The sequence below is a fragment of the Garra rufa genome, chromosome 19 (assembly GCF_049309525.1).
Source record: "Garra rufa chromosome 19, GarRuf1.0, whole genome shotgun sequence".
NCBI lineage: Eukaryota > Metazoa > Chordata > Actinopteri > Cypriniformes > Cyprinidae > Garra > Garra rufa.
The window spans coordinates 5,654,393-5,765,156 of record NC_133379.1 but is presented as its reverse complement, the minus strand read 5'-3'; the positions used below and the strand labels follow the sequence as shown (position 1 = coordinate 5,765,156).

At 36.4% G+C, this 110,764-nt stretch overlaps 4 protein-coding genes and 1 long non-coding RNA gene across 8 annotated transcripts; 2 read left to right on the top strand and 3 right to left on the bottom strand.

The window, feature by feature from the left end:
- Window positions 1–6,938: 6,938 nt before the first annotated feature.
- On the bottom strand, window positions 6,939–37,652 carry pof1b (POF1B actin binding protein). The gene is made up of 13 exons (XM_073824428.1): window positions 37,168–37,652; window positions 35,616–35,684; window positions 25,325–25,539; window positions 24,758–24,791; window positions 22,105–22,185; window positions 21,534–21,626; window positions 18,338–18,451; window positions 18,059–18,211; window positions 17,266–17,385; window positions 16,372–16,503; window positions 15,586–15,656; window positions 15,377–15,500; window positions 6,939–9,761 (listed from the first exon to the last, which is right to left on the bottom strand). Exons 1-12 carry the CDS (start codon window positions 37,546–37,548, stop codon window positions 15,380–15,382), a joined length of 1,584 nt encoding a protein of 527 aa, XP_073680529.1. The 5' UTR covers window positions 37,549–37,652; the 3' UTR covers window positions 6,939–9,761; window positions 15,377–15,379.
- An 18,753-nt stretch (window positions 37,653–56,405) lies between these two features.
- On the bottom strand, window positions 56,406–84,445 carry slc25a14 (solute carrier family 25 member 14). 4 transcript variants are annotated; one of them, XM_073824270.1, is made up of 9 exons: window positions 84,301–84,445; window positions 83,640–83,738; window positions 82,859–82,997; window positions 73,989–74,083; window positions 67,067–67,152; window positions 61,695–61,790; window positions 61,411–61,535; window positions 61,083–61,296; window positions 56,406–58,777 (listed from the first exon to the last, which is right to left on the bottom strand). In XM_073824270.1, exons 2-9 carry the CDS (start codon window positions 83,701–83,703, stop codon window positions 58,736–58,738), a joined length of 861 nt encoding a protein of 286 aa, XP_073680371.1. In that variant the 5' UTR covers window positions 83,704–83,738; window positions 84,301–84,445; the 3' UTR covers window positions 56,406–58,735. The 4 variants fall into 4 exon arrangements, with proteins under 4 accessions (XP_073680371.1, XP_073680372.1, XP_073680370.1 ...); XM_073824271.1 differs by having other exon boundaries at window positions 83,640–83,735; window positions 84,301–84,442; XM_073824269.1 differs by lacking the exon at window positions 84,301–84,445 and having other exon boundaries at window positions 56,406–57,798; window positions 58,710–58,777; window positions 83,640–83,866.
- Window positions 84,446–84,753: 308 nt separating this feature from the next.
- On the bottom strand, window positions 84,754–89,493 carry LOC141292992 (uncharacterized). Its single transcript, XR_012340612.1, has 3 exons — window positions 89,208–89,493; window positions 87,496–87,697; window positions 84,754–87,405 (listed from the first exon to the last, which is right to left on the bottom strand). It is a non-coding gene; the product is annotated as an uncharacterized lncRNA (long non-coding RNA).
- A 1,054-nt stretch (window positions 89,494–90,547) lies between these two features.
- Window positions 90,548–91,839, top strand: LOC141291931 (glucose-dependent insulinotropic receptor-like). The gene has a single exon (XM_073823929.1). The coding sequence runs from the start codon at window positions 90,670–90,672 to the stop codon at window positions 91,837–91,839; it is 1,170 nt and encodes a 389-aa protein (XP_073680030.1). The 5' UTR covers window positions 90,548–90,669.
- Window positions 91,840–94,460: 2,621 nt separating this feature from the next.
- Window positions 94,461–104,529, top strand: LOC141291930 (uncharacterized). The gene is made up of 7 exons (XM_073823928.1): window positions 94,461–94,485; window positions 94,776–94,826; window positions 100,758–100,910; window positions 101,516–101,567; window positions 101,677–101,806; window positions 103,590–103,776; window positions 103,915–104,529. Exons 1-7 carry the CDS (start codon window positions 94,461–94,463, stop codon window positions 104,457–104,459), a joined length of 1,143 nt encoding a protein of 380 aa, XP_073680029.1. The 3' UTR covers window positions 104,460–104,529.
- The last annotated feature ends 6,235 nt before the right edge of the window (window positions 104,530–110,764 follow it).

Here is a 110,764-nt window from a genome sequence, read left to right as displayed (position 1 = left end):
GCCTCAGCCCGACTCATCTTGTTTGTTTGGTCCGTTGTTCTGTCACAGTCTGGCTGGGTTGAGGAGTGGAGATGGAGGAGGAGGAGAACCGGAGTAAATGAATAAATCAAGTTTATTAAACAAAACACTGAAAATGATAACAAACAAACAAAAACCGGGCACAAGAAATGAGCACATGTAACATTAACAACGGACAGCAGGGAGTGATTAGACACAGACTTAAATACAGAGAAACGGGGGCGTGGTAACAAACGAGATAACAAGATGACGAGGGGGAAATACAAATAAGGGCAAGACAAAACCAACTAAGACTAAACCAAAAGGGGGAGACAAGGACTAAACAATAAGGACTAGAAACAGAGGGGGGAAAACACTGGGAGAACAGAACAAAACAGAGACATAATCCTGACATATGCATTGTTATAATAAATTGTAGACAATTGTACTTACTCTTTTGCACACATGTGTTTGCTTAAATCAATAAGAAATTCAAATCTGATGTGAACAAGCATTGTTCAGAATAATAATTGTTCAGACACTTGAACTTTTTGTTTCGAGAAGAAAAAAAAGAGAATTGAGCCAAAGCAATTGAGAAAAACTGTAATTATATTACATAGGTAATTCCTGGGATTTGGTAATATTTCAGCCCCACAGACTTGTTTCACCAAAATGAATTGTTCAAAGCTTTTCACAATACTTTGGTATGCACATTATAATAAATCAAAATAATTATTTCATTTCAATATTTTTTAGTAAATAATGTCTTATATCTATGTTAAACCAAGCATTTTCTCATGTCCCTGAGGCACTTCACTAAGATTATACTTACAAAATTATTAACAAATTGTACATACTGTCTGTGATTTTTGTCAATAATATTTGTGTTATAGAATATTTTTCTAAAAAACTGCAAGATATTTTATAAAAAAAAAAAAAAACTTTAAAGTTATGTCCATCAGTCTGAACTCAACCCCATCACACTAATCATTCTACAGCCATAATAATTTAGACTCTGCTCATATGTGACATTATTTCCCAGAAATGTTATCATTCAGGTCTCTTTAATAGTGATGCAGAAAATGGTTAGTAGTATCATACATTTTTGAGGCATATTATAGCCAGGGAGGGTAATGTCAAGCTTAACAGCTCAACCCCGTCACATAAAATTAAGATTGAAAATTATTATTTTTCAACATTTTATTTTAATTCATAAGTATATACAATATATTTATTTTTTTGCTGCCATATATGGTCTACTGTCCAAAACCTCAACCCAGTCACAAATATATGTATTTCTCATTGTTACAAGGTTGTAAACTTTTTTACTTTGTTTACTTGATTTATTGATAATTTTAATGTAAAAAAAAAAAATTATATGTTGACCCAGAAATAAGGAGACAATATGAGAGAGAAACAAAATAAAATTAATAAATTAAAATAGCAGGCAATCTATCCCTTCAAATGTGTTACAAAGTTCAACCCCGTCACACCATTTTTGGAAAAATATAAGGAAGAAAATAAAGTTTTAAAGCTCTTTTTTTGCTGATTACTATCTGACATGTCAAGGACTAAAAAATAGAACCATTGTTCTACAAGTCATCCTTTTGGTTTTTTAATTATTATTATTATTATTTTTATTTTTTTTAGTTAGTTTTTAGTTTATTTTTTACTTATTTATTTTTCCTTATTCTCTGTTATTTTCTTGTTCACTTATTTTTATTAGGGTTATCAATAATGGTATCAAAGAAATGAATCAAAGATTTAAGGAATACATGGATGTTAATGAATAAAATCAACTTGAATAAGTAAATAGCGATTGAACTTTACATACATTCGAAAATGACAGAACTTGCATGTTTAAAGCATTCAGTACTAAATAATTTACATATATAAAAATTCTGTATAAATTGGATTACAATAATATATTAATAATATTATCATTACTATTACGTATTTAACTATTTAAGAATTAGTTTTTTACAAACTACCTTTTTCTCACCCATCTCTACTTTCATTTTTGTTTTTATTTGTTTATTTATTTATTTATCTTTTTTTCTCAATTCCTTCTTCATTGTTTAATTATTAGTACCAGTGATTCCATCCACCTCCAATAACCCATCCTCAAATATGATTACAATGTGTATGATTATTATCATTATTAACATATAATATAATGGCACATTAGTATTAGTACTAATGTTTTTATGGCTTTTTTATTTCCTTTTTTTCTTCTTCTTTCTTCTTTATACAGGCTGTGGAAAATGTTTGCATATTTTGTTTATTCATATATCTATCTTTGCTTTTGATATATTCCTTTTTGTGGTTGTTGTTACTGTTGTTGTTGTAGTTGTTGTTTCTGTAACTTATGTCTACTTTCATTTCTTTGTCATATTTTTATAATTTCAAATAAAAAAATAAAAACAGACTAAAACAATATAATTGTAGTTTTAGTTAAACTTCTAAATTAAAAATATTTTTTACAAAAATAAAGAGACCATAGACAGTCAATTTGTGTATTTTTAGCTTCAGTCCTGTACAAATGTAAAAAAATATAATAAATGTTACATTTGTTATCATTAAACACATGAGCAGTACGTAGATGTTTGTTTTATAACAGGTTCTGCGTAAAATCCTTTTTAAAACAATCCCATTTTGTCTATTATGGCATTGAGAAAAAAGGTGTCTTAATCTGAAAAAAAAGGGGGAAAAAAAGGTCATTAATGCCTGAGGTAGGAAAATATGTTTTTTGGAGGTTTGATATGTGTCTAATTATGTGTAGTTTTAGAAAATGAAAAAAATTATATTCTAAGTTGAAATGTTACTGAATCCCAGGATGTGATGTAAATGACAATCTTTTGTATCAGTAAAATGCCAAAAAACAAACAAAAAACACTAGGACTACTGTGCTGCGTGTATTTCCACAGTTGGACATTGTTAGGAGACAAATTATATAAATTATAAATGAGAGAGAGCGTGAAAAGTGTGTTTTAAATCCACAGGGACAAAAGAAAATATAAGATGCAAAATGATGTGTTATTTCCATCAGAAATACAATACAAACATATTTTGCATGAAATTTGTCTATTTATGCAAAAACAGCACCAACTGAGCATTCATCAGGTCCGAGTCAACAGCTGCTCAAAATATAATGAAAAATAAGTTAGTTCCTTTCTTTTGTTAAACGAGTCTGCGTCTATTCACATGAATCAGTGTCTCCGGGAAATGGGAAAAACAGCCCATGAAAAAAAAAAAAAGCAAGCATGCAAAGGATTCCAGACACAAACAGACACAACCAAATAAATACAGTGGAGACACACTGGAGAAACAGAGGAAAAAAGATCATGGAACACATGATTTACACAAGAGAAACACATCCTGACACACACACACACACACACACACACACACACACACACACACACACACACACACACACACACAAGCATCCTCAGAGGATGCAGCACAGGTATACACACACACACACACACACACACATTTACACTGCTTTCCATATTTTATAGGTTCATTCCATAGTCGTAATGATATTTATACTGTACAAACTATATTTTCTAGTCCTTTACACTCTTAAAAATAAAGGTGCTTTCAAAGGTTTTTCATCATTTTTGGTTCCACAAAAAAACTTTAAAGAACCAGCTCTTACCTTTTTATAATCTGAAGAACCTTCTTTCCTCACAGAGAATCTTTTATGGAACAGAAAGGTTCTCAGAGGTTAAAGGTTATTTATGGAACCATTTAGACAAAAAAGGTTTTTCTATGGCATCGTGAAGCACCTTTATTTTTAAGGGAGTACCCTATCCCTAAGCCTTCCCATCACGCAAAACTTTTCGCATTTTTAGATTTCAAGAAAAAAAACTAACAAACTTATAAGCTGTTTTCCTCATGGGGGCCAAAAAAAATGTCCCCATAAGGATAAGGATTTTGCATATTTCCACCCAAACCACACACACAAGCATAAAGCAACCAAGTCAGAAAAACCTCAATGTTTCCTTTTAAATAATCAGCTTAAAGGTTAATAAAACCCAGTATTATAATGCAAAGCTGTATAATAAAATACTGTATCTTGCCAAAGTCAAAAGCACATAAAAGTGCGCACGAGAGATGGACTGAGTGATATAGAGAAAGAGAGAGACTGAGCAGTGTCTGTAAACCCAATATCCTCTGTGGCCCCAGGGGCTGGGAGTGCACGGCCAGTGCAGGAAGAGATGGGCTGCATTATCCACATCAAAGCTCTGAATTATCAGCCATAATCAATGCCTTTGCATTACTGCCCCTGCTCTCCCACTGCACTGTACAGCACAGCAGGGCCGTGGGATCATCCGGAGAGAGAGAGAGAAAGAGAGAGAGAGTGCTAGCAAACGAGTGAAGGGGGAAATGTCATTAGTCTAGGGTGATGTCTGTTGTTAAAGTCTTTGTAGGTGCTGTGGGACAGCACGCATTGGAGGTGTTTAGTGCCTTGTTGATGGGTGTGGGCTGATTTTTTGATTTCTGCCAAATTTGAGCTGAAGATCTAATCTGATTATGTCATTATCTGTTACTGCATCTCATCTTTATAAACATTGCAGAGCACATATGTGTTTTATTATATAGACCACTGGCGATATTATATTTAACAAATTACATTTTTGTATTTCAACATTACTCCAGCCTACTGCCTAGATAACTAAATAAAAATAAAAATAGGCTATGCAAGGTCATTGCCATTGTTTGCATTTTGAAATTAGCGTTCAAGATAGAGGGAAATACTTACATTTACTCCATTTTATGATATGAATGAATCAAAATGGTAGTCAAGCCCTTTCAGATATAATGACCTCATTGTGCAGATGGAGAGGAAGTTTAATCGCTGTCCTGTGATAAAAAAGAGAGGAAAAGTTGTTGTTCTGCGCCCTCTGGTGACTAGACTAGCTATTTCTTGACTCAGTTTTTACACTTACAGCTATTCATTCCACTGTTATTATCGTTAACTTTTCGTTACATTAAATTAAATCGAAAATTATACTATATAGACATTCATAAACGGAACAATTTTAGTAAAACTAAGTAAAATTAACCCTTGTGCGTCAAAACAAGTTACACATATGTGCAAAATAGACAAAAATGTCCATGTCCAAAAACGGTCATAAAAATATGATTTATTAATATTTTTCCACTTTCACTGATGTCGATTTTTTAACCAGCATCTGTTCTATCCATAGATACCAAATATTCATTAATTTCAGAATTGTAACCCTTTAAATGCTGGTTTGTTTACATAATGCCACAGTTTTTTTTTATGAAAATATTAAAAATAGCAGTTAATTTCCATATACTAAATGCTAAGCAGAATTTTTTTTCTTTGCCTATTAGATTCTTGGGTGTGTCACTGAAGAATAACAACATTAATTTTGAGGCATTTATATGTATTATGTAGTGTTAGATTTTTTTTATTTTTTTTTTTATTTGAATGGATGCAAAATTTGAAAAAAATAAAATAAAAAATGGCACAATCTAGTAAAAAATGGTAAAAATTTGAAGCCTTGCCAATACAATGAATGCCTATTAGCAAATATAGCATCATTTTATAGTCAAATGGTCCTGGGTTAAAAAATTGCAGTTTTAATAGGTTTCAATGTGGACATATTTTTCCTTAAGGTCCTGATTGTGATTTTTTTTTTTTTTTTTGTATTAAGGGTGAAATTGATTTTTTGAAGGAAATGAAATTTCAATAAAAATAAACACCTGAGCCAAAATTTATGCAGCTGGCATTAACACAGGCACACTTATAACAAAAAACTAAACTGAAATGGACAAAAATGTCCATAAGGTCGCACAAGGGTTAAAGTGAAAACAAAATATAAAAAGAATCTAAGTCGAAATATTAACAAAGTCTACAATAGCATATGAATAATACTAAAATAACACTGATTCATACAGAAACAAATTGAACTATGATTGCAATGTTTAAAAAAACTCCAAAAATAATTGTGACCCTGGACCACAAAACTAGTCATAAGTGGCATGGGTTTATTTGTAGCAGCTAAAAATACATTGCATGTGTCAAAATTTTTATTTTATGCCAAAACTCATTCATATGTAAAAATCATGTTCCATGAAGATATTTTGCAAATTTTCTACCTTAAATATATCAAAACTTAATTCTTGATTAGTAGTCAACTTTGCATTGCTACACTGTAAAAAAGATTTTACCAGTTTCAACTTAAGTTTAGCAGCTGCCTTAAAATGTTAAGTTAAATCAACTTAAGTCATTTAAACTCACAAGTTAAATTAACTAATTTTGATTGCAATAAGTTAAAATGACTTGTAGTTTTAAGCTGATTTAACTTAAAAACCTAAGGCAGCTGCTGAACTTACACTGTAAAAAGTTTTTACCAGTTTCAACTTAAAAACGTAAGTTCAGCAGCTGCCTTAAAATTGTAAGTTAAATCAACTTAAAACTACTATTCATTTCAACTCACGACAATAAAATTTGTTAAAATGACTTGTACTTTTAAGTTGATTTAACTTATGAGTTGAAATGACTTGTACTTTAAAGTTGATTTATCTTAAAATTTTAATGCAGTTGCTAAACTTAAGTTTTTAAGTTGAAACTGGTGAAAACTTTTTACAGTGTAGGTTTTTAAGTTAAATCTGGTGAAAACTTTTTACAGTGTAAGAACTTTATTTAGACAACTTTAAAAGGCAATTTTTCTCAATATTTAGATTTTGTTGAACCCTCAGAATCCAAAGTTTCAAATAGTTGTATCTCGTTAAATACTGTCCTATCCTAACGAAAGCTTATTTATTCAGCTTTCAGATTATGTAAAATTCTCAATTTCAGAAAACTTACCCTTATGACTGGTTTTGTGATCCAGGGTCACAATTAGGAAACAAACCGGAATACTAATTAATGTTAATACAGAAATAAACACCCATAAATGTCAAGAGGTCAAAATATTCTTTATTTCAAGCACAAACAGTTACAAGACGTAAAGTTACAGATGCATATGCAGATGCATCACTGTGATTGTAATGTTAAAGAATTTTAAAGGGGCACTCCAACACATTTCAATAGATACAATGCATTTAGTCAGCATATCACATATCAAAAATCTTTTCTTTGAACAGAGTATGGTTCTACAAGTCTAAGAGAAGATCGAGGTACATAAAAAATGTCTAAATATCCAAGCTTTTTGTAATGCTACAATCTACACTCTTGCCTGTTGGAACCTTTATTTTTAGGAGTGGCATCACAAACCATTCGTTCTTTGCCACTCTCTCGTCTTGCACGCCACTAACAATTGCAAAGTAATAAAGGTAAACCAAGAAAACTCCACACTCAAACATAGCAATGTCCCTTCAAGTGTCAGAGTCTTATGAAGAATAATACAGTGAAAAAACCCCACACTGTAAAAAGTTTTCACCAGATTCAACTTAAAAACCGAAGATCAGCAGCTGCCTTAAGTTTTTTAATTAAATCAGCGTAAAACTATAAGTTATTTTAACTTATTACAATAAAAATAAGTTGATTTAATTTGTGAATTTAAATGACTTAAGTTGATTTAACTTAAAATTTTAAGGCAGCTGCTAAACTTAAGTTTTCAAGTTGAAACTGGTGAAAACTTTTTACAGTGCACTTGATTCATGCAGATACTGTAGAAACATTCAGTGTACCATGACAAAAACATCCCAGCAGTTTCAGACTATAAAAACAGAAATGTTTATGGAGGCCCTATAGCTGCCAGAGTTCACTGAGCAGAGTTTTTATGTTTGTTACATGTTTTTGAAAAGGTGTTTAGATATAGGACAAAATTGACCATCTGACAGATTTAATTTTTCATAGAGTATAGCTGTGAGAATTTAGATTTAGCTTACAGCAACCACTGTTACCCCATGCGCTATCAATCACTTTAAAGCAGTATAACCCCTCACCAGCTTACATTACATATTAGTGGTCTACCAAAGCATCAGCCAGACCAATAAATAAGCAGATATTTGGCATTGGCTAATTACTGTGTTGGCGCCTCCTTGTGTCAGTTACAACATCTGACATATGACATATTTCTCTTGTTTGTGTTTGTCTTTTCTACAATTTCTAAATACACTACTGTGCAAAAGTTTGGGTTTAGTTTTATTATTATTATTTAAAATTAATACTTTTATTCAGCAAGGATGCATTACACTGATCAAATTGTGAAAACTTTTACAATGTTACAAAAACTGTTCTTTTAAACTTTCTATTATCAAAAAATTTGAAAAAAAAAAGAAAAAAAAAAAAAGATATAATATATGTTTCTTAAGGAACCTGGACCAAAAAAATAAGTCCGAAGGGTAAATTTTTCAAAATTGAGATTTATTCTTCCCATTGATGTATAGTTTGTTAGGACAATATTTGGCTAAGAAAGAATAATTTGAAATTCTGAATTCTGACGGTGCCGAAATATCAAAATGTTGAGAAAATTGCCTTTAAAGTTGTCCAAATTAAGTTCTTAGCAACTATATTACTAATCAAAAATTAAGTTTTGATATATTTACAGTAAAAATGTACAAAATATCTTCATGGAACATCATCTTTACTTAAAATCCAAATGATGCTGGCTAACTCTCTTGGTACTTAAACTGAGCAGCAACATATAAATACATATTTTTCTACTCATGTAATTTATTATTATTATTTTTTTTTTTTACATATTTATTTCAATTCCTTTCCTTTTTTTTTTTTTTATTAACTTTAATATTTTACTTTTGCCTCTGTCTTTTTATGTATTTCTTTTCTCAATGGGAAGTTATAGGATGTTACGGGAGGGAAGTGTTTTTGGGGTAGTATTAATAATAACACAGAAGGATAATTGTAAGATAAATGTTGCAATTTGTTGCGTTGATATTCCATGCAGAAAATCTAATAAAGAAATTTGAAATAAAATCCAAATGATTTTTGGCATTAAAGAAAAATCGATAATTTTGAACCATACAATGTATTTACCCGTGCCACTTAAGACTGCTTTTGTGGTCCAGGGTCACATATATAAATTATATTTGTAAAAATATTAAAATAAAAACAGTTGTTTTAAATTGTAATAATATTTCAGAATTTTACTCTATTTTTGATCAAATAAATGCATCCTTATTGAGACATTCAAAAGCATCAGAAAATATAATTTCTATATAGTGGGTTATTCTGCTCTCCATATACCTGCATGGATCATTGAAAATTGTGCATCGGTCGACCACTATGACATATATGCATATATTTTTTTTTTTACATAAAGCATCATCTCTGTGACATAACAATAAAAAAACAGACTAAATTTGCATAATTAATATACCCAAATGAAAAAGAAAACCAAGAAAACCAGCAATCACCTTAACATGACATGACAATGCTCAACTTTTATTCCAGTCAAGGTATATGATACTTGCAAATAATTTCTCTCCAAATATTTACATGCTTACAGTAGTGTTGACTAGAGGCTATTAAAGATTATAGAAGAGATGACTCAAAAATATAAAAATAACTCAGTAGTCACGTGGTATTGTAATAAACAAGATGCTTCTGAAAGATTTTGTGTCAGCTGTCATTAAAAGCTGTTTTAGTTCTTACTTCATACAGTGTTATCCAATTCCAAAGCACAAAAACTTAAAAGTCAGCACCACCATCACCAATAGGAGCCAGTGGGAAGAGGGCAGCATGCAGGGAGACAGGGAGGGAATGAGATTTGGAAGGGGAAAACAGAGAGGCCTCTAAATCTTCTTCCTGTTCATTCCTGTCAAAAAAAACAAAAAACAGTTCTTTACGGATTGGTAATAACAGAACACAAAGGGAGGTATTCACTAGACAGCTGCACAACATTTGTATGCTGTATCTTAGTGGGTAAAATTCCTATTTACTGATCAATTGATAACGATTTGAATTAATTCTGGGAATTCCCCCATCAGTGTTTATTATAGCTCAAGAATGTATGCCAGTTTTCATGATTTGTTTTGTATAGTAGTAGTTTTGATAGTATAGTTATACTACAGTTTCTAAATGATAAACTGTTGCTGGCAAACTTCTCTGACTTTCTTTGTAGTAAACCTTGAGTTTTAGCCCAGTCTGTCTTCATTCTAATGCGAATATGTGGAAACTCAGTGAATACAGACGCTCTGGCTTCCTTCCCAGAAAGTACGCCCCGCAAAGAGACTTTGAAAAATTGGTTCATCCTTTCTGAAAATATGACTACAAGATTTGTCAACTCAACACATTTTGTAAAGATGTTGTGGCACTGCTGGTGTCGATGGAAACATTCACTGGGCTGTAGAGCTGTAATGCTGAAACATACAGCAAATTATAACTGGTGCACGATCACTGCATCTTTGTTGTCAATCCTGCTGTATTGCATCATTTTGTTTATTCATCTTTTATTGTAAAATAATGAGGTCACTGGCAAAAAGTTAGTCGTGACCAGTTTAATGACATCATTATTTGTGCTCAGAATGACAGCCTCATTCATTTATGCTCAAGTAGAATTTAGCATTGGCCCTCTAGGCCAGAGAACGATCTATTATTAACTACTGAACAGTGTACTTCAGTGTTCTGTTCCCAGACAAACACATGCTTAAGATAAATGCTCTGGACAAGGTGTGAAATGATGGAAATGATGTGAAACTTCTAGTGCAACTAAAGCAAACAGTTACTTCATACTGTACTTTTTTTGCAGGAGACATACAGTTGAGGTCAAAAGTTTACATTCCCCTTTCAGAATCTGCAAAATGTTAATTATTTTACTAAAATAAGAGGGATCATATAAAATGCATGTTATTGTTTATTTAGTACTGACCTGAATAAGATATTTTACATAAAAGACGTTTACAAGAGAAAATAATAGTTGAATGTCGTGCAAAAGTTTACATATGCTTGATTCGTAATACTGTGTTGTTACCTGAATGATCCACATCTGTTTTTTTAGTTTTAGTTTTTTAGTTTAGTGATAGTTGTTCACGAGTCCCTTGTTTGTCCTAAAGAGTTAAACAGCCTGCTGTTCTTTAGAAACTGCTGAGCTGTTCTTCTTTGGTTTTTTCAGCATTTTTGTGTATTTGAACCCTTTACAACAATGACTGTATAATTTTGAGATCCATCTTCTCACACTGAGGACAACTGAGGGACTCATATGCAACTATTACAGAAGGTTCAAACACTCAATGATGCTCCAGATGGAAAAACAATGCAAACTTTTGAATTTGAAGATCAGGCTAAATTTAACTTATTTTGTCTTCTGGGAAACATGTAAGTATAATCTGAAGGGCAGTACTAAATTACAAAATATGGTATTAAGGCAATAAGACATGTACACATCTTCATTCTGTTCAAAAGTTTACACCACTGGCTCTTAATGTTACGATACGTGCTGGACTGACGAGACGAGAGACGAGGTAAACAATAAACATTAATATTTAATATAATCTTCAGATAAACAGGCTGGAACACTCAGGAACAGGCAAGATAATCCACACACTATACACAACATTTAACGACCGACATTGAACTCAGGAAACAAACAGACTTATAAAGACAGACTAATTGATAATACACAGGTGAGACAGATGACGGTGATTACACAAACGAGGACTAAACCAAATGATAACAAAATGACAGGGGGAAGATAAATGGGCAAAACCAAAGACATGAACAGACAGAACTGTGACATTACGCCCCCCTCCGGAAAGGCGCGTCCTCGCGCCGTGGAAAAAAGAAAAAACGAGAGGGGCGGAAAAAACAGGATACCAGAGTCAATGAAGGAGGGGGTTCCGGCGGAGGACGCGACCCCCGGAGGAGGACCAGAACAAAAGTCCAAGTGACAAACCAGACAGTCCAGAGGGGCGACGACGGAGGGAGGAGCCAGGGAGGACATGGGTGTGGCATAAGACAGGAGGAACCGACCCAGACCGCAGCCATGATGACGGCCCACTATGGAGCCGATGGAGGGAGGAACCATGGTGGACGAAGGCGTGCCGACTCCATGGGGCCGACCGACAGAGGCGGAGCAGATGGATAAGGAGCCCGAGGCGAAGATGGAGAGCCGATGATCCGGGGTGACGCCGAGGATCCGGAGGGCCAAGGTGGAGCAGGCTCTGGCGCCCGAGGCGGAGGCGGAGTCCCGGAGATCCGCGGCGGAGCCGGAGCGACAGAGGATGGAGGCTGTGCCCGCAGGAAGGAGGAGTCCCAAGGAGCCGGAGGAGCAGAGTCCTGAGGAGCCGATGGGGTGACGACTGACAAGGGAGGAGCCGGAAAGACGATGGAGCCCGGTGGAGCTGGTGGATCGACGGGCGACGATGAAGAGGAGGGCGTCGAGAGCAGTGGTGGAACCGCGGGGTTCGAAGGGCCGAGGCGGAGTCCAGGACTCGGAGGCTGGAGGCAGAGCTGAGGAATCCTCCAGCCGAGACGCCGATGGAAGCTGGCAGTCCCGCGGCGAGCCCACTGCACAGGTGGTGGGCTGAGGGTGAGCTGGGGGACTGACTGCTGACCTGGAAGACTTAGGGCGGCTGGGCGGAACCAGCGGGGACTCAGAACGGCTGGGCGGAACCAGCGGGGACTCAGGACGGCTGGGCGGAACCAGCGGGGACTCAGGACGGCTGGGCGGAACCAGCGGGGACTCAGGACGGCTGGGCGGAACCAGCGGGGACTCAGGACGGCTGGGCGGAACCAGCGGGGACTCAGGACGGCTGGGCGGAACCAGCGGGAACTCAGGACGGCTGGGCGGAACCAGCGGGGACCAGGCAGATTCAGACAGACGAGGGCGGGTGGGAGGGAAGTCTATGCAGGTCAGTGGCTCAGAGAAAAAGTCAACTAAGTCACATGAGTTGTCTTGGGCAAGATCCGAGAAGAAGTCTATTAAATCCCCAGAATTAGATCCAAGCTCACCCTCAGCGGTGGTGCAGTGGGCAGGGCTCTCTGTCGCCCTCTCTTGCTCCACGTGACAATCCACCGTCACGGATGTAGATGCCGGCTCTCGCACCTGGTCAGATGGGTCAGGCTCTGTCGCTCTCGGCTCTGGCACTCCATCTGCGGTGCGCTCAGGCTGTAACTCCGCATGTCGGGGTGATGTTTGGCTGGGTTCTGGGTCGTGAGTGGGGTTGACGTCCTCCTCGATGATGCCGACAGTCCAGGAAGATTGGCAGGACGCCAACACCCACTCGATGTAGTCCGGCAGGCTCTCTTGAGGACCCTCCCCGGATAGCAGCGCCTTGGTGGTGGAATTCAGTCCCAGGTGGTAGTAGATGCATAGGCTGCTATCCGGGAAGTGGGAATGTTCTGCCAGGGAGATGAACTCACGTGTATGGTCCTCAAGAGAGCGTTCCTCCTGCCTCAGGAGGATGAGACGAACAGTAGGGTCCATAATCGTTCAAACAATAAAAAACAAAACACTGAGGGAAAAAAGACGGAAAATAAACGCAGGGGAAAGTGCCGGGTAAACTTTTTCGGTCGGTCGTTCCTGTTACGATACGTGCTGGACTGACGAGACACGAGGTAAACAATAAACATTAATATTTAATATAATCTTCAAATAAACAGGCTGGAACACTCAGGAACAGGCAAGATAATCCACACACTATACACAACATTTAACGACCGACATTGAACTCAGGAAACAAACAGACTTATAAAGACAGACTAATTGATAATACACAGGTGAGACAGATGACGGTGATTACACAAACGAGGACTAAACCAAATGATAACAAAATGACAGGGGGAAGATAAATGGGCAAAACCAAAGACATGAACAGACAGAACTGTGACACTTAATGCATCATTTTTTCCATCTGAAGCATCAGTGAGTGTTTGAACCTTCCACATTTTGTATGATCCCTCTTATTTTGGTCAAATAATTAACATTTTGCAGATTCTGCAAGGTGTATGTAAACTTTTAAGCTCAATTGTATAATAAGTTATACAATGAATTTAGAATTTCGTTTTATTAGACCATTTGTGGTAAAAATGTTTGTGCTTACTGTATCTTTAAGTATATTCTTTGTATATTCCCTTCTTTTCTAAAAGCTTTTATTTTACATAAATAGGGGTCTAACGATTCGGTTCGATACAACAATTTTGTTGTTGTCAATTCAATCAACTGACGCACAGGCATTTACAAGCTATTTAAAGGTGAGGAAAAGATGGAAAACTCAAATGAACTGCCTCACCGTCAAAACCTTACCGGAGAAGTGTGTTTTTTGGGGGGAATGGGAGAGGCAGACATCACGTTGTCTGTTGCATCATTTGGGCTGCCTTGTTGAGCACAGTGGCACTGAGAACATTATATTTTAGACACTGTAAGCTCTGTTATTTTTTTTTTTAAATGTAATACAATTAGTCCAATGAATCGTTCAGTTTGTAATGTTTACCTAACCAAAAGCCTCATACCAATTGGTTCAATACGTATTACACCAACTATTACAGAAGGTTCAAATGCTCACTGATGCTTTAGAAGGAAAACAATGCATTAAGAGCCAGGGTGAAAACTTATGAATTTGAAGATCAGGGTAAAATTTAACTTATTTTGTTTTCTGGGAAACATGTTAATATCTTCAGTAGCTTCTGAAGGGCAGTACTAAATGAAAAAAAGGTATTTAGGCAATAAGACATGTACACATCGTCATTCTGTTCAAAAGTTTACACCCCAGGCTCTCAATGCATCGTTTTTCCTTCTGAAGCATCAGTCAGCGCTCAAACCTTCTGCATTTTGCATAATTCCTTCATTTTGGTAAAATAATTAACATTTTGCAGATTGTGCAAGGTGTATGTAAACTTTTGACCTCAACTGTATAATAAGTTATACAATGAATTTAGAATTTAGTTTTATTAGACCATTTGTAAAAATGTTTGTGCTTACTGTATCTTTAAAAGCTTTTATTTAATATAAATAGGGGTCTAATGGTTCAGTTTGGTTTGATACAACAGTTTTGTTGTTGTCAATTCAATCAACTGACGCCAAACTGACGCTAATGCGCACAGGCATTTACAAGCTATTTAAAGGCGAGGAAAAAAGGGAAACCCTACTGGAGAAGTGTGTTTTTTGGGGGCAATGGGAGAGGCAGACATCACGTTGTCTGTTACATCTTTGGGCTGCCTTGTTGAGCACAGTGTCACTGAGAACATTACATTTTGACACACTCTAAGTTCTGTTATTTTTTTTAATGTAATACGGTTAGGCCAACGAATCATTCGGTTTCTAATGCGTACCGAACCAAAAGCCTCGTACCGAATGGTTCAATACGAATACGTGTATTGCTACACCCCTACATATAAAGATAAATTATATGACCACGTTTGAACGACCAAGGTAACAGCCATTTCTACACGGCACAAAAAATGTGTCCATTTCTAAACAATTTCAAGTCTTACAATTTAGAAGGCTCGCGAGGAGACCCCTGTGCTCTCGATGACGACAGTCCTGTCCTCTTTAATGGGTGCTGTGTACTGGTAGTCATCACTCAGCAGACCCAGAAGAGGATACTGGTTCATATATCTGTTAATGATAAGAACAAGTTTACAATGACCATTAGGACTGAATTGCAGTTTAGTTTTCACATATGAAATAAAAATGCACACACCTCTTGGTAACAACAGTCCTTGTCGTACTGCTGGAGTTGTCAGTCTTCTGCTGTTTGAGTCGGCTGATTTCCTGAGAATGCAAGGTCAAAGGTTAGAATAAAGTGCTCAAGTAGGAAAGTAAAGAGGTATCTGTTCAAATTGTGCAATGAATTCACATTCTTCAAGAGTAATGAGGCTGAGGTAATGTAGAGCCGGAAGAAAACAAAAGAATGTGAACTATGATGCCAACTGCTGCTCCTTATGAGAACCTCTTTATTCACTGATTTCTTCAGAAACAGACTTCATGTTGTTTTCCTTAAACGTTAATACAGTCAGCTGAAAAAATATTAGTAAATATCTATTTTTTTCAACAACAATACAATAGTGTATAGAATGAATGACTGAATCAGTCTTTAACCTGGGTTTAATCTAGGTTTATCAGCTGCATCAAACTAGTATAAAAGTCTTTTTATGTTCATTTTTTCTTGCTTAACTGTTGCTCCATAACTTAAACGACAGAGTTAAGTCAGGGTTTAAATTTAAAATTGTTGCTGAGGCATTTCCAGAATGACAGACAGCATACGTCACATAACATGACAAAAAAGACTCAACTCATTGAGCTTTATGTTTTCCCAGAAGGCTTCCAAGCTGTCAAATTTAGCTTACTGATGACGGCCATAACTCAATGAAACATTGGGTAAATGTCACCCAGCCGCATCACATGGCAGAACTGAAGACAACTTTGCGTGCTGGTTAAAAACAACACTGACAAAGCATTTTATGTTTGTATAATAGTGTTGACGTACCTCCTCCTGGTGTTTGATGACACTTTCACGTTGTTCTAGTTTGGACAGGAGCTCAGAGATACGCATCTCCAAGCTGGAGTCAGAGGTGTGTATCGTGGTGGTGCGCTCGGTCTGGATCTTAATAAGCTGAGTCTAGAAAAGAATTATTCAAAAAAGTTTTTTGTTTTATTTAACAAGGATGCATTTAACTGAAAAGTTGAATAAATTGATTAAAAAAAACATTAAACATTTCAAATGCTATTCTTTTAAAGTTCTACCTATTCGTTAAAGATTCTTATAATACTGACAAAATGTTTCAAGGTTCAAAAAACATCGACAAAATAATTGTTATCTTAAATTGTAATATTATTTAGCAGTATTACAGTTTTATTGTAATGTTGCTTAGACAAATTCAGCCTTGGTGAGCATAAGAGATTTCCAAAGATCTTCCCAACCCCAAACCCCCCAAAGAATGAATTATGAAGGATCATCTGACACTGAAGACTGGAGTAATGATCACAGGAATAAATTATATTTGAAAATATAGAAAACAGTTATTTTAAATAGTAAAACTTTTGTGGTTTTTGTTGTACTTTCAATTAATTAAATGCAGGCTTGGTGAGCTGAAGAGTCTTCTTTAAAAAACATTAAAAATCTTACGGTTAATTTGACTGATTAACTATATTACTGAGTGAAATAGTTGGTCTATTTATTAAACATTTGAGTCTTTATAATATTAGTCTTGACACCATTTTATAAAAGCAATAAGCAACTTAAGGCTGTGTATTATACCAACTTTACCAAGTGAGTTTTGCCTAAAAAAACACCATCATCATTTAGTACTACATTCGAGTACAAATTCATTAACTTCTTTCCATTTTTTGTTTCCTCCTTATTTACTTATCACGTATTTACCCGCAGATTCTGGAGTTCTCTGTCCTTCTCCTCTCGTAGATCCCTCAGCATCTGTTCATACTCTCTGGCCAGCTCCTGTGTTTTGATTTGGACAGTGGAACTACTGCACTGCCCTGCCAACTGTGGAAGAGATACCCATGAATCCACACAAATAGAATTTACACAAGATATCATACAAGACTGCTAATTATCGCTTTATTTAACAATAATATTATGACATGTATAGCTCGATAAGCCACAGTCTACAAAATCACAAGAGTTTTATCTGAGCTGTGAGTTTGCAGTGTGAATTGAATGTGCTGAGCTTGAATGTTTATGAACCATCTTTCTCATGTTGCCTTTTCTGCACAGTTCACTGCACACTATGCAGTGACTGGTGTAGCCTGCTTCAGGAACCATTGACTCTGTGTTGATTTGTTGAAAAAGTTTAGTGAAACAGGCCAACAGAGTGCTGATGGATGTCACTCAATGAACCATCAATTTAATTCATATCTATCTGGAAATTAATGGAGAACTGTTCTTGTGAGTCATGTCATGTGTACAGTATAATAGTGTTTTTTTAATAGTTGTTCATTTAACAACATCCATGCATAATTAAATGTACTAGTTTGCCACAAGTTTTAAGCAGTAATTAAATAATAAAAAGTTTGAAAAAATTTAGAAAAACTGCATTTTTTTTATTTTAGTATGCTGCAAGTGTGCATAAATCCAAAGTAAATATCTGCATTCGCAAATGAGATTCATTTTGGTCACTTCCTGAACACATACAGAATACATTTTGAGATATGCCCACCTTCTTCCTGAGCAGCTCATTCTCCTGCTCCAGGGCCCTCTTGCTGCCCTCCAGTTCTTTAATGCGGAATTCTTTGCTGGGGTCTTTGCTCTGCATGTTCAGTACCTGACTTTCTAGAGCACGCTGAGAGTTATTACTTTCCTTTACAGCCGCCTGAGCAAAAAAAAAAAAGGATGTAAAGATCAAAGATGGATCATCATATAAAGTCATGATCTGAAAGTTACTGATATTGAATTTTTTGCAAAAGCAATAAACAGGTTTTATGGTGGCGCCCCCTACCTGCAGTTGTCTGTTGTGCTCACGCACGGTCTCAAGTAGTCTGTCGTATTGCAAAGCCTGATCTGCTTTGAAGCTCAGATCTCTCTCCAGCTCCTCCTTCTCACTCTCCAGACGCTGCGCAATAAAACACAGACAATAAATCCAAATGCAACCAACCCTGTGACTGTGCATGGTTAGGGTAGTAAAAAAAGGCTTATAGACTTTTTTAAAAGATAGAGTGCTTTTCATACGTTAAGTTTCAGGCAGTATGTTTCGTGCAAATTTGTTCTGCCAGCAAGGATGGACTGATAACTTTAAAAAACCCTGAACAAACTACAAAACTAAATATATAAATAATAACTTTTTTATTTTTTAAATTTGTAAGAAGAAATTAACAATGATCAAAATGCTGTGTAATGACCGTAATTATAGCTGCAAGATTAATAAAATAAAATTGAGAAATGTAAAGTGCACCATTGAGATTTTTTTCATGATCCAGTGTTTTCAGTGTCTCAGAGCAGCTTGGTTCACATAAATGCTGCTCCACATGAAATTATCTCTACAGCTGCTTTATATTTGGGTTGCTTATAACATGCGCCAACAATCTTGCCTTCTTGAAATGAGAAGCACTTATAAACTTGCAGCTGTCAGCCAAAGAGAAGCTTTAAAGGAGTAGTTCACTTCCAAAACAAAAATGTGTAGATAATTTACTCACCCCTTGTCATCTAATATGTTCATGTCTTTCTTTATTCAGCCGATAAGAAATTATGTTTCTTGAGGAAAACATTTGAAGCTTTCTCTCCATATAATGGACTTCAATGGTGCTCCCAAGTTTGAGATGAGACACGACGAGCATTTGAGGTTAAAAGGTATATAAATTGTCAATTGGTTTCGAAAATGACAGATTGTTTCGCTAAATAAAATCCATCTTCCTCGGCTGGGATCGTTTAGAGCCATTTGAAGCTGCATTTAAACTGTATTTTGCAAGTTCAAACTTTGGGGCACCATTGAAGTCCACTATATGAAGATAATTTCCTGAAAGATTTTCCTCAAGTAACATAATTTATTTACGACTGAAGAAAGAAAGACATGAACATCTTAGATGACAAAGGGGTGAGTATCTGTAAATTTTGTTCCAGAACTAATCCTTTAAGAGCGGTTTACATTTGTTTTGTAACATTATTGTTATCATTATTATTTTTTCTTAAATATTTTCAGAATCAGAATCAGAAAGAGCTTTATTGCCAAGCATGCTTGCGCATACAAAGAATTTGTTTTAGTGTTATTAGCTTCCAATACACAGAGACAACAACGCACAGACAATAAGAAAAATACACATACGTAAACATAAATAGACAAAAAAAATAAAATAAAAAAATAATAATTTGTAAAAAATAAATTGACAAATAAATAGGTGGTATGTACAGATGTGCTATAGTACAATTTCAATTGTAAAGCATATTACAATAGTAAAAGTTATTATTTAATTTAGTATTAGTAATAATATTTTAATTTTACAGCACCTTTATGAGCAGTAGTAGTATTTTATAGGCATACTGATATATCTTTTTAATGTTTTTTTATTAATATATATATATATATATATATATATATATATATATATATATATATATATATATAAAATATGACAGCAGAAGGCCAATCAGAATTGACCAATCACAAACAGTCAGATGTCATACATATATGCATATACAAGCATTCACAGCATTCAGTGTTCATCTGTGTTGCTCAGTCAGCAATCTGTAATATTTCAGGTTTCAAAAAAGACTGCATAAAAGCTATCTTATAAGTAATTAACTTCAGTTGATTATTTGAGATTTGAGATTATTTCAGTTGATTATGTGAATAATTAGTAAAAATTACAAACACAGACACTTACATAGTTACTGTAGTCTTTAGTAGCTGTTGGTCACACCATATTGACTTAGCAATTGAAAAGAAGTGCATGTATTTGCGGTGACTCAATGATGGTTTATTTTAACTGAGCAAAAGCTCTGTTAAAATAAAGGGGGACACCCCCTTGTAATGAAGAGGTTTGACTAATTCCGTAATTCCCATGAGTACAAATCTTAATCTTAATCTTAAACATATAATAATATTCTAGGGGATTGTGTGCTTCTAATTTTACAGCAACAGTTTTGACAGGGCCCTCTTCGAGTCTAACATGACAATGCCTCTGTGTATAAGGCAAAGTTCAAAAAGAAATTATTGATTCCGTCAGTGTGGAAGAACGACTGGTTTGGTCAGAAAGCAAAGTCCTAATCTCATCTGAACACCTCTGGTGTGACTTTAAATGCAGACCTTGAGCCAAAACCTCATTGCCAAACACCAATGACTTGTACATACACTATGGACAAAAGTATTGGGACACCCCTTCTTTAGAACAAAAAATGGCAACAAAGATGGAAACAACTCATGTATTAATAAATTGTATTTCCATCTCTGTTGCAACTGTTTTGGAAGTGTCAAAAATGACTGTACCCATAGTTACAAGTCATTGCTGTTTGGTGATGAGTTTTTGGCTCAAAGTCTGCATTTAAAGTCACTCCAGAGATGTTCAGCTGGGATTAGGACTTTGTTTTCTGCAGACCAGTCAAGTTCTTCCACACTGACTGAATCAATTTCTTTTTGAACCTTGCCTTATACACAGAGGCATTGTCATGTTAGAATAGAAAAGGGTCCTGTCAAAGCTGTTGCTATCAAATTAGAAGAACACAATCCCCTAGAATATGCTCAAACAGTAGGATTTGTACCCATGGAAATTACTACAGTAGTCAAACCTGTTCATTAGAACGGGGTGTCCCAATACTTTTGGCAATATAGTGTTCTTGTGACATGTCACGATAATCTGAATTTGCACAAGATGCCTATGGTTATAGTTGATATATGAAGTCTTGTGATTTTCCCATGTATGAATGAAAACATTTTGAAATTAAATAGTTTTTTTTTTGCAACAAAATGAAGCTAAGATAATATCGAAGGGCTGTTGTGTACCTGTTACATCATACCTTTGAATCTGTTTATACATGCTTCACACCTTGAAAAAGGTCAGCTGAAAGCTAGATTGTAAAACAAACGCACGCCCACGGGGAACAACCTGATGCGTTTCATCACCGTATCTATAGTGGAAAATGGGGACTGTTTCTACAGGGCCGGAGGCTTTTGGCTGATTTAGTGGTAGAATAATCATACTCACCCTGAGATCGTCCTGCATATGCACTAGCTCCTCACGCAGACTGCTGAACGTGGCCATCAACAGACGCATGGTTTTATCAGCCGTTATACGAGTCTAGATGAGACAAAGGCAGTTACTTTGTGTCTGTAACTACTTTCAGCATTTAAAATGTATTAACTGTAATATAATATAATATAATAGAATACAATTTTTTAATCAATTAAAAAACGTAATAATGATCACTTTTGATTTAGAAAAGCTTTAGGGGTTGTTCAAAAACACATAACTCAAATGACAAGTAATCTAAACTAACTAATAAAAGTTAATTGTGCACGTCTTTCAGTTTTATTATGTTGAACAACTTCAAAAACTCTCTGCGGATATCTACTTTTATCACATTCCCTTGTGAAATAAACAGAATAACTGTGAGGCTCCGTTGTGCCTGGAGGGACATGTGTTCCAGGAATGGCTCATAAACGAATAATCTACTGCAGTCAGGAGAGGCGTCTGAGGGTGGGGTGTTCTGAGAAGTGGGTGGGGCTGAATGGGAGTGGGCAGGGCAGACATTTATAATGTGCCCATATGCACTCACCTGCAGCAGGTAGCGAATTTGTTGCTTAGTCAGTTCAGACACTCCTTTAGGAATGAGACTCTCTATTTCTTCTTTTTCCACCTGCACACACACACATAGACAGGCAAACGTGTTTAACTTCAGTGCGTATACAGTATTCTTCAACAAAGAGCTGCAGCAACTTAAGTGATATTAATTTTTAAAAATGAAATCAATAAACATTTACAATACATGTAAGTGTAAACATTTTTATATTTAGAATGATTAACAATAAATATTATGTTTTTTGGGAAGTTGCATCACATGTCATTTTTACACTTTTTCTGCATATTGGTTGCATCACATGACTAAGGGCTTGTGTCCTGCAAAGTTTAGCTCCAACCCCAATTAGACACACCTGAACCAGCATATTTACGCTCTTACAAGGCATGCTAGAAACTTCCAGGTAGGTGTGCTGAGGCAACTTGGAGCTAAACTCTGCAGGACATCAGCCCTCCAGGCACCTTTGAATTAGATTCTGACAAGTTTAAGGAAAGGACGTGACGTAGGGGTGGGCGTTATGGCAAAAATATCATATCACGATTTTTTTCAGAAATATTACGATTCACGATTTTATCACGATTCTTTGTCATATTGGTTTTATTATTTTGCAACTAATTTCCCTATTTTAGAACCAAAGCCTTACAAGGTATCAAAATATAAAATAAAAAGAATGGCAGATGTTTAGGCTAAATTGGATGAAGATAAAAATTGTTATGAAAAAAAATAAGAACAAAGATAGACTACATGTTACAAATACACATAATATACAAATAAAACAAACTTTAATTTTCAGGTACAGTAGGTGTATTTTAGGTTTGAGACACCATTTAAAGGTTGTATCAGCGATTTCTAGCCTGAAACATAAAGTGTTAAATTCAGCTGACCTTTCTTCACGATCCGCTCGCTGCCTGCCCCATAAATTGTCTGTGAAAAAACCGCGTCTCTCTGGTCAGCCTAGGGTCCGAGATATGCCAAAAAAACAATCGGCACTTGGGCACTACCAACCTTTCCACACATAAACAAACAGTGTTCCAACCAATCAGCGTCAGGGGTTTGGTGTTGTGGACTTTCGCTCCGCCTCCCTCACATCCCTGCACCAGTAGGAAAGTCCACAACACCAAACCCCTGACGCTGATTGGTTGGAACACTGTTTGTTTATCTGTGGAATAGTTGATAGCGCCGATTGTTTTTTTGGCATATCTCGGACCCTAGGCTGACCAGAGAGACGCGTTTTTTTCACAGACAATTTATGGGGCAGGCAGCGAGCGGATCGTGAAGAAAGGTCAGCTGAAATTGACACTTTATGTTTTAGGCTAGAAATCGCTGATACAACCTTTAAGTAATTTTATGGTGAACTGTCCCTTTAATGACAATCGGCAACATGTTTAGTTCTGTCACTTTAAGAGCTGCAGACGCGTGTCCGTTTTTCTCTTAGCTGTTTACTTTCACTTTAGACATAACCAACTGTGTTTATATATAATCCTTGTGTGGTTTTGACAGTATTAGCGAACCAGACGCCAAAGATAGCTTAGTTTAGTAATCAGGCCCTTACTATTTTTTTTATATGCAAATATACAATAAACTTGTATACTATAAAAAAAAGAGAATGACTATTATTATGACTATTATTCACAAAAATAATATAATAATAAATAAACCAATAACCATAAATAATAAAGGATTATGCACTACGGTTTATATTATTAAGAATTTCATTTTAATAACTCTTCTTTCTTTAATATGATATTAGTTCTAGACAGTTCTAGCACCCTGATCATTTTTACTTCATGCCCAAACAAAAATAAGAAAATGAAATAAATTTGAAAAAGTTAGAAAAGTTACTGTGTGTTTGAATTGCATTTTAAAAATATTTTTGAACAAATATATGCAAAAAATGCAAAGGTGACATGTGAAAGTGGGAATAGGAATAGTTCATCCAAAAATGAAAATTTTGTCATTAATTACTCACCCTCATGTCATTCCAAACCCAACCTTCATTCATCTTCGGAACACAAAGTAAGATATTTTTGATTAAATCTGAGAGCTTTTTGACCCTGCATAGACAGCAATGCAACTGACATGTTTAAGGCCCAGAAAAGTATTAAGGACATCATTAAAATACTCCATGTGACATCAGTGGTTCAACTGCTAAAATGTTATGAAGCTACAAGAATACTTTTTGTGTGCAAAGAAAACAAAAATGCCTTCATTCAACGATTTCTTCTCTTCTGTGTCAGTCTTCGCCACACATTCATCAGAGTATCACAATGCAGTCGTTATTGTTGTTTTTCGTTATTTTATTACGCTCGATCCACTGATGTAATATGGACTATTTTATTGATGTCCTTACTACCTTTCTAGGCCTTGAACCTTTCAGTTGCAGTGCTGTTTATGCAAGGTCAGAAAGTTCTCGGATTTAATCAAAAATATCTTAATTTGTGTTTTGAAGATGAACATTGGTCTTGCAGGTTTGGAATGACATAAGGGTTAGTAATTTATGACAGATTTTTTATTTGTGGGTGAACTATGCCTTTAAGGTTTAGAATTAATCAACTGAAACTTGAAATCCTTCATGCAACATGGAAAACTTTCAGGCAGCTCCACAGTAATTGAGCAATTTGCCACTCCCTACCTTGTAGTCAATGGTGGGGTCCAGAAGGTGTTTCCTGCAGAGACAAAGAACAATATGAATGAGTCAAAAAATAAAAGAAAGCCTTAAAGCAGAGGCGTCCAGAAGTGTTGCTGTTCTCACAATCAATTCCAAGGTGTAAAATACATAAACTCTTAACTCGTCATGAATCACTAGATTGAGTGATTGAACTCTTAAGACTGTTTTGGCCAAGATGTAGAGGTTTCAGGTTTTTGTCAGTCTAATGAGTCATTTGAGAAAGTGGCTGCAGATTGAGTAAACAGATGAGATTTCCTTTCAGATAATGGTCTATAATAAGTTTTCTAAATAAGTGTCAAGTCGTCAATCATCTAGATTGACAATCTCCATTAAAACACACAAAGGGGAAGTCGCTAAGAATGCAATTTGCTCAGCACAACTGCCTCTTCATTGTAATAGAGGATGCCATTTTATTAATTAGCTTGTGAAAATGTATTTATGTATTATGAAATGAAAAACTTTTTTGTTAAAAAAGCATTACAATTCAGGATGTGCTAGACTGTTAATAATAAATAAAGAGAAGCGCCTCACCTTCCGCGGATCTTGGCCACATGTTCAGAGATGCAGGTGTGAATATCTGAGTTCTTGCGGTAAACCTCAGCAAGAAGCTCGCCAAAGAAGCGGTTGTCCATCTTGGCGATCGGTTCCACATCGAAAATCTCAGTCTTACTATCAGAGAGGCCATTCTTTATTTCTCTCAGGTCCACAATTTCCTCTCGAATGCTTGAAGTCTCCAACTCAACTGACTGAAAAAAGGCATAAGAAATGTGAAAACATGATATTTTGAGTGGGAGTGTAAAACTTTAGTTGAGTTACAAAACATGCCATGTTTGTATGTTTGCCAACAAAGCAAACAAATCAGATACAGGATTATCCCTGTTTTTCCTTGAAACATGCAAAATGTGATTCTTACATAACAGCTAGTACGTCAAAATGGAGGAAACTTCACAAGAAGTCAACAATCTCTCTCTATGTATGCTTAGAAATGAGGGTTAACTTTTTCAAGTACGTGTTAAATTCTTTACACTAGACTGTGAGCGAAAGACACCAGCCAGTACCCCCCTTGAAGAGCAGTAAGTCAAACGCCACACCCCTGCATATCGATCCCAATCAGACAATTCTGAGTGACTTATCTAACAGCACTCTTTAAACCAGCAAACAAAACTACATGCCGTGAACTGAGTGGACCATAAATACTTAAGGCCTCTGGGGAGTGGCAAAAAAACTGGCGCATACAGCTACTTAAGCTGTTGATGGAAGGGTCTTTATGCAAATTTTGCATTCCACACATTGTCATCTGCTAAAAAGCATTAGTAGCAGTGGAGATGCACAATATGATTGGCCAGTACAAGCATTTTTTAAATAATCTGCATTGCTCTGATTTTTCAATGTCAACTCAAATTTATTTGTATAGTGCTTTTTACAATACACAATGTTCAAAAGTATAAAATGTGGAAGTATACAGTATGTAGGTGGATAAAGTTAGAGATACTTTAAATATCCAACCCAACTTTATATGTGACCCTGGACCACAAAACCAGTCGTAAGTAGCACAGGTATTTTTGAAACAATTGTAAAGGTCAAAATCGATTTTTTTTCTTGTATGCCAAAAATCATAGGATATTAAGTAAAGATCATGTTCCATCAAAATATTTTGTAAATTTCCTACTGTAAATATATCAAAACTTAATTTTCGATTAGTAATATGCATTGCTAAGAACTTCATTTGGACAACTTTAAAGGCGATTTTCTCAATATTTAGATTTTTATTGCACCCTCAGATTCCAAATTTTCAAATAGTTGTATCTCAGCCAAATATTGTCCTATCCTAACAAACAAAAACATCAATGGAAAGCTTATTTATTCAGGTTTCAGATGTACGGAGGTAATCTCAATTTCAAAAAAGTTGACCCTTATGACTGGTTTTGTGGTCCATGTTCAGATATAAAAAGTTGAATGGTAATATAGCTCTTTTAAAGGCAGAGTTCAAAACATTTTTTCTGTTATGCTGGTTGAAAGTCTCATCACATCCTGATAACAATCACTAAGTTAAGTGGTCTTATATATGGTATGTACAGTATCTCACAAAAGTGAGTACAGCGCAGCCCTCACATTTCAGCAACCATTTTAGTGTATCTTCTCAAGGGACAATACTATAGAAATCAAACTTGGATATATTTTAGAGTATGTGCAGCTTATAGCAGTATGGATTTATTGTCCCCTGAAAATTACCCAACATATAGCCATTATTGTCAAAATAGCTGGCAACAAAAGTGAGTACTTGTTCAAAGTGTCAATATATTGTGTTAGCCCCATTGTTATATGGCACTGCCTTAATCATCCTGGGCATGGAATTGACCAGAGCTGCGGTTGCTGGGACCCTCTTCCACTCCTCATGGAGCTGCTGGATGTTAGACACATGGTGCTTACATACTTAGCCATCTCATCACCTAGACCTTCAGCTTCCTCAGCAAGGCAGTTGTCATCTTGGTGGTGTGTTTGCGATCGTTATCATGTTGGAAAACTGCCGTTCGGCCTACCAGAAGCACTCATGCAGCCCCAGACCATGATGCTACCACCACCATGCTTGACTGTAGGCAAGACACAACTTTCCTGGTACTCCTCACCAGGGCATCGACACACGTGCTGGACACCATCTGAGTCAAACAAGTTTATCTTATAGTCTCATTAGACCACAGGGCATGGTTCCAGTAATTCATGCTCTTGGACAGGTTGTCTTCAGCAAACTGTTTGCAGGCTTTTTTGTGAGCCAGCTTCAGATGAGGCTTCCTTCTGGGATGACGGCTATGCAAACCAACTTGTTGCAGTGTACGACGTATGGTATGAGCACTGACAAGCTGACCTTCTACTTCTGCAACCTTTAAAGCAATGCTGGCAGGACTCATGCGTCTGTTTTTTGAAGCCAGGTTCTGCACCTGATGCACAGAACGAGTGCTCAACTTTGTTGATCAACCCTTGCATGGCCTGTTCCGAATGGAACCCATCTTGGAAAACCTCTGTATGACCCTGACCACTGTAGTGTAACTTGGTTTCAGGGTGTTACTGAACCTCTAATAGCCTTTGCCATCAACAGAGAGCAACAATTCTAATTCTGAAATGGTTGTCTCAAAATGGTTACACAACATACTACTGTTATCAGTTAGGGTGTACTCACTTTTGTTGCCAGCTATTTAGACAATAATGGCTATATGTTGAGTTATTTTCAGAGGACAGTAAATCTATACTGCTATACAAGGTGCACATTGACTACTCTAAAGTATATCCAAGTTTCATTTCTACAGTTATTGTCCCTTGAGAAGATATACAGTACTTAAATGGTTGCTAGAATGTGAGGGGTGTACTCACTTTTGTGAGATACTGTATATAGTCTGTGGAAGGTGTAGGACCATAAATGGTTTGTTTGATCATCTGAGGAATACGACAGGCTGTCCTACCTACCTGTCAACATATGTATTTGCAATACAACATATCGTCACCTTAGAATTATAAGGTTCTATCTGACATTTTTGTCAAAATTGAGTTATTCACATATTCTTATTCTGTGACAACTTATTTACATTATTTGATGTTTCTTTTGTAAGCTGTGTACATTTTGGGCCTTTTTTAGACAACTAAAATGGTTCTATCTACAGAAGTCTATGGAATGCAAAAACTTTGAAGCTCAATATCTCAAAAGTGCTCCGAATGCAGATAGAACCTTATAATTCTAAGGTGACGATATGTATTTGTTCGCAAAGACATGATACTTCATCAGCATGTTCCATTACGCAATGGCAGACTGAGTGAGAATGGAAGGTGATATTATTGTAATATTATGCGCTTTGTACTGTTTTTGTGATGGTGAATGAGACATGAGGTAATCTAACAGTGTTGCATTCCAACATTCCACCAATCTTATCGTATTGCTGGTTAGCCTCTGGTCTAACTGTGTGCGTTCATGTTTTTTGGAGAAGGCTTATGCTTTCAAAGCTGAAATCGCCTACCCTACCTTTTAAAATGAGATAATAGATAAAACTGTAAGATTCTGTGTAGGTAGTTCAATAATTACTAGCAGTTTCATCCACAGTTAATGGCGTTACAAACTGATTGATGTTTTTACATTCAAAAAGCATTAGCAGTGTTTAGATAGTATTTAAAATGATTTATGGCATGACATTGAATGCAACGCACAGAGCAACAGTTCTGTCAGTCCTCCAGAAACATCCAAAACCTGAGGTGTGTCGGAGTGGTTAGGCTGGATTCCATTGATTCGTGGGAGAGAATAACACATGGAGGGTTCACTCTCAGGGTCTAGTTTCATCCAGAATTACAAATGAACCCTAGTAAACAAGTAATAGATTTGAAATGCATTTATTTTATACTAAGTATAGTTCAAGTCTATTTACATATTTACAACAAATCACTCGAGACTTACTGATATAAAAACTGTAATACTACTTGTGCACAATGCAGGTTTCTTAATATTAAGTCTAAAATATGTTTTAATGTTACTACTGATGAGGATTGTATGATCTTTAAAGAATATTGGTCTTTAAATGCAAAATATTTAGCCTAATGTACCTAAAGTATACTTGCAATAGTTCCACATTAGTGCAGTACTTTAGTATGTCTTTAGTTGGACTTCAGCACTACTTCCAAACATTTAAAGGGCATTAAATACAAAATGAGCAGACTTTAAATATACCAGTTTAGTACACTAAAAGTACAATTGCAGGGTATTTTTTTATTAAGTACAATATGTAAGTGTATTTGTAGCATACTTTGCATGAAATACATATATTTTAAATACAGGTACTGATCAGGTACTGATCAATTTTGAGATTTTGGGCTTTTTGGCTTTTCTGTTGTTTCAGACTAGAAGAAATAAAACATCCAAAATACACTTTTTGAGTGTAATATGAATGCACGCAAAATATGTGTAAATGTACGCAAAATATTGCATATTTAATTAAATAATGTCTCATTTTTGCATTGGTAAACATTTATAAAAACATGTAACACAACCCTAGTAAAAAAGTTATAGATTTAAAATGCATTTATTTTATACTAAGTATAGCTCAAGTCTATCAACATATTTACTAACATTCCGCTCAAGACTTACTGATATAAAAATTTTAATTAAACTTGATTTGGATTGCTACTTTTCTTAATATTAAGGCTAAAATATGTTTTAATGTCACTGTTGATAAGGAGTGTATGATCTTTACATACTTTGCATTTAAAGACTTAAAGACAATATTATGAGGATACTTAAAGTATAAAAGTTCCACTTTAGCGCAATCAAATATACTTAAGTATATCTTTAGCAGGACTTTAGCACTACTTCCATTCCACAAAATTACAAGTACAAAATCAGTTGTGCCAATTTAGCAGACTATTTTTTATTAAGGAGACACCTTTTTTCATGCACTTGTCAAGTTTGAGATTTTGGGCTTTTTGGTGTTTCATATTGTTTTTTCAGACACCCAAAAGACACTTCTTTTATAGCACTTTATCTATTTGTGTCAACAGATTTCAATTACAATTCATTTTTTCAAAGGCCGTTTTCTCAAAATAAGTTTTTTTCTCCAACACTGAGCCAGAAATCTCTACTTTAGTAACACTTACACACACCAAACATTACATTTTTATTCCTGTCTATATCCTGAAGGTTTTTACAGAGGGATTTGTTTATATATGATTTGCTTGATTTTATACAACATTTTATTCCCCAAAAAATGGGAAAAAAATAGTGTTTCCTGTCTGTTCTAATTTTTTTTCTGAATTATGTCGCAACGAAATGAGATACCCAAAATTCCCTCTGTAAAAACATTTGACTCTAATATGTCAAAAAAATTTAACAAGAATTTTGAAACTGACTTAATCCAGTGTTTTGAATTTTGTACTAGAATTGTATGCTAATTAGCGCATATACTTAAACCTAACATTTGAGTAAACGTGTAATACAAAATTTTTTTGCAATTATCAATGTAACCAATTAACTGCGTAAGTAAGGTGATAACTATTAGTTATTTTTTTTTACCCTATTCACCTGCAGTGTCTCGCCTTAAGTACATAACATGTAAATGTATTTGTAGTATACTTAACATGAAATAAATGTATTTTAAATACATTTTAGTATTATTTTACTATTTGTTGCATCAATTGCAGTCAGTACATTTGTGAATGTAATTTTCGCATTTTCACAATTAAGTAAATTATATAAAATAAATTTATTTTTGGTTGAAATATTACTAGGTAACCTACAGGAACAAAAAGAAAAAAAACATCAAAACCTATGCATTTAAAAAAAAAAAACACCAGTGCATACAATCTAAACATTTCATTAGCTTGTTTCCTGGGATTCAAACTTGTGTCCTTATTGTTGCTAGTGCCACGCTCTACCAGACAAGTAACTGGAGCATGTGTCCTACAAATGTCTCTGTTCAGTCACAGTAAAAAGTACTTTTTTAACAGTGCAGCAGCAGCACTATTGGAAAAAGAAACTTGTCCAGGTGTTTGCAGGCGTTAACATCTGTTTAGAGAGCTCTCACAAAAAAGGCAAGTGTATTTGACAGCGGGTGTGTCAGTCCTTGAGTCCTTGAGAACATTCCACACATTCTGTGGCAGAAAGACCAGCAGTGACGGTGTTAACTGGGTGTGTGTGTGTGTGAGGACTAACTATTGAGACCGCTGTGCCGAAACCGGTTTGAAGCTGCAACAACAAAGAGCCGAGCTTGTTAACAGTTGCGCATACTACTAAACTTGTGACTTTTACAGAATTAGCTGTGCATGAGTAAATGCAGAGTTGTGTGAATTAAAGATTGTGTCTGGGTGTGTTCTCACAAGATTAGAGAGATAAGAAATTATCAATGATTTAAATGTACTTTGGACATTAGTTACTTTTAGCGTCTGACAAGTCGCAGCAGGTTCTGCATACAGCAAGCAAGCGCACATAATTGAGTTTAGTCCTTCTAGATTTTAGTAGCATTATTAGAATTCAAGTTCCACAAATTCCCACTTATCCATACTGAATAAGAGTGCGCATTAAAAAATTAAATATAATTTTGTGTTATGTCATGAGACAATGCACAGAAGATTCTGGGAGTAACTGCAGATCACCTGAACTCTCTCTTATATGCAAATATCATTCGGTTGTGATGTCGTAACCTCCATTCCCACAGCAGCATTGAGTAACTCTGCACAGGAATGCGCAGGAAGTACTTCATCGAGTTGTAAACCGTAATCCTTACTTAAGCATTAGAGCAGATCCATACAAATGACTTGTATATATCCCACCATGTTAATACGTTTTGGCCTTTAAATCAGCTGTAGGGGTTTTAACTTTAAAAATGAGCAGCATGAAATTATAATTAGGGTTGTCATTTGATTAATAATTTTTCTCAAATTATTATATATGTACAGTCCAAGACTGAGTGCAAGTCAGTTCACACAAAACACATTCTTGTGTTCTTGTTTTTCAAATGCTGGATAAATTTTAGTTTTTAGTTCTGGAAATATACATACAATTGAGCGGACAAAATTGTGTATATTTTTCTCATCTAATAACTACCCAGAAAGATTTAAGTATTCCTTTACTCTAATGTAAACATATAGCTGCACAAAGAGCTATATCTTATCTGATCTTTTGATAAGCATATTTGCCTGAATTATGAGAAGACGCTGTACAAAGGCATCACTGTCATCGCAGTCATTGCTACCAAACCTGCGACTGTATTTCCTTCCTGGCTTTGGCTTTCCACAATACCTTACTGTCTGCAAAAATAGGTCAATGTGTGAGCCAAAAGCTTCACTGTGCCAGTGTAAGAACAGCAGGGCATTGCTATGGTCTACGGTGAAAGGAAGGAGGAAGGAGGAGCTCGGTTTTCAATTTGTGTCTGACCACAGGAAGCCAGCGAAGAGAGATACAGAGAAAATGAGAGATTTAACATTTGAAGAAACAAAGGTAATTTTTTAAGCATTATAAAACATAAAAAAATCTGTTCTGTTACACAATGTAATTTCAAAGTATTCATTAGGTGATGACTGTTTGAAATGAAAATAAATCGCAAAAAAACTTTTCTACTGTTGTTGAATATTTTGAAAGATAATTTACTTAAGGCCTTACCTAGGATTTTAAAAGACCTAGTTCTCTTATGCACCCAAGGTCTATACATGGAAAATTGTATTTTTACATACTGTAATTCCTCTGCTCCATTGAAATGAAACTTAACATGGTTTTGCATTCAAATTTCGCTCCAAGTCACTGTTTTGCAAGTGTCAAGCCTAAATCATGAGCTGTCAAGCAGTCAAATCATGGGAAAAAGTCAGAGTCAAGCAATGAGTTTTATTTTTAAATTAAACATCCATTTTAAAAAGCCAATCTTACTAATATTGTATAAAATCATGAAGCCATTTCCAAATGTGTTTTTAAAAAATAATCAAAAAAGTTTTTGAACAGATTTTTCATGTTTTTAAAGAGTTCTCCTCTGCTCACCAAGCCTGTATTTATTTGATCCAAAATATACAAAAGCAGTAATACTGTGGAATATTTTTACTATTTATAATAACTGCTTTCTATTTGAATATATTTTAAAATCTAAATTTTCAGCATCATTACTCGTGTCTTCAGTCTCACATGATATTATTATCATCAATATTTAAAACAGTTGAGTAATTTTTTAGGACTCTTTGTTGAATAGAAAGATCCAAAAATCAGTATTCATCTGAAATAAAAAGCTTTTATAACATTATACACGATACCATTAAAACGCTTGGAGTCAGTATAATTGTTTTATTTTTATTTTTTAGCAAGGATGCTTTAAGTTGATCAAAAGTCATTTATAATATTACAAAAGATTTCTCTTTCAGATAAATGCTGTTCTTCTGAACTGCATATCAATCAAAGAAACCTAAAAACATTCTACTCAGCTGTTTTCAACATAATAATAAATGTTTTTTGAGCAGCAAATCAGAATATTAGAATGATTTCTGAAAGATTGTGTGACTGGAGTAATGATGCTAAAAAAATCAGCCTTGAAATCACAAGAATAAGTTAGAATAAGTTATTTTAAATAGTAAAAATATTTCAAAATTTTTGCTGTACTTTGGATCAAATAAATGCAAGCTTGATGAGCAGAAGAGACCTCTTTAAAAACATTAATAATCTTGCCGTTCAAAAACTTTTGACTGGTAAATTATTTTTTAATATAATTAAAAACTTGAAATGTATGTAAAACAATTACTTTGGGAAAATCTATGGCAGAGAATGAATCTGTAAAATACTCAAATATTAAACAATAGTCAACAAAATAGCTAGCTCAGTATACTACTACAGATAACATAAATTGTTTGCTGACATAACTTAGTGGATTTGATAGCACTTTCTGTCTACGTATGTTTTATTTATCACTTTAAATAGCTATTTTTTTCTGCACACACTTAATACTTTCCTAACAAACATCTCCACTCAACAGTTCAAATACTGAGTAACTAGTATGAAATATTCAAATGCACATACATATTAAATGATAATAACTTCTGTATTATAACACATTGGTCAATTTAATTCTTCTATTTTAACATAAACCATTCAAACCTTAACATTAAGTTATGCATTACATTTTTTTCCCATGAAATACTCAACTCAAGCCCAATTTTCACTGGATGTGTCAGGCCAATGACATCATAATGACATCATGTGAAACCTCTGACCAGCTTTTAATGCTCTTACATTACAAACCTAAAATTGAAGACAACCCGAGTGTTCTTGAGTGCAAGACGCCTAATTACAACAAAATCCACCTTTGTATGAAACTTGAAGCTGATGATACGCTCCCAAGTCCTGTCCCAACAAGTCTGCAAGCACAACCCTATGACAACCCTCCTTAAATTATTGTGCGTAATGCTTTTCAAACTGCTTCATGAAAGCCTGATGACTCAACCTTACATGGCACACACTAGACATTCCCATTAATGGGTTAAACCCACAGAATTAATTTTCAGCACCTATACACACCATCCTAAATACAAAGCTGCTAGAAACCTGACAACTTACAAAATGAATGCAACTATGCTTTGTGTTCTGCTGCGTGCCAACATTTAGTTTGCAAGACCTGCCAATTTGTACCGTGAAAAGACATTAGCATGATATTACCTAGCTTTGTTGTCTTCTAAATAAACAAGTACATTAACGTTTGAAAAAAACGCTATTAGTGTGATCACATCTCTGTGGCATCACTGGCATGTTAAAATAATATTTTGTCAAATAAAACAAGGTGGTTGTTTGGTAGTACACATTTAAGCTCTTCCAACATACACCTGTTTTGTTCTTATCACCTGCAGGCTAGCTGACAGCAACAGTTGCGTTAATGGACAACTCCCTCTAACACTTTTCTTGCAATATTATGACTATTGTCGGGCCCAATCTAAATGGGCGTTAACACGCTGTCTCCTCTGGGAATTAACGAGTCCATTCTTTCTGTCAGGACACACCCTAAACCCTGCAGGTACTGCACTTGTGCTCAAACGCATAAATTGTTGTCATATTCACATATGCGTGCAACTACACACACTAAAGCCTGGCTTACATTAAAGCTTGTTCTCCCGGGTCAGCTTACAAGCCAGCGGCAAGAACAAACCCAGAAGAAAGTGTGTGTGATACAGTACCTATTGCTCGTGTATTCCATGTAAAGGCATTAAAGTCAAGTCAAGGGTAACTTTAGGTGTGTATGTTTGTGTGCTAACCATATGAATGCATACAAACAGTTTTCAGGCTTACATGTTATGTGTGCATGTTTGCATACAGAGTAAACGTCATTACCTCAGGCGGTTCAGGGCTCTTGACTGGGCTGGATAACTGGCTGTAGACAGATGTTTGTCCATTCATGTTCTAAATACAGAAGAACAAAACATTAATGAATGAGAGCTTGTGCTAGAAGTACCAAAAAAGCGTACATTTTTGTAACCTGTATCTTTAAAAGATTTAATGTTTTTGCTATTTTGATACAAAGGAAAGAAACTAACTTTATAATATTATTACTATGTTATAATAATTATATTTGAATTATATTTATAAGGAATTATAATTATAGTATTATTAAACATTTGAGGTTAACTTATAGGCAATATACTGTAAAGTGATTTAAAAATATCACACTTTTCACTTCAGTGAATAAACTTGTTGACTACAAATAAACTATTGAACACGTGAACACGTCCACCATTATTGCTCAGAAAAAAAAAAGATACAGTTTTATGACCAATAGAAGGGTGTGGTATTAAATGGCGTAATTTGCCACAAGAGGAACTGATTTTAAACAGCATATTACAGGCTTTTCTGCAAAAGTGAAACTGTTTAACAAAATACATAGAATGCAAAAACAAAAACAAAAAAGACTGCAATAAATTGTGACAAAAGTGTTGTGACAAAGTGATCCAAACTGACAATGAAAAATCTTGTCCGGCGTTCAACCTGTCAGTTAAAATCTACCTTCATTGTTTAGTTGACTTTTGCCTAAATGCTCGTAAGTGTTCATAGCAAAAATATGATGAAATTGGAATTTGTCACCACAAATTTGACCACAAAACCAGTCTTAATTAGTATGGGTATATTTGTAGCAATAGACAAAAATACATTGCATGGGTCAAAGTTATCGATTTTCTTTTATGACAAAAATCATTGGGATATTAAGTAAAGATCATGTTCCATTAAAATATTTTGTAAATTACCTACTGTAAATATATTAAAACTTAATTTATGATTAGTAATATGCATCGCTAAGAACTTAAATAGTTGTATCTCAGCCAAATATCTCACTCCCAGTTTTCCCATTTCACATCAACCCATTAAAATTTTACAATGCTAATTATTATAAAATTTAGCATACACATCCTGTCAAACACAGGCTGTATACCAAATTTACTGAGAGAAGTAGGTCTAGTTATTATTAGCTAATTAGGTTTAAAAATATGACTGCATTGTAAATGCTCATATCAGACACTTGGAATTTTAATTAAATAAATATTTTTGTGTAGGTGTGAGCCATAATGAGTATTTGATCTGTATCTTGTGAAGGGCAGATTTCATAAAACTTGGAACAAGAATTCATGTCAAACAACGTCTGATCATAGGGGGCGCTAAAGAAACCTAAACTTTTGAATTACATTATGTGCTCACATTTAACTTAAATACACGACTACAGCATGTAATCAGCACCATCTTTTCTTTTGCCAATTTTGGTCATTTTCTACACTTTTCCAAACTACCTGGAACCCTGTAAGCAGCTACACTGTGAATACTATATGATAATTAAATTATATTTTAATGAGATGTAACACAAAAGGAAAGAGAAAAATTAAAATTTATCACTTACAACTTGTCTGTAGACGTCGGTTTCGTCGACGCTGCTGATGCTGACGGGCCGGACGTTCTGTACGTTCTGTACGTACATATAATTAGGTTGCACGACGCGCGGCGCCTGACTCAGGTATACGATGGACTCAGCGGGCCGCTGCTGCGTTACCTGTTGCACAGGCACCAGGTAACGCGCGCCCCCGTACATCACGTTCCCCTCCACTTGGCTGTTAATGTACTGGACCTGCTGTAGCTGAGCTCCCGCGAGGTTTACCGTTCGGTAAGTCGTCGAACCTTCACTTAGACCGACTGGAGTGGAAGTCAGGACAGTCTGTGTGCTCGGTTCCGCGACGGTCACTGTCTTCAATGTCTTTATACTTTGGGAGTATGGTAGAGTCATTTCTGCGTTTGTGTAAGTCCAGAATATTAAAGAAAAAATACCATTGATATGAAAATTAGTTCGGTGAAGTTAGCGAAACTCTTCTGCGTGCCGCTGCCCGACTCCTGAAGTGCCTCCAGTGAAGCTGTATAAATGAGAAGAGGCGTGTTTTCCTAAGCACTCCTCCCTCAGCTCAAATGTCCCAGTATAGAAGAAACGAAGCCACAGGGAGGAGGAAATATCTGACGTTTTCACTCGTTTACTGTGGTTGTATTAAACCTAATGAGTTATCTACTTAGACAACATTTCTGGCCATAAGTCACTAACTTAGTTTCTGTAATGATAAATTATAATATATTGTTACATTATGTAAATTATATGTGGATGATGTAATTTACTCACAAATTCAGTTGTTTCTCATATAATTTTTGACTGCTCGTTGCAAGACATAACTTGTCTGAGTTTGCAGATAATGCCAAAAGCCCAGTTACTAGCTTGTGCTTGGAGGTATTTAAAAATCAGGGGTTTAAAATTTTTTTTCGTATTCGCTTTGCGACCCTCTATCGGCCATAACAGCACTATGTAAGTTTGGGTCGTCGGGTCGCGGTTTTGTAGTTCAAATGAGACTACAAATGCGACTTGCTTTACGGCAGGCTTCACAAAAGGTTTTCATACTTTTATAAAGTCATACAACATACTCTACCTTGTCACTGGACATCGTTATTTCCAAAGCCCGTCCTGGATAGCCTCCAAACAAATAACGTGCATGTGACGCGACGGTAGGCTAAATTATTTACGACAGCGGTAATGGACAATTCCGCTTCCAACCTGTAGAGGGAGCGTTGAGGGAAAAGTTACTTAGTGCTGCTTTAAATGGGAACATTTTATATAAAATTCATTTTAAAAAGATATTCTTTTTTTAATTCATGGAGATAAGTCATTGAAAATATGCCTTGCTTTGGTGCAAGATTTCTTTTAACAAACACTTTTAAAATAAAAAATACATGATACTACCATAACCATGGCTGCAGCGGATTGACTCATTAGCCATTCCCACTCCCTAATATAGTTGTTTTCACTTGTTTTGCTTTTAGATTTATGTTTTAAAAAGTCACTATTATAACATTTAAAAATCACTTTTTGTCAAAGTTCAGCACTGTTTTGTACTGAAGTCCTATTGTACAAATGTCCTATTTTAAATTCAAATCAGCATGTTTTGGCAAAATGTGAAAATGTTGTATCCCTGTTAAAAATCTCCTAAGTTTCTCCTGAATGTACACGAACATTCATTCACAAACATACCACTACTTTTTTTTATTTTTTGATAGATTAAGCTTACCAGTCTCTGATTGTTCTTTTGCTGTCCTCATTTAAATCCATTATTTTTATGCATTATCCCCCCCCCCCCCCTTTATCTTTTTCTGTTCTGTGTGTGTGACTGTGTCTAAGGGGTGTGCGATAATGTCAAAAAATTATATCTCTATGTTTTCTGTAATTTTATCAATAACAATAATTAGACGATATTGCTGAGTGTATTATTGTGCTGGTACTTTGGCAGGTTTAGGACTGCCATGGACAGCTGACTCCCAAAGCTTCTGATATCTTCAGGTTATGTGCTGATTAGATAGATTTTTACATTTTATGTGCATTTTTACCTTTATTTTTTGTTCTAAACTAATTAAATGTATGAATCACTTTGTGTCAAATTCTTAAATGTAATCAACAAATTCAAATAGTATGACACTATGTGGCATCATTTAGATGCATTTACACAGGCTATTTAATGAAAGACATTAATGCATTTAAACTGCAGTTCCCTCTCAGTCGGTCTCTTCGACGTCACGTTGGAGACCGACGAATTGGGATATCGCTTTAGAGATACCAATCCTCTTCGTGTGTAAACTAAACGAGCCAATGCACATTGGCATGCATGATTGCATCCAGCTGTCGCTGATCACAGCGTGAGCATAAATACACAGCAGGTGCAATGCATAGACAGCATTTCGCTTCGGAGCCAATCTTCGTATGGTGAGACGGCGAGAGACGGACTTTGGACTCTTCAACTGTTTGTGTTGGCGGCACGGCGCGTCAGCAGTGGTGGTCTCCTGTGGGTGGAAAAGCGCACAGTTAAGGACTGCACTACCCGCCTTCTGTGTCGCAGCGGGCATCTCCCCTGTGCGCTTCAGCACTAAAGAGCAGTTTTCTAAAAGAGTGCCACGGGTGAACATCTTTTTAAAGACGAGGTGTTTGAAACACAATGCCTTTTCACCCGTGCGTTTCTGGATGCGGTCGTTACCTGGCGCCAGGTGATGGTCACGATCGCTGTCTGACGTGTCTGGGTATTGAGCACGCTCAGGCGGCGTTTGTGGATGAGTCATGCCGTCATTGCGGCGGCATGTCCATCACGGAGCTGCGGACCAGACTCCGCTTCCTGCAAAGGGGCGGGGTGCCAGTTCCTCTGCCCAAATCTACCGTTCTGGCAGAGGGCTGACTGGTCTGACGGTGACGGTGGGGAATTTCCCGGCGGACAATCCGTTGGGGGTTCATCCTTCCACCGACAGTCCGTTCCATCTGGAGCTCCCAGAAGAGTGTTCTGGTCCTCCTCGTGAGGAACCGCTCATTACTTTTGGGGCTCCCCCTGACGACCGGATGTCAATCGCTGCATCGGGGGGTGAGCCAGACTTCTCGGGGGAGGACGATTCCGCTGGGCGGTCAGCGATACCGGATACCGACCCCGAGATGATGGCTATGCTTGCCCGGGCCACCGAGAGGGTAGGGCTTGAATGGAACCCTCCATCACGTCCCAACCCCTCTCGGCTGGATGATTGGTATTCGCTGCCCTCCCGCGGGTACATCGGTGGTCCCGCTGGTTTCCTCTTGTATGTTGGCTGGGAGCCTGGAGAGGGCTTCCCAGTCCGTCTTGCTGGCTCCTCCGAACCATCAGACTCGGCTACGCGATTCAGTTCGCCCGGCGTCCTCCCCAGTTCAGGGGCATCCAATTCACTACAGTGAAAGTAGCAGATGCCCCTGTCCTGCGTGCAGAGATTGCTACCTTGCTGGCGAAGGAAGCAATAGAGCCGGTCCCTCCAGCCGATATGAAGACAGGGTTTTACAGTCCCTACTTCATAGTACCCAAGAAAAGCGGTGGATTACAACCGATCCTGGACCTGCGCGTCTTGAATCGAGCTCTTCACAAGCTACCTTTCAAGATGCTCACACAAAAACACATCCTCAGATGTGTTCGTCCCCAGGATTGGTTCGCAGCGATCGACCTGAAGGATGCGTACTTTCATGTTTCGATCCTTCCGCGCCACAGACCATTTCTGCGGTTCGCGTTCGAAGGCAGAGCATATCAGTACAAGGTCCTGCCCTTCGGGCTGTCCCTCTCGCCCCGTGTCTTCACGAAAGTCGCGGTGGCGGCCCTTGTTCCCCTCAAAGAACAGGGCGTTCGTATCCTCAACTACCTCGACGACTAGCTGATACTAGCACACTCTCGAGGGCAGTTATGCGAACACAGGGACCTGGTGTTGGCACACCTCGCCCGCTTGGGCCTTCGGGTCAACTGGGAAAAGAGCAAACTCTCTCCTGTGCAGAGGATCTCTTTTCTTGGTGTGGAACTGGACTCGCCTCACACAAGAGCGTGCTCAGACGGTGCTGAACTGCTTGAATATGTTCAAGAGCAGGAAAGTGGTCCCACTGAAACAATTTCAGAGGCTCCTGGGGCATATGGCAGCAGCTACGGCAGTTATACCGCTTGGACTGCTCCATATGAGACCACTTCAGCACTGGCTTCGTGGCCGAGTCCCGAGGAGAGCGTGGCAGCGCAGCACTCTCCGGGTCAAAGTAACCTCGGCCTGTCGTCTAACCTTCACCCCGTGGTCAGACCTAGCTTTTCTTCGGGCAGGAGTTCCCTTAGAAGCAGGTCTCCAGGCACGCTGTGGTACACACGTCCAGACCTCTGGAAACTACATGTCTGGTCCCTTGACGGGACGCGGAGGTTCTGAGTGATCTACCCCAAGGAGTGGTAGACACCATCACTTCGGCGAGAGCTGCATCCACGAGACATGCTTACGCCTTGAAGTGGAACCTGTTCATCGAGTGGGCTATCTCAAGAAATGAGGATCCCCGAAGATGCCCGATCGGAGTCGTGCTCACCTTTTTGCAGCAAGGGTTGGAGCGTAGGCTGTCGCCCTCCACCCTTAAGGTCTATGTAGCCGCTATCTCTGCAAACCATGACCCCATTGAAGGAAGGTCGGTGGGTAAGCACGACCTGGTTGTCAGGTTTCTCAGGGGAGCGAGGAGGTTAAATCCTCCTAGGCCCCCCTCCGTACCCTCTTGGGACCTGTCTCTGGTGCTCACAGCACTACAGCGGGTCCCCTTTGAGCCTTTACAGTCAGTCGAGCTGAAGTATCTCTCTATGAAGACTCTGCTCCTGCTTGCATTGGCCTCCATCAAGAGGGTAGGGGACCTGCAGGCATTTTTGGTCGACGATTCGTGCCTTCAGTTCGGGCCGGCAGATTCCCAGGTAACCCTGAGGCCCCGGCCTGGCTACGTGCCCAAGGTTCCCACTACTCCCTTCAGGGATCAAGTGGTGAGCCTGCAAGCACTGCCCCCGGAGGAGGCAGACCCAGCCCTAGCTTTGCTTTGTCCCGTCCGAGCATTAAGATGCTACGTCGACCGGACGCAAAGCTTCAGGACCTCAGACCAGCTCTTTATTTGTGCATTTACACAGGACGTCAGCGTCAATGCCTCTTGTTTACTTTGAATGAAGTGACGTCAATCATTTCCAGTTGAAAATATTTAAATCAGCCAATCAGATCACCTTAGGCAAATACACTATTATTTGGAAAAACATCACTCTTCGTGTGAATAACTATATCAGATTTTGTAAATATAAAAGTCATACAGGGGCATATTTTTTTTGGTTTTTGCGATATACTCAATAATGTCAAATTGCATATCATTTAAACAACAGTTACATGTTTTTATTTAAAATGCTAAACAAAAGTTAAATACAAATGTTTCCTTTCATCATTTTTAACAAATACTCTTTTGAATATTTATAAATTTATATTAAAGATGATTTTTACAGAATGATTTAGGCAAAACGGCACCCTATCCACTGCATTTAGTGCATACCCCATGTCTGCACTATATTATCTTTAATAAAGGTAATAAAGGAACACTACAGCAAATGTCCAATTATCCATGATAATACCATGGTGTCAAGACATGTGTACTTTTTGTAAACAATTAGTGGATATGCATATACACAGCCTTTTAATTAACAGAGTAGAATAATTATGGCTGATAGTAAGGTATGCAAACGTAAACAGGATGCAAGAACAGCTTCGTGCTAATGTTAATGTAACTTGTTAATAAAAATAAGAATTTTATTAACAGCAACAGCCATTTTAACCCTGCTGAAAAAAAATAATAGAAACTATCACAGAATTTGTAATGGTTTTACTGGTCATAATGGGAATTGTACTGGTTTTAAAGGGGTCATCGGGTGCCCATTTTCCACAAGCTCATATGATTCTTTAGGGTCTTAATGAAAAGTCTCTAGTCAAGTCACCTTTATTTATATAGCGCCTTTTACAATACAGATTGTGTCAAAGCAACTGCACAGTATTTAAACAGCACAATAGTGTGTAAGTAACGCATTATTGTAACAATCAATTTTCAGTTAAAAGCAGTTCATCAATGAATTCAGTGATATCATCGTCAGTTCAGTTCAAATAGTGTACGATATCGCTGGAAAGTGTCCCCAACTAAGCAAGCCAGAGGCGACAGCGGCAAGGAACCAAAACTCCACAGGTGACAGAAATGGAGAAAAAAACCTTGGGAGAAACCAGGCTCAGTCGGGGGACCAGTTCTCCTCTGGCCAGACCAAACAACAGTTTGTACCAATGTCTGATTGTAGAGAACTCATCAGGATCCTGTGGTGTAGTGCCGATGGCCGTCAAGGTTGGCGAGGTCTTTATTGGTGATCCGCCTTGGAGCTCATCTGGTTGACATCCACGGCTATTGAAGTCATCTCTAGGTGGTGATCCATGATCTAAGCTGGGTACGGACTGGATCCGGGGGACTGGAGTGACCATCTGATCCGGATATAGGCTGGATCTGGTGGCTACGGTGACCTCGGAATAAGAATGAAACAGACTAATATTAGCGTAGATGCCATTCTTTTTACGATGCAACGAGTGCATCAGGTGTTATGGGAGGTGTTTTCGGTTCCGGTTGACCTAATTAATGCAGCCTAACAATCCTTTAACGGATTTGAATTATAGAAATGTGTTAATGATTTTATGTGTAAGCCAGGTTAAAGAGATGTGTCTTTAATCTAGATTTAAACTGACAGAGTGTGTCTGCCTCCCGAACAGTGTTAGGTAGATTGTTCCAGAGTTTAGGCGCTAGATAAGAAAATGATCTGCCGCCGGCAGTTGATTTTGATATTCTAGGTATTATCAAATTGCCAGAATTTTGAGAACGCAGCGGACGTGAAGGACTATAATACGATAGGAGCTCGTTCAAGTACTGAGGAGCTAAACCATTGAGGGCTTTATAAGTAACTAGCAAGATTTTAAAATCTATACGATGTTTAATAGGGAGCCAATGCAGTGTTGACAGAACCGGGCTAATATGGTCATACTTTCTGGTTCTAGTAAGAACTCTAGCTGCTGCATTTTGGACCAGCTGGAGTTTGTTTATTAAGCGTGCAGAACAACCACCCAATAAAGCATTACAATAATCTATCCTTGAGGTCATGAACGCATGAATTAATGTTTCAGCATTTGACATTGATAGCATAGGTCGTAATTTCGATATATTTTTAAGATGGAAAAATGCGGTTTTGCAGATGCTAGAAATGTGGCTTTCAAAGGAGAGATTGCTATCGAATAGGACGCCTAGGTTCCTAACTGATGACGACGAATTTACAGAGCAGCCATCTAGTATTAGACTGTGTTTTAGGTCATTACTTGTGGAGGTTTTAGGTCCAATAATTAATACCTCTGTTTTTTCAGAATTTAACAGTAAGAAGTTATTCGCCATCCAGTTTTTAATATCAGCTATGCATTCTGTTAGTTTTTCGAATGGATATGTTTTTCCGGGCTGCGAAGAAATATAGAGCTGAGTATCATCAGCGTAACAATGAAAGCTAACACCATGTTTCCTGATGATATCTCCCAAGGGTAACATGTAAAGCGTAAAAAGTAATGGCCCTAGCACTGAGCCTTGAGGTACTCCATACTGCACTTGCGATCTAAATGATACCTCTTCATTTATTGCCACAAACTGATGACGGTCAGATAAGTACGATTTGAACCATGCCAGTGCACTACCATTAATGCCTACATAATTTTCAAGTCTATTTAAAAGAATGTTGTGGTCAATAGTATCAAATGCGGCACTAAGATCCAGTAGCACTAATAGAGAGATGCAACCACGATCGCTTGACAATAGCAGGTCATTTGTTACTCTAATTAGAGCAGTCTCAGTACTATGATATGGTCTAAAACCTGACTGGAAATCCTCGCAGATACCATTTTTCTCTAAGAAGGAGCATAATTGTGAGGATACTACCTTTTCTAGTACCTTTGACAGAAAAGGGAGATTCGAAATTGGTCTGTAGTTAATTAATTCATAGGGGTCAAGTTGTGGTTTTTTAATGAGTGGCTTAATAACAGCTATTTTGAAGGTTTTGGGGACATATCCTAATGATAGTGACGAATTAATAATATTCAGAAGAGGATCTATGACTTCTGGAAGTACCTCCTTTAGTAGCTTAGATGGAATAGGGTCTAACATACATGTTGTGGGTTTAGATGATTTAACAATCTAATATTTTACAATCTCTAATATACTTTGGTTAAAAATTCTCAATAGTAGTGTAGAAAAACACCCTTTTACCCTTCATCTCTGCAGAATTTCAGCTCATTTTAAGACATGGCCCCTTTAAATGCCACCAAGCTCTGCTCGCCCCACCTCTCTCTGGGATTATGTTTACTTTAGCCGCATTTAGCCACGTTTATTGGCAAAATTTACCAACAAGCACATTATTAAGAAAGGCCATTTGCAAAGATGCATAAAAAACCCTTATACTCACTTCTGCTGTTGGTAAGGCTGCATCAGGAATAATTCACATGAAGATAGACGCATATGTAGATCGGGATTGCCGCTTTCCATTTAAAAACGAAAGTAATGTTAAACCTTTGCATCTTCAGCGGCTCAGATGTCCGTAGTAAATGACTACTGCTATGTTCATTATTACATCCAACAACAGAACACCTCAATCACTCAATTAGAGTCTTCCTCTGCACCTGAGTCACACAATGGTAATTGTATTCAGACTGTTTCAGCTCGGTGAGGGCGGGGCTAAGGTAAGACGCTAATGTCAATCAAATGTGTTTCGTCATAACAACAGTAAGCTGAGAATGAACTGGTTTTAAAAAGGGGATATTATTTTTAAAGTTTAAAAAAATATCACTGGGTGGATTTTTATCATTGTAGGGTGGTTGTGTACACAAACTACCAACACACAATGTTCAAACAACATGTAAAAGTTAGTTTTGCACCCGATGACCCCTTTAATAGTAACTGTAGTGGTGGCTGTTGGTCTCTACTGGTAATTGGTCACCTTCTATAAGTGACTTGTTAAAATCTCTAAATCCTAATGGAACATGTCCCAAAACACACTACACGAAACCATTTTTTATGGTTTTAATGGTTAAAAATTGATGGTTTGTAATATTTGTAATGGCATTTGTAGAATTTCTGTGATGGTTTGTATTGTTTGTTCAGCAGGGAAGATAGTTGGTGATTTGTTCTTAGTGAATTAGAAGTCCTCTTCACTTCTCCTATAACGTTTCACAGATTTAGGAGCTTTTAGCGCTTAAACGCTTTGTAAAATACTCTTAAGAGTAAAATTTAGGAGTCCTAAATTTATGATTGACACACCCATTATTTTTAAGATTTTCCCCTAAATTGGCAAGTTATGAGCTACTTTTATTTATGGTTAATGGTTGATGGTTTGTAATGTTATTTAAAGCAGGGAGGATATTTTGTGACTTGGTCTTATAGGGGCTGCATTCACAAAACATCTAAATGCTAAAAATAGCTTCTAACTTGATGATTTAGAAGAAACTCTTAAAAATAAGTGTGTCAGACCTAATTTTAGGACTCCTAAATTTGTGCTCTTAAGAGTACTTCACAAAGTATTTAGCGCTAAAATCCCATCTACCTCCTAAATCTGTGAAAAATTAAAGGGAAAAAAGAGGACTCCTAAGTCACTAAGACCAAATCCCAAACAATTCTAAAAGCCTCGGAACATAAACATTTTACATGTATTTCCTTTAAATGTAATTACATCCTTCTTTTTATGTAGAAGTTAGGCAAGAATTAAAAGTTGTTCTTGCGCACAGTTTGGTTTTCTTTTGCATTTGCACACATCTTAATATCAGCCATGATTATTCTAGTCTATTTAAAGGCTGCTTATATGCATAACAGCATATTGTTTACAAGATGCAGACATGTAAGAGGCTGACAATTAGCTGAACATATTTTAAATTAGTAATGCTTAATCTTTAAAAAAAAAAAAACTTTATTTGAATATGGCAATATGCCACCTTGTTCTACAATATTTCTATGATTGAGTCACTGACAGACCATCCCCTATCAGTCAATCAATGTGAGTTAGTAAGCTTGACGACATCATTTATAGCAACAAAGTCCACTCCACCCTTTCTCTTAACTTAGATTCCTCCCTATTAACTACTAAAATTGGTCTCAGCAGCTTTGTGAGTAAAAACAGAGAAACTCTTACCTAAGAACTTCTACCTCTATTGGTGGTGAGATCAAATGTTTTGAGAGTACAGCCTCTGGAAGCAGGCTAAACCCTTGGCATGTGCATTTTCTTCCACTGCCTGATTGCATAATGATCTTGTATTGTCATTAAGATGAATCATACTTTTTTAATCCAATGACTGTAACCTCATAAACAGCATTAACAACTTATGCAGAAACTCAATCAGTTACCTAGAGTTTATTATAGCATTGCAGGTTTAGTGCACCCCAGCTACTAAGTTATCACAAATTATAACTTTATCAGTCTGGCTTTCAATCTCATCAGTGTCCAGCTATTTTTAGCTGTTCAAAACAACTAGTTTTGATGCTTGATATTGCAAATTCAGCCTGGTCTCATGGCAAAAACGTACCTGTGGGAACTTTTTCCTGAGACGTGAAATACGTACCAATAAGTACCTATCAAAGCAGTTTCCAACAGAAATGTACACTGAGTGTCACTAAAAGAGTGTTTTTTTTTTCCTAGAAGAGATGAACGTACATATGGTACGTTTTATGTTTTATGGTAAAGGCTAGATGGTATACAGATGTACTGTACAATAATTACCCTTTTTTGCATTATTGCAAGGGGGTAGGTTTAGATGGTAATAAAACACAAATACGTAACTTTAATGCTCCGTGACATTTTAAAATAACGTACCATCTGCACTACACCACCCGATAGCATAAACAAAAGTGAATGTGACATAAAAATGCCTTATTTTTGTTCTCTCATATTTCAGCTCTTTCATCGAGAGTCATGTTTTTCACTGGATTCGTACCCAAGGACTCCACTTCCTAAGTCCAATTCTGTGCGGGCTGAGCTACCGAGCAAGCTTGTTACATTTGGTGTCGTATACACCCACCCCAACCCTAAACTGAAAAAAAAAACATTAAGTAAATTTACCTCATTTTTATTTTGAAAGTTTTTGCATCCAGTTTTTAAAAGTAAAATTTAGGTATAGAATTAAGCAAAATCTACTTAGTAAAATTAGCAAAGAAAATAAAATAATTTTTACTTAATAATTTTAAGTTTACCCTGCAGTCCTCAAGTACCATTCACTCAGCCACTGTTTGTGAACTTTACTCAAACATCATAGCACTGAAAAAACAACAAAATCGACCATTAAACTGTGTAAATATATATCAAATATATATTTCCTAATGCCTAATTAATTTTGTTGTTAGGTTAAGTAACTTGCTGTTTTGTAACATCTAGAGTTCATTTTATACTCAAAATGATCCTACTCAAACTATTTACTGATTGTTACCTCCAATTGTGTATCATGTGCCAAGTACTGAGGTGGCTGTGTTCATTGGGTTAATAACTACATTGAGTTGACATAATCTTAAAAAACAATAAGGAGCTGTCTACTTGCTTATGTATGTTTGTACGTGAACCACATGCTTTAATGCCATTGGCATTTTTTTCAGTGCTATGATGTTTGAGTAAAGAGTGAATGGTACTTGAGGACTGCAGGGTAAATGTAAAATAATTAAGTAAAAATTACTCATCAAACTCTAATTGTACATGTTAAATTTACTTATTTTCTTTGCTAATTTTACTAAGTAGATTTTACTTAATTCTATACTTCAGTTTTACTTTTAAAATTATCCTTGCAAAAACTTGCAAAATAAAAATTAAGTCAATTTACTTAATGTTTTTTTTTCAGTTTAGGGTTGGGGTGGGTGTATACGACACTGAACGTAACAAGCTTGCTCAGTAGCTCAGCCCACACGGAATTGGACTTAGGATGTGGAGTCCTTGGGTACGAAACCAGTGAAAAACATGACTCACGATAAAAGAGCTGAAATATGAGAGAACAAAAACAAGGCATTTTTATGTCACACTCACTTTTGTTTATGCTATCGGGTGGTGTAGTGCAGATGGTACGTTATTTTAAAATGTCACGGAGCATTAAAGTTACGTATTAGTGTTTTATTAACATCTAAACCTACCCCTTGCAATAATGCAAAAACAGTAATTGTACAGTACATCTGTATACCATCTAGCCTTTACCATAAAACGTACCATATGTACATTCATCTCTTCTGGGGAAAAAAAAACCAACACTCTTTTAGCGCCACTTAGTCTACATTTCTGTTGGAAACTGCAGTGATAGGTACTTACTGGTACATATTTCACGTCTCAGTGTGAACATTTTTGCCATGAGACCAGGCTGAATTTGCAATATCAAGCATCAAAACTAGTTTTGTACAGCTAAAAACAGCTGGACACGGATGAGATAGGAAGCCAGACAAAATTTACAAATGGCCGTGCCCACTCTTACAGGAAGAAGAAGGTGGATACAGGTTTAGTAGCTGGGGTGCACTAAACCTGCAATGATATAATAAACTAGGATTGAGTTTCTGCATAAATTTTTAATTCCGTTTATGAGGTTTTATTGGATTAAAAAAGTATGATTCATCTTAATGACAATACAAGATCATTATGCAATCAGGCAGTGGAAGAAAATGCACATGCCAATGTGCATGATCGGAACAACGGGATCATTACTTTGATATTTACTTGATATTTATTTAATCTTTGTAAAAAATAACAAACAAATACTTAAAAGTTACAATGTTGAATTCTACAAGCTTAAATTGAGTATAATTTTTTTTTTATTCTTACCTGAACTAAATAATTTAATGTAGAAGTTACATCTGTTGTATTATTTACTTCACCACAAAATAATTTTTATCAGTGTACCCTTATTGTATTAAAATACACTATTAGTAGCATAATCTGTTTACAAGCGCTGGCTGTTTTAACGCCTTGGTTCATTTATTTTGGAAACTGCAGTGATATGTACTTATTACCACATTTCCCATCCCGAGATAAAGCTCCCACAGGTACAGTGCCCTCCACTAATATTGGCACCCTTAGTAAATATGAGCAAAGGTAACTGTGAAAATAAATCTGCATTGTTTATCCTTTAGAAAAATTCACAAAATTGTAACCTTTCATTGAAGTAAAACGATGGAAAATGGGGGGGGGGGGGGTATCTCATTATGAAATAAATGTTTTTCTCTAGTTCACGTTGGCCACAATTATTGGCACCCCTAAAAATTTGTCTAAGTGAAATATCTCTAAAGTATATCCCCATTAATATTATTTTTTTTAGCACACCAGGGTGGCTAGGATACAATTATAAATTATATAAAATTGTCCAGTCATGACTTTCTGTTCCACAGGATTATAAATATGAGGAACACAAAAGCCAAATTCCCTTAATCATCCATCACAAGAAGTAAAACCAAAGAATGTAGTTCTGATATGCAGAACAAGTTTGTTGAGCTTCACAAAATAGAAAGTGGCTGTAAGAAAAGAGCTAAAGCATTGAAAATCCCCATTCCCACCATCAGGACAATAATTAAGAAGTTCCAATCAACTAAAGATGTTACAAATCTGCCTAGAAGAGGACGTGTGTCTATATCATCCTAATGCATGATAAGGAGGAGAGTTTGAGTGGCCAAAGACTCTCCAAGGATCACAGTTGGAGAATTGCAGAGAATTGTTGAGTCTTGGGGTCAGAAAGCCTAAAATGAAATGATCAAACAGCCCCTATCACCACATGTTGTTCCAGAGGGTTTCAAGAAAAAATCCTCCTGGCTCACCCAAAAACAAACTTCAGCATATTCACTTGTCAGACATGATTGGAACTTCAAACAGGACTGGCTTCTATGGTCAGATGAAACTAAAAATGAGCTTTTTGGCAGCTATCCCTCCAGATGGTTTTGTTGCAGACAAGGATAAAAAAGTACCCCATGCCCACGGTTAAAAATACTGCTGGGTCTTTAATGTTGTGGACCTATTTTTCTGCCGGAGGTCCTGGACATCTTGTTTAGATACATGGCTTCATGGATTCTATCAAATGCCAGCAGATAAAAAATCAAAACCTGATCGCCTCTGTTAGAAATCTTATAATGGGCCATGGTTGGAACTTCAAACAGGACTGGCTTCTATGTTCAGATGAAACTAAAAATGAGCTTTTTGGCAGCTAACCCTCCAGATGGTTTTGTTGCAGACAAGGATAAAAAAGTACCCCATGCCCACGGTTAAAAATACTGCTGGGTCTTTAATGTTGTGGACCTATTTTTCTGCCGGAGGTCCTGGACATCTTGTTTAGATACATGGTTTCATGGATTCTATCAAATACCAGCAGATAAAAAATCTAAACCTGATTGCCTCTTTTGGAAATCTTATAATGGGCCATGGTTGCATCTTCCAGCAGGATGATGATCCAAAACAAACGTCACTGAGCACAGAATGAAACTTCTACCATGGCCGTACCAGTTCCCTGACCTGATGATGATGATGATGATGAATTTTTATTTATAGTGCACTATACATTTGACAGCAAATCTCAAAGTGCTACAAAGATCAAACAGATAAAAATAGAACAAATTCACAGACACTTAAAAATATGCTTTTCTGAAAAGGAAAGTTTTCAGTTCTCTTTTAAAAACATCCGTGGTCTTTTGGGCTCTGAGTTGTTCTGGGAGGGCGTTCCACAGACGAGGAGCGGATGCTTTATAAGCCCTGTCACCCATGGTCTTGAACCGTGTCCTAGGTGCAACCAGGAGGTGCCGTTTGCCTGCTCTGGTCCGGGTGGAGGTGTGTGGGGAAAGGAGATCAGTGAGGTATGTGGGGACCGCACCATGCAGACAGTGGTGTGTGTTCAGGAGGATCTTGTATTCTATGCGGAGGTGAACAGGGAGCCAGTGAAGGGATTGGAGGATGGGAGTAATATGCTCATGTTTCCGCACCCCCATTAGGACCCTGGCAGCACTATTCTGCACAAACTGGAGCTTTTGGAGGCTCCTGCCAGGGATTCCCAACAGGAGTGCGTTACAGTAGTCCAGCCTGGAGGAGACAAAGGCATGGACGAGCTTCTCTGCAGCTGAAAGGGATAGAGAGGGACGCAATTTGGAAATGTTACGGAGGTGAAAAAAAGAGGTTTTGCAAATTGAGGTGACATGATTGTCAAATGAAAGGTAGGGGTCAAACTTGACCCCAAGATTAGTAACAGAAGGAGAGAGGGAAATAGTATTGCCAAAGAATGAAACAGATGTAATAGGAGAAGAACGTAGTTGGTGGGACGTTGCGATTTGGATGGCTTCTGTTTTTGAGCCATTCAGCTGCAGAAAATTTTGATTCATCCACGCCCCGATCTCCTCCAGGCAGGAGGTGAGGCGGGAAATGGTGGCAGAGGGGGAGCCGGAGGGAGTGATATGGAGATAGAGTTGTGTGTCATCAGCATAGCAATGGTAGTGAATTCCATGCCCGCTGCAGACACGACCAAAGGGAAGCGTGTAGATTGTGAAGAGGGTTGGACCGAGTATGGAGCCCTGGGGGACCCCACAGGTAACAATGTGAGGTGAGGATTTTGCCTCCCCCAAGGCTACACACTCGGTCCTATCTGTGAGGTAAGAGCGAAACCATTTTAGGGAGGTTTCGGAGGTACCAATGTAGTGCTGAAGTCTGTGAAGGAGGATGCGATGGTCAACAGTATCAAACACAGCAGAGAGGTCGAGGAGGATGAGCAGAGAAGTGGAGCCGGAGTCAGAGGCCATAAGGAGGTCACTGGTCACTCTGAGGAGGGCTGTTTCTGTGCTATATTGAGAGCGGAAACCAGATTGATATTTATTGTAAAGACTTTTGGAACTGAGATGAGTGTGGAGCTGGGAGGAAACCACTTTTTCTAGCACTTTGGAGATAAATGGGAGGTTAGAGATGGGTCTGTAATTTGACAGGGGTTCAGGATCTAGGGTAGGTTTTTTTAAGAAGAGGTTTGATAATAGCTGTTTATAGGGCTGTTGGAACATTTCCTGTTTGCAGTGAAAGGTTTATGAGTTTAGTTATAAGAGGGCTAATGGAAAGATGGTGGGTTTTAAGCCGAGCAGAGGGGAGGGGATCGAGAGAGCAAGTGGATGGTTTAGATTTACGGATGATATTCTCGACCTCCTGCTGCATTGTAGAAGAAAAATGTGTCAGTTTTTGCGTGATCAATACTGTGGGGATGTCGGGAGTGGAACATGTGGGAGGAGAGAGAGCTGAGTGGATATAGTCTATTTTGGAAGTGAAGAAATTCATAAATTTATTGCAATTTGAGTCGGTGTGGCTGAAAAATGAGGGAGTCTGTGGTTTGAGAATATGGTGAATTGTGTAGAAGTTTTTTTGGGGTGACCTGCATTGTTGTTGATCAGCATGGAATAATGCTGTGACCTAGCCTTTGAGAAAGCTCTAGCATAGGCCCTACGATGCTCTCGGTAAGCCAATTTATGCACCACCAGGCCAGATTTTTTATAGGCGCGCTCCAGAACACGACCAGACTGCTTCATCTTTCTAAGTTCTCCTGTAAACCAGGTTGCGGACCTAGAGAAAGTGACAGTACGAGTTTTAACTGGGGCATGACTGTCCAGAATGGAGCTAAGGCTGGTGTTGTAAAAATTCACAAGTTCATCCACTGACAAATCTGGGGAAGGGGAAAGAAGATGTAAATCCTGACTGAAAGAGGTGAAGTCGATGTTCTTGTTATTTCGGAAGGTCATCTGACATTTTGGTTTATGAAAAGAAGATGACAGTGGGATTTTGGATAATGTTGCCAGGTGATCAGAGACGCCAACATCATACACCTCAAGGCCAGTAACTCTAAGAGAATCAGTAATCACTAAATCCAGTATATGGCCTTTAGTATGTGTTGGGACATCAACAAGCTGGTGAAGATTAATAGAGTCTAATGTGTATTTGAAGTCAGATGCCAGTCGGCAGGTCTGAGAGTCCATGTGTACATTAAAGTCACCAGTAACTAAAATGTTAGAACATATTGTACAGAGAGAAATAAGAAAGCTGTGTATGTCGGAGATGAATGTTGGATGTGGTTTGGGTGGGCGATAAATGACAGCTATTGTTGTAGAAAATGGATGTTTACAATTAAAAACAAGACTTTCAAATGTATCCGTATTGGGAATGGCCACGGGGGATAGCACCAGATTGCTGCGATGTATTACAGCAAGCCCCCCACCCGGCCAGTTGTACGAGGCTTAGAAAGGTAGCAGTACCCAGGTGGGCAGGCCTCATTAAGAGAGGAATAGACATCAGGCTAGGGATGGTTCGATACGTGTATCGGTACCGTTCGGTTCTCGGACGAATTCCAAATGGAAGTGATCATCCCTATCACCTTTGTAGGGGGACTAAGCGAATCTGCTTAGTGCTGACAGACGCGGGTGTGTTCAACTTGAAGTGGCGCTGCCCCGCTTCAAGTCGAACACACTAAGCACTAAGCTTAAGTCTGTCAGCACTAAGCAGATTCGCTTAGTTATGCTAACAATAAAAAGACAGCGACATCTGCTGACAGAGACCATGCTGTGTTGTCACGTAAACATCCCAGCTGAAGATAATGAGGAAATAACATCGCTCCCTTCGCCAAGTGCATTGCAAACGACTACATTATGACCTGCACGTGCGCTAAGTCCCCCCACAAAGGTGATAGGGATGATCACTTCCATTTGGAATTTTTCCGAGAACCGAACGGTACTGATACACGTATCGAACCATCCCTACATCAGGCTGCTGCCAGGTTTCACTTAGGCAGAGAATATCTATCCCTTTATCCAAAATATGGTCGTGTATGAGTCCAGATTTATTTGACAATGACTGCACATTGAATTGTTCAATAGTAATGTGAGTTTTGAGGTCCAGTTTGTTACAAGGACGTAGGACACTATGATCCACTCCGGGTTTTCTGTTGTGCCAATCGGAGTTAACTGTTCCTCCAGTGGTGGCGCTCTGATGACGTAATCCAGGTGCGGCGTGGCGCGAGGCCGTCCAGAGAGATGCGATGTTGCTGTGGTCACCGTGTTTGGACACAACAAACCGGCGACCCGACCCTCTATGGATGTACCGGGACCGGCGTGGAAGATCCAGTTGTGGATGGATTCCAGTTCTGCTGGGTATCCTGTGTTGTTCCATTTGGATATCGGTCGTCAACATAGTGCGTGGTTGGACACCGCTGCTCGCGGTTAGCCAAGATCCAGGAGGGCCATGAGGTAAAATAGTCACACACACAACCAGGATAATCCACAGCGTAATCCACTGCGTCAGGAGGAATATTATTTCTAGTCCATTAATTACTGTAGTGGGCACATCCAGTATGTAAAAAGCACTCAATTGAGTCAGATAACCGGGAAAAGCGGCGAACAATCAACGCCAGCGTCCTCTCCCCGTGACCGTCATTTAGACCATCTAAATGACATAGTTTCGAAACCTGAAATTAAATAAAATGCAAATTGGAGGAATTCATTTGTTCATTTAAATCAATTTAAATCAATCAGTTTCTATACAGGACCTGAACCCTGTATAGAAACTGAAGAGGAGAAGCACCAACATGAAGCTGGGAAGAGAGAGATTCTGGAGAATCTAGAGAGATTCTGTATGAAGGAATGGTCTCTGATCACTTGTCAGGTGTTCTCCAAACTCAGAACCGTTATCTTGGGAAAAGGATGTTGCAATAATTGTTTGCCAATGATAGTGGCCAACGTGAACTAGAAAAAAAAAAAAAAAACATTTCATAATGAGATTTCACTCCTAGGTTCTATTGTTTTACTTCAATGACAGGTTAGAATTTGATTTTTTTTAATGAAAGATCAAAAGGATAAATTATGCACATTTATTTTCACATCCACTTTTGCTCATATTTACCAAGGGTGCCAATATTAGTGGAGGGCACTGTATGTTTTTTTGCCATGAGACCAGGTTGTGCAAATTGGTGTGTCATTCCATATTATTTTAATGTATTATCTTAATTATGAGCACACTGGTTTGTAGTGCAAACTGGTTTACTGTTAACTGCATGTTCTTTTCGTTATTTCCCTTAAGCGGCTAATGAACCGGAAATCTCACCCTTAGGCTTGCTACAGCGTTGAAGAAAAAGGTGGATACATAGTGTAGTAATGTTGTTAAATAAGTCGAACCTTTGCTTGCTCATATAACTCTCAGTGAGACTAAATAGGACCTAAAACAAGAACAATTCAGTGAACATTGTATTTATTGTCAGGGTGCACAGTTACATTAGACAAAGCAAAATAAATCAAGCCATCCACCAAAACAAAACAAAACAAGGCATTCTTGATACAATTCATTGTCTTTTCAAGCAACAGATAAAAAATAATGTCTGTGTTCACCAAAGACACTTAAAAGAGTGGCTCACAAAGAAATCGGCAATTGCAAGCAATTATATAAATGTACCAGTGAGTTTGCTACATGTTGGGAAATAAAAGAAAAGCTGTGCTGGGGATTAAAGTCACAACATATAATATTTAATCGATTTCCAAATTAGCGTGTGTGTATATACCCTTTTCATTATCTCTCATCTATCAAATGAATTTGGGTAGTAAGTTCTATAATTTCGCTCACTGTACAAAAGTGTTTTTTAAAGTGAAATTTCATCCTGATTTCCATGATACATCCAAACAAACACCTGCCAAATTTAAAGAACCTCTGCACAAAAGAACCTTTCACAAAATAAAACAATATAAAAAAATAAAAAAAATCTGAGGGAGCATAACAGCAAAGAGGTTTTCAACCTTATGATCTATAAGTGACTAACAATAAACTAAAGTAAAAACACTGGCACATGGATAAATGTGGTTCTTGGTCTTTGCTACACATAATGAAATAAGCATTTTCAAAGTTATTTAGAGAGGAATATATCATGCACCATGCTGTAGTCACCAATCTAGCAAAAGCCAAAGTTTGGGAGAAAAAAAAAAACAAGAAAAACAAACCCCTGAATAACCCACGCATTACATACATTACACTTTTAAATGTGTCCCATTAAAGTCATATGAAGAACAGCTTGTCCATACAACTTAAGCAAGAATGTCTGCTTAGAAGTTTATACAGTACAGTTTGATTTGCATGTTAAAGGTTATGAACAATACAGACAGCAAATTATAGCAGAAGCTCAAAACTTCATGTTTGGCTAACACACACATAAGAGGCATAAAACAATCAGGCAAAGGCATAAATATAAAAGCAGGAAGTGGTAAGGCTTGAAATATGATGACATACAATGATAAATATGTAACAGTACTTTCCCAATGATAACAATAATAATGTGTCACTTTTAAAAACCAGCAACAACAGTGCAGTTCTGGTTTATTACATGTACACTTTGGCAAAGAGGCAAGCACTCAAAATGCTACTGACACCCTTTTCCACAAAATCTGATTTAAAATTAACAAACAAACAAACGAAAGAACTATATATGCTAATATTTTATTCTATCGTACAGTAGCAGTATTTACACACTTTGACGGCTGCCAAAATATTTGACATTTTACATGTGCTTCTCAGAACACAAAGCACACACACACACACTCTACATACACACATGCAAATGTACATGACAATGAAGACATCTGCAAAAAAAGAACAAAAAAATAAGAACTTGTGCAATGTCACAAGTGCTTAGAATTCTGTGCATGTTCAAGCATAAACTTCTCAGCCATTTTCACGGAGCTTTTCAGAGGTCCTTGAAATGAAATGGGATAAAAAAGCTTTTTGCGCACTTTTTGGGCCTTATGAAACAAGCATAAGCTGTGCAATGTCGAAATAAATGCGATGACTTGCATTTGCAAGAATTATTAGACTACACTGAATTTGGCTTGTGTTTTATGAATAAGGTCCATTGAGCTCAAAGGTCCAGAATATGAGGCCACATCACCCCCTTAGCAGTCCCTTTGGTATCAATTTGGCCTGTATACAAGTTTTCAACATGGGCATTTTCTATCATATCTGTCTACAGATGAAACAAATTACATTCTTATCACTGAAGCTGTGTTTACATGTGAACAGTTTAAAATACAAGGATAAATGACTAATTTGAAGTGTGTGGACCTCAAATATTCCTTCTATATTCATTAACTGCATTCGGTTCTACACTAAACTATTCATTTGCATCCCCCACATGACGGATGTGTTTATAGTAACTAAGCACTATGCTATGCTATGATGCTAAACTCAAGCCAATGTGGAGAAACTATGCTTGGTGGTTTCCAGTTTTCGCTATAGCCCTTTACCTCAAATATTCCCCAGTGCGGCTTTTAGCTGACCAAGCATATATTATGGAAACACCACTGAGCTTGTGAAGATGGCGCTGACGGACGATATAGCTGCCAGGAGCGAAAAATAAAGCATTGAGGTGCAAAATAGGTCAAGTGTGTACAATGCAAATGAAAACAAAAATGTGCCTAAATTAAAATACTAAATTAAATAGGTGTGTGATGGAGAAGGGATGGTAAATGCTGAAGGACTGAAGCCCCATACATACACAGCTCATTGAAGTCACAAACTCGGCTACAATGGAAGCTTCTTCAGCTGCTCAAAGGTGATGAAGAACTGAAACTTAAGTCAAGGATCACAAGAAGATCATAGCAGACTGTGTATAGTCAATCCATTCATTTATCAGATGCATGTGTACACCCAAACACCCAAATATTATGCTTGTCATAATATGAATTATGCTTTGCCTGGAGCGAAGTTTAGCATTTTGTGCATTGCTTTTCAACAGTGGTGCTCATAAATCATATTTCCCTGAGTGTATGCGAGTTCAATACTTGAATGTATGAAACAAACAGACAATTCAGAAAGTGTAATTCTCATAAACAAATGACTCTTATTATACCATTTTACCATTATACTATTTAAATCAGCCTGGCAAATACCTGTTTATACCCGGTATTAAGATGCATTTTGGCAATTTTGATCACAAGTGGACAACATTAAAAGAGCTGAAAACTGGGTCTAAAACATTTTGAGCTTGTCTACTTTCGAACACTTCGAGAGGTAGTCAAAAGCACACTTTTTTGGGTGTTATTCCATATAGTTTTTTTTATGTGTGTACAACTGTTCAGAACTGTGCTAGCTAACCATGTGCTGATTGGCATCTTTGAGGTAGGTTCAAAAGTATCTTAAATTGTCACTTCCAAAACAGTACAACCAAAAAATTTCACCAAATGTTTTAGGTGTTATGCCTTAAAATTGTCACTACTCTGAAGGCCATTGCACACTGAGTCCGAAATTTTAGCACGTAAAAAAATAAATACGACCTCACACTAGGCCAATCGAGTTTACACATTGCCTCTGAAACTTTCGCCCATCATAAATTCGGATCGGGTACGATTTTCTGCGTTTTCGCACTGTAGCAAGCATTTTGGAAAGGAAAGGATGAGGAATATGAAAAACGCTTATTAATACTGCTTTTGGAATCAGTGTGCAATGACCTTAAAGGAACACTCCACTTTTTTTTGGAAATAGGCTCATTCTCCAACTCGGGGGGAGTTGGAGAATGAGCATATTTCCAAAAAAAGTGGAGTGTTCCTTTAACAGTCACTAAAAAAAAAAATATTGTTTTGCTAATGACAAAAGGGAAGGAAATTTTAGTACTATTATGCACATTTTATGTATTGTGGTATGTTTCAGTAGCGTTTTGTTATGTGGGTTGAAATTCTGTAATGTGATCGCTACCAAAACATTACTGTCACTACGGCCGAAACATGGGATGTTTTGTCAAAAATAAAGTATGCTAAATTATCAACTAAGATGTGATAGTTTTTGGTTCAAGTAATGTTCATACTAACGAATCCTTAAGTTTGCAATCAGTATGATTAACTTTTTGCCTTTTACAAAGAAAAATTGGATTTAAAATGCAACAAATCTCATAAATTGAAAACTAAAAAAAAAAAAAAAAAATTAGGAAGAGAATTTCCCTCATATATTAAATGCGGTCCTACACTTTTTTTGTAAAGAGCGTTTGATCTTCTTTGCACTATCACTTTGTGAACACTGGTTTGGTACTTCTGCAGCAATGTAGGGCAATTTTGAAGTAGGAGGAGAAAATAAGATGGGAGTTTTTCGACCTACCCCAACTCTCTTGAACCGGAATATACAAAGACAAGCATTTGATGTTAAAAAGTATATAAATTGTCAATTATTTTAGGAAATAACCAATTGTTTCGCTCGATAAGACCCATCATTCCTCAGCTGGGATCATTTAGAGCCCTTTGAAGCTGCATTTAAACTGCAATTTGGAAGTTCAAACTCGGGGGCACCATATAAGTCCACTATATGGAGAGAAATTCTCAAATTTTTCCTCAAAAAACTATTTCTATTGTAACTGAAGATAGAAAGACATGAACATCTTGGATGACAAGGGGGTCAGCAAATTATCTGTAAATCTTTGTTCTGGAAGTGAACTTCAACTTCACCTTCACTCATTCACTGTGAAGGATCCATTGGTAAGCAAGTTAAGTAAACCTAAAATTAGAGAAATTTAGTTTTACATAAATTGGTGAGTAAATTTTCATTTTGGAGTGAACCTTTTACAGTACATTTTTGTGGCTTAAGAGTCAAAAGACTTTTTGCGGCCATTCTGTATATGTGCGTGTAAAAAACAGCTAGCAATCAGATGATTGCAATTATGTGGCGTCACATAGAGGACAGAAAATGGTGTACTAACTTGTGTAGTAAAGAAAACGCCTGACGGCTTGAGTGAAAATGACAGCTAACTTCATGTTGTAATATGCTGACCTCTAGAGGTCAGACTATGCAAACATTACAAAACTCTTTTGTATACATATGCTTTTTTTTAAAGTCAAACTAGGAATATAAAGTCAAAACAATGTATTTCATTATTAAAGGATACAATTATGTTCCAGGGCCCCAGACGCAGCCAGTTGGGCCAGAAGCCTTTATAGAGAGCAAAAAAGCCTTCGTTTTTCCACGTCTGCATGAGTCCATCCAGGGTGCCCTTGTATAGAGGGTTACCTGCGAGTACACGTTGATTCATCATACGTGTCCTCACCACATCCACTGGATTGGAGGCCAACGCACCTGCCAGACCACAAGTGAAACTGGAACTAAACAAACAGAAGAAACAATATGGATCACGTTCCTCATGAGATCAATATTTGCACCTCTATTAATAAATCAAATTTTGAATCAACACAGCAAGTACTGGTAGAGATGCTCACATGAAATGAGTCAACACTGTGTCTCCCATGAGGCCTGAACGAATCAAATGCTTCTTGGTGATATCATAGACTGGCAGCTCTACACCCACCACGATGGCCGCCCTCTGCGCAGTAGGAATTACACCCTGAAAAACAAAAAAAGACATCATAGTATTAAAGCAAAACCTATAAATGGGTTACATTTAAAAAGCTGGAATGCTGATGAGTTATTCAAACAACTGATGGACAAACATTTTAAAATCTCAGCACCAACGTGAAAGATGAGACATAATAAAAGCACTCACCCTCCACAGGCCCCGCGTGCCTTCTGTCTGGTAAATGTTGATGAAATTAGACATCATGCTTCCTTGTAACAGGCTGCCTTGAGCCTGCATGCGAATCTGAAAAAGCAGAGGAAAATAACAGGACATAAGATTAACATTGTATCACTATTTGAGACCAATGATATTGGACCCACTCACTTTCACGGTCTCTAATTCACTGCATATGTCTAATCATTTTTCAGTGCTCTGTCAGTCAAAACCACTCCACTTGAGGAATGCCCTAATAAACTAAACTCTATTCCACGTTGTAGCTACAGCCCTGGGTTTCACGCTTCTGCTTCTTCAAATCCATTCTACTTGGCTCATTCAGAGTCCATATAAAATAAACGCCATTCCGTGCTTTCACTACTCTAGACACAGCAAAGTTAACATCTTTGCACATCTGCTGCTCAGGGGTCTGTTCTTCGTACGTGGATTTTGTTGTTGATAATCTGACATGATCCAGGATTGTTAGGTTCTTTGAAGCTCATCCTGGAGTTGCTGTTATAGCAATAGGTCTGCTCAGGTGCAGGCTTATTTCACTTAAACAGGATTAGTTTGTATCGTTTTAAGTGAAGGTGGTACTCAAACTATTTTCTCATAAGTGTATCTTATTAAACCAGTAACTACTTTTTAAAAGATGATCATTTAAAACATTTTTATAGATAGATAATTAAAAATGTTGGATTATCTATAATAATAAGCAAAACCTATTTTACTCATTATGAAATGTATTCATTAAGGAATAATTATCTCAATTTTATTGCAGTCATACACATTATGTACAATTTGTCTGAGCTGTGCAATAACTGTGGATTAATTGCTTGGCAGAACAACTTACTAGACTGGAAACCTTGCCAGGTGTGTGGTAACCGTTTAGGCTTAATTAAAAGGCAACAGAATACAGGAAATGGCATCTACTCCAGTAAAATTTGTCTTTCTGGTTCAGTTCTTTCTGGTTCTCAAATCTGATTGGCTAGTAAGAGTGCAATATTAGAGTCCAACAGCCGTTTCACCATTTGTAGTTGTATCACCCTGCTTGTGGTACTTCTTACAGGGAGTACTGTTTTTATGTCACGGAATGTAGTTTTAATAAGTTTACAGGCAAGAATGTACTCGTTTACAGTTCAAATATGCAGTTTGTCAAAAATAGCGTCTAATTAAAAATAGTTTCTACAATTTGGACCTTTGAGCGGCCATTCAGCGCTTATGAATCTGCCCGAGAGCAGTCTCACCTCAGCCAGATCTTCTGGAATTTTCAGCTGGCTCTGATGTCTTTATAGTGGTTAAACATGAAATATAGTACATTTTGGGTAAATCTAACGGGCAGTCTTTGGTCTCATTAAACTATTATTTGTTCCAGAGCAAATCCAATTTGTTTCAGAGCATCATGTTTATGTAAATTCAATGCTTTATATCAGAGCGCTGTCTTTGTACATTTGACTGAATTGTCTAGCAACTTTTATGATGGCTGTTGTTGTTTATTAAATATTATTATTCAATAAATAATATTTTATATAAATAATAATAGTATTTAAAAGTGTTTAGTATTGAGAAACAGTGCATGTTCATGATAGTGATTTTAGATACATTGTTCCAGCATTAGATGGCGACAAGTGACTGTTTTACGAGTCACCAGTAAAGACTTTTATACTGAAAAATAAACGTTATTTTTAGTTTCAACAACAGCTTGATGTAGCTAACAAATACACTGAGCAGCGCTGTCATCAGAAATCACCCTTAAAGGGATGGTTCGGAGTAGAATTGACTTCATTGCTATGCACTCCGAAGCCCATGTAAATACCCCATCCGAAGTTTTTTTTACCTTAGTCAAACATTTATGGAGATATTAGAGTTTTTCGAATTGCTTGTTACAGGAGTGAATGGTACATGTGATGTATCTCGTAAATTGCACCACTAAACGTGCAAGTAATCTTACCAAACTTGTACAGTAGTGTAAATAGGTTATGTACTCACAAAACGCTGCATCGGAACATTTGTAAGTCCACCATGAGTGTTTTAAAAACACGTTTTAGCCGATCCTTACTAGTCTCAAAAACTACAAATGGCGACACGTCGACGTCACTTCCCTGGTTTGAAAAAAGCACGTAAAAGTCCTCCTACAAGTTGACATGCACACAGATGTAGTAGGAGGACTTTTACGTGCTTTTTTCAAACCAGGGAAGTGACGTCGACTTGTAGTTTCTGAAACTAGTAGTTCTCGGGTAAAACGTGTTTTTAAAACACTCATGGTGGACTTACAAATGTTCTGATGCAGCGTTTTGTGAGTACATAACCTATTTACACTACTGTACAAGTTTGGTAAGATTACTTGCACGTTTAGTGGTGCAATTTACGGGATACATTACATGTACCATTCACTCCTGTAACAAGCAATTCGAAAAACTCTAATATCTCCATAAATGTTCGACTAAGGTAAAAAAAACTTCGGATGGGGTATTTAGATGGGCTTCGGAGTGCATAGCAATGAAGTCAATTCTACTCCGAACCATCCCTTTAACAGAGGATATTAAGGATATTAATGTTACGACAAAGATAACGCTTTCCTCAGCGGACATTCAAATTATTGTTTAATTGTGAATGAGGAATGAATGCTGTATCAGATACAGGTAATCACGATCGCTCAGTCCATCTCTCTTATAATACTCTACATAACACAGTGAGCTTGTTCTATACAGTAATACAATGAGCTTTTAATGAAACAACTCAACATTTCTTTGTTGCTAGTTCTTCTAGTTGGAATTAGTAACGGAGGCTTGGGCTTAGCTGTTAAACTGTCAAACTGAGATTTGAATCCATGGCGGAAGGAAGTAGTTCTGCACAAGAGGTTTTTAAAGACACTCCACTGTTGTTTCTTATGTATTTACACACTTGTGTCGTCAGACTGTTGTATAGATTCAATATCACACTCGTTGACGTGAGATATGACTGTATATTGGCCGCTCTGGAATCACAGCAGTGCCTATACAGCTATATCTCACATCTACTCATGTGATATTGCTCTTATAGAGAGAGAGTGTGAGAGAGAGAGAGAGAAAAAGAGAGAGAAAGAGAGAGAATGATTTTGTATGCATGTCCTTCACATTTTGATCAATAACATGGTTTTTAATGTCATTTATGATTACTTAAGAAGGATTTTAATTACTTAGTGTCTATTTACACTCAAGTGCAAATAGCCTGCCTTGTTGGCAGAGACTATTTACACTAACTCTACCCACCAACATGTGATTTGGCCAGACAACATTACAAAAGACGGGTGCCAAACAACAGCTCAAGTGGTGTCGATAATAAAGCGCATAGCATTTTCTTTTTGACACCAGTTCCAATCCGCCTTTTGCCGAACTTCTCCCTTTTTACATCTCACATCAAATCAGAAACGCTTTTATTTTCAAAAAAAAAAAAAAAGGAAAAGAATGGAAAAGTGGGAGATAAAGTACTTTACGGGTATTGGGGTAGGTGTAGGGAGAGCTTTATTGTCCCAATAAGGCAGCATCCATTTAATAATTTTAATAAAAACTACAATTTACACTTAATACATTATTATTGCATATTGTTTTATAATATACTACAATACTGAGGCGCAAATATCTGCCACTATTTGCAATAAGTATTATAAATAGCAGAAAATACTGCTATTTTAACATAGTATAATAGCTTATCACTAAAAAAATACGGTATTTTCACTTACTGTAAACAGAATCCACTGCTATTTTCACTTATTGTAAATAGCATCTATAGCATCTACCACTATTTGCTGCCTTTAATACTATGAGAGCCGAGCATAACCAGGAAAAAAAAATTATTATATATCCACACAAACAGTACATTTTAAAAGAAATTGAGGTCAGTAATTTTTTTTAAAGCAAAGGAGACATTTGATTGACAAAAAATGACTGTAAAGACCGTTTATAACGTTACAACAGATAAATATAAATAAATATTTAAATATTCAATATTTTCTTTGAACATTCAATTCATCAACCTATTAGAATGATTTCTAAACTATCATGTGACATTAAAGACTGGGGCAATGGCTGCTAAAATATTTGTGAGGGCAAAGCTGAATTAATTTACATTTTAGATACAAGTGTATTAAAAAAAAAGAAAACAGTTATTTGAAATTGTAATATTTACAGTTATTACTGTATTTTAATTAAACAAATCTCTTGTAAAATTTTAATTTTGTTGATTTAATTATTTCCACTTCTTCCACGATGGTAAGAACCCTGGTATTATTTTAGGCCAAGGTCAGGTTAATTTATATACCATATAAAAAGCAACATGAATGCTAACCAACGTGTTGCACAACAGACAAAATATGACATCACCCTACAATAGAAAGCCATATTAAATATAAAAATGACAAAAAAAATATAAAGTCCAATATACACAATTATACTAAAGGTGTAAAACGTTACGCATAAGCCTGAGAAAATAGGTACATTTACATATAAAAATAGGTATATATACATATTAAAATATGTTTTAAGAGATGGTTTAAACGTAGATAATGTAGGGTATGATCTAATAGTGAGAGGTAAGGTGTTCCAAAGCTTTGGACTCTGAACTGAGAAAGCCCTATGACCTTTGGTTTTTAATAGAGAGTTTGGAACAGTCAGTAACAGCTGAGATTAGGACCTGAACATTCTCTCCAAAGAACAGGGATGAAAAAGATCTTTGATGTAGGAAGGATCGAGACCATGCTGTACTTTCAAAGGGTAGTTCATCCAAAAATGAAAATTAATCATCATTAAAGGGGTCATATTATGCTTTTTCACTTTTTGAATTTTAGCCAGTGTGTGGTGTGTGGTGTGTATGTTTGGGCATACAAACATCTACAAAGTTACAAATCTCAAAGTCCACTCCAAAGGGAGATATTTCGTTTTAAAAAAACTAACACAGGCGTAATATGCTCCCTTTTTTTTGTATATCACCCTGCATTCTAGATAACTACGCAACTGCAAAAACCTAATGGCCTGGTTTCACAGACAGGGCTTACTCTAAGCCAGGATTAGGCCATAGTTCAATAAGGGCATTAAAGTAATTTAAGTGTGCATCTTGAGACAAAACAAAGCCACTGATATATTTTAAGATCAGTCATTGCAATTCTTTCAGTTTAAAAACAGCTCAGACTTACATTTTAGTCTAGGACCAGGCTTAAGCCCTGTCTGTGAAACCAGAGGTAATGGATATATTATGTAAATGACCTAAAAACATAAAATTCAAAACAGGAAAAAAAATAAATTATATGCACAGTTAACTTAAAACTGGGTTATAATGCTAACATTTGTAGTCGCTGGTTTTTAAGGAGATCAAGATTTGATTTCACTTACCTTAAGCACATCAGTTGGATTTGCCAAAGAGGACGACAAAACTCCAGACACCACACCACAAAACACATTAATCACCATGGTCTCTTCTGAAAAAATATAAGAGCAGCCATTAGATTCAGAATGTCTTTCAGTATGTTTCATTAAAAAAATATATATAAAAACTAGGGATGCACCGAATGTTCGGCAACTGAAATGAAGTGAAAAGGCAAAATAAATTAGACCGAACAATGATGTGAAGTGATCAAAGAGGCGCGCACTAATGCAGCAAACATGTCGGCGGTGTGGAAGCATTTAAAACTGTCAGAGAAAGACGCAAAAATCATTACATGCACCGACAGCATGAGCATAGTTTAGTATCGCATCGCATGACTTCCATGAGAAGAGAAAGGGGTGGTTGTTGCTGGTTACTGTATGATGACTGAAATCACTATATAGCCTTAAACCATCAGTAAATAAACTACAGAACGTTATGTTGTCTAATACACACACAAACTACATTTATTCTGACAGCTCTACACGAGCTCATTAGCCAAGGTTCTACTGCTGAAGTAGTAGTACTGAGGTCTTCTTGCGGGTTTCCGCCAAAATAAAAGTCAACATTCATAAAGGTTAGTATTGTAATTTTACTGTTGTGGCTATTTAATTATGTAATGGTGAAACAAAAATGGCAAAATACACGGCGGAAAAACAAAAAAAACGTGTCTAATTTTTGTACGGCTTCGGCCAAGAATTTTCATTTCGGTGCATCCCTAAAAAAAAAAAAAAAAAAAAAACGTATACAGACAAGAAAGGAAAAACCACAAAACAAAAAACAGTTTAACAATTCAATATTAAATCTGTAATATTTTCAAAGACAGTAAAGCAGGAAAAAGGTAAGCATGCAATAATCAACTGCAGATTAACTAATAACTAATAACTTAAAAATCACACAAAAATACCTATTTTTATAAAAGCTCTTTAAGTTAGGTCTTGTTCCACTATTTTAAGCTGTGGCACCCAGCATTTATAGAGCAAGGCACCAACCATAAGAGAGATGAATAAATGAAGTGCTGATCAAGTTTAGATCGATAGTTAGAGTAATTCCTTCAACAATGTGACCAACAGTCAGAACAGCCATTTAGTTTGGCCATTGGTACCCGCACACTGGTAGGCAAAGCTAAGCCTGTATCAAAAAAAGCATTTGACACAAAGTGGCAACATCCTTAAAAAAGCACGCAGAGTAAAAGCAACAAAAATTGGCCAGACGAGTCTAAATATGGCCTGTTAAATACAATAAAAAGCCATTTTTGGCCTAGCTGTGGCCTTTGAGTGCTTATGGCAGGTATTCAAGTAATATAGATGTTGTTTGCAGAGAAGAGAAGATTTTGTACCACGTCAGATGGAAATCCGCTGGCGCCAGCACCAGATAAGGTAATGCTAGAGACGTGTCTGACTGCCGCTTCAGCACCTTTTGTTTGGGCCGCACATTAGTGATGGTGGTTACATCTTGTTTTGTAGGTCTGTATTGGTAGAGCTGGGGTTGTGGCGTAATGGTGGAAAATTGTGCTAAATGCTAAATTTAGGTGTTAAAAAACAATTCCTTCAAAACCTGTTTTAAATCCCACTGTGTAAAAACACCATCCGCTTAGTCAAAGCCATCAGACAAGCAACAGCCACAGGTGAGAAAACAGAATAAACTTCTAATGAGGTTTGCTGCTGTGTGTCAACCAAGCACATTTGAGCTTTGTTTATCATATTTATTGTGCTCTATGTATGTGCTTTGAACAATGTTTGTGACCCTGGACCACAAAACCTTAAAAAAAAGAAGTCCACTTCCAGAACAAAAATGTATAGATAATTTACTCACTCCCTTGTCATCCAATATGTGTGTGACTTTCTTTCTTCAGTTGATAAGAAATCATGTTCCCCGAGGAAAAAAAAAATCAGGATTTATCTTCATATAATGGATGTCAATTGTGCCCCCAAGTTCGAACCTCCAAAATGCAGTTTAAATGCAGCTTCAAATGGGTCTAAATGATCCCAGCCGAGGAAGAAGGGTCTTTATCTAGCAAAACAACTGGTCATTTTCAAAACAAATTGACAATTTATATACTTTTTAACTTCAAACGCTCATCTTGTCTAGTCTGTGTGAACTCTGTTTTTTTCTGGCCAATATAGTTATGTTGAAAAACTCCTATCTCATTTTATTCCCCAACTTCAAAATCGCTGCAAAAGTACCAACCCAGTGTTTACAATGTGAACGTGCAAAGTAGATCAAACAAAAAGAAAAACTCTACAAAAAAAGGTAAAACAGTGATGTAGAACAATTTTGACGTTGAAGAAGAAAACAAGATGGGAGTTTTTCCGGACATACCCTAACTGTATTGACCACATTGAACCGGGAAAAAACAGAGTTCACACAGACTTAGACAAGATGAGCATTTGATGTTAAAATGTATATATATGTATATATATATATGTATATATATATATATATATATATATATATATATATATATATTTGTTTCAAAACTGATCTTCAAGATAAGACCCTTCTTCTTCGGCTGGGATCATTTAGAGCCATTTGAAGCTGCATTTAAACTGCATTTTGGAAGTTCAAACTTGGCGGCACCATTGAAATCCATTATATGGAGATAATTCCTGAAAACTTTCCTCATAAAACAATTTCTTATCAACTAAAGAAAGAAAGACATGAATATCTTGGATGACAAGGGGGTGAGTAAATTATCTGTAAATTTTTGTTCTGGAAGTGGACTTCTCCTTTAAGTAGCACAGGTATATTTGTAGCAACAGCCAACATTGTATGGGTCAAAATGATCGATTTTTCTTTTATGCCAAAAATCATTAGGATATGAAGTTATTAAATGTTACATGAAGACATTCTGTAAACTTCCTAAGTATATCAAAACTTTGCATTGTATTGCTAAGAACATCATTTGGACAACTTTAAAGGCGATTTTCTCAATATTTAGATTTTATTTAGCAGATTTTCAAATAGTTGTATCTCAGTCAAATATTGTTCTATCCTAAAAATGGAAAGCTTATTTATTCAGCTTTCATATGACGTATGAATCTATTTTATTTTATTTTATTTATTTTTTTTAATTGACCCTTAAGACTGGTTTTGTGGTCCAGAGTCACATATGTAAATAAAAGCCTAAATTAAATTTGTTCGTCTTTTAAAGAATTCATGTTTCTTCGAACGACTATTAATCCTGTTAATTCTGACATAAAGAATGTGTTTTTCACTGGGCATCATATTTGAGAAGGATTTTATGACTTGTATATAGTATGATATTGGAGAGTATGAGCAAGATATAGGTGCTCATACTTGAGGGGAAAAACATATTTGCCCAATCTAAACAAAAATATGCCAAAATATGGCCAATAAATAAGATGAAATTCTACTAGCTTGTAATGTAAATCAATGAGATCTTTATAATAGTATAGCAGACCACTAACCTAAGAATATAAATATTAGTTGACAGTCTATATCTCAATATCAATATCAATAATGTGTCTTTGTAAGCTGATATTTAAATGTTTGGTTTTATGATCAAAACTCTTGTGTTGTGTGGGGGCAAAACATAAAATGTAATAGTGTTAATAAAGAGATGTACAAATAATAGTTCCTCAAAAGCCTGTTGTACAATTTTTGAAACTTACATTTTAACATAATTATCCATAATTTTTAGAGAAATCAGGTAAACCTAAATTGCTTCAGTTATTTAGTATTATTTATAAATTTAAATTATATAAATCAGTAAAGATTTCACAGCAAAAAGACATTTAGGGTATGTGTATAGCATTACACTAAAATGACAAGAGAAGGCGTGCAATAAGTCATGTACAGCAAGTTTTTTAGCAAAGTTTTGATTCAGAGGCCTTAGAAATGTGCATAATCAAATATGACGTATTAGTTTTACAATATCTTTATGAGCTTTTTGAAGTTTTGTTGGAATAGGCATTCAATGGAGGGACATGAATCTTTTAGGTTTCATTTAAAAATATCTTTAGTTGTGTTTCAAAGATGAACAAAAGTGTTATGGGTTTTAAACATTTTTCAATGAACAAACCCTTGAATTAAAAACCATACAGATCGACAATTTAGCCTTGATTCCTAAACAAATGGCTCTTACATGGCAGTTCTTTCTAGTGTCAAAATACATTTAAAACTGCTTTCACCATGTCAGATTCGAACAAAACCAAGATTATTAAATATTATTGATAATTATTATATTGCACTTGTATCTTAAAGAACTCTGTCTGTTGAATCTACAAAAATCAATGTATTTTTGATTTGTAAAACCTGTTCCGCTAAAATCTGAAATTTAACTTCTTGAAAAGTATTTCATCACATTTGTAGCCCTAATCACTATTCAAACTGACAAATTATTAGTGCAGCAAATTGAGAAGCTGAAAAATTCAGTGCCCATAGAACAAATTTATGTGGAGCAGGACCTTGATCCAAAAAAAAAATTCACTGTGAGCAGGACTACTCATCACAACGGCACAGAAATAGAAATGAACATTGTGACACTCATTGTGATGACAGCATGTTAGAACAAACTCAGTGGCACATAAGAAACAAAATTTATTGTCATCCTACAACATGCCTAGTTATGGCACAGTGTTAGGTAGCTAATTAAAATGTATTGTTACAAGTGGCTGATCTGAAATGCGTTCATAGGCAACTATTAACAATTGCTAACACATATTCACAAAAACACTACTCATGGCAACTAAATGAATACTGAACTAATGCTCAACATTGATTTTGGCAGAGTCTGTTAAATACATTCACTCATGGGACACTGCACTTATTTGTATTCTCAATCACAAAAGTACATTATTTGCATGTGCTTAAAAGCCTTGCCGGTAAAATAACGTTATTTCGTCCATGCGCTGTTCTGGCATGTGCTTCTGCATGTAAACCTGAAGCGCATGTGCTAAAAGCCTATCAAACATCGCCTGACTAAGCTATCTTTCGCGTCTGACTTGCCAATACTGTCAAAAACACGCAAGGGTGGAAACAATCCAACGCTCTCTATTGACTTTGTATTCGGGGAAACAGACTCCTTGTCATTTCTGACTTATAACAAAAAAACAGAACAATGTCTAAAAGCTGCTATGAGACAAGGTGTACAGTAAACAAGCTAAAAACACACAACTAAGTTTTTATAAGCTGTCGACCCAAAAAAAAAAACGAGTGTTTAAGGACAGAATTTCATGTTGGGCCATTCAGTTGGATCATTTCTCCAACAAAAAGAATGTAAGAAAAAGGTGCACTGACATAGACCAATAAAATTTAGTTTCAGGGTGGTGAAATAATCCTTTGACATGGTTAAATAATGAATGTTTACTGTCGCCGTTAAATTTCCCTCCAGTGGGGGTAGTTCTCAGAGTAATAAGACATGTTGCTTTGCACTTTTATGTTCTTAAACACTAGTTAATTAGGTTGACAGCTAAAAATGTAGTTCTGTTTTTTTTAGCTTGTTTACTGTACACCTTGTCACATAGCAGCTTTTAGACACTGTTCTGATTTTTGTTATAAGTCAGAAACGACAAGGAGGCAACTTCTTGCAATACAAAGTCAATGAAGAGTGTTGGTTTGTTTTCCCCCACGGTGGGTGTGGTTTTCAGATTATGACGCGTATCTGTCTCTATTAATTGTTTTCTTGTGCTGAATACAAAAAAGACATTTTAAAGAATGTGGATATCAGTAGCACTTTGATATTGAAGGGAAAAAAATACTATGGACCAGCAACAGTTTGGATACTCACATTATTCATAAGTTTTATGTTTAACAAGTTTTATGCTTAAAAAAAAAAAACCTTCAGAGTGAGTAAATGATGACAGAATTGTCATTTTTAGGTGATGGTAGGCTAATAAAACAAAACACAAAGGAAAAAATCACTCACTGCTCTTGACTGAAGAACTTTAATACAGTTGCTTTAATAAGAGTGAATGTATAATTTATGTATATGGTGTATAAAGTGTTTTATTTTTATATTTGTTAATTCAATTTCCTGAATGCTACTGATAAATAACTGAAAATTAAAGCATTGTTTGTTTTATTTGTATATTATGTGTATTTGTAACATGTAGCCTATCTTTGTTCTTATTTTTTACTAACAAAGATAATGGCGAAGATTTTTATGTTCGCCCACTTTGGCCTAAATATATTTTATTTTTATATTTTGTTTGGGGTTTTGGTTTTTAAAATAGGGAAATTAGTTTGGCTGTACTGCTCAGACAACTTGTAAAATAGTAAAACCACCATGACAAAGAATCGTGATAAAATCGTGATATTTCTGAAAAAAATCGTAACACATTTTTGCCTTAATCGTCCATTCCTAGACTGTTAACAATATTGCTACTCTAATATAATCTTTGCATGCTAATCATGCATTTCCTCTCACAAATATTAACATTGGCCTCTTACTTGAAAGACAAATGTGATGCAAAAGGCAAATGTGACTGGATGTGTGCAACGTTTACAACATGCTGTCTGACATGTTAGTGACTACTCTGTATCACTCAATACATTAAGGTGCAGATAATTCTCCAGAGACAATTCACTGCTTATCTCAGAGCTTCCGTATATAGTCATAAAGTTGGTTATCAGTTAATGAATACAGTTCGTTACTGTTCAGACAATTTATATTTCAGTGAACAGACAATGATTGGAAAATCCAAATAAAAAGCTCAAATTTCAACACTCCTACCCCTCCAAAACTGATTTAGGGAGTCATAAATGACTTTAACACCATGCCTTTAAATACTTTAATGAGAGTTAGATATTCATGACATGTCATTGAAGATATCAACAACAACAAGTGGCAAGTATGATGTTCTATTCCCATAATGTAATGCTGTATGGAAAAGAGCTTGTGTCAAAGGATTCATCCGGTAGACCCACCTTCTGGATGACTAACAAACAGTTTTTTCAGTGTGTTGTATGTACCGATCTTGATTGTCCCGTAGGAAGCTTGTCGGAGAAGTGCAGGTGAAATTCTGTGAAACAAAAAACAAAAAGAACAACTTCAAGGTCAGTGCTTTATTTCCATACTGAGGTTAATGAAAATCTAAATAGATTAGTGTTTAACTGACAGACTACAATACATCACAAGACCAAGCAATGGCTAACAAGCACATTTTTAATGTAGGGAAAAGAGACCAGCATGAATATTTTCATTGTCAGTTGTGATAGAAAAAAAAATAAAAGCTTGCACATGTAATGTTTGTCAAATGCTCTCATTCGCAAAGCTATGTTCAGAAGACTAAAACAAAACAAAAAAACATGCAAAGCGTATATGCAAAGTTTTGTGCAAAGTGGTTCAACAAAAGTAGAATATTTCACCATAGCAGGACAGAAAAGCAAGGCATTTTGAAATTATTATTATTATTTTTTTAATAGAAATTTGTCTTTGCTAGACAACTACAGCCTCGTCCCATTTCATAATTGAGATTTAGACAAACATCCTGCATATTCAACAATTTTTTACAGTAATACAGTCACAAAGTTACAGCACTTAAAAAAAAAGACAAGATTTTTCTTATTGCAAGCTCACACTACAGGATTTTTGGCTAGATTTTCGTGCTGCAGACAGATTTCCAAGGTCTGCGACAAAACCCCTGGATCATGGCCAAATCGGTGCTTGTTGCAGTCGCTGAAACTCGTTAGAAATGAGCCGGTCAGCAACATGATTCAAACCCGTCTCGAGCAGTCACAGATGCTACCATATTTCCAAACCAGTTTGATATTATCGCTATATGATTTTGTAGTGTGAGCGAAGCAATGACAAGGTTGACCTAATCCAGCCAATCACAGTGCAGATGGTATAAATGGAGAAATGTCTTGAAGGATTAGTTCACTTCCAGAACCAAAATTTACAGATGTACTCACCCCCTTGTCATCCAAGATGGTCATGTCTTTTTTTCTTCAGTCGTTAACAAATTATGTTTTTTGAGGAAAACGTTTCAGGATTTCTCTCCATATAAGGGATATGTATGGTGCCAAGTTTGAACTTCCAAAATGCAGTTTAAACGCAGCTTTAAAGGGCTCTAAACGATCCCAGCCGAGGAAGAAGGGTGTTATCTAGCAAAAGGATCGGTTATTTTCGAAACCTGACATTTTATATACTTTTTAACCTCAAATGCTCATCTTGTCTCGTCTTTGTGATGTGCATACGATGTGACGTGTCGGTGCAATCCCGATAAATAAAGTTAGGGTATGTTGAAAAAACTCCCATCTCATTTTAGTCTTTAACTTCAAAATTGTCCTACAATGCTGTGTTACCTTTTTTTGTAAAGGGTGTATGATCTTCTTTGTATGTTCACTTTGTAAACACTGAGTCGATACTTCTGCAGCGATGTAGGACAATTTTGAAGTTGGGGAAGAAAACGAGATGGGAGTTTTTCAACATACCCTAACTGTATTGACCCGGATTACACAGATTACGCAAGCGCATCGCAGAGACGAGACAAGCATTTGAGGTTAAAAAGTATATAAATTGTCAATTTGTTTCGAAAATAACGGATCTTTTCACTAGATTACTAGAACTTGAGGGCACCATACATATTAATTATATGGAGAGAAACCCTGAAATGTTTTCTTCAAAAAACAATTTCTTTACGACTGAAGAAAGAAAGACATCAACATCTTGGATGACAAGGGGGTGAATACATTATCTGTACATGTTTGTTCTGAAAGTGAACTAATACTTTAAGTTCAAGGAAAAGCCTTAAATTAATCAAATCAACTAACAAGAATTAAAATGTACCAAATGCATATATTGTGTATACAACATTACACTGTATCATTTTACTGTTCAATTACCACCAACCCTTTTGGCAGTACAGACAGGCCTTGTTGTCCACATACTCAGAGCCACTGTTTCTGCCACATTCTCATATTGATCCAAAAAATTTCACTGTGAGCAGGACCACTCATCATAACGGCACAGAAATAGAAATTGCGACACTTACTGTGATCACAGCTTGTTAGGACAAACTCAGATTAGCACATAAGTGTCAGAATTTATTGGTCTCCTGAAATGTGTTTATAGGCAACTATTAACAACTACAAATTTCAAAACAAATTTGTGTTGTTTTTCAGATAAAATAAGCGCACAGACCACTTAAACTATGAATGCAAACTGACCATGCCTGAAGAAATGTCCTAATCACTGTAATTGCTCATGAGAATTTATGCATGAAAATGTATTTTTGCTGACAGTCGGGTCTGTCTCTTAACCAAAGGGTTTGTAGTTTGTGCACCTTGTCAGTGTTGGGCCGCAACAATTGATTATTTTGATATTCACTTAATCTAATGATTATTACAATGAATAATTTATTAAATTGATTATTTCACTGATTATTCAGTAGGCTTTGTTCTATTATTCAACTATGACAAAACTCCTGATTTCTCCCAACATGGGGATATAATATATAATAACTGGTATTACTAATTTGAAAAAGTAACAGATATTTTCTCGTAAATTAAAAAGTAATGCATTACTAGTTACTTGAAAAGTAATCTGATTACGTAACTCACGTTACATGTAATGCGTTACACATATTCTAAATAATAAATAAAACAAGGTATTCACCTATAACTTTACAGACAACTCTCAACCACCATTTAATTAACTCAATGATGAAAAAAAGTCTCTGACTGAATTATGCATCATTTTACCTAGTGATAAATCATTTATTTTTGGTTCAATTATTTTATTCACAATCTTAGCTCTCTTAAAACACCTTCTAGTGTTATAAAGTCAAAACAGTCCTGAGCTAGATTAAGCTTTAATCTGTGCAAACCAAACCATCACTTTAATGTAATAACATTATTTATTAGTTTCTTATTTATGCATGCATGCATGCACTAATAAAAAAAAATAAAAAAGTATCATTAGCTCGGCTCCACACTTGACAGCTGCTTTATAACAGAAAATATTGTAAAGCTGCCTGCTTTAAAAATTAATCTATTGTTTAAAGCGCTATAATTAAATGTGACTGGACTTCCGATTGCAGAGCAGCAAACTTATCCACATTGTTATGATCAGATGCTTTCTTAACTGCTGTTTATTTACCACTGTCATTTTTGTCATTTACTTTGTTATTGAGACAAAAGCATGCAGCACATATTTACATATTCTTCTAGACGCCACTCTCAGCAGCATTTGGTTCGACTGCGTTTACACTCTGAATCTTAGCACTAGGGCTGCACGATATTTCGCATATCGCATATTTCGTAGATCACTGAAAAGCTACGCAATTTCGCGTTCAAAATCGGGGATGAATCGCATTCGATTTTGAACACGAAATTGTGTAGCTTTTCAGTGATCTACGGCTCAGTGTTTTAAAAACCACGCCATCTGAACGCACATGATGGAGATTTACTACTAATCACAGAACCAGCTTTACTGATGAGATACGCATGACAATCGCATGCGATTTATCGTGCAGCCCTACTTAGCACTGTGCATGTGTCTCTAGGCTGCTCACAGTAACTTTTTTGTTGTGCAATATATTGCCCCAGAAATTGCGATAAGTGATATAATTGCCATTTTAAGACCATTTTATGCCACTGAATATATAATCATAATATAACAACATAATAATGCAAGAATGATTACACACTTTCAAATGACAAACGTTTAATTCTTAAGAATTTTTAGATCATGGAAATCAGGTATCAAAATATCTTTAAAAAAATAAAAATACCTTAAAAAAACTTGAATAAATAGTAACAAGCAAAAAAAAAAAAAAGAAAAAGAAAAAAAAAGAATAACGCACAAAGAACTTGAATGGAGATTTTTCCTCAACAGATTTTTCTCTGTAAATTAAGGGTGCGTACTATTTCTGAAAAACAATCCCTACTTCGCAGTCAGATGTACGTATGCACAAAGGCACAGTTCCCTAAACAAGGCCATATCTGCAGATTAAACTTTTTTGTAGAAGCATTTTTATTTTAACTAGCACCTTATGACTACACCATGTTATGTAGGAGAAGCCGCAAAAGACACAGGAGCAAGTGTAATGCAAAAAACATGATGATTTTTATGTAAATATAATGGGCAATATATGTCATGTACAGTCGTGGCCAAAAGTTTTGAGAATGACACAAATATTAGTTTTCACAAAGTTTGCTGCTCAACTGCTTTTAGATCTTTGTTTCAGTTGTTTCTGTGATGTACTGAAATATAATTACAAGCACTTCATACGTTTCAAAGGCTTTTATCGACAATTACATGACATTTATGCAAAGAGTCAGTATTTGCAGTGTTGGCCCTTCTTTTTCAGGACCTCTGCAATTCAACTGGACATGCTCTCAATCAACTTCTGGGCCAAATCCTGACTGATAGCAACCCATTCTTTCATAATCACTTCTTGGAGTTTGTCAGAATTAGTGGGTTTTTGTTTGTCCACCCGCCTCTTGAGGATTGACCACAAGTTCTTGATGGGATTAAGATCTGGGGAGTTTCCAGGCCATGGACCCAACATTTCAACTTTTTGGTCCCCGAGCCACTTAGTTATCACTTTTGCCTTACGCACGGTGCTCCATTGTGCTGGAAAATGCATTGTTCTTCACCAAACTGTTGTTGGATTGTTGGAAGAAGTTGCTGTTGGAGGGTGTTTTGGTACCATTCTTTATTCATAGCTGTGTTTTTGGGCAAAATTGTGAGTGAGCCCACTCCCTTGGATGAGAAGCAACCCCACACATGAATAGTCTCAGGATGCTTTACTGTTGGCATGACACAGGACTGATGGTAGCGCTCACCTTTTCTTCTGCGGACAAGCCTTTTTCCAGATGCCCCAAACAATCGGAAAGAGGCTTCATCGGAGAATATGACTTTGCCCCAGTCCTCAACTGTCTATTCGCCATACTTTTTGCAGAAGATCAATCTGTCTCTGATGTTTTTTTTTTGGAGAGAAGTGGCTTCTTTGCTGCCCTTCTTGACACCAGGCCATCTTCCAAAAGTCTTGGCCTCACTGTGCGTGCTGATGCGCTCACACCTGCCTGCTGCCATTCCTGAGCAAGCTCTGCACTGGTGGCACTCCGATCCCACAGCTGAATCCTCTTTAGGAGACGATCCTGGCGCTTGCTGGACTTTCTTGGACGCCCTGAAGCCTTCTTAACAATGCAGTGGAAAGTTTTTTTCGGGATTAAGTTCATTTTCATGGCAAAGAAGGACTATGCAATTCATCTGATCACTCTTCATAACATTCTGGAGTATATGCAAATTGCTATTATAAAAACTTAAGCAGCAACTTTTCCAATTTCCAATATTTATGTAATTCTCAAAACTTTTGGCCACGACTGTACATACTAGGTGTTGAACGACTTCAGATTTTTTTTTAAATCAACATTTATGTGATAAAAAGTCGAGTTGACTTCGACTAGTTGACGTCATTAATGAACAAATACACCTAAACCTTGAGCTGAGACCCGAACACCTTGTGCACAGCCTGTCTGTCTGTATGTCTGTCGTCCCAGAAGGAAGCCTTTTTTGAAGAGATGCACAAGAAAGCCCACAAACAGTTTGCTGAAGACAAGCAGACTAAGGACATGGATAACTAGAACCATGTCCTGTGGTCTGATGAGACCAAGATAAACTTATTTGGGTCAGATGGTGTCAAACATGAGTGGCGGCAACCAGGTGAGGCAAAGACAAGTGTGTCTTGCCTACAGTCAAGCAGTGTGGTATGGGTGTCATGGTCTGGGGCTGCAGCGGAGCTACAGTTCATTGTGGGGACCATGACTGCCAACATGTACTGTGACATACTGAAGCAGAGCGTGATCCCCTCTCCTCAGAGACTGAGCCGCATGGCAGTATTTCAATATGATAACGACGCCAAATGAACCCTCCAAGACTACCGCTGCCTTGCTAAAGAAGCTGAGGGTGAAGGTGATGAACTGGCCAAGCATGTCTTTAGACCTAAATCCTATTGAGCATCTGTGGGGCATCCTCAACTGGAAGGTGGAGGAGCACAAGGTCTCTAACATCCACCAGCTTTGTGATGTCATCATGGAGGACTGGAAGAGGACTCCAGTGGCAACCTGTGAAGCTCTGGTGAACTCCATACCCAAGAGGGTTAAGGCAGAGCTGGAAAACAATGGTGGCCACACAAAATATTGACACTTTGGGCCCAATTTGGACATTTTCACTTAGGGGTGTACTCACTTTTGTGGCCAGCTGTTTAGACATTAATGGCTGTGGGTTGTATTATTTAGAGGGGACAGCAAATTTACACTCATATACAAGCTGTACACTCACTACTTTACAAGTGTAATTTCTTCAGTGTTGTCACATGAAAAGATATAATAAAATATTTACAAAAATGTGAGGGCTGTACTCACTTCTGTGAGATACTGTATATTGTGCTATAAGCAGGGGTGCACATAAGTGGTCCGCAGGTCCGCATGCGGGACCGAAATAAGAAAATGCGCTGTGTAAATTAGTTCAGAGCACGCATTTGCGTACCGACACGGTTGACAGCTGTTAATACACAAAATGTAATACTGTCTAAGATTTCCATTCTAACTGAAAGCATAATTCTAAGTACAATGCAAAATGTGACATTTTATTCACTGAATCAGAAGCGCTAAACCCGGGAGCGTGTATATTTATGCGCTTCACTGACGCTCTGTATTGACGCATATACCTACTTGCCGACAACCCCCCAAAATAAAAGCAGTGTTGTTTTTGACAACCATCTTAGATTTAGTCTTAGTCGTTTGGACTAAAATGCTTATTAGTTTTAGTCACATTTTAGTCACTTCTATATGTGATAGATTTAGTCCAATTTTAGTCGACGAAAAGTCATAAAGGTTTTAGTCTAGTTTTAGTCAAAAAAAAGGGTGAAAAGTAGTCTTTTAACAAATTATTGTAGGTCAGTAGTAGTAGTGTCACTTATAAGTTGTGAAAATAGCAGATCTATAGTTCAACACAATGTGAGCTTCCGGATCGACTATTTTCAGCAATAATTACAATAATGAAGGAATGGTATATATAAGACATATATTTGAAATAATGTGCAAACTGCCGCCATCATGGTTAATCGTCTGTCTGTCTGAGTGACAACAATGTGACATGTTGAGCACGTTGTGCGCTGCACGCCAGGTGGTGGGCGTAACCAAACAAGGATAGAATGCTAAAACGGCTTGCCATAGCCCACTAGTATGGCAAAGAGTATTTAATGCTAAAACAGCTTGCCATAGCGGCAGATACTTCTTAGGTTTTAATCGGCATGCACAATAAGCAGAAATGTCGTGCATTTTAAACGTCTGACGGACCACCCACTAACATTTGTGTCTATTCTCGTCAACGAAAACTCACACACGTCTCGTCATGTTTTAGTCATCAACGAGCCATTTTTATCTCGTCATCGTCTCGTTATCGTCATGAAAAAAAGTTGCATCAACGAAATGATTTCGTCATCGTCATCTGTTTAATCGTCATCGTTGACGAAAACAACATTGAATAAAAGCTTCCTAATTTAGTGTTAAAAATTATGAAAATTCTTATTAAAAAAGTAAATAAATAATAAAGTCCAGTGATATTATCACTATTATTAATTTTTTTAGATTTATATTTAATGGGTCATACTATGTGCAGCGTGAGGACCAAACCAAATCTCCAGGTACTCTTATGAGAACCAGGCTAAAAACGTATGTGCACCCCAGGCTATAAGTCAATATATTTATTATTGCGACAGGCCTATGTTTGTCTTCTTCTCTAGAATTACATTTCGGAAGGGTTGAATTACAGTCTTGCGCTACAGCGCCACGCTTATAAAACTGTTTAATTGCATGCCCTTACATTAGGTTGTGAGAGATCAAACTATTGATCATTGGTTGACAATTCTTTTTTGTCAATGTTTTCAATAATGTCAACTAATTGTTTCGGCCCTAGTTGTGTTGTGCAGTATGCGCACACCCGCACAGCAATAAAAGACAACGACAGATGACAAGAATCCTTGTTGTGTAGTGCGAACACCACAGTGATTCAGGCAAGTCTTACAATCTTGTAGTATGAACTTTACATAGATTTAGAACTGCCACAATGCCAAAGTGCTGTATTCAGCAATGAATGAAGCAAACCAGAGATCTCCGACCAAGCTCCTAGAGAGCTACCATCCTGCAAACTTCAGTTCCAATCCTGCTCTAGCATACCTGCCTGTAATAATCAAATAACCCTGAACCCTAAAGTAACCCTGGAGACTCACTCTGACCGGATCAGTGAGTCCAATTCACAAATAAATCCTCCTGTGGGATTTTGCAAACAGCTGAGAAGAATTGTTCACAAATCAGACAAGTGAAAAAATGTTAAAATACTGAAAAAATGTGTAGAAATAATAATGAATGCATAGAACTAAAAGTGTTTTAAAAAGAAAATGACAGAAACTTATTTACTGCATGCTTCTAATATGTGATGATGGTTTGAAAAACAAGATGCACAGTGACACAGAGACAACTCGACCGACTGCAGTCTGCTCATGCCAAAGTGGTTGGGCCAGTTTCACTTGACTCAGCTCCTCTACAGACCCGAGTACACCATGTGAATTAAATATCATCTATATTTAGAGTTTATTACAGCTATCAGCTGTATTTAAACCCCTTAAACCACTGCATGGGTTGCAAATATGCCTTTAAAAAGGAACGCAACTATGAGCTACAGAAAGCATACAGTAAAACACTTAAAGGCTAATGTAAAACAAATGTGATCCACTGCAAATGAAGCATTTGCTGTCATTCAAAATATTCAAATAATCTGCACTCACCCAGAGTACAATGCCCTGATGCCTTCTTCACGGCCAATCCTGAACAAAGCGTGAAACATTCCCCGATATCGGACCTCCATACAGTGCGTCTGCCCTTGAACCTGGAGCCGTGTTTTTGTGAGATCAATGGGAAACGTACCTGCAAGATTTAATTAACAAGATTTATTTGTATTTGTCGCACCTGATTCCAGACACTTTCACATTCATTGTATGCAATAAGGTGGGGATGGGGAATGTTGTTTTTCATGTTCTGCAATGTTATGTTTAAACAAAGTGTTCTTGCATTAACAATCAAAGCCCATTTCACAGTCCTTCCAACGTGGCAAACACAGTGATTGTAATTCTAAAGATAATACTGTAAAAGTTATACAAATCTATGTAACATTATATTTCAATACCACAAATAATAGTAGCAATAGACAGTAATAATAATGATATAACATTATAATAATTATATTAACGTTACTTGTAAATGCTTATAATGCATAATTTTATTGTTGATGCATGATGATTATTTACCTTTAAGTGTGTCAAAAAGCAGAAACACGTTTTAATATATCAATTATTAGACATGTAGAAAAAAATAACTATTAACGATCTGGGAAAATTTTTTTAAATATCTATCTATATTCTCTCTTAAATATTTAAATGCATTATAGCTCTTCAATTTGAGATATTGACATGTATTAAAACATATACTATGCAACCTTTAATAAAGAAGTGATGTGTAATAAACGATGATGATGATGATGATGTAAAAACAGCAGGTGCACAGACTCACCGAATTCTGCGACAATTGAGGCCATTCCCCCATAGACAAACGGCTTCCAGTTCAGGTTTGCCATTTCTGTTGCGGCCCCTTCGGCTTGATGAAGTCCTACTAAAAACAGCAGAAAGCCAAAATAGAAGCAAACCAGCTGTTTTAATCTCACATTGTACAACATAGCGCTACCCGTCTGTGTTACAGCCAGTCTTGTCAGATGCATAGACAAATGTGTACCGGAATAAGACGCATTAAAGATTCATCGCAAGCGCCATAGGAAATTTGCGGAAATCCTATTGGTTGTAAACGCTGTCAATCATTTTGTCGGCGATTCCTATTTGTCGAAATTATCTGATGTTCCACCTACTTCCGCCACTAAGGAGGTTGAGTGACAGCAAGCAACGGCTCGCCTATTTTGATCAAACCGTGTTAACATTTAACTTTTTGTTTACCGTGTAAAATTAAAAAGAGCTGCGTATTGCCAACAAACGCACGAATATAAATAAGATGTGTCTGTGTTGTGGACGTAGCATGAAATATCGCTGCACTTGGTTCCGTATCGGACATCTAACGGCTTGCAACTGTTAGTCAGGTACAACAGAACTACTCTCACCATTATAAAGTACAAAACTGAGTAATCACGACATTCTAGTCAATATCGCCTTGTTAGCTCACATACCTGAGGCTTGGTTCTTCAGTCACCTCTGTTATTTTATTTTGGACTCCATCGTCTCGACCACATGTAGGATTACTGTACTTTTTCGCAGTCAAACTCCAGGAGCGCACGTATGGCTTTCAGTTTCCCATCATGTGTCTCTTGCAGGAACTCAACTCACTGTTACCGGAAGTTACCGCCCGGAAGTTTGAAAGAGACTACATTCCCCCACCCCCTCCCCTTTTCAATGTCACCCTGCCCCTGAGGGGGAGGCAGTCAGTGAGGTTTGATTTACATTTTTTTTTTAAGAAAATTAATTATTTGTCAAATGTGGGTGATCCTTCATGTAGTGCCCCTTATAAACTCACTACAGTAGGTTGTTTTAATTTATGCAGTGATGTATTGGCTCACCAAAAATGAAAAATGAAAAAAAAAAAAAATAAATAAATAAATCAGAGATCAAAAACTGTTGTAAACAATATTTATTAACTTTATTTCATTTTCATCTTTACACATTTTTATCACTTCAGTAGTAATCATCAGTTTGCTTCTTCCCCATAAAAAAATACAAAAATAAAAATGTGTTTTGTAAAAAGTTACAGTTAAACTTCGTACAGTAGGCCTTGTAAATGTTATAATTAAATTTAAAACGCTGAGCTCTTCTGTTACTCAACTCATACTTGATATGCAAATACTGCAAAGATAACTACTCTAAAAAATGCTGGGTTTTTTTTTTTTTTTTAGCCCAAATGATAAAATTTTATTTAATTTAATTTAATTTGGTTGGTTTTAACATTTCTACCCAGGTGTTGGGTAGTTTCTCTGCATTTAAAAAAATGCTGGGTTATGTTTTTAAACCCAAATGCTGGGTTCAGCTTGTTGGGTCATTTTATTGGGTTATTTTATTTTATTTTTTTACCCAGGTGCTTTTCTGTAACTAAGCTGCTGGGTCATATTTAAAGTGGTCATATGATGCGGTTTCTTGTTTTACTTTGTATTTGGAGTGTTACAAGCTGTTTGTGCATAGATAAGATCTGTAAAGTTGCAAAGCTTAAAGTCTCACATCCAAAGAGATATTTATTATAAAAATTAAGACTCAGCCACGCCTTCCTAAAATGGCTCATTCAAACACGCCTCCACTTGTTAAAGTCACAGCGTCGGTAGATTTGCATAACACCGCCCATATGTATATAGAAAGAAAGAAGGCGTAACTTTTACCGCCATGTTATGCGGTGTGTTTCATTGCAAAAGGAAAAGTACTTTGTTTAGCCTTACAAATGAGGACAACTAGAAATCAGTGGTTAAGTTATATTTATATATGTACTGTTCCGGAACAGTACAATGCAAATATTTGAGTGGGTGATGCGCATTCCAGGGAGGACTGTTTCCTGAACCTGGAAGAGCAGCTTACAATGCCAGCTGTACACAAAGGGTTAAGGCTATAAAGTGGGGCTATACCAACATTGCAAGGACAGTCTGCGCTTCTGACTGACGGCCTGTAAGTACGTTTTCATTTAAAGAATTTGCTACTGACTATTCAAACGCAAGTTTTGAGCAGTGTAGAGTAACGTTAGTGCTTGTTATTTCTCATTCTGTGATCGCAAATGCAGACATGGTGTTATGTTTATGTGGTGCGAGTGACGCAACGCAAGGCCTAAAAAGACAGTATGAGTCATTGTAATCAGTAGTTATGTCCCCACTGGATGCAACAAATGCTTCGTTTATAATGGATTTTGTTGTCGTCAGCTAGGAAACGGCATCACAGCGTAAGGGGCGTAACATTTCCTTCACACGCTTGAGGTATTCGGCCAATCACAACACACCGGATAGCTGGCCAATCAGCGAACACCTCGCTTTTCGTCAACTATGAGATTAGTAAAAATCGAGGCATTTAGGAGCAACAATAATGTACAGTATGTGGAAAATAATATGTTTTGTGAACCTCAAACCACATACACCAAATACACAAAATAATGTTCTTTTTAGCAACATTATATGACCCCTTTAATGGGTTATTAAATATTTGGTTATTTTTTTCTACCCGACCACTGGATTGAGCCTGTCTCTGATGAAACACCCAGCTGCTGAGTGAGACAGAGTGCAGGCTTTTTGCTTCCTCTACAGGAGAGAGCGGTTTTGGTGTACTTCTTCAGCGAAATAAAGGTTTGTACACATTTTATTTCATTTATACAGTCTTTGCTGTGCTGTAACTTATATTATTTTACCCAACACAACATACAAGGATAAGATTTCAGTCAGTTCACATGATGGAAATGCCTTTTGCCTTGCATAACATAAACTGATTTTATTCATTATAATACTGAATTTAATTTAATTTGATGTTAAAGTATGTTCTCTAATCTCAGTACTGTGTTGTTTATGGGCAGATTATGGAGTCAGTCACGGCATCTTTCAGCCACGAGTGAAACGCAAGGCAGCGGTCTGAGGTTCATAGTTCCCCCAGCGAATAGCAGCCCATCACAGGCTCAGATTTAGCAGACACACCAGCACGAGAGTTAGAGCAATTTTGGTGAAAAGTGATTACAGAGAATGCTTAAATTAAAATGCTAATTTTAATTTTTTTATTTTTTTTTATTTCCAAACTTCTTGTTAAACAAGTTTAATGGTATGTAATATTGTAAACTATGCTGTATTCATCCAAATAAATTCTATTTTTGTTCATGGGTGTTCTTGCTTAATAATAACTGTTCATCATTTGAGCATTGCTGTTGCCTTTGTAATTCTGTGTGTGATTTTTAATTTCCAGCCCATTTTAAGCCAGCAATATAATAATTTCTAAACAATAGTTGACAAATAAAACAACCCAGCATGTGTTCTGTCCGATATTTATCCAGTGCTGGGTTGCCAAATTTATTAGAAAAGTCCCTTTCAAGGAACTTACATGTTAAGCATATCTAAAGTCTTTGGTTAAATAAGTGTCTCTTTGTTCGACTAAAGAATTGCCTATTCACTCTCTGTTTTGTCTGTGTATTTGCTCTGTTCATCCAGACCACGAGTTACGTTTTGATATGGCATGGCACGTTGTAATACAAGCAAGATTTTTCCATCTCTAACAGAACTGTGCTCCTAGAAATACACACCAGCATTGTTCACAACGAACACCTCAACCTGCAAAGAGATCATATAAAATGTCATTACCTTGCATTGTAAATCTTTTTATGACCATTTGAACACAGTCTCATTGTGAACAAGATGCACCTTTTAATGATATTGAGGAATATCTTTTAAAATTCTCACGCTCAAATGACCACAGTTTTATTTTAGTAATGCTGATTTTGTGATAAGATGATCGTTGTGGTTTCAGCTTCTCTCTAGTTTGAGGCAGTTGTGATGTCACAGAGTGGTGCGTAAGAGCCTCATCACACGCTGGTAGAGCTGCTGAAGAACTGATACCACATTGCTGCAACACACAAAAGATGTTGGATTGAGTTACAGTTATTAATCACAGGATTTATTATATTAAAAGGATAATTTACCCTTTCAAAAATAAAAATTGTCGTCATTACTCACTTTGGTTAAAGTGGTTCAAATTTGCAAACCTACACTACCAGACAAAAGTTTTTGAACAGTAAAATGTAATTTTAACTTATTACAATAAAAATGAGTTGATATAACTTGTAAGTTTGAATGACTTAAGTTGATTTAACTTAAAATCTTAAGGCAGCTGCTTAACTTAAGATTTTAAGTTGAAACTGGTGAAAACTTTTTACAGTGCTATTGTGAAATAGTTTTACTATTTCAAATAACTGCTTTCAATTTGAATATATATTTTTTTAAAAATATTTATTGCTGTGATTATTATTATTATTAAATATTATTATTATTATCAATATTTAAAACAGGATTCTTTGATGAATAGAAAGATCCAAAGATCAGCATTTATCTGAAATAAAAACTTTTGTTACATTATACACTATACCATTGAAAAGCTTCAGTATATATACTGTATATATATATATATATAGAGAGAGAGAGAGAGAGAGAGAGAGAGAGAGAGAGAGAGAGAAATGATAGAAATTAATACTTTATTTAGCAAGGATGCTTTAAATTGATCAAAAGTGATGATAAAGCCATTTATAATGTTACAAAAGATTATATTTCAGATAAATGCTGTTCTTCTGAACTTTCTATTCATCAAAGAAACCTGAACTAAATTCTAATCAATATAATGATATTTTTTGAGCAGCAAATCAGAATATTAGAATTATTTCTGAAGGATCATGTGACTGAAGCAATGATGCTAAAATTCAGCTTTGAAATCACAGGAATGAATTCAATTTTAAAATGTTAAAATAGAAAACATTTATTTTTAATTAGTAAAAATATTTTAAAAATTCACTGTTTTGCAGTATTTGGATCAAATAAATGCAGGGTTAGTGAGCAGATGAGACTTCTTTAAAAAAAAAAAAAAAACACACACATTAAAAATAGTCCAAAAATTTTTAAATGATAGTGTACATGACGTCTTCTGTAAGTGTTTTTGTCTATACAATGCATATCCATATGGACAAAAATAGCTAACATTCTTGAAAAATCATTTGTAATTCTCATTTGTTAATTGCTTAGGATAAAAGTGTCTGCTAAATGAATAAACTTAAATGGTCAAAATATTCTATTTTATGTTCTATCACCTTAAACGCTTGACAATTAAGATCAGATCCTTTCATATATTGTTTCTGTGCCCATACTGGTTTTCTATGAATGCCTTTCATGATTAAAGACATCATGACCTTGCTCACCCCTCGATCTTATACAAACGAGAGGATCCGATGTCCTGGTTGTATCAGTAGCTAGTACACTATATTGGTGTATAATACACTAAATATGTCTATGTTTAAAAAAAACAAAGAAACAAACCAAATATATATATACAACCTTTAACAAATACATACAAATAAGCAAAAACTCACCGGGCTCCATTTGATATGCAATTGTTTCTGTCTGGGTGAAGGCAGAAGAGTGATGCCAAACAGTACGTACAGCACAGCAACATGGAAATCAGTCTCCGCTTTAAAGACATCTTCTGCCCAGTGCTCTTAACAACCTAAAAAAAACTTTCGATTTGCTTTCAAGGAACCCAAGATGTTTCTTATTTAGGTAGCTCAAGGTAAGGACAGGCAGCAGTGTGTAGTTGAGGGGTGGGTGCAGTTCGGCACAAACCACATCCAAGAGCTTTCTCTGGGCAGAGCGTAGCAGTGGGCACAACAACTGCTGACCAAAATCCACATTCAATAGCAGTGAACAGTCTAGTAGGGATGAATAACATTGCCACATTGTTGGCCAGTGGGAGTCAGGCTTTATTGTGTAGTAGCACTGTCATAAAAAGATCTTTCCTCGGTTATGAACGACTATGTGCAGATTGTTAAAAAACAGTTGTGTGGTTTTAAGTCTATTGTACTTGAGGGCTTTGACTTGTTTTCATGATTCCAGAAGGAAGTTGAAGAGGTTGCTGCATTATTGTGTAGTCTGGTTCTCAAAATAAATCCATACTTGTGCATTGACCCTGACTCCAATGATAAAATGTAAAATGGTTTGGATATAGTAAACATTTATTCACCCATGAGCACTTCTGTTTATTCAGAGTTTGTTCAGTCATGAGTAATCACAGTCATGCTTTTAGTGTCCAGCCCACTCACCAAACCCAACCCCCTCTTCATATTCATCAATTTCTCTTCCCCCTTTTAGTTTGTTCAAAGTTAGTAGACTGATCCCATGCTGGTAGAGAGACATCTCAGATTTGCGGCTGACAAAACAGACACTGGCACAGCACCCCATTTTAAATGAAAGAAATGATCTTTTGTCTTCATCCTAAGGCCAAACAAATCTGAAAGATTGAATAAAAGAATGACTACAAGAATGAAAACAAGAATGACTACCCACTTGGAATCCTTCCTCTGGACATCTTTTCTTCAGTTGGAATATGTTCTCTGTTAAATGTACTGGACTTACCCACTATGACAAGAACGGATTTTCATGAGAAAGGAGTTCATCTGCTTCTCATCACTTTTTCAAGCAAGGAACAGTTCAACATCTGAGAATTATCCTGAGAATATTTCCTAATGAAAAGTCAAGGATAAAGATCCAGTCAACACAACAGATGTCTTTGGACATTAGTAAGGTTAGGTTGTAAATTCAAAATAGTCGCATGTTCCTGGATATAGCCGATTCAAGTAGGAAGTATGCTCTGATGGGACCTGGATGACAGCCAGACAGAACAAGGGGCGGGCAAACAAAACTACAGCAGCTAAAGAGAGAAGATGTTTTGTTTTTACCAATGGGAGGAAAGAAAATCTACAGTTTTGTGTCAAGTGTCTTCTGTTTAAACTATTAAAGTTCTTACCAACTTTGAAAAAAAGTACACTGGATGCAACAATGATCGCTTTCAATGTGACTCAGCAGACATCTTTGGAAACTATGAGGGAAAACTACGTAGTGACATCATCCAGTCCAGAGGTCACAACCCCTGCTGTGATAAAAAGAGAAGTACTGACCGTGGGCTGTATTCTTAGTGTGGGATCCATTTTAATCATTTTCACCAACCTTTTAGTCGCCGTTGCGCTGGTCCTGCTCATTCGCAAGAGGGGCTGCCAGAGCTGGTGTTATGTCTTAAACCTATCCATAGCGGACATCCTGGTTGGCGTGGCTATCACTGGCATTGCCACCGATGCTCTCAAGGGAACGACAGCCTCCATGGAAAAGGGCATTTGTTTGTTCCGCATGACCTGTGTCATTGCACCGTCTGCGGCCTCTATCCTAACCATGTTCTTGATCTCACTGGACCGCTACGTAGCTATAAAGTTGCCACTGCGCTATTCCCAGCTAATGAACAATAAGATGATTGCTGGGGCTCTGGTTCCTGTCTGGCTCATCGCAGTGACTATAGGATTTTCACCATGCATTTTGGAACCGTTGCAGAAGGCAGACTACCACAACGTCTGCACATTCTTCTCCGTCATAGAGCCAAAGAGCATCATTGTCCTCTTCTGCCTTTTTTTCTTTCCAGTACTCTCAGTCTTCATCTATATTTACATGGACATTCTGAAAATTGCATGTGGCCACCAGAAGCGCATCCGTGCCCAGCTAGCAGGCTCACGCTTTTTGACATGTAGCCGTTACTGGGGTCATGTAAAAGCCCTGCAGACTGTTGCCATGCTGGTTGGCTGCTTTACGCTTTGCTGGTGCCCCTTTTTTGTGGTCTGTATTGTGCAGGTATCATGTCCAACATGTAAACTTTATGACTTTTTGGAGAACCATTTCTGGCTGCTGGGACTTTCAAACTCCCTAATAAATCCCCTTGTTTATGCTTGCTGGCAACAAGAGGTGAGAAACCAGATCTGTGAGATCTTCACTCACATTAAAGTCAGGTTGTGTCAGGTGAAACACTCTGAGACAGTTGACAGATACCCCACAGACCACCCAACTGTCACTCAGGCAGTAACATGTCAGGACAAGATGCTAGCCACACCATTAAATTACAGTAGGTCTGTCACAGTTACTGAACAACATCCGGAAAGTATTTCCAATAGATTGGGATCCTTTTAGTCCATTGGCCATACACTCTTAAAAATATAGGTGCTTTATGATGCCATAGAAGAACCCTGGTTCCATGAAGAACCTTTAACATCTGAAGAACCTTTCTGTTTCACAAAAGGTTCTTTGTGGCAAAAGAAGGTTCTTCAGAATATAAAAAAACTAAGAAAGAGATAGTTCTTTAAAGAACCTTTGACTGAATGGTTATTTGTGAAACCAAAAATGCTTCTTCTATGGCATCGCTGGAAACAACCCTTTAAAGCGCCTTTATTTTTAAGAGTGTAGAAAACTGTAAAAGGTCTACATAACTGCTTTATCCCTTAATGGATGTGAAACCCAGAGTATCTGCCAAATACAAACAGACGCAATTTTATTTGCTTTATTTTTCCGCCTGCAATGAGTATAGTATGTGCAAAAATATAACCAAAGCACTTAGTTCTCATGTCCATATTTTTTCCCAGTTGTAAAATATATGACTGTAATAAATTAAACACTGTTTGCATTGTATGTTTTTAGAGGGTTTGTCATCTGGCCTAAGGGGGTTATGGCAGAACCCTTTTAATAAAATGTAAGATTTTGTAAAATGGTTTTGTGCAATATTCAGTGTGAACAGCACAATATAAATAAATTGTAACGATTGAAAATGTTTCTCTTCTTATACATCTAACATTGCTAATAGAAAAAAAATGCTTTAAGAACAAAAAAGTAATATGAATCAAATATATGATATTATTTTAGTATTTGCTTTGATGCTGGTCTATATAAAGCATGAATCTCACCTGATCTCTTTGTGTGTTTTCAATGGTGTTTATAGTGTGTATACAGTTGCTTAATCGTGATGACCATGGGACAATGATTATCTCATTGAGACAGTGGCGTCACTAGGAATTCTTGGCCCATTACACTGGGCCCAAAGCCAATTGTGTTATTATTTTCATAGTCTAAATGAAATGCAGTCTGAAAAAAAAAACATGCAGTGGTAAAACAAACTTCCTTCCTCCAGGGACAGCAAAGCAGTTTCAGTTTAAGTAGAGATACACTACCAGTCAAAAGTTTTTGAACGGTAGGATTTTTAATGTTTTTTAAAGAAGTCTTTTCTGATCACCAAGTCTGCATTTGTTTGAACTGTTTTCTTTTTGAATATATTTTAAAATGTTTAAAGTGTGTTCCAAGCTGAAATTTTAGCATCATTACTCCATTCACATAATCCTTCAGAAATCATTGTAATAATCGGATTTGCTGCTCAAAAAAAAAAAAAAAAACTTTTATTATTATTATGTTGAATACAGTAGATTTTTTTTTTTCAGATTTCTTTGACGAATAGAAAGTTCAGAAGAACAGAATTTATCTGAAATAGAAATCTTTTGTAACATTTTGTAATTTTATTATGACTTTTGATCAATATATCCTTGCTAAATAAAAGTATTAATTTCATATATATATATATATATATATATATATACTGTCAAGCCCGAAATTATTCATACCCCTGGCAAATTCTGACTTAAAGTTACTTTTATTCAACCAGCAATTTTTTTGACCAGAGGCATCATGGTATAAAAAAATATTAGACATCTTTTATTTACATTTGAACAAAAAGTGGCATGTCCAGAATTATTCATACCCTTCTCAATAATCAATAGAAAAGCCTTTATTGGCTATTACAGCAATCAAATGCTTCCTGTAATTGCTGACCAGCTTTTTGCATGTCTCCACTGGTATTTTTGCCAGTAGAAGTCTTCAGAAGTCTTCTTCTTTGTCCAGTTGAGCATTTGCAAAGGCCAAGCAAGCTTTTGTGTGCCTTATCTGGAGAAGTGTGTCCTCTTTGGTCTGTGTCCGTGGAACTCAGCAGTGTGCAGTGTCCATTGGACTGTCTGCCTTGAGAAGTTGCCACCAGCAGAGCCCAGATTCATCAGGGTGGCCTTGGTGGTGATCTTTGGATTCTTTTTTACCTCTCTCACTATCCTCCTGGGCCCGTATTCACAAAACATTTTATCTTAGCACTAAGAGTTCTCCTAAATAGCAGTAAAAGTTTTTAGCTAAGAGTTTTCTCTTAAAACCTATTAAAAAAGCTGCTGCGACAAACATTTGCTAAGCAGTAGAGAGAAGTCTTAAGCTAAGAGTAAGGGCGGGGTTGACCTCGTTACTATGGATGATGTCAGCCTGCTCACTAACCATGCATACAGTGATTGGCTGATAGGGGAGGGGTCTCTGTCAGACATTTATTCACAGAAATATTGTTGTAAATATTGCCATATTCAAATAAAGTTTTAAAAAGTTAGCAAAAATGTTGCCACCTTCAAATAAAGAATTTAAAATACAGGGCAAGTGTCACTTATTAAACAAGTGTTCAAATGATTGACATCCTTACCTGTGTGCTTCTTATAATAAACAATTAGCTGATATGCATGTAAACAGACTTTTTAAAGAGCTTTTTATGCTTTTAATGACACAGAATAACGGAGAACTAACACAAAATAATTGGGTGAAGAGAAGGGGCGAGCAGCAAAACTTTTCGAACCGGGAATCAAACTCGGGGCACTTTGAGCGGAGATACGCTATACACTGACGCACTAACCGCTAGGCTATCGGTGCCGACGTAAAAAGCTTTTTCTATTCATGATAGAATAATCATGGCTGATAGCGGGATACACAAACGTAAAACCAAACCAAACTGGACGCAAGAACAGCTGTTACTTCTTGCCCAAAGTAGGATATAATCAAATGGAAATTTGGAGCTGGGATAACCTTCAAGACTAAAAAAAAAATTGTGTAGGAATATGTGTGCATATGCAGAGTGTTTCTAAAACGTTTAAGTTCCGAGACGATCGCCAGCAACATCAATTTTAGGAAGATTAGAATTTGATCTTGTGATTTAAGCATGATTTAGTCCGATTTATACTCGACGCGTTCTTCTGCATGTTCTTCTGCATGTGTTCCTCTTTTAGGAACAGGGGCCAAATTCTGGCCCCTGTTCCTAAAAGATCTTAAGGATAAAAGTAGCCTCACAACTTAGTGATTTAGGAGAAAATCTTAAAAGTAATGCTTAAAACAATCCTAAATTTAGGACTCCTAATTTTTGCTCTAAGAGTATTTCACAAAGCGTTTTAGCACTAAAACTAGCTCCTAAATCTGCAAAATGTTAGGAGTAGTGGAGAGGACTCCTAAGTCACTAAGATCAAGTCCTAAAACTATCCTATAATGGCTGTTGCCGGCTGTCTGCCTCGGGACAGAAACATTTTAGAGGCATTGGATGATAATGAGCTTTTCAGAAGGTGCGGTCTTAATCGCAAAGGACTCAAATGGCAGCTTCCTATGAATGCAATAAATATTTTAATGAGGCTAAGGATTTTAATCTGCAAAAGCATAAAAAGGTTACATGAAAACATTATCGGCAACTTGAAAGTAATGTCCGTTTAGCTGTAGCAGTTGTTTGTCATCTCTGCCGCATATTGCATATTGCAGGTTAGAGACTCCGGTGAATTGATGTATAGAAAAATAATGTAGGAACCAGATTTTCTTTAAAATATACTTCAAAATACGCTATTAAGGCTTCTAGAGTCGTTTTTGTGAGAGAATTTTACTTCCGCATCTGAAAAACTGGCAAACCGGTAGTGACGTAACGAGAGGGAGAGCGGTCAATGTAAACCATAGGAAAACAATAGATCGCAATGACTGTTCGGACGCAGAGAACATTTAAAATGTTTATTTACACTTGTATGACGAACCACAGACACAAATATGAGCCTGCTATGTGGCCAAGAGGGCAGGGACATGCCAGGATTAAACAGAACAGCGGTCAGAGGAGACAAATTAAGTTGTGGTGTGAGAAGAACAGGGCAGGTGTCTGAGAGAGATCAGTGTTAGCTGACGACATCTAATCGGGCAAAATCATAGCATTTGTCATCTAAAAGTATTGATTCTACTTACCAGTAACACAAACGAATGATCGTTGTCGATCAAGCGTGTCATACTCATTAATTTCCGATGCAAACGTTACGTGATATAGCGGGTTTTTATTACCGCGCGCGCGAGAGAGATTGTTTTATTATATGCTTATATGGGAAATACCCCCAAACTTGATGTGCTGTCTCTGACTCTGCACCCAGGCTTTGAGGCTTGCTGTCTGAAATCAAAATAGGTTCTACATATAGCTTAAATGCATTTTAGGCAGGGGCATCTCCAGGCCAGCAGACATGAGTAAGCTTATGGTAGAGATCATTTATTACTCTGAGCTAAATACTTACAAATAAAAAACGTACAAATAAACAGTAACATTTTATCTCAATTACAGTTTGACTATATTTAGGTGACAAATACATGTAAAGTAAAACTTTTTGATGCCATTGGTAAAAGACATTTAATATTGACAGCATAAAGTTGTCTGCTCATCAGGAAGCCCTTACCTGCATGTGTTGTGTCAGCTATTAGACAGTTTACAGAGGAAGGATTACTTTATTAAAAGGTTTTGAATGGCCCCATTTTGGTGACAAACAATAAAAAATAATCACAATCACAAATTGTCTTACTGTATACATTTTTTATGAAGTTTACAACATATATATCAAGCAGAGCTGCATTTATGGCTAATTCAATTCAGTTTAATTTATACAGCAATAAATCATAAATATTATTTCATAGTACTGTTAATACCCAACTTAAAACACAACATTGCAACTGTTAATATATACATGTAGATGTACAAAACATATACTACTGAAAGAAAAATATTTTCAGTGTGGGTATCACACTAATGTGTGACATTAGTGAAGGTTAATAACAGCTGGCTCCACCTCTTCAGATCTTCACACAGCCTCATGTCTTGCAATGTCTCCCAAAGCCCTATAAACACAACACATGACAATACATTACAAATTAGCTGTGCAAACAATGTGAACAAGCTGTAACTAGACTTGATGATTATAATATTAACAAACTCAGGATAACTGACCAGTAATGCCTTCTCCTATATGGTACCGTTTTTACACAGTTCTTAAAATGATATTGCTAATGCTTACAAGCTAGCTACGGTGCTTTACAAAAACGTATACACATCTCGTTGTCTCATTATTTAAATAAATATGTTCACGGATTTGGTATTTATGAGAAGTTGTGAGAAGAAAAACAAAACTTACGGTGCAGTTCCCGTTTTCGTCGAGCTGCATCTCTGACGGCTTCGGACGAACCACAGTCTGACAGCGGACCCGATGAAGCTGCTGTCTGCACCGAAGGAACTGCACCGGCTCTGAGCCTCACTTGGTTCTTGCTTCAGCATCTCATGTTGAACTGCATCATATCGCCGGGACGATAATCCTCCAGAGTAAAGTGAACGCGTTTTTCGAAGCAGATGCATTAGTATAGGCCCGTCACTTCATCCGCACAAACGCACCCATATACAGAAGATAGCACCGTTCTTTTTATTGTAAGTAAACCCGTGGACACGATGTCCTGACAGGCTGGAGTTTGTGCAGCCTCCATAAACACAATAATTTACCATGACGATGATCAATTAAAATTAAAAATAACTACCGAAAACACACTAACTCAAGACTGCTCCTACTGAATAGCATCAGAGCTAGGCGAACGACTCCCTCTCGTGACGTCATATGACGCGGTGTGGGAAAAAAAAGCTGTTTTTGAGAGCTGTCAAGGAAACCGTCACTTTGTCTTCTAAATTTGTGCCCTTAGGTCTTGTAAAATATTTTCAAATAGCGCATTAACGGTTCGTATAGTATTTTCATTCACGAATATATGTTTATCTCGAATTTTTTTTTAACCTGCAATATGCACTTTAATTTGCCTGACTTTGCGAAGAATACCAGCGCTTTTCACAGTCATATTTGCTTCTGGACAAAAGTGGGAAAGCTGCATTTATTTGCACACATATATTTTCCCACACATCTTTTTTAGTTTTTGAGGTTATCCCAACTTTGTTTTCACGAACAAGTTGTGTAAGAAGTAAGAGAACGTAAAATATTATTTTACGTTTACTTGCCTTACTATCACCTATGATTATTCTACCCTGTTAATTAAAAGGCTGTTTATATGCATACGAGGAGCGCATATGAGGCTGAAGAGACACGTTTAATTAGCCTGCACTTAGCCTGCATTTTAAAATCTTTATTTGAATATTGCAACATTTTTATTTTAAAACCTTTATTTAAATATGATATAATATTGCATGTTACAATATTTCTATGAATGAATGTCTGACAGAGACCCCTCCCCTATCAGCCAATCATTGTGTGCATAGTTAATGAGCATGTCCAAATCATCCATAGTAACGAGGTCAACCCCGCCCTTACTTTTAGCGTAAGACTTCTCTCTATTCCTTAGTAAAAGTTTGTCTCAGCAGCTTTGTGAATAGGTTTTAAGAGAAAACTCTTAGCTAAAAACTTTTACTAGCATTTAGGAGAACTTTTAGTGGTAAGATGAAATGTTTTGTGGTTACAGGCTCTGATCATGTGTACAAAATGTACTGATATTAAACTAGTTTTTAACATGATCATTTTATTCTTACATGTACTTTTGTAATATGTTATTAGCCCCGAGATAAATGTTGCAGTGAATAAATCCATATATATGCAACAATTAGTAGTAGTATCCAATAGTCTAGTGGTAGAATGTTCGTTAGATGAGTCAGAGGGTTTCAGATCTAATCCACCGTGACACAAATTTTTCATCCCTTAATAAAATTAAGTATGTTTATCAGTGATCCTATATCAGAGACACATTTGTGTTTATTTTGTTTTGATTTTTAACCGCAGTGAGTCATAAGCGAGGGAATGAAGTGCTCACATGTGAACACTGAGCACGAGCCGCATTGAGAAAGTAGCGTCGCTAATTAACATCGCAACGAACATTAAGCATGATTTCAGAAGAAAAAAAACTACAGATTCCAGCGTCAGCACCTTATTTAACAGAAAGGAATCTTTCATTAGCATTAGATACGTCCGTGCTGCGAGATGTTCAAAAAAGTGGTGGGACAATATCGAGCTTTGCAAAAAGTGTCCCACTCATCCCACCCGTGAATTACGCCTATGAAAATAAGTAATGTGAAACACTAACAAAAGCAATTATGAGAAAATATTTTTATTGCAGCAGGCTTCAACAGTAAAACCAACACAACAGTGTTAAAATGTACAGTTTCACAAACTTTTTTGCAAAAGTTTTCGTCCTTAACCAATAGTGGTTCTATGGTCACGCATTGATGGATTATAGAGATGTTTGTACAGGCGTACTTGTTCAGCCAAAAGAGCTTTAAAAATCACTGATTTAAAATCAGTCTTTACATTGCACAGATTTAGGAGCTAGTTTTAGCGCTAAACGATTTGTGAAACACTCTTAGAGCAAAAACTTATGAGTCCTAAATTTAGGACTGACACGCCCATTATTTTTAAGTTTTTCTCCTAAATCGGCAAGTTATGAGCTACTTTTAGCCTTAAGATGTTTTGTGAATACGGGCCCTGGCCAGCACAGGTGTCACTTTTGGCTTCCGACCACGTCCTCTGAGATTTTTTTACAGTGCGGAACCTCTTGCATTTTTTAATAATACTTTGCACTGTAGCCACTGGAACTTCAAAACATTTGGATATGGTCTTATAGCTCTTTCCTGACTTTTGAGCAGCCACTATGTGCAGCTGCAGGTCCTCAGTGAGCTCCTTTGTCTTAGCCATGACTGTCCACAAACCAACAGCAGAGAGCTTCTATTTTTCACCTATTGAGTTGATTAAAACAGCTGTTCCCAATGAATCAGGGTAATTAGGATGCTTTAGAACAGCTTGGACTATTTGGAATGGTATAGAACTTTGGATTTTCCCATAGACTGTGACAGTTTGCAAAGGGTATGAATAATTTTGGACATGCCACTTTTTGTTCAAATGTAAATAAAAGCTGAGAAATCCTTGTACATCGTCTTATTATCTTTTGGGAGAAGTCATTTTTGGTCAAAAAAAACTTGTTGGTTGAATAAAAGTAACTTTAAGTCAGAATTTGCCAGGGGTATGAATAATTTCAGGCTTGACTGTACATATATATATATATACACAAACACATCCCTTATGACTCAAAGCTCTTGAATGGTATAGTGTATAATGTTTCAAAAGCTTTATATTAGATTTATTGAAGACATTTTATGCCAATAAAACTATCAATGTATGCTTTATATTAAGTTTAGTCGTTCAGTTGTAAAATTAATTGCAAAGTGGAGAAATACACTTTAAGTGACAAACACACAATTAGACTCCGCCAGTAGTCTAAACCAGTCAACTACATATCCTACAATCCTTTGTTCCTAACCCGGAAGAAAATAGTACCACGTGCGAACCACGGAACTCGCCAGTGGAAATAAATCTTTCCGGAGTGACTGCGGCTCATCACAATGAAGTAAGTGATGTTTTGAATGTATAAGTTGAAATATCACTGAAATATTTGTTGCAATATGTTTCTAATTGGTCTAAGAAAATTACTAGACTCCTCACGATTGAAACGGGAAATGTCACAAAGTGAAAGCCAAATAACTGGCATCAGTTTTTGCAGCAGTAGCCAGATGCTAATTATCCATCTGCTAAAACATGAATGTAAACTACTTTCCTTATTCTCGATTCGGTTATTCTTTTTAATTAATTATAAGACACCGACAAATAACAAGAAAATTAAATGAGCCAATATAAAACACTAAGACGACTACTCTTTCGTTATACACAGAGAAAAAAGCCTTCCATTATTAGAGTTTACTGTATTGGCATGAATATATGTTTGTGAATAAATGTTAAAAACTTAATTTGAAGAAGTTTAATTTTTCAAGACTTCGTAAGTGTCCCTGATTGAAGAATCCTAAATTCTGATAAACATTGATGTTATGATGCACAGCACACGCCACAACATAGTAATATTAGAGACAATACAATTTGTACAGAATAAAATATAAGTAAATGTATATTCTTTATGTCTGTTATTTATATTTAGTCCGCTCACCAAAGTGAAACTCATCAATGAACTGAATGAAAGAGAGGCTCAACTTGATGTCAAAGACACTGTGTCCTGGCATTCGGTCTACAAGGACAGCGCCTGGATCTTTATCGGTGGGTGATTGGTTAACATCGCGGCTGTGTGCCAAAACTCAGTTGGCTTGCTAACTAAACAATACTGTGCAATTTGCTTCATAGACACTAAACTGCTCTCTGGATAAACCAGGGGCCTCCAATCCTGCTCCTGGAGAGCTCATGTCCTGCAGATTTCAGCTCTAACTCAAATCAAACACACCAGAACCAGCTATATAAGGTCTTCAGAGTTACTTAGAAATAACCCGACAAGGGTGTTGAACCAGGATGGAACCTGAAGCCTGCAGGAAAGTAGCTCTCCAGGCGCAGGGTTGGAGATCCCTGGGATGGACCATAGTCTGCCAGATGGTGGCAGCATTCACCTGTTTCACACTAAAAGTGGGCTTCTGTACAAAATGGCCTGATCTCAGTCCTTCTCTGAAGCCTATCCTAGTACACAATGCAGTAAAGTTGATTTGACCTTGTAAATTTCAAAGTGATTTATATTTATTGGTTTTATCTCACATTTATTTACCAGACTAAAGAGAACTGTTTCAAAAATGTAACATTTTATTTTATTATTATTTTTTAAATTTCTTTAACGCTAACCCAGTCAGCACTGTATGTAATCATGTTTTAATCTCCAGGTGGACTTCCATATGAGCTGACAGAGGGAGACGTCATCTGTGTTTTCTCTCAGTAAGTCCTAATTGCTCTCCTACATTTCAAACACGTCTTCATTTCTTGCTAAAAGAAGTCTTGAGTTTTTTTCTCCTAGTGAAGCTTAATCCTCCTCTGTGCATCTCAGGTACGGAGAGATTGCCAACATCAATTTGGTGCGAGATAAAAAGACGGGCAAATCCAAAGGCTTCTGCTTCCTGTGCTATGAAGATCAAAGGAGCACCATTCTGGCTGTGGATAACTTTAATGGAATCAAGGTGAAAGGCTTTCTCCAGTTGCTTATTCAGTTGTGTGTTTACTAATGGAATATGTTCTACTTGTCAAAAGAGTCGTATTTTAACATTTTCACACATATATATACTAAGATTATTTTTCAATGTCAATGATTTTGCATGGGAATGTATAGAGATTTTTTTTCTTTCTTTGGAATGGGTGATAAAACATTATCTTATTGAGATTGTGATAAAATATGTGTTGACATTTTTTTTTTTACTTGATATGGATTAATCTTACAGTCTATAACACAGCAGAAATAAAGGTGACAGCAGCCAGTCAGTACATGCCTCTTCATTTGAGGAAAAAAATACTGTCAAATATACACTGAAACTGAAAATAAAACTAAAAGACCTTCACAGCAACATGTCAAAATTCGGTTTTAAAAGTCTGGTTTAACTTGAACAAATTATGTCAAAAATACAATACTAGTCAAAAGTTTCTGAAGAGTAAGATTTTTAATGTTTTTTATTTTAAGAAGTCTCCTTTGCTCAAAAGGCCTGCATTTATTTGCTCCAAAGTACAGCAAAAACAGTAAAATTCTGAAATATTTTGACTATTTAAAATAACTGCTTTCGTTTTAAATATATTTTAGAATGTTTCTGTGATCAAAGCCAAATTTTCAGAATTATTACTCCAGTCTAGTGTCACATGGTCTTCCTATTATAATACACTGATTTGCTGTTCAAAAATATATTTTTTAATTATTATTATTATTATTATTAATATATAAAATATATATATTTTTCAGGATTCTATGATGAATTGAAAGATCAAAAGATCAGCATTTATCTGATTTAAAAAAAAATGTCTTTATCATCACTTTTGATCAATTTAGAGCATCCTTGCGAAATAAAAGTATGAATTTCTATAATTTCTTTCCGAAAAAATAAATAATTAAATCAAATCAAAATATTATAATGATTTCTGAAGGATTATATGACTGAAGTAATGATGCTAAAATTCAGCTTTGAAATCACAGGAATAATTTACATTATAAAATATATTTAAATAGAAAACAGTTATTAAAATAGTAAAAATATTTTAAAAAATATACTGTTTTTGCTGTACTTTGTATAAAAAAATGCAGGCTTGGTAAGCAAGAGACTTATTTAAAAACATAAAAAAATCTTTTGACTGGAAGTGTATGTCAGAAATATATTACTATTGGTTACTAAAATCTAATTCTCAAAGTAATATTATTAATTTTAAGGAATATCATACATCCAATGTATTTTTCATTAATTTATACAGTTATGTTGATAATAATGCTGTGATAATGATAATAAATGCAGTGTTTTGTTATAAATTAAATTAATTTGATCACATTATAAAAGAATAATCTGATTACAGTTTTATTAATTCGTTTTATTAGACACCATTTTTAAATTAAATTTGTATTGAATTGTAAAACAGAATCTATAAAAAATAAAATGGAAAAAAGAGGAGATTTAGGAAAAACAAAAAAACAGATTTCATGGTGTTTTAAATTAAAAGGTATGTTACTTTGTGGAGTTTTATTGTTTACATTTATTCTCTCTAAACATATGGAAAGTATTTAGTTCCATATTCAATTATAAATTAATATTGTAATAAATATCAATATTGTATGATACGGGAAAAATATTGTGATAATCTTGTTATAAAGAGGTCACATTTTTTTATTTCATTCATATTTTTTTTAAAGTAACCCATATTATCAGGAAAATAATAGTGTCTGCATGTGTTGCATATATTTGTATTTTAATTTTTCTTTCTGCTTTAAAGGTTAAGGGCCGAACCATACGTGTGGACCATGTAGCAAATTATCGACCACCCAAGGACACAGATGACATTGATGATATCACTAAACGTTTACGAGAAGAGGGATGTGCTCCCAAAGTCCCCCAACCTTCCTCCTCTGAGTCAGAATCTGAGGAAGAACACGCTGTACCTGTGAAAAAGCCCAAAAAAGGTGAGAAGAGGTTATATCCGTTCAGTAACTACAGTTGATAGGATGATTTCAAGATGTTATTCTTCTTATAATGTGTCTAATAAACACTTTTTTTGTTATTTGACTAATTGATTGCGTTATGACGTTGTTATAATTCAGATAAAAAGGAGAAGAAAAAAAAGAAAAAGGAGAAGAAAGAGAAGAAAAAAGCACTGAAGGAAGAGAAACATGAGGCACGGACTGAGCCATCAGCGTCTTCTCCTGTTAGAGTGAAGAAGGAGAAGGAGGACACGGCGTATGAGAAATATGCCACAAAAGGACCGGCAGGAAGCAGAAGGGACAGGAATCCACAAGACAGAGCAGATGAGCAGGACAGATTCAGAGATAGGTATGGAGGTGAGAGGGAAAGGGATAGAGAAGAAGACAAAAAGACAGACAGGAACAGAGAGGATAAAAGATATGAAGACACACGACAGCGAGACAGGGAGGGAGACAGAGGAAGAGGGGCTGACAGAGAAAGAAATGGGGATAGAGAGCGAGAACGAGACAGAGAGCGTGAGAGAGAAAGGGAACGCGATAGAGACAGGGAACGAGACCGAGACAGGGATAGAGAAAGAGACAGAAGAGAGCGAGACAGAGGAAATGACCGAGGGTTTGCCAAACACAGAGATCACAGTCGTGAAAGAGACCACAGGCGAAATTAAGCAGAGATAGTTTTTTTTTTATTTTCTTGGATACAAAATGGACTCCACTATTTTCTTTTGTGTGTGTACCTCAGAGATGTAAATAAATGTTTAGAATTTTTAAATATCTGTCTGGAATAATTTACTTTATAATGACCACTTGGCATTATGTAACACACACTAAAGTGTTAACAGTAAATTACAAAGACCAAAAAATGTCTCTTTTAACAGTGTCAACTAGGGATGCACTGAATGTTCGGCAACCGAAATTATTCAGCCGAACACCAAAAGAGCTGTTTTTGCTATTTGCAGCCGAATAATTTCGGTTGCCGAACATTCGGTGCAAAAAGGCCGAATAAATTTTACCAAATAAACTATTTTGCAGAATAAATTGTTTTGCTATTTTTAGCCGAATAATTTCAGTTGCCAAACATTCGGTGCGAAAAGGCCCAATAAATTATACAAAATAAATTATTTTGCTATTTTCTACCGAATAAATTATTTTGCTATTTTCAGCAATAATTTCGGTTGTTGAACATTCAGTGTGAAAAGGCCGAATAAATTATACCGAATAAATTGGTTAGCTTTTTCAGCCGAATAATTTTGGTTGCTGAACATTCGGTGCGAAAAGGCAGAATAAATGATACTGAATGAATTAGTTTGCCGAATAAATTATTTTGCTATTTTCAGCTGAATAATTTCGGTTGCCGAACATTTGGAGCGAAAAGGCTGAATAAATGATGCCGAATTAATTATTTTGCCCAATAAATTATTTAGCTATCTTCAGCTAAATAATTTCGGTTGCTGAACATTCGGTGCAAAAAGGCTGAATAAATGATACTGAATAAATTATTTTGCTATTTTCAGTTGAATAATTTCGGTTGCCAAACATTCGGTGCGAAAAGGCCCAATAAATTATACAAAATAAATTATTTTGCTATTTTCTACCGAATAAATTATTTTGCTATTTTCAGGAATAATTTCGGTTGTTGAACATTCAGTGTGAAAAGGCCGAATAAATTATACCGAATAAATTGGTTAGCTTTTTCAGCCGAATAATTTTGGTTGCTGAACATTCGGTGCGAAAAGGCAGAATAAATGATACTGAATGAATTAGTTTGCCGAATAAATTATTTTGCTATTTTCAGCTGAATAATTTCGGTTGCCGAACATTTGGAGCGAAAAGGCTGAATAAATGATGCCGAATGAATTATTTTGCCCAATAAATTATTTAGCTATCTTCAGCTAAATAATTTCGGTTGCTGAACATTCGGTGCAAAAAGGCTGAATAAATGATACAGAATAAATTATTTTGCTATTTTCAGTCGAATAATTTCGGTTGCCGAACATTCGGTGCAAAAAGGCCGAATAAATTTTACCAAATAAACTATTTTGCAGAATAAATTGTTTTGCTATTTTTAGCCGAATAATTTCAGTTGCCGAACATTCGGTGCGAAAAGGCCCAATAAATTATACAAAATAAATTATTTTGCTATTTTCTACCGAATAAATTATTTTGCTATTTTCAGCAATAATTTCGGTTGTTGAACATTCAGTGTGAAAAGGCCGAATAAATTATACCGAATAAATTGGTTAGCTTTTTCAGCCGAATAATTTTGGTTGCTGAACATTCGGTGCGAAAAGGCAGAATAAATGATACTGAATGAATTAGTTTGCCGAATAAATTATTTTGCTATTTTCAGCTGAATAATTTCGGTTGCCGAACATTTGGAGCGAAAAGGCTGAATAAATGATGCCGAATGAATTATTTTGCCCAATAAATTATTTAGCTATCTTCAGCTAAATAATTTCGGTTGCTGAACATTCGATGCAAAAAGGCTGAATAAATGATACTGAATAAATTATTTTGCTATTTTCAGTCGAATAATTTCGGTTGCCAAACATTCGGTGCGAAAAGGCCAAATAAATGATACCGAATAAATTATTTTGCTATTTTCAGCTGAATAATTTTGGTTGCTGAACATTCGGAGTGAAAAGGCCGAATAAATGATACCGAATAAATTATTTTGCTATTTTCGGCTGAATAATTTTAGTTGCCGAACATTCGGAGCGAAAAGGCAGAATAAATGATACTGAATAAATGATTTTGCAGAATAAATTATTTTGATATTTTCAGCTGAATAATTTTGATTGCCGAACATTTGGTGTGAAAAGGCCGAATAAATGATACCGAATAAATTATTTTGCTATTTTCAGCCGAACAATTTCGGTTGCCGAACATTCTGTGCGAAAAGGCAGAATGAATGATACAGAATAAATTATTTTGCCAAATAAATTATTTAGCTATTTTCAGCCGAATAATTTTGGTTGCCAAACATTCAGAGCAAAAAGGCTGAATAAATTATACCGAACAATGATGTGATGCAATTAAATAGAGCCACACACTAATGCAGCAAGCATTTAAAACTGTCAGAGAAAGACGCAAAAATCATAACAAGTACCGACAGCTATAGACTGCATCACATGTCTTCGATGAGAAGAGAAAGGGGTGGTTGTTGCTGGTTACTGTATGATGACTGAAATCGTGAAATGGCCTTAAACCATTAGTAAATAAACTAAAGAATGTTATGTTTTCTAATACACACATGAATTGTATGTATTCTGACAGCTCTGCATGAGCTCATTAGCCATATTTCAAAGTCCAAAGCGCAAGGAAAATCTGCCAAAATAAAAGTCAGCATTCATAAATGTTAGTATTGTAATTTTACTGTTGTTCTGTAAAATAAAATAAAAAAAAGTAACACAAAATGATAATGATCATTACAACAGCTCTATTAATACATTTATTATAACATTCTCCTCTGCTCAGCAAGGCTGCATTCATTTGTACATTACAAAACACATGCCTGATTCAAGAAAGGGGTGTTAAATATGGCCAAAGACTACTATTTTACTAACTTATTAATTTTAAGTCAAATTGTGCTTTGTTGGTAGGCTATAATGTCTACTAGAATGTTAAATAAATATTTTTAAATTATTGTTTTGTAAGATATATATATATATATATTTTTGAAAAGCAAGACAAAACTGTAAAAAACACATTTTGGCTATTTAATTTATGCAATGGTGAAAAAAATTGGCAAATACATGGGGGAAAAAAAAACAAACAAGAAAACCGTGTTCGGTAATCAGCCTTCGACCTTCAGCCCTGTGTTTAATTTTGTTGGCTTTGGCAAAGACTATTTTTAATATTGATGCATCCCTAGTGTCAACTGAAAACTCCAAAATTAAGATGCAATCAAAGTACACCAACCATTATGGATTCAGTTGTAAAACTATTAGACATTTAGTTAAGCCCAAGTAGATGTGCACATTACCCATTTATATCTGCTCAACAGGAAACAGCATTTATTGCTAATATTGAATAATAATGATTGCTATAGCCACAATTTTTAATAACCTAGTAAAAGATAAAACAATTATATAGATATACCTTGAGTAAATAAACACACAGTATTTAATAGTAACAAATACAAAGTTGAACAATAAAACTGAAGATGACTAGAACATATTGGTGGTGTAATTACTGGGAATTTGAGCTGTCGCTGTAAATTTATCTAGCCTGATTGAAAAAATAGCAAAAAAAGAATTGCTTTCATAGCAAAACATTACAGTTAGCACAGCTTTTGATATAGTAAATTAAGTGAAGTTAATCTGTTATAACTTTGAGTTACTGTGAGCTGTTCAGTTCATGAATGGTCAAATACAAGGCATCCATAATTGGCCAATCAGGAGTACTGCAGATGTGACTCCATTACTCTTGTTCTGTCACAGACACTAAACACTGAAGTCAATACTTAAGGTTAAAGGTCAAATATCTGTTTGCACTGAACTTTAATAGTGTATGTTGTCTGGTCACCCCTGTGTGATGTCCCTCCTTCACTGCTCACATGCTAGACTACATCAGTCACTAAAATGCATTTTGAACAAGCTATTGAAAAATAGAGATAAAAAATGTTCACACTGGTTCTTAATGGAACTCTATATAAAAACAGCTGCCGTAGGTCTTCAGGTCTTTGGATATATCTGTCTTTTGTAGTATTAGCCACTGTCACAGTATTCTCCAAACTAAATTGTTAATATTTACCATGGGAATGTTCATATCAATTATTTCATTACTTTCTCAATGTAATATCATAGTTAAATGAAAAGGTCAAAAACAAAACCTAAGCTTTCTGCAGCAACACCATTTAATATGGCAAATTAAACTATAGAATGTAGAATTAGGTAAGAAATCATATCTAATATAATGCAATATTATTAAAATAATCGTGATTTCTGTGAGATGGGTAGTGTATGTTTACAAAATTTAGTTTGAAGTCGGCATGTAATAAAAATTAATCCTAAATTAGTTTAGGAACATTCGTTCCAAAGCCATAAGCCTAATTAATTTCTCACCCGTCCATAGACAGCAAGGGTCCTACCATGATCAAGGTCCAGAATCGTAGTAAGGACATAAAATAGTCAACTTTAATCACTTACTCTTCAGTAAAAGTCCTTATTACGTTTTTGGACCTTGATCATGGTAGGACTCTTGCTCTCTACGCTCTTACAAAAAATGAAGGTGCTTCACGATGCCATAGAAGAACCTTTTTTGTCTAAATGGTTCTATAAAGAACCTTTAACATCTTAAGAACCTTTGTGTTTCACAAAAGGTTTTTTTGTGGTGAAAGAAGGTTCTTCAGATTATAAAAAGGTAAGAAAGAGATGGTTCTTTAAAGAACCTTTGACTGAATGGTTCTTTGTGGAACCAAAAATGGTTCATCTATGGCAGGGGTCCCCAAACTTTTTTCTGAGAGGGCCACATAATTTTCTTTTCTTTAATGGAGGGCCAGGTCGGTTTATAAAAGAAAATACCATGGGCTGGACTGACTACTAGTAGTAGTATTATTATTATTTTATTTTGATTTTACCTGTATTTATTCTGCCTTTTAATGCTAGAATAGTTTATTTTGTTATGCACCACACAGATTGATCATTTCTTTTCAAAAGATATACAGGTGCATCTCAATAAATTAGAATGTCATGGAAAAGTTAATTTATTTCAGTAATTCAACTCAAATTGTGAAACTTGTGTATTAAATATGCACACAGACAAGTAGTTTAATTCTTTGGTTCTTTTAATTGTAATGATTTGGCTCACATTTAACAAAAACCCACCAATTCACTATCTCAACAAATTAGAATATGGTGACATGCTGATCAGATTATCAACTCAAAACACCAGCAAAGGTTTCCTGAGCCGTCAAAATGGTCTTTCAGTTTGGTTCACTAGGCTACACAATCATGGGGAAGACTGCTGATCTGACAGTTGTCCAGAAGACAAGCATTGACACCCTTCACAAGGAGGGTAAGCCACAAACATTCATTGCCAAAGAAGCTGGCTGTTCACAGAGTGCTGTATCCAAGCATGTTAACAGAAAGTTGAGTGGAAGGAAAAAATGTAGAAGAAAAAGATGCACAACCAACCAAGAGAACTGCAGCCTTGAGAGGCTTGTCAAGCAAAATTAAAGATTAAAGAATCCACTGTGTTTTTTGAATCACAACAACTCTGCCTTCATCATTTTCAACGCTTCCACAGACTTCTCAGACTTTCTCAGCTGAAAAACTTTGGGTAACTGGGAGATGAGTGAAGTCTTGCTTTCGCACATGTCCCGCAAGCAGTGCTAGTTTCACCTCAAATGCTATTGAGTCATTTTGTCATCGCTCTGAATTTTCACCTGTTCGATTGCGATGACACATTATGTTGAATGTACCATTCTATTGGTGAATTTAACAAATAATTAGGCTATGTTAATAACCATGGGAAATTTTAGTTTGAAAGCCAACCTTTATAATCAAATACAGATATGATATAAGTAAAACATATATTTAAAATTTTTCTTTTTCATTTTTCATTTTTCTGGCATTGCTCAGAGGGCCAGTCCAAATGTGGGGGCGGGCCGCATTCGGCCCGCGGGCCTTAGTTTGGGGACCCCTGATCTATGGCATCGCTTGAAGAACCTTTTAAAGCACCTTTATTTTTAAGAGTGTATGGAGGATCAGAAAGCTTTTGGATTTCATCAAAAATAAATTAATTTGCGTTCTGAAGATGAACAAAGTTCTTAGGGCTTTGGAAAGACATGAGGGTGAGTAGTTAAAGAAAGAATTTTCATTTTTGGGTTGAACTAACCCTTTAATCTGACAGATTTATTCAGTCATTTAGTCTGCTTAAAGTAAACCCTTTCTTTTTCCTACAATCGACTACGACACTGCATTAAAGTCTTTTTGGAAATATTATATTTACAATTTTTTTTTATATAATA

What these genes read in the sequence shown, in the direction of transcription:
- pof1b (XM_073824428.1), bottom strand. Translation starts at nt 37,548, where the DNA reads ATGACTCTACCATACTCCCAAAGTATAAAGACATTGAAGACAGTGACC. An exon ending in AGAGCCCTGAACCGCCTGAG is followed by an intron (nt 25,540 to 35,615) that starts GTAATGACGTTT and finishes GCCTTTTTTCAG; the next exon opens with TCAGTTGAGTTGGAGACTTC. An exon ending in ACCCCACCATTGACTACAAG is followed by an intron (nt 22,186 to 24,757) that starts GTAGGGAGTGGC and finishes GTGTGTGTGCAG; the next exon opens with GTGGAAAAAGAAGAAATAGA.
- slc25a14 (XM_073824269.1), bottom strand. Translation starts at nt 83,844, where the DNA reads ATGCATCTGACAAGACTGGCTGTAACACAGACGGGTAGCGCTATGTTG. An exon ending in GTTTGTTAGTCATCCAGAAG is followed by an intron (nt 67,153 to 73,988) that starts GTGGGTCTACCG and finishes ATATTTTTTCAG; the next exon opens with AAGAGACCATGGTGATTAAT. An exon ending in ATCCAACTGATGTGCTTAAG is followed by an intron (nt 61,791 to 67,066) that starts GTAAGTGAAATC and finishes CTGCTTTTTCAG; the next exon opens with ATTCGCATGCAGGCTCAAGG.
- LOC141291931 (XM_073823929.1), top strand. Translation starts at nt 90,670, where the DNA reads ATGATCGCTTTCAATGTGACTCAGCAGACATCTTTGGAAACTATGAGG.
- LOC141291930 (XM_073823928.1), top strand. Translation starts at nt 94,461, where the DNA reads ATGGCTGATAGCGGGATACACAAAC. An exon ending in TGATAGCGGGATACACAAAC is followed by an intron (nt 94,486 to 94,775) that starts GTAAAACCAAAC and finishes TTCCTCTTTTAG; the next exon opens with GAACAGGGGCCAAATTCTGG. An exon ending in ATAACTTTAATGGAATCAAG is followed by an intron (nt 101,807 to 103,589) that starts GTGAAAGGCTTT and finishes TCTGCTTTAAAG; the next exon opens with GTTAAGGGCCGAACCATACG.